Source organism: Heterodontus francisci, chromosome 1 (genome assembly GCF_036365525.1).
Source record: "Heterodontus francisci isolate sHetFra1 chromosome 1, sHetFra1.hap1, whole genome shotgun sequence".
Taxonomy (NCBI): Eukaryota; Metazoa; Chordata; class Chondrichthyes; order Heterodontiformes; family Heterodontidae; genus Heterodontus; species Heterodontus francisci.
In genome coordinates, this window is record NC_090371.1 from 79,285,062 (window position 1) to 79,429,240 (window position 144,179).

Sequence of the window (144,179 nt, forward strand, 5' to 3'; positions counted from 1 at the left end):
TCTGACTGCAGCCCCCACAGTTCAAACCCCTTCAAGATTTGACTGAAAATTTACAATCACCCACACGGCTGGTCATTACCGATGTTGATTGTAGGCCTGGATCTATAGATGACCAATCGCCATCCTTCTTCACATGACTGCAGCACAGTCACTCTGATGTACTTTTTATAATAAAATGACTCAGAACATCTCAAACATATTTCCTGTTGTTCATGCTGTTCAGTGTCCAGCGGGTAACACCTTTTAGTTTATTCCACGCATAGTCCAGACAAATATGATCAGCTCATACTGGGTGCAACAACACAGTACTTCCATGGAAGAAATAACCCAGACAAATCTAATCAGCTCTCATATCAGTCAAACCTGCTGTTTTGAGGCAATACAGTAAACGCAACTGGCTCTGAGGTTAATGAAGGTGTGAATTTCCCATCTCTCTCCTCGAGAAGAATCAATCATAGTTACAATGGCCAGATTTCAGTACCATTTTCTATGATGGTGGCCTTATTATCATATCGATGGCATGTCCCTTGTACCATTGTGCAGGGTAATCAGTCTCTTAATTGCATTAGCCGATGGCAGGTAATGCTTTTCTCTGGTATCATTGTTCCATGATAGCACTCAGTCAATGTCTGAATCCTTTTTGTTGACTGTTTTTATTAAATGTGCAAATTAACCCCTTGCTGCCCAGCCCTGTGCTGCTGGCTGCAGCTTGACTTTTGTATTTTATAGTTCAAACATGAGGTCCAAACGTGTCCGTGGACCTGCATTCTAATATTCCAAAAACTTCCCAGTTGGAGGGGATTCCGATCCTACAATATAGTACAAATAGATAGGTTATTTGGAATGGTTGAGAATTGACTTGGTTCTAAGGTCCATTGGTGAAGTGTCATATGCCAAGAAGTATTGCCCATCAGAGTCATGGCCCGATGGGTCAAGCTGCAGAGGTTTGTGGTGAGTATAGAATCCCTACAGTCCTTTAAAGGGGTACATAAAGGTTTCTGTGGGAAGATATTTTCACTTATAAGAGGCACGTTGATAATTAATAAAAGCAAAATACTGCGGATGTTGGAAATCTGAAGAAGGGTCACTGACCTGAAACGTTAACTCTGCTTCTCTCTCCACAGATGCTGCCAGACCTGCTGAGTATTTCCAGCATTTCTTGTTTTTATTGCACATTGATAATTAATTGTCATTATTTGTTTTCAAATCCCTCCATGGGTTCACTCCTTCCTATCTCTGTAATCCGCTCCAGCCTCATTCCTTCTGAAATATCTCCACTCATCAAATTCTGGCCTCCTGAATGTCCCCAATTTTAATCGTACGCATTGGTGGACGTGCTTTCAATCGCCTAGGCCCTAAGCTCTGGAATTCCCTCCCTATTCCACTCTGCCACTCCACCTCGCAAATATGCAATGCGCAAAAAATGGACAGTAAGCAAATGATTTACTGTACGCCTGACGTTACTGGCTATGACTACACTTTGGTCACTACATTTAGGCTCAACACAAACAGCAATATTTAGGCTCCAGTCTTTTTGTGTCGGATCTTTCCAGCATTAAAGGATTAAGCTGTCTGTAGAGAAGACTTTTTCTCATATGTTTCAACCAGGTGATTTTCATATGGAACAATGTCTACCTTAGCAGGCAGCTTGAAGGCTGAAATCTTTTTCCTGATCTCTTTCCTGCTCAGGTAGATGTGGGAAATGGCATTTACATTTCATGTCACTACCTTTCATGCCTGCTGCACCAGAGATTTCTTGTCGGGGTTGTTATCAGACTGATACAATTGCTTCAACTCTATTTAATCCCTTTGAGGAAGTCGTCTAGGGGTCTCGTCTGTAAACCTCACTTTCTTTCAAAATGCTCCATTGAACAGGACTTTTGAAAAGTTATCGGCTGCTCTAGCCTCCAGAGTGCTATTTCAGCTTTTTAAATGCATTCTAATTGCAACTCATAATTGATTATAAGGATTATGGCTTTGTATGCCTCATCAGATGCCCCACTGTGTAGGCAATAAAGCACGATTTAGTACATTAACTGAAGATTGTAAAATCATGTAATTAGCAACTCTTTTCTGTAAATTTAATCTATCCCCTAAATTGCTAACCAACTGTAATTTCTGCTCAATAGTTCTCTGACATCACTGCATCTCTGAAAATGCTCACTCTCTTACATTTGCTTTGTATCCAACAAACAAGTACTTATAACTCATTACCCGATCTCACAAATTCAAACTTCTTGCAGCAGACTGTAGCAGCAGTTTTTGCTAAAGAAAAAATGTACCAGAGTGACTGTAACAACCAGGTGAGAAAGAGGACTAGGGTTCCCTTTCAGCCTTCAGCTGTTCTTACTGTAACAGGGTTTTATTTTTAAACACATTGTGTTTTTAGCTACCCCTTGGTGAATCCTTGTTCACCACTTTCCAATAATAAGGTAAAGAACCCAGCATAAACAGGCTTTCTTAGGTTTAAAGAAGAAAAGTTGAAATTTATTAAACTTAAACTTAATCTCTAATTCAGTTAACGCCTACGGATACACGACACACCCACGCTAGCAGGCACACGCGATACACACATGCAGATAGAGACAGAAAGAAAACAGAAGTAATAAAGTGGAAAAGTTTGAGGCAATATCTGAGGAGGGTTTTTATGTTACCATTCTTTGAACTGTAGAGTCATTGATTGTTGGTAGATTTTGCCTTTCATTGCGGCCCAGTATTCTTCTTCAACCTTGTTCGCTGTTGGAGACTTTTCTCTCTTGGGGTTCAAATGTCTTCCGTGGATTCAGAAGTTTGTTAGAAAGAGATGGGAGCAGACAGACAGGAAAGTCTGTGGCGAGCCAGCCAGGAAAGATCTTCTCAGTCTAGGAGCATTCTGCTTTTTGTCCAAACTGTTTGTACAAATTCAAAACACTCAAGTTGCCCAGCAGGTTAGTCATGTGACTAGCTGGTTTGACCATGTTCCTTTGTGTATTCGGCCATCTTAGCAAGCGAGCTCTCCCACCTTCAATGTTTGGTGACCAAAAGTCCATTGTGGGCTGAATGTCAGGGAATGGCTGTTTTGTCCTTCAAAACACTGTCTGTTAATATGCAAATGTCTTTTCCAGCCACAGTTGATCTGTTTAACAAGTTCTTTCTTAACTCCAGTAACAGTTTAAAATCAATGTTCATGACAAAATTAATGTGCCTCATTCCTGGCAGGTGGGGGCCAAACATGATAGTGACTTTATCCGTCATTGAGCAGGGATTGTTCTGCATCTACAAACTTCACAAGTCCTATGTTTAAAATAAACTCTGAATTAGTTGTAAATCAGTATTTACAACTGAGAAATGGTGCCAATAAAAATAAGTATTTTACAATTTATTTAAAATGTAAACATTATTGATGAAAATTTGTCTTGTGATTCAATTTAATGTTTTAAAATTGTAGTTTTCAACCAATGTATTGACATGTTAACATGTAGAACATTTTCTTTGTTTACATTTTTCTTTATTTGTTCATGGGATGTGGGCATCGCTGGCTAGGCCAGCATTTATTGTCCATCACAAATTGCCCTTGAGAAGGTGGTTGTGAGCTGCCTTCTTGAACCGCTGCAGTCCATGTGGGATAGGTACACCCACAGTGCTGTTAGGAAGGGAGTTCCAGGATTTTGACCTAGTGACAGTGAAGGAATGGCGATATAGTTCCAAATCAGGATGGAGTATGGCTTGGTGGTGTTCCCATACATCTGCTTCCCTTGTCCTTCTAGGTGATAGAGGTCATGGGTTTGGAAGGTGCTGTCTAAGGAGCCTTGGTGCATTGCTGCAATGCATCTTGTAGATGGTACACACTGCTGCCACTGTGCGTTGGTAGTGGAGGGAGCAAATGTTGAAGGTGGTGGATCGAGTGCCAATCTAGCGGGCTGCTTTGTCCTGGATGGTGTCGAGCTTCTTGAATGTTGTTGGAGCTGCACCGATCCAGGCAAGTGGAGAGTATTCCAGAACACTCCTGACTCCTGACTTGTGCCTTGTAGATGGTGGACATGCTTTGGGATGTCAGGAGGTGAGTTACTTGCCACAGGATTACTAGCCTCTGACCTGCTCTTGTAGCTACAGTATTTATATGGCTACTCCAGTTCAGTTTCTGGTCAATGGTAACCCCCCAAGATGTTGATAGTGGGGGATTCAGTGATTGTAATGTCATTGAATGTCAAGGGGAGATGGTTAGATTCTCTGTCTTGTTGGAGATGGTCATTTTGTGGCACGAATATTACTTGCCACTTATCAGCCCAAGCCTGGATATTGTCCAGGCCTTGCTGCATTTCTACACGGACAGCTTCTGTATCTAAGGAGTCGCGAATGGTGCTGAACATTCTACAATTATTAGCGAACATCCCCACTTCTGACCTTATAATTGAAGGAAGGTGATTGATGAAGCAGCTGAAGATTGGTTGAGTCTCGGACACTATCCCAAGGAACACCTGCAGTGATGTCCTGGAGCTGAGATGATTGACCGACAGCAATCACAACAATCTTCCTTTGCACTAGATATGACTCCAACCAGTGGAGAGTTTCCCCCTGATTCCCATTGACTCCAGGTTTGCTAGGGCTCCTTGATTCCAAACTCGGTCAAATCCTGCATTGATATTAAGGGCTGTCACTCTGACCTCACCTCTTGAGTTCAGCTCTTTTGTCCATGTTTGAACCAAGGCTGTAATGAGGTCAGGAGCTGAGTGGCCCTGGCAGAACCTGAACTGAGCATCAGTGAGCAGGTTATTGTTAAGCAAGTGCCGCTTGATAGCACTGTCAATGACACCTTCCGTCACTTTACTGATGATTGAGAGCAGACTGATGGGTTGGTAATTGGCCGGGTTGGACTTGTCCTGCTGTTTGTGTACAGGACATACCTGGGCAATTTTCCATATTGCAGGGTAGATGCCAGTGTTGTAGCTGTACTGAAACAGCTTGGCTAGGGGTGTGGCAAGTTCTGGAGCAGTGCTATTACCAGAATATTGTCAGGGCCCATAGCTTTTGCAGTATCCAGTGCCTTCAGCTGTTTTTTGATATCACGCGGAGTGAATTGAATTGGCTGAAGACTGGCATCTGTGATACTGGGGACCTCAGGAGGAGGCCGAGATGAATCATCCACTCGGCACTGCTGGCTGAAGATTGTTGCAAATGCTTCAGCCTTGTCTTTTGCACTGATGTGCTGGGCTCCCCCATCATTGAGGAGGGTGATATTTGTGGAGACACCTCCTATTAGTTGTTTAATTGTCCACCACCATTCATGACTGGATGTGGCAAGACTGCAGAGCTTAGATCTGATCCGTTGGTTATGGGATCGCTTAGCTCTAGCACGCACATCGTCCTGTGTTGTAGCTTCACCAGGTTGGCACCTCATTTTGAGGTATGCCTGGTGCTGCTCCTGGCATGCCCTCCTGCACTCTTTTTTGAACCAGGGTTGGTCTCCTGGCTTGATGGTAATGGTAGAGTGGGGGATATGCCAGGCCATGAGGTTACAGACATGTAACTGTATCTAATACAATGTTATCAAAAATGTGCTCATTAATTTTTACAGTGAATTATTTGGTAATGAACAAATCACTGACATACTAATTGAACTACATTTTAAAATAATTAATTTATGGTGTTCTTTTAATTTGTTCATAGGTTGTGGGTGATCCTGACAAAACCACATTGTTGTTTATCACTGGTCATTCCTGAGAGGTTCCTGAGGTTAGGCTTCTACTATTCTGTCATGTAGCAATTGTTTTTCCAACTTACTGGCTTGCTAAAAATCAACCACATCTGTGGGTCTAGAGTCATGCATAGGCCAGACCGGTTAGCGGTTGCAAGTTCCCTTCCCTAAAAGATGTTGGTGCATCAATTGGATTTTTACAACAACATCAAGAAAAACATTGCATTTGTATAGCACCTTTAATGTAGAACAAGGTCTCAAGGTGCTTCTCAAAGGCATAGACAGACAAAAATGGATGCTAAGAAAAACGAGATATTGCAGGAAGTGGTCAAAGAGGTGAGTTTTAAAAATGGTCTTAAAGAAGGAGAGGGAAATGGAGATGCAAAAGCATTTAGCAGGAAATTACAGAGCATGGGGCCTGCATGGAGCAGGCATGGCTGCTAATGGTGGGACAAAGGGTGGGGATTGCACAAATGGCCAGTCAGAAGAATGGTGAGTAGGATTTCGTGTTGGATGAAGTCTGGGCAGCAGAGATTTGGATAAAAAAATTTTTATGGAGGGTGTAGGATGGGAGGCCAGCCAAACAGCATTGGAATAGTCAACTCTGGAGGTTGGAAATTGTTTTCTTCCATTGGGTAAGCTGCCAATGGAGGTACGGTTTCAGTGTTGGCACCTCACCCCAATTATTGAGATGAAGAGTGAGTGACTCTTGGTTTGGAAGCACACTGTCTCTGCAGTGCCGCATTGCTTATCGAATAAGTTCTATCCTTTGAATCTGAGTAAAGCCAATGCTAACCATGTCTAACCAACACAGAGCAGCAATTAACAAAGCAAAATATTTGGTAAACTATATCGCCAAAACAATAAAATATAAGACTGAGGAGGGAATGATCAAACTGTATAACACTGTGGCCAGGCTGCATGTTGAATATTGTGTCCAGTTCTGGTCACCAAGATACAAAGATTGGTGGTATTGTAAGTAGTGTAGACAGGACCATTACATTTCAGCTATACAAAGCCCTGGTTAGACCATATCAAGAGCACTGTGCACAGTTCTGGGCAGCAGACCTTAGATGGGATATTTTGGCCTTAGAAGGAGTGTGGTGCAGATTCACCAGAATAGTAGCAGAGCTCCAAGGATTAGATTATGAGGAGAAATTACATAAACTAGGATTGTATTCCCTAAAACATAGACAATTAAGGTGGAATTTGATTGAAGTTTTAAGGATTTTGAAAGGAATTGATAGATACTTTTTCTGCAGGTGAGGGGGTCTCAGATGGGGGAATAATCTTAAAATCAGGGCCAGGCCTTTCAAGAGAGAAGTTAGGAAGCATCTTTTCGCACAAAGGGCTGAATTTTGCCAGCCGCCCAATGTTGGGGGTCATGGCAGGGGGGCCCAGAAAATACTTCCGGGTGAGGCCCACTACAGGCCTTGAAGCCGGGAAGGCTCCACCCCATTTTACCGGCGATGGCGAGGCCTCGGGGCGGTCTCCCTCTGCTCGTCGGCAGGGCCTTAATTAAATATTTAAATAAATGTTAATACATGCATTAACACTTATAAACACTTATCCTGTCCCAACGTTTGTCCCACGTCCGAGGCATGACACAGGTGGGGAGGGGGGAGGAGTGATTTTTTGAGGACGGGGGGGTGGGGGGGATGTAGCAAAAACAAATGTGATTGGTTGAAGGAATAGTGCGAAGGGGTTGAAGGTTAAAGGAAAGAAAGTTGGGGGGGAAAGGCCGTAAGCAAAAATTTACCTTTTTGGGGTGATAGGACAAATAATAAATAATAACAATTCATTGGAGGAGTGGGAGAGAGGATTGGGAGTGTGCGTAAAATTTTATTTTAATCTTTAGCCAAAGCTATCCCTTTTTACATTTAAATGGCCCTGAAGAGCTTGAAGCCCTTTAAAAATGGCACCGGCGCCTGCTCAATGGCGCAGTGGTGCCAGACACCGTTGCCGTGGACAGTGCATCCACCTGCTCTACGTCATCGGGGGTGGGTGGTCCGCCGCCTCCATGCGAATGAGCTGCCACGTGAGACATACACCGTGCACCTTTTGAAGCTCGCGGCTGAAAACGGTGGCAAGCTATGAAAATCAGCCCATAGGGCTGGAATTTATTCCCAGCCCAACGTTGGGTACAATAGCAGTGTGGGGGCGAAGAATCGGAGTGGCAATGGCTGCCACGGAACAGGACGCTGCAATTGCTGGACCCGATCTTCCCAGGAAGGGATAATCTGACATCGGCCTTCACACCAAGAGGGCAATTGGGGCCCTTAAGTGGCCGTCAATAGGCCACTTAAGGGCCTCTTCCCACCGCTGCTGGGATCTTACCCGCGCCGAGGTTAGGGGGGTTGGGGGGTCCTCTGCCATGTGGGGACGATGCCTTGGAAAATGAAGCACTCTCCCTGTGGGTGTGGGTGGGGTGTTCCTCCTTCATGGGCAATTTGTGGCCCACGGTGGCTCCTCCCCACCACCGTCCTCACAACCACCACCAACCCCCTCACCATCAACACCCCCCCTCCCCCGGATTCACTATACCCCCTGGGACATATGAACATACAAATTAGGAGCAGGAGCAGGCCACAGCCCCTCGAGCCTGCTCCACTATTCAATAAGATCCTGGCTGATCTAATTGTAATCTCAACTCCAGATTCCTGCCTTTCACCCCCTTGCTTATCCAGAATCTATCTACCTCTGCCTTAAAAATATTCAAAGACTCTGCTTCCACTGCCTTTTAAAGAACAAAGTTCCAAAGCCTCACTATCCTCTGAAAGAAAATATTTCTCCTCACCTCTGTCTTAAATGGACAATCCCTAGTTTGAGATTCTCCCACAAGAGGAAACATCCTTTCCACATCCACCCTGTCAAGACCCTTCAGGATCTTATATGTTTCAATCAAGTTGCCTCTTACTCTTCTAAACTCCAGCAGGTACAAGCCTAACCTGTCCAATCTTTCCTGATAAGCCAACCTGCACATTCCTTGTATTAGTCTAGCAAACATTCTCAGAACTGTTTCCAACACATTTACATCCTTCCTTAAATATGGAGACCAATACTGTTCACAGTATTCCAGATGAGGTCTCACAACTGCCTTGTATAGCTGAAGCATAACCTCCCTACTTTTGTATTCAATTTCCCTCGCAATAAATGATAACATTCTATTAACTTTCCTAATTACTTGCTGTACGTGTATACTACCTTTTTGCGATTCATGCACGAGGACACCCAGATCCCTCTGCATCTGAGAGCTCTGCAATCTCTCACCATTTAGATAATATGCTTCTTTTTTATTCTTTCTGCCAAAATGGACAATTTCACATTTTTCCACATTATACTCCATTTGCCGGATCTTTGCCCACTCACTTAACCTATCTATATCCCTTTGTAGCCTCTTGATGTCCTCTTCATAACCTACTTTCCTACCTATTTTTGTGTTGTTACGACCGGGTCAGGAAGGGGTCTCATGCTCCCCTCTTGGCTCTTTCACAGTTTGGCTGCAAAAGGGTTTATCTTTTAAAAACAGTGTTTTTGGCTTAACACCTCAGCAAGTCCTTGCTCACTGCTCCCTAATTGTAATTGCAAAGGAACCAATCAGACAGGTTTTCTTAGGTTTAAACAAGAAAGATGTAAGTTTATTGGTCTTATCACTCTAAATTGATTAAAATTACTAAAATACACATGCATCCATGTTAGCATACATATGATATAAACACACACAAATAGATATAGAGGGGGAGAAAGAAGTAAAGGGGAGGTTTAATAGGGTTGGCAATAAATAGAATTCAGCTACTATCTTTTGCTTTGGATATAAAGTCCTAGGTTGGAGTTGAGGTCTTGCAGTTCTCGCTGGGGCCCAGTGCATACTTTCAAACTTGCATCTCTGGTACCGGAAGGCTGAGCAGTCCTCTGTCTTGAGGCTTATGTTGCTTCTGTGGGTCCCTGGGACTTTGCTTGACAGAGAGAGAGACAGGGAGAGACCTTCCTTCTCTTTTGTCTTCAAATTGCGGTCTGTCCCAAATGTTTCTGTAAGACACAATTCAACAGTTCCCAGTCTGGCCAGCAGGTATGTCATGTGATCAGCTCTTTGTTTGAAACAGCATCGTCTGCGGGGGTTGTTGATTCTCAAAGTTCTCCATTGACACTCAGTGGGCTGTGGAGCTCTGGCTCTTACACAGACAAAGGAGGTTGAGTATTATGATTGCCCAGACCAGTCTTGTTAATTGAATAGTGAGCACTCCCATTGTCTCTCTATTCAACTGTCTCTCAGAATTCAAATGTGCAGCCATATTTCAGCTGTCCAACTCTGTGGTCTTTTTTAAACAAGTTCTATGCAATGTCCAACAAAAGGGTTCAAGTAGTGTTCCATCTGATAGAATTAATATGTTTCCATTTGGCAACTGTGGTTTCCTTCACAGTGCCATCAGAAAATTTAGCAACCATGCCTTTGATCCCTTTATCCAAGTCATTTATATAAATTGTAAAAAGTTGAGGCCCCAGCACTGATCCCTGTGGCACACCACTTGTTACATTTTGCTGACCAGAAAATGTCCGATTTATGCCTACGCTCTGTTTTCTGTTAACTAGCCAATCGTCTATCCATATCAATATGCTACCCCTACATCATGAGCTTTTATTTTTAGAGCACAGAAGGAGGCCATTTGACCCATCCTGCTTCTGCCAGCTCTTTGAAAGAGCTTTCCAATTATTCCAATTCTTTCGCCAAAGGCCTGCAATTTTTTTCTTTTCAAGTACATATGCAATGCCATTTTGAAATTTACTACTGAATCTGCTTCCACCACCCTTTCAGAGAGTGGGCTGAATTTCATGTTGCCGCTGCCACTGTATAAAATGGTGGCCCGCCCGCACTGGCTTTACTCCGCGGAGCCGACATGATATTAAATGTGGCGGCTCATTTACATGGCCGGGCGGACCATGCCCACCACCCCCCCCCACCAATGACGTGGAAAGGGCGGTGTTCCTTCCCCAGCAACAGGGTCAGGTGCTATGGCACAGGCACCAACGCCATTTTTAAAAGGCTTCGAGCCCTACATAACAATTAGAATATTTAGAGACAAAAGACCTTAAAAAAATAAAATAGTTATCTCGACCCTCTCCTACCTCCTCAATGACAATCAAATTCATTATTTGCTCTTTCTCCCCCCAAAAAACCTATTTAGTGAACCAGACCTTCCCCCCACCCCTGTAAAGTTTATAAACTTTTACCTTCAACTCCTTCCCACCATCCCCTCCACCAATCATATTAGTTTGACCCCGTGCCCCTGCTGCCGCACTAAAATACTTACCTTATGCCCCCGCCCCACCAGTGTCCCACATCGGATTTCCGAACGGAAATCCGAAGGTGCTGGGGTGCCAGCCACCATCACCAATATCGAAGAGGGACAGACAGTGGGAGCGGGTAGGACATTTATTCAGTAATTAACATTTATTTAAATATTAAGATTTGCTTTCTGTTGCCGAGTGGTGGGGGGGCCGCCACGAGGCCAAGTTGCCCCCAGCAATATGGGGCCGGGCCTTCCCGGCATTGAGGCCCGTGGTGGGCCTCTCCCAGAGGCATTTTCCGGCCCTCCCACCCCTCAGCCACTACCCTCAACGTTGGGGGGGGGGTCTGTAAAATTCGCCCCAGTATATTCCAGATCATAACAACTCACTGTGTAAAATAAATTCTCATAATTTTCCTCCTGGTTCTTTTGCCAGTTATCTTAAATCTGTGTCCTTTGGTTACTGAACCTCCTGCCAGTGGAACCACTTTCTTCCAATCTACTCTTTTAAAGCCCCTCATAATTTTGAACTTTGAGAAGATATTGTTCAAATGGTTGGCTTTTGTTTTTATTCATTCATGGGATGTAGGCATCACTGGCCAGGCCAGCATTTATTGCCCATCCCTAATTGCCCTCGAGAAGGTGGTGGTGAGCTGCCTTCTTGAACCGCTGCAGTCCATTTGGGGTAGGGGTACACCCACCGTGCTGTTAGGAAGGGAGTTCCAGGATTTTGACCCTGCGACATTGAAGGATTGGCGATATAGTTCCAAGTCAGGATGGTGTGTGACTTGGAGGGGAACTTGCAGGTGGTGGGGTTCCCATGTATTTGCTGCCCTTGTCCTTCCAGTTGGTAGAGGTCGCAGGTTTGGAAAGTGCTGTCTATGGAGCCTTGGTGCATTGCTGCAGTGCATCTTGTAGATGGTACACACTGCTGCCACTGTGCGTCAATGGTGGAGGGAGTGAATGTTTGTAGATGGGGTGCCAATCAAGCGGGCTGCATTGTCCTGGATGGTGTGGAGCTTCTTGCTCTTTTGTGGATTTCAGTTTGGTTTATTAATTATCCCTGTAGCTTATAGTGATACCCATGTTATATGCTCAGTCAAAACATTTGTTCCCACTGATCTTTCGTTTATTGAGACACATGGATAAAGGGCCAAGGCCCATAGTGAGGGACATCACCGAATCTGGAAAGGGTAGAAAAGATCATAAGGTAAATAAAGAGTTAAAACTTAGATTACATTAAGCTTAACTTTTAAAAGCCTGTCGATTGTAGAAAGAAGGAAAACTAAACAGTCTTCCACATTAATGTGAAGTTAAGGCATTTTTCTATGTTAACGGTCCTATATAAATACAAGTTGTTGATGTGGGCTTCTTTACATTAAATACATGAAAAAGCTAAAAGAAAGTCATTGTTTCCTATGGAAATGTCAAGAATTATAGGAAGACTACCTGATTACCAACAAATCTAATGAATAAATGCTGGTTCATGCAAGTTTCGATTAAGTGAGAACCTGGGACTGCAATTTATAGGTATTCACTTGCTCAAAATTACTGGTGAGGGACATACATTGAATTTTGCAGGATGTGACTTACATCAAGGTTATTTTCAGCACAGAACTGAAGATTAAATGTGTGAGAACATTCACCTTGGTCTGGTGAATTACTTTTGATCACACTCAGGTAACCTCAGTGAGCTTAAAGCAGACAATCTGAACGGAAGTACGTTGAGAGGTAAAGTCTTTAGTTTGACGATGCTATTGCCTAACTTGAAGAAAATGAACATGTAACCAGCAACAGCCCACATATTTTGAATTTGTAAAAGAAATGTACACTTTCTTGGGTAAAAAATGAAGTGCACTTGCTGAATTTTTGCCCTTAAGAAACTTGCTCCTCGTAATATTTTTACAAACAAAACTGAAAAATGCTTTGGTAAACAGATAGACATCAGCTGCACACTGATCCTGCTTACAATTGTTGGGTAGGGGTAAATTGCTCTGGAGAAATTCATGATATTTCCTTTCTATTACTTTGTCCAATGCTGTACCTTTAATGATAACACCTACTAGTCTCTCTGGACTACTTCAGAAGAGATAGGAACACTATTGTTTTATGCATAGATTACAGAGAAGTACATAGAATGTACAGCACAGAAACAGGCCATTCAACCCAACAGGCCTGTGCTGGTGGTTATGCTCTACAGGAGTCTCATCCTACTTCACGCTATCTTAGCGTATCACCATATCATTCTATTCCTTTCTCTCTCATTTAGTTTTCCCTTAAATGTATCCATGCTATTCACCTCAGCAAATGTGACAGCAAATACTGCATTCTCGCCACTCTCTGAGTAAAGAAATTCCTCTTGAATTCCGTATTGGATTTAATCGTGAGTAGAGCCATGGCCTGTTCAATCTTTCCTGACATTTGTACCCTCTTAGTTCTAGCATACTTGATTAACAGGCCCAGTCATGATTTATAATAATTGATAGGATAACAGACATATTTAATTTAAACAGAAACAGAAAATGCTGGAAATACTCAGCAGGTCAGGCAGAGAAAAACAGAGTTAACGGATTGGATTTTGTGCTGGAGGCAGAGCTCCTGGTGCTAGGCCAATAAGGCGGAGAGAACCCTACCTCTGCCTTTTCGCGCCCCCCCCAGGAGCGATCCTCCAGTCTTTTTAAATCAAAGCTTCAGGCGGCAGGATCTCCATCTCTTTAAAGTCGGGGATCCTGCATCCATGAGCTATTGGCCAGGCAGCTCAGCAGTATCAGCAGTGCCACCGGGAGCAGTGGCCAAGGTTGGTGCTGCAGAGGCCTTGGACCCAGCCCCAGCTGTGGAAACCTGGACAAGAGGTAGGTGAGGCAGGATCGCCAGGGCCAGTCCAGAAGGCCCCAGCGATGGGGGCTGAAGGATGGTCTTGCAGTCCAGGGGGAGGTGGGTCCTGGGGGTTGAATTGGTTCCCAGTGGGGGTCCTCCGTGGGCCACAAATTGCTTACCCAGGAGGAACCACCCCCTCAAGCCAACAGGGAGGGTGCCTCATGTTACAAGACGACCTCCCTGCATGACAGAGGCCCCCCCAACAGCCACTGGTAAGATCCGAGTGGCGACAGGAAGAGGTCCTTAATTGGCCATTAATAGGCCACTTAAGGGCTCAATTGGCCTTTGGAAAGGAACACCGTCGCTGGCCTATCCCGTCCGCTGGAAGATCACTAGGCGCCGGGTCGGTGACGGGCCCTTTGCTCCGCCGCCCCCCTCGCCGCCCTTCGCGATACTCCATGCACCCCCGCCTCCGATCCCACCTCAAGGGGCCACATAAAATCCAGCCCAACGTTCAGGTCTGTCAGGTCACAAAGTGGAAACATTAGCTATTGTTTTTCTCTCCACAGATGCTGCCTGACCTGCTTAATATTTCCAGCATTTTCTGTTTCTGGTTCAGATTTCCGTCATCTGCAGTATTTCTATTTAAGTTTTCTATTTAAGTTAAACCTCTCAGGCTTTCTTTAAATGAAGAAGACAGCCAGGCCACAGATCAAAATTTCAGCTTGGACATCCAATCACGTTTGGATAGAGTGAACAGCAAGGCTCCGCCACTTTTGGTAAGATTTTCATAACTGATATGATTTTAAGTAAACTTGTCTACAGTGACAGCTGAAAATAATCAGATTTCACCCTTGGCTCATGTTCATTTGGTTCTGACTACTTTGTAACCATATCCCATTGCTTTCTTTTCAGAAATGTAATGTTAAAAATCCAATATTTTTCCTCCGTTACCTTCTTGAAGATTGTGTATTACACCAAAAATATTTCAGAAAATTTTATTTTCATAATAATTCTTTTCCATGCAATTATAATAGCAATTATATTCAATTTCAAAAAAATGGCCTTAATTCTGACATAACATGATTGTGGTTTTGGCATATTAGAGCAACTCCGAAATATAAACAAAATAGTCCAGCTATTATGAAGTTATTTTCCTGCCAACCTAAACAGCACATGAACAATGATGCGCTGTGTCTGAATTGATAATTATTAGTGTTAATTTACCTATTTGAAAATAAAATGACAATAACAGATTTGTATGTCTTTTTACCCATGTTTTATGATAATTTGAAGTATAATATTATTTTAAACATAGCTTTCTTGGATTTCCCTGGTGGCTCATTTGGTAAATCTGACACTCCATGTGGTACATAATGTGACAGGCGAGGAAGGTCTAGCTTTGATTCCCAGTCTGTACTCGGATCGCTCATCGTGACAGGATAGCAGTACAAATACTACAACCAACCTCAGTGCAACTGGCCAAGGGAGAAGGAGAGAAAACAGTGAAGGTTCTTAATCCTGGTCATTATCCAGTGACCCCTGACAGGAAACTCATCAGTGTGGATACCGTGTGAGGAAAGGATCAGTATTGGCTGCTTGAAAATGTAGTCCTGCCTGCGCTCTGCAGGGGCGAACATTTTAAAATCCTTTGTTCTGCAACTTGTCATTTAATAGAGCACTTATTCGCAACAAATTCAGTGTCAGTACTTTCCATAGGGCACATGGAGACATGTTGAATTCAAAACTCACTGCATTGATTTGTTCAAATGTAACTAAATGTGCAACAGGCAATTTAAAAAACAAGATTGAATAAAGCACCAATAGTCTATTTTTGAAAAAGGCTTTAATGCAGCTTTATGTATAAAAGTAAGAAGCAATGGCTTAGCTTATACTTCAAATTTCAGTTTCTGCAGTGGTTCAGGAAGGCAGCTCACCACCACATTTTCAAGGGCAATTAGGGATGGGCAATAAATGCTGGCCTAGCCAGCGATGCCCATATCCCATGAATGAATAAAAAAAAAGATTTTTTTAGCATTTTCTAGATAAAGCCCAGAAGCAGAAGCAATTTAACTTGCTGCAGTAGAAGCTCAGATTTCACACAATTATAGTGATCTAATAATGGAATTTAAGTTGTTTTCAATAGAAAATATCAGCTCCAATTAGAAGTGCATGATTATAATTTGCTTGTTCTACTTCATCATGTCCTTCTTGAATGTACACTCCAAGTTGTAATGACATCTTTTTCCTTGTTTTTTTTTGGACAAGGATCAGATTGGTCCTGCTTTCTGCTTTGAGTTTGCAACTGTGCTTTGCAACATAAATTTCATCAGCTTAGCATAATGACCGTTACTATTTACTCAGACAGCAGGTGCGGTAATGGTTCTGCTTTAATTATTTACACCTCCTGTGAACCCATCTTTTGTTTCTTTATTGCCCGATTACTACCCTCTTTTGCCTTGCACCATCATCCATTTTGCCATTTAACTACTCCTGCCCTCCACCCCATCACGGATCCTGCCTTTTGTTTTATCTTCTCTCCCTGCTTTTCCCCTGGCTCTGTACTTGCTTATAAAAAGCTAAACCTCTAATTTCTTTCAGTTCTGATGAAAGGGCATTGACCTGAAATTTAAATTCTGTTTCTCTCTCCAAAGATGTTGCCTGGCCTGCTGAGTATTTCCAGCATTTTCCATTTTTATTTCAGCAGCCTATCTATCCATAATCCCGATTTCTACCGCAACAAAATAGATGACGGTACCAGCTCAGGTCAAATCTCAGCCACCTCAGCTTTCAAGAATTAGCTGGAATGACAAAATTTGGAAAGTGGTTTTAAACAATGCCCGGATGAGGAGGAAATATCAATCAAACATCTTCTCTATCATGGATCGGAGAATGAATAACGTAATTGGTAATAGATTAGCAATCATTAAAGAACGGACAATTCCTAAGATGACTTTTCATTCACTGCAACTATTATGGATGATTAGATCCTAGCAACTATATTAATATTCCTTCTAACGCAGAATGCAGAATTAATTATTGCCTATCTCAAATAAAACAGAATGAAAATTTCAAAGATACCATAACTGGTCCAAAATTTATCTTTCTTGCATGACATTATTTATTTTATGGGTTAGTTTTTTTTTTCTTCATCAACACTGAATTTCCAGCTTGGATTACGTGCTTGAGTCTTTGAATTGGGACTTGAACCCAAACCCGTTTGACTTAGAGACAAGAGTCCTACCACCGAACCAAGGTGGGCAAAAAGCAAACCCAGAGACCGAAAAGAATTGATAAGGATGATATTCTTGAATGATAGATAAATAATATAGTGGTGAATTTATTTGCCACATTTGGCACATTATCATTGCATAAGCATAACCATATAGAGTCATTTATGGTACAGAAGGAGGCCATTAGGAGACCTAATAGTTTTTTTTTCAATATGATAAGCTATTGGTAGAGTAGACAGAGAAAGACTATTCCCTCTGGAGAGTGGGTCAATAATTGGAGGTCATACATTTAAAATCATTGGCAACAAGTTTAGAGGGAGATGAGGAGAATTTTTTTTCACTCCGAGTTGTCGATATCTGGAATGCTGTACCTGAAAAGATAATGGAAACTGATTCCAAAAATAATTTTCGAAGGGACTTGGACAGATACTTGACCATGAGGAACAAGTTTTGGAAAAAAAGTGGGCACGTCAGACTAAGCATGACTGCTCTTTCAAAGAGCCAGCACAGGTAAACAGGCCGTATGGTCTCCTTCTGAGTTCTAAGTTTCTAGGTTTCCATGATTCTAAATAATACAGGAAATTTTCTCTGGCAGGAAATTGGGTTAAAATCATTTCCTCCCAATTGTTGGCATGAAATGCTTCCTCTGAGTTCCTTTGTGCTTTTTAGCCTTTCTCTCAATTGCCTCCTGAGTCCCATTGGCGGCATTGACATCTATCATAACAAAGACTGACAGCTCTGACTTTCCTACTTTTACACTCTGGTGAACTTGAACTGAGAGATAAAACATAGCTGCCATCAGGATTAGCTGATAGAGGCAAAATTGAGGAGATTCTGTACGTGAAGAATTTGAATAGTGATTTCTGCAGTTGGGGAAAATTGCAGTGATTTTTATTGCCTTTCTGGCTACACACACCTGAATTTGCTTCTCACAGGGTCAGACCACTGGCAGATTTTCAGCTTCACCTCCTACCTGTAATGAGGATTTATCAGGAGCAGGTATGGCATTCTTTAAGGATATATATTTGTCTGTCTAGATCATGGAGAAGGAGCAGCACATGAAGAGTCATGCAGCATTCAAGGAGTGTGCAGCCCACCAGAGTCCTTAAAGACTGCTGCAGGGGGCATTATAACAGAATCATCACTTACATACGAACACATGAATTAGGAGCAGGAGTACGCCACTCAGCCCTTTGAGCCTGCTCCACCATCATAGAGTCATAGTCATAAAGAGATACAGCACCGAAACAGGACCTTTAGCCCACCGAGTCTGTGCTGACCAACAACCACCCATTTTTATACTAATCCTACATTAACCCCATCTGACCAACAACCATCCATTTATACTAATCCTACATTAACCCCAGGACATGCACGATGCCAATATCATCACCCTCTATAAGAACAAGGGTGACCGCGGTGACTGCAACAACTACCGTGGAATCTCCCTGCTCAACAGAGTGGGGAAAGTCTTCGCTCGTGTCGCTTCAAACAGGCTCCAGAAGCTGGCTGAGCGTGTCTACCCTGAGGCACAGTGTGGCTTTCGAGCAAAGGGATCCACCATTGACATGCTGTTCTCCCTTCGCCAGCTACAGGAGAAATGCTGCGAACAACAGATGCCCCTCGACGTTGCTTTCATTGATCTCACCAAAGCCAGTAGCCTCTTCAGACTACTAGAAAAAATTGGTCGCCCACCAAAGCTACTGAGTATCATCACCTCATTCCATGACAATATGAAAGGCACAATTCAGCATAGCAGCGCCTCATCAGACCCCTTTCCAATCCTAAGTGGCGTGAAACAGGGCTGGGTTCTCGCACCTACACTGTTCGGGATCTTCTTCTGCCTGCTGCTCTCACATGCTTTCAAATCTTCAGAAGAAGGAATTTTCCTCCACACAAGATCAGGTGGCAGGTTGTTCAACCTTGCCCGTCTAAAAGCGCAGACCAAAGTACGGAAAGTCCTCATCAGGGAACTCCTCTTTGCTGACGATGCTGCATTAACAGCTCACACTGAAGAGTGTGTGCAGAGCCTCAACGACAGGTTTGCGGCTGCCTGTAATGAATTTGGCCTAACCATCAGCCTCAAGAAAACAAACATCATGGGACAGGACGTCAGAAGTGCCCCATCCATCAAATTCGGCAACCACACTCTGGAAGTGGTTTAAGAGTTCACCTACCTCGGCTCAACTATCACCAGTAACCTGTCTCTCGATGCAGAATTAAACAAGCACATGGGAAAGGCTTCCTCTGCTATATCCAGACTGGCCAAGAGAGTGTGGGAAAATGGCGCACTGATACAGAACACAAAAGTCCAAGTGTATCAAGCCTGTGTCCTCAGTACCTTGCTCTACGACAGCGAGGCCTGGACAACGTACGTCAGGCAAGAGCGACGTCTCAATTCATTTCATCTTCGCTGCCTCCAGAGAATCCTTGGCATCAGGTGGCAGGACCGTATCTCCAACACAGACGTCCTCGAGGTGGCCAACATCCCCAGCATATACACCCTACTAAGCCAGCGGCGCCTGAGATGGCTTGGCCATGTGAGCCGCATGGAAGATGGCAGGATCCCCAAGGACACATTGTACAGCGAGCTCGTCACTGGTACCAGACCCACCGGCCGTCCATGTCTCCGCTTTAAAGACGTCTGCAAACGTGACATGAAGTCCTGTGACATTGATCACAAGTCGTGGGAGTCAGTTGCCAGTGATCGCCAGAGCTGGCGGGCAACCATAAAGGCGGGGCTAAAGCATGGCGAGTCGAAGAGACTTAGCAGTTGGCAGGAAAAAAGACAGAAACGCAAGGAGAGAGCCAACTGTGGAACAGCCCCAACAACCAATTTTATCTGCAGCACCTGTGGAAGAGTCTGTCACTCTAGAATTGGCCTTTATAGCCACTCCAGGCGCTGCTTCACAAACCACTGACCACCTCCAGGCGCTTACCCATTGTCTCCCGAGACAAGGAGGCCAAAGACATTAACCCCATATTCCCTACCTCATCCCCACCTTCCCTCAATTTTCCAACCACCTACCTACACTAGGGGCAATTTACAATGGCTAATTTACTTATCAACCTGCAAGTCTTTGGCAGTGGGAGAAAACCGGAGCACCAGCCGGAAACCCACACGGTCACAGGGATAACTTGCAAACTCCGCACAGGCAGTACCCAGAACTGAACACAGGTCACTGGAGCTGTGAGGCTGTAGTGCTAACCACTGCACCACTGTGCTGCCTCATTCAATAAGTTCATGGCTGAACTGATTACTCCACATTTCCACCAAACCCCGATAACCTGCCAGACACATGTTTATCAAGAATCTATCTACCTCTGCCTTAAAAATATTCAAAGACTTTGCTTCCACCACCTTTTGATGAAGAGAATTCCAAAGACTCATGACCCTTTGAGAGAAAAAAAATTCTCCTCATCTCTGTCTTAAGTGGGCGACCCCTTATTTTTAAACAGTGATCCCTAGTTCGCGATTCTCCCACAAAAGGAAACATCCTTTCCACATCCACCCTGTCAAGACCCCTCAGGATCTTATACATTTCAATCAAGTCGCCGTGGATACAAACCTAGCCTGTCCAATCTTTCCTCATAAGACAGCCCACCCGTTCCAGGTATTTGTCTTGTAAACCTTCTCAGTACTGCCTCCAAGGCATTTACATCCTTCCTGAAATAAGGTGACCAGTACTGTACACAAAACTCCAGATGTGGTCTCACCAATGCCCTGTATAGCTGAAGCATAATCATCCTACTTTTGTATTTAATACCCCTCGCGATTAACAATAACATTTTATTAGCTTTCCTAATTAAGTGCTATACCTGCTAACTAACCTTTTGCAATTCATGCACTAGGACACCTAGATCCCTCTGCATCTCAGAGCTCTGCAATCTCTCACCATTTAGATAATGTGCTTCTTTTTTATTCTACTTGCCAAAGTGGACAATTTCCCACTTTCCCACATTATACTCCATTTGCCAGGTCTTTTCCCACTCACTGAACCTATCTATTTCACTTTGTAGCCCCCTTATGTCCTCTCCACATGTAACTTTCCTACCTATCTTTGTGTTATCAGCAAATTTAGCAACCATACCTTCGGTCTCTTCATCTAAGTCATTTATATAAATTGTAAAAAGTTGAGGCCCCAGCACAGATCCCTGTGGCACACCACTCGTTACATCTTGCCAACCATAAAATGACCCATTTATGCCTACTCTCTGTTTCCTGTTAGCTAGCCAATCTTCTATCCATGCCAAAATGTTACCCCCTACACCATGAGCTTTTATTTTCTGCAATAACCTTTGATGTGGCACCTTATCAGAGGTGCATTTGTTTCAATGCGAGAAGTATAACAGGTAAGGCAGATGAACTTAGAGCTTGGATTAGTACTTGGAACTATGATGTTGTTGTTATTACAGAGACTTGGTTGAGGGAAGGACAGGATTGGCAGTTAAATGTTCCGGATTTAGAAGTTTCAGGTGGGATAGAGGGGGATGTAAAAGGGAGTTGCATTACTGGTTAAGGAGAATATCACAGCTGTACTGCGGGAGGACACCTCGGAGGGGTCATGCAGCGAGGTAATATGGGTAGAGCTCAGGAATAGGAAGGGTGCAGTCACGATATTGGGGGTTTACTACAGGCCTCCCAACAGCCAGTGGGAGGTAGAGGAGCAGATATGTAGGCAGATTTTGGAAAGATGTAAAGGTAACAGGGTTGTAGTGGTGGGTAATTTTAACTTCCCCTATATTGACTGGGACTCACTTAGTGCTAGGGGCTTGGATGGGGCAGAATTTGTAAGGAGCATCCAGGAGGGCTTCTTGAAACAATATGTAGATAGTCCAACAAGGGATGGGGCCGTACTGGACCTGGTATTGGAGAATGAGCCCGGCCAGGTGGTCGAAGTTTCAGTAGGGGAGCATTTCGGGAACAGTGACCATAATTCCATAAGTTTTGAGGTACTTGTGTATAAGGATAAGAGTAGTCCTCGGGTGAAGGTGCTAAATTGGGGGAAGGCTAATTATAACAATATTAGGCAGGAACTGAAGAATTTAGCTTGGGGGCGGCTGTTTGAGGGTAAATCAACATCTGACATGTGGGAGTCTTTCAAACGTCAGTTGATTAGAATCCAGGACCAGCATGTTCCTGTGAGGAAGAAGGATAAGTTTGGCAAGTTTCGGGAACCTTGGATAACGCAGGATATTGTGAGCCTCGTCAAAAAGAAAAAGGAAGCATTCGTAAGGGCTGGAAGGCTGGGAACAGACGAATCCCTTGAGGAATATAAAGACAGTAGGAAGGAACTTGAGCAAGGAGTTATGAGGTATAAAAGGGGTCATGAAAAGTCATTGGCAAACAGGATTAAGGAAAATCCCAAGGCTTTTTATACGTATATAAAGAGCAAGAGGGTAACCAGGGAAAGGGTTGGCCCACTCAAGGACAGAGAAGCAAATCTATGTGTGGAGCCAGAGGAAATGGGCAAGGTACTAAATGAGTACTTTGTATGAGTATTCACCAAAGAGAAGGACTTGGTGGATGATGAGCCGAGGGAAGGGAGTGTAGATAGTCTCAGTCATCTCATTATCAAAAATGAGGAGATGTTGAGTGTCTTGCAAAGCATTAAGATAGATAAGTCCCCAGGGCCTGATGGGATCTACCCCAGAATACTAAGGGAGGCAAGGGAACTACCTAGTTCTGAAGAAGGGTCACTGACCCGAAACGTTAACTCTGCTTCTCTTTCCACAGATGCTGCCAGAGCTGCTGAGTTGTTCCAGCATTTCTTGTTTTTATTTCAGATTTCCAGCATCTGCAGTATTTTGCTTTCAAGAAATTGCTGGGGCCTTGACAGAAATCTTTGCATCCTCATTGACTACAAGTGAGGTCCCAAAGGACTGGAGAATAGCCAATCTTGTTCCTTTGTTTAAGAAGGGTAGCAAGGATAATCCAGGAAATTATAAGCCCATGAGCCTTACGTCAGTGGTAGGGAAATTATTAGAGAGGATTCTTCGGGACAGGATTTATTCCCATTTGGAAACAAATGAACTTATTAGCGAGAGGCAGCATGGTTTTGTTAAGGGGAGGTCGTGTCTCACTAATTTGATTGAGTTTTTTGAGGAAGTGACGAAGATGATTGATGAAGGAAAGGCAGTGGATGTTATCTATATGGACTTCAGTAAAGCCTTTGACAAGGTCCCTCATGGCAGACTGGTACAAAAGGTGAAGTCACATGGGATCAGAGATGAACTGGCAAGATGGATACAGAACTGGCTCTGTCATAGAAGACAGAGGGTAGCAGTGGAAGGGTGCTTTTCTAAATGGAGGGATGTGACTAGTGGTGTTCCGCAGGGATCAGTGCTGGGACCTTTGCTGTTTGTAGTATATATAAATGATTTGGAGGAAAATGTAGCTGGTCTGATTAGTAAGTTTGCGGACGACACAAAGGTTGGTGGAGTTGCAGATAGTGATGAGGATTGTCAGAGGATACAGCATGATATAGATCGGTTGGAGACTTGGGGGGAGAAATGGCAGATGGAGTTTAATCCGGACAAATGTGAGGTAATGCATTTTGGAAGGTCTAATGCAGGTGGGAAGTATACAGTAAATGGCAGAACCCTTAGGAGTATTGGCAGGCAGAGAGATCTGGGCTTATAGGTCCACAGGTCACTGAAAGTGGCAACACAGGTGGATAAGGTGGTCAAGAAGGCATACGGCATGCTTGCCTTCATTGGTCTGGGCAAAGAGTATAGAAATTGGCAAGTCATGCTGCAGCTGTACAGAACTTTAGTTAGGCCATACTTAGAATATTGCGTGCAATTCTGGTCGCCACACTACCAGAAGGACGTGGAGGCTTTGGAGAGGGTACAGAAGAGGCTTACCAGGATGTTGCCTGGTCTGGAGGGCATTAGCTATGAGGAGCGGCTGGATAAACTCGGATTGTTTTCATTGGAACGACGGAGGTGGAGGGTCGATATGATAGAGGTTTACAAAGTTATGAGTGGCATGGACAGAATGGACAGTCAGAAGTGTAAAAACCATTTTTCCTCACGTCACCTCTGGCTCTATTGCCAATCACCTTCAATCTGTGCCCTCATATTGACTTGTCGTATGGTTATTGACTCTACAGCAATTGGCGATGATTTCTCTTTATTTATTCCACCTAAACGCCATGATTTTAAACATCCCTTTCAAATCTCCTTAACCTTCTCTGGTGTCAGGCAGCCTCTCTCTTCTTGCACCCCCTTTAAAATTGTACCATTTTGCATGTATTTTCTCTCCTCATTGTTCCTCCCAAAATGTATCACCTCACACTCTTAAGTGGTGAATTTCATTTTCCATATGCCCACATATTCCACCAGTCTGTCTTTGTCCTTTTGAATTCTATTACTATCTTCCTCATTGTTTACGATATTTCCAGGTTTTGTGTCATCTTCAAAGTTCAAAATTATGGCCTGTACCCCCAAGTCCAAGGCCAGACTTTTACATTGGGCTGGAGGCCCTGCCAACTGGCCAAAATGTTGGGGTGAGCCTGCCTCCACCAGGCCTGGGGAGCCACGTCAGAATTTTACGTTCACAGGCCCTGAATTGGACTTGGGCAGACTTCCACCTCCTTGAAGCAGGAAGTCCCGCCTCCAAGAGCTGCCAGCCAATCAGCAGGCCGGCAGCTCTTAGTCCCAGCAGTGCTACCAGGAGTGGCGGCAGCAAGAGAAACACCAGCTCCAGAAGAAAGGTAAGTTTTGGGGCCTTGCCAGGGACAATTGGCTGGGTCCCGGCGAGGCACATGCGGTGGGGGTGGGGGGGGGGGGGGTCAGATAGTGGGGAGGGGGGAGGTGGGACTTTATTTCATGGGGCACAGGGTGCTTGATCAGGAGGGCACACCCCAGCCCGCAAGGAGGCCGCCAGGTAAAATACCACTAACGGTGGGAGAAGGCCCTTAAATGGCGCCCCTGGTAACATTGCAGTGGGGGCGTGAAAATGGTGGGAACGACCACCCCCCGACCCCCTGGCCTCCCACTCAATTTTATGCCCCCCCCACCGCCATGCCACCAGCCTACTCCTGTCAGTGGTAGCATAAAATTCCGGCCCAAGTCATTCATTTATTGTTGTGTTTTTTCTAGCTGCAGCCTGAGGGCCAGGATTATGGGAGCTGTTTGGTGTCTCATACTCTCCAAAAGAGCCATGGGCCGAGGCAGTCCTCCTCCCATGGCGCTGTGCTCCTGGTAGGGAGCTGCTGCTGGCTTCAGCTTTGGAGATTTCTCCTGGACAACCTGGTGTTGCCTTCCATGTTCCAGTGGTGTGGTGCACTGATGTGGGAAGCTGAAAGCCTGGCATATGTTGGAGTCCAAGTCAGGACAGCATCTATTGCCATTTCACGGGAGTATGATCACTGATCAATGGCATGGCTATTCTAATGGTAGCTATCATAAACCTGAGAGTCAGCAGCACACATAATGGATGCTATGGTCTGGAAGCCGCAATGCAGATTGCATTCTATTGTCTCTCCTATTGCCACCAGAGCCCAGTCCATGTTTTGATGGAGGTGGCTGCCTCTTAGCTGGGATCTGCTGCTGTTCACTACATTGGCTCCCACAACAAAGTTTCTGGTATGTTGCCACAAAGAAAAGCTGTAGACTCAAATGCTACATGGCACTGTCCACAGGACCTGACCAGGTGCATCCTAGGATGTTATGTGAAGCAAGGGAGGAGATTGCTGGGGCCCTGGCAGAGATTTTTGTATCATCATTAGCCACGGATAAGGTACCGGAAGACTTGAGGATAGCTAATGTTGTGCCTTTATTTAAGAAGGGTAGCAGGGATAAACCAGGGAACTACAGGCCGGTGGGCCTTACATCAGTGGTGGGAAAGTTATTGGAAGGGATTCTGAGAGACAGGATTTATATGCATCTGGAAAGGCATGGTCTGATTAGGGATAGTCAGCATGGCTTTGTGCGTGGAAAATCATGTCTCATGAATTTGATTGAGTTTTTCGAGGAGGTGACCAAGAGGATTGACGAGGGCAGGGCGATGGACGTTGTCCACATGGACTTTAGCAAGGCCTTTGACAAGGTCCCGCATGGTCGGCTGGTCCAGAAGGTTCGAACACATGGGATCCAGGGTGAGCTTCAAATTGGATACAAAATTGGCTTGGTGATAGGAGGCAGAGGGTGGTAGTGGAGGGTTGTTTTTCAGATTGGAGGCTGGTGACCAGTGGTGTGCTGCAGGGATCGGTGCTGGGCCCTCTGTTGTTTGTCATATATATTAATGAGTTGGATATGAATGTAAGGGGCATGATTAGTAAGTTTGCAGATGACATCAAAATTGGTGGTATAGTAGAGAGTGAAGAAGGTTGTCTAAGGTTACAACAGGATATAGATCAACTGGGAAAGTGGGCAAGGGATTGGCAAATGGAATTTAACGCAGACAAGTGTGAAGTGATGCATTTTGGGAAGTTAAACCAGAGCAGGACATATACAGTGAATGGCAGGTCCCTGGGGAGTATTGTTGAGCAGAGAGACTTGGGGTGCAAGTACATAGTTCCCTGAAAGTGGCAACACAGGTAGACAGGGTGGTGAAGAAGGCGTATGGCATGCTTGCCTTCATCGGCCGAGGCATTGAGTACAAGAGTTGGGTTGTCATGTTACAGTGGTACATGGCGTTGCTTAGGCCGTATTTGGAATATTGTGTGCAGGTCTGGTCGCCGCGCTACAGGAAAGAAGTGATTAAGCTAGAGAGGATGCAGAAAAGATTCACAAGGATGTTGCCTGGTTTGGAGGGCTTGAGTTATAAAGAGAGATTAGATAGGCTGTGTTTGCTTTCCCTGGAGCGAAGGAGGCTGAGAGGGGGACATGATAGAGGTATATAAAATTATGAGAGGTATAGATAGGGTATATCCAGAGTCTGTTTCCCATGGTAGGGGTGACTAAAACTAGAGAGCATAGATTTAAGGTGAGAGGGAGGAGGTTTAAAGGGAATCAAAGGGGTAAATTTTTCACACAAAGAATGTGGGTATCTGGAATGAGCTGCCTGAGGAGGTGGTGGAGGCAGGAACAGTAGCGACATTTAAGAGGCATCTGGATAGGTACTTGAATGAGCAAGGCATAGAGGGATATGGAATTAATGCAGGCAGGTGGGATTAGTATAGATAAGCATTACGGTCAGCATGGACGCGGTGGGCTGAAGGGCTGGTTTCTATGCTGTACGACTCTGACACATCTGTCTTTTTGCACCTGTCCTTGGAGATTGACCTCAGGTATGTTGTTCCTCGAAGATTTTTCTTGTTCAGTGAGTACCCATGTTTTCTGAGTCCCACAACTCTGATGGCATCAGCAATTTCTCACCCAGATCCCAGTCCTCTGACTCCCTTGTGGTCTTTGAATAACCTAGCAGCACTTCCTCACAATATTAATTGCTCCCAGTTGAAGGCATCAGAACTGGTGCCTTGGGGTGAAGAGAGAAATGCTACATGTATGGATATTGAAAGGGTTGGGGCAAACGACTATAGATCAAGATCATGCGCCAGAGACTCATTTACAGCGTGGTCCCCATCAAAGTCTTTTGGCACAGCTCTGCAGTTCAGGGAGGGAGGAAGCTGCTCTCAGTGCCAGGACTATCTCCTTTCAGGTGGTATGTGTGATATTTCTAGCTTGGTTGCACACTTAGCATTCTGTGTCTCATGACTTCAATTTCCTCCAGGAGGTCTCAGATGTCTAAGTCAGTAAAGTTCTATGTTCCTCTCCTCCTGCTTGGTGCCATCACATGCAGCCTTGTTTGATGGCTTGGTACAAGTGCTCCTGGATGGATATAATTCTTGAAAAGTATGACGAGAAGATTAATGAGCTATGTAATGAAGAGTCAAAGATATAATAGTCAAAGAGTGAGCCAAGCACTGCTTCTTCTGTACCTTGTTGCCCCCAGTCTGCTACCAAAGTCTGTAGGTTGAACTGCCTTTTGAAAGGTTGCACTGTTAATTTTGATGCTCTCCAGCTAATTACCATTTTACATGGTATTTATGACAATAGCTATTCCTGTTAGTATGTGAATGAAATTCCCAGGCACCACTCGTGTACTTACCTCTCCAGGCCATCAGCAGGTGCACAGCACACTGCAAATGTTCAAAAGTTTTTTTATAAAAGGTTAGCTTAGCTATTCAAAAGATATTCTACTATAAGTAGCTAATTGCACTGTGTCACTGCTAGATTATACCCTTGTTTATTACATGTGCAGTACAAAAGTTTGACACTTTAAACTTTAAGCAAGGTCTTACGATTTCTACATCTTTTTAAGACTGAGTAGCATCTGTTCTTTCTGGGCATGAAAACAGAAAATTCACTGGCTGTCTCATCAAGTGGGCACAAAAGTCTTGATCTGACTGTCAATCTAATGTGTTGTCACTGACTCAGAATGAATAATGACTTCATTAGATAGCAAGCTCCATGACTCATGCTTTTCGGATTCCTGCTCCTCAAGTTCATGCCATCTCCCCTTGATGTTCAATGGCATTACCATTGCTGAATCCTCCACTATCAACATCCTAGGGGCTACCATTGACCAGAAACTGAACTGGAGTAGCCACATAAATACCGTGGCTACAAGAGCAGGTCAGAGGCTAGGATTCCTGTGGCGAGTAACTCACCTCCTGACTCCCCAAAGCCTGTCCACCATCTACAAGGCACAAGTCAGGAGTGTGATGGAATACTCTCCACTTGCCTGGATGGGTGCAGCTCCAACAACATTCAAGAAGCTCGACACCATCCAGGACAAAGCAGCCCACTTGATTGGCACCTCATCCACAAATATTCACTCCCTCCACCACCAATGCACAGTGGTAGCAGTGTGTACCATCTTCAAGATGCACTGCAGGAATGCACCAAAGCTCCTGAGATAGCATCTTCCAAACCCGTGACCTCTACCAACAAGAAGGACAAGGGCAGCAAATGCATGGGAACACCACCACCTGCAAGTTCCCCTCCAAGTCACACACCATCTTGACTTGGAACTATATCGCCAATCCTTCACTGTTGCTGGGTCAAAATCCTGGAACTCCCTTCCTAACAGCACTGTGGGTGTACCTACCCCACATGGACTGCAATGGTTCAAGAAGGCAGCTCACCACCTTCTCAAGGGCAATTAGGGATGGGCAATAAATGCTGGCCTGGCCAGCGACGCCCACATCCCATAAATGAATTTTAAAAAAGCACTTTCCAGTCGTTGTTTTGAAGAACCTTAAGCATGGTGATGGGTTCTGTATGTGTCAGATAAGTGGATAACAAAAAAAATGAGATGAGAATTCTGTTGCAAAAAGTCTGAGCATGGATGTTCATTAAAATTCAGAAGAAAGCAGAAAAGTATCTGAATCAGTGAGTTCTTGAAGGATTTCCACAAAGTGCTGATGAAAGCTATAGAAAATAAATATGATGCATGAATATATCTCTCCTAGAACATTGGGTAAATAGTTTCATCACCCTGAGGATGCAAGAGATAGCAGCACAATACAAATGTCAAAAAATGTACAAATTTTGAAAAAGCCATTTGGGTCAACAAGTATCCATTTTTATGAAAAACCTTCACATATCTACCTTCTTACCATATTCCTCAATCCCTTCTCTCTCCAAAAACACATGTGTGTTTCTTTAACCCATTTACACCCTCTGCTTCAACATCATTCCTGGTTTTAGTGTTGGCTTAGGTCCTCCTGCCTCCAGAAAAGCAGTGCAATCTGCTTCTGGCCTATGCTTGTCCCCTCCTATACTGAGGGAATGTTGCATTATTGGCTGTCCTGTCTTTTAAAAAGAACATAAGAACTTAAGAAATGGGAGCAGGAGTAGGCCATTCAGCCCCGCAAGCCTGTTCCAACATTCAATAGGATCATGGCTGATCTGTCCCGGCCTCAACTCCTCATTCGGGCCTGCTACGCATAACCCTCGACTCCCTGAGATTTCAAAAATCTATCTACCTCCTCCTTAAATACATTTAGTGACCTATCCTCCACAACTCTGCGGTAGAGAATTCCAGAGATTCACCACCCTCTGAGAGAAGAAATTCCTTTGCATCTCAGTTTTAAGTGTGTGGCCCCTTATTCTGTAACAATGTCCCCTAGTTCGAGATTCCCCCACCAGTGGAAACATATTCTCAACATCTACCCTGTCAAGCCCTCTCACAATCTTATATGTTTCAATAAGATCACCTCTCATTCTTCTAAGTTCCAATGAATAAAGGCCTAACCTGTTTCGCCGTTCTTGATAAGACAACCCCTTCATCCCAGGAATCAGCCTCGTGAACCTTTACTGAACTGCCTCCAATGCTAGTATATCCTTCTTTAAATACGGGGACCAAAACTGTGCGCAGTACTCCAGGTGTGGCCTCACCAACACCCTGTACAGTTGTAAGAAGACTTCCCTATTTTTGAACTCTAACCCCCTAGCAATAAAGGCCAAAATTCCATTTGCCTTCCTAATTACTTGCTGCACCTACATGCTAACCTTTTGTGTTCCATGTACAAGAACACCCAGATCCCTCTGTACCGCAGTATTTTGTAGTCTTTCTCCATCTAAATAATAATCTGCCTTTTTATTCTTCCTACCAAAATGGATGACCTCACACTTTCCCACATTGAACTCCATCTGCGAAGTCTTTGCCCAGTCACTTAACCTATCTATGTCCATTTGCAGATTCTTTGTGTCCTCATCACAACATGCCTTCCCACCTATTTTTGTATCAGCATATTTGGATACACTACACTCTGTCCTTCCTCCAAGTCATTAATATAGATCGTAAATAGTTGAGGCACTAGGACCGATCCTTGTGGCATCCCACTAATTATGGCTTTCCAACCTGAAAAAGACCCATTAATCCCAACTCTCTGCCTTCTGTTTGTTAGCCAATACTCAATCCATGCCAACACATTACCCCTAATACCCTGAACTCTTATTTTGTGCAATAACCTTTTATGTGGCACCTTGTCGAATGCCTTCTGAAAATCCAAATACATACAGTTCCCCTTTATCCACTCTGCTTGTTATATCCTCAAAGAACTCTAACAAATTTGTCAAACTTGATTTCCCTTTCATAAAACCATGTTGACTCTGTTTGATTGCATTATGTTTTTCTAAATGGCCTGCTATTTCTTCCTTAATAATGGACTCTAGCATTTTCCCAATGACAGATGTTAAGCTAACTGGTCTATAGTTTCCTGCTTTCTGTCTCCCTCCTTTCTTGAATAGGGGTGTCACATTCGCAGTTTTCCAATCCGCTGGTACCCGACTGGAATCCAATGAGTTTTGATATATTACAAACAATGCCTTCACTATCTCTACAGCCACTTTTTAAAACTCTTGGATGCAGGCCATCAGGTCCTGGCAACTTGTCTGCCTTTAGTCCCATCAGCTTGTCAAGCACCTTTTCCCTCATGTTAGAGATTGTTACAAGTTCCTCCCTCCCATTTACATGTTGCTCATCTATTATTGTTGGGATGTTTATAGTGTCCTCTGCCGTGAAGACTAATGCAAAATATTGGTTTAAATTGTCTGCCGTTTCCCTGTTGCCTGTTATCAATACCCCAGTCTCATCCTCTAAGGGTCCCACACTTACTTTAGCTACTCTTCCTTTTTAGATACCAGTAGAAGCTCTTACTATTTGTTTTTTTATTTCTTGCCAATTTATTGTCATATTCAATTTTCTCCCTCTATTAGTTTTTTAGTCATCCGCTGCTGGTTTCTTAAAAACTCCCAATCCTCTGGCTTACCATCAGCTTTTGCCACTTTGTAAGCCTTTGTTTTTGATTTGATAATCTCTAGCTTCCTTTGTTATCCACGTTCATCGTTCTCATCAAGTCCTCCCTTCTGACCGAAATAAATGTTTGCTGAGTGTTATGAAATATCTGCTTAAAAGTCTGCCACTGTTCATCCACAGACTTTCCCTTTAGTCTATTTTCCCAGCTCGCTTTAGACAACTTTTTCTTCATACCCCTGTAATTGCCCTTGTTTAAGTTGAAGACATTGGTTTGAGACCAGAGTTGCTCACCCTGAAACTGAATTTGAAATTCTACCATGTTATGATCGCTTCCCCCTAGAGGATCCTTAACTATGAGATCTCTCATTAATACTACCTCATTACACATTACCAAACCTAAAATAGCCTGTTCCCAGGTAGGTTCTGCAATGTATTGCTCGAAGAAACAATCCCTGATGCACTCTACAAATTTGTCTTCCATGTTACCCTTGCCAATTTGATTTGTCCAGTCTTTGTGCAGATTAAAATCACCCATGATAATTGTAGTGCCCTTCTTACATGCCTCCATTATTTTCTGATTAATACTTTGCCCTACAGAGAGGCAACTCCTCGAGGGCCTATAGACCACTCCCACCCATGATTTCTTTCCCTTGCTATTCCTTATTTCCACCCAAACTGATTCTACATCACTATCTAAAACACCTATATTATTACTCACAACTGCATTGATCCCTTCCTTTGTTAACACAGCTACCCCACCTCCATTTCCTTTCTCCCTATTATTCCAGAACGTCAACTATCCTCGAATACTGAGTTTCCAGTTCTGGTCATCCTGCAACCACATTTCTGACAGCTATCAAATCATATTCATTTATTTCTATTTGTGCCATAAGCTCATCTATCTTGTTATAAATACTATGTTCATTCAAATAAAGAGCCTTAAGCTTTGACATTTCACCATTTTTACCTACACTGGTTCTAATTTCTGCTGTACTCTTATGCTTGTATTCTCTGTCCCTTCCTGTCACTCTCTAATTAACGTATGCCCCTTCACTGCCCTGCACCTCAGCTCTCTGGTTACTTTTTGACTTTTAAACTTCCCATCAATTGAACCCTCACCCCCACCATTTTGTTTAGGCTAAAATGTTAAACTGAGGCTGTGTAGACATAAAAATATTTTGAAGAAAAACAGGGGTGCCCAAAGTAATATTTATCCCTTAAACAACAATACTGAAAAAAAAGATTATCTGGTCATTATCTCATCACTGTGCGTAATTTGGCTGCCACATTTCCTTTCGGCATCAATTCATCCAACAAGGAAAGTTTCATATGGATAAATTTATTACAGCTCCATTCCAATTAATCTTGTCACCGTGTATCCTTAATTCATGGATACCATTGAACACATTGAAGAATTTTATTACATCTATAGGGGCAGAATTTCTGTGGAAATTTACCACTTGTAAACTGTAACTTTGGTGGAAGAGTCATGGAAACCCCACAAAAATGGTGTAAATGCTGTTTCTCTGGGCTGGATTTTACCTTAGGCGGATGGGAATTTGCCACCGGCATAAAAGTCGGTGGCGAACCCACTTCTGCCTAGCCCGGGGATCCGTCCCGCGTTTTACAGGTCCCCAGGCATTAATTGTCCCGAGGGTGGACTTCCACCCGCTCGAGAGAGGAAGTCCCGCCTCATTGAGCTGCCGGCCTATCAGTGGGCCGGCAGCTCTTAATCACAGCAGCGCTACCGGGGGCGGTGGCCATTGCTGAGACTGCAGCCCAGCCGACAACATGGAGCCAGGACAGAAGGCAAGTTGGGCATGCCTCACCTGGGAGATTGGTCGTGCCCTGGTGAGGCTAGGCTGGTCGTTTGGGGGGCGGGGGTGGGGGGGGGGGTGGAGTGCTTGGGTCCAAAGGGTGGGTTGGGAGGTGGGGGCGGCCCTCAATTGGGCACCTCCTGTGCCCGACTGCCATGGCACCCCCCCGGCACGTGACAAGGCCGGCAGCTATCGATGGGCGGCCCTTCACGTCCCCAGCATGCCCGCTTGCCACAGGTAAAATACCCATGGAGGTGGGAGAGAGCCCTTAAGTGGCCGTTAAGTGGCCAGTGAAGGACCTTGATTGGCCTTGGGTGGGCAGGCCGTTTCCCCCTTTGCCTGACCACCATAAAGTTGACCAGAGGCGGGAGCGGGAGCGGGTAGGCCACCCAGATCCTCCTGTTCAATTTTATGCCTCCCCCATCGGCCCCCACACCACCATCCAACCCTCTGGGGCGGCATAAAATGCAGCCCTTTGGGTTTTCGGTGGCTCATCTGCCTAAGTTATAGTGGACAAGCAAGAAAGCTGCTGCAGAAATTAATATCGATGCAATTTATTACATTATTTATTCAGGGTATTTTTGAAGGCCTCTGCTGATTTTAAAGCTGTGCAAAACAGCCTGCTTAGTTTTTCAATCTTACCCTTTACATAAATGCTTCTAGCCAATTTTATGGATACATTCAATGATTTGTTTTAGAATGATTTAACTTATGTGATTTTATACATTCGTTCTTTCTTGCTGTTTGCACTGATCTGAGGAAAGAAGAAAAGTGATAGATAGGAATCGTGGAAAGAATTTGTTTGAGCAACTTAGTTGGTCAATTTTGTGGTTCTTGCTGGTTTGAGAATGGTAGCCATGAAAAAACTGAACATTTTAATTGTCCATTTTCTGCAGGTTACTGCTTCCTCCTTGGTGGGACTTACTTTTTTTCCCCACTCATTTAAAATTAATCAATTGAATATTTAATTGGTAACATATGTAGTTATTTGAGACCAGTCACAGATTTTTACCCTAACATGTGATATGATCTGATGAGTAACACTGTTGAGGTGGGATGCTTTTTGAAGTGATGGTCACATAGAAACATAGAAAATAGGAGTAGGCCATTCGGCACTTCTGGCCTGCTGCACCATTCAAAAAAGATCATGGCTGATCATCTAATTCAGTTGCTGTTCCTGCTTTCTCCCCATATCCCTTGATCCCCTTGTCATTAATAAATATATCTATCTCCTTCTTGAATATATTTAATGACTTGGCCTCCACTGCCTTCTGCAGTAGAGAATTCTACAGGCTCACCACTCTGAGTGAAGAGATTTCTCCTCATCTCGGTTCTAAATGGCATACCCCATATCCTGAGACTGTGACCTCTGGTTCTGGCCTCCCCAGCCATTGGGAAAATCCTTCCTGCATCTAGCCTGTCTAGGTTTCTATGGGATCCCCTCTCATTCTTCTAAACTTTAGTGAATATAGGCCTAGTCGACCCAATCTCTCCTCGTACATCAATCCTGCCATCCCAGGAATCAGCCTAGTAAATCTTCTTTGCACTCCCTCCATGGCAAGAACATCCTTCCTCAGATAAGGAGTCTAAAACTGCACACAATACACCAGATGTTGTCTCACCAAGACCCTGTATAACTGCAGTAAGATATCCTTGCTCCTGTACTCAAATCCTCTTGTTAGAAAAGCCAACATACCATTCACCTTCCTAATTGCTTGCTGCATCTGAATGCTTGCTTTTAGCGACTGGTGTACAAGGACACCCAGGTCTCGTTGCACCTCCCCCTTTCCCAATTTATCACCATTGTGAATAGCTGGGGCCCAAGCACTAATCCCTGTGGTACCCCACTAGTCACTGCCTGCCACCCAGAAAAAGACCCGTTTATTCCTACTCTGTTTCCTGTCTGTCAACTAATTCTCAATCCATGCCAGTATATTACCCCCAATCCCATGTGCTTTAATTTTTCACACTAACCTCTTAGGTGGGACCTTATCAAAAGCCTTCTGAAAATCCAAATACACCACATCCACTGGTTCTCTCTTATCTACTCTACTGATTACATCCTCAAAAAACTCCAGTAGATTTGTTAAGCATGATTTCCCTTTCGTAAACCCATGCTGACTTTGTCTAATCCCGTTTATGCTTTCCAGGTGTTCTGCTATCACATCCTTTATAATAGACAATAGCATTTTCCCCACTACTGATGTAGAGTTATAGAGTCATAGAGTTATACAGCACAGAAACAGGCCCTTCGGCCCATCGTGTCTGTGCCTGCCATCCAGCACCCAATGATTCTAATCCCATATTCCCACACTTGGCCAGTAGCCTTGAATGCTATGGCGTTTCAAGTGCTCATCTAAATACTTCTTAAATGTTGTGAGGGTTCCTGCCTCCACCACCTCTTCAGGCAATACGATCCAGATTCCAACCACCCACTGGGTGAAAAATGTTTCCTCAAATCCCCTCTAAACCTCCTACCCCTTACCCTAAATCTATGCCCCCTGGTTATTGACCCCTCCACCAAGGGAAAAAGTTGCTTCCTATCTAACCTATCAATGCCCCTCATTATCTTGTACACCAATTATGTCTCCCCTCAGCCTTCTCTGCTCCAAGGAAAACAACCCTAGCTTTTTCAGTCTCTTTTCATACCTGAAATGCTCCAGCCCAGGCAACATCCGAGTGAATCTCCTCTGCACCCTCTCCAGTGCAAACACATCCTTCCTATAGTGTGGTGACCAGAACTGTACACAGTACTCCAGCTGTGGCCTAACTAGCATTTTATACAGCTCCAACATAACCTCCCTGCTTTAATATTCTATGCCTCGGCTAATAAAGGCAAGTATCCCATATGCCTTCCTAACCACCTTATCTACCTGTGCTGCTGCCTTCAGTGATCTATGGACAAGTACACTAAGGTCCCTCCGACCTTCTGTACTTCGTAGGGTCCTACCATCCATATATTCCCTTGCCTTGTTAGCCTTGCAAAAATGCATTACCTCACACTTCTCAGGATTAAATTCCATTTGCCACTGCTCTACCCAACTTACCAGCCCATCTATATTTATTTATTATTTAGAGATACAGCACTGAAACAGGCCCTTCGGCCCACCAAGTCTGTGCCCACCAACAACCACCCATTTATACTAACCCTACAAGAATCCCATATTCCCCATCACCTACCTACACTAGGAGCAATTTACAACGGCCAATTTACCTATCACCTGCAAGTCTTTGGCTGTGGGAGAAAACCGGAGCACCCAGGGAAAACCCACATGGTTACAGGGAAAACTTGCAAACTCTGCACAGGCAGTACCCAGAATCGAACCCGGGTCCCTGGAGCTGTGAGGCTGCGGTGCTAACCACTGCGCCGCCTTTAATCTCCCTGTAATCTAAGGATTTCCAGCTCACTATTTACAACAGCACCAATTTTCATGTCATCTGCAAACTTACTGATCATACCTCCTATGTTCACATCTAAATCATTAATGTACACTACAAACAGCAAGGGTCCCAGCACCGATCCTTGTAGTACACCACTGGTCACAGGCTTCCAATTGCAAAAACAGCCCTTGACCATCACCCTCTGCCTCCTGCCACTAAGCCAATTTTGGATCCAATTTGTCAAATTGCCCTGGATCATACGGGCTCTTACCTTCTTAACCAATCTCCCATGCGAGACCTTATCAAAAGCCTCACTGAAGTTCATGTATACTACATCTACTGCATTACCCTCATCTACACATCTAGTCACCGACTCAAAAAATTCAATCAAGTTAGACACGATCTCCCCCTGACAAAGCCATGCTGACTATCCCTGATTTATCCCTGCCTCTCCAAGTGGAGATTAATCTTTACCCTCAGAATTATTTCCAATATTTTCCCAACCACTGATGTTAGACTCACTAGCCTGTAATTACCTGGTTTATCCCTGTTACCCTTCTTGAATAATGGCACTACATTCATTGTCCTCCAGTCCTCTGGTATCTCCTCCCTTGCCTCACATAACAGCCTGGGATACATCTCATCTGGGCCTGAGGATTTATCCACTTTTAAACCCGCTAAAACAACTAATACTTCCTCCCTTTCAATGCTAATATGTTCAAGTATATCACAATCCCGCTCCCTGATCTCTACACCTACATTGTCCTTCTCCATAGTGAACACAGATGAAAAATCATTTAAAACCTCACCCATGTCCTCCGACTCCACACACAGATTGCCACGTTGTTCCCTAATGGGCCCTACTCTTTCCCTGGTTATCCTCTTACCCTCAATATACTTATAAAATGCCTTAGGATTTTCCCTTATCCTGCCCGCCAGTGTCTTTTCATGTCCCCTCTTTGCTCTCCTAATTACTTTTTTAATTACCCCCCCTACACTACCCCCCTCTAGTGCCTCTGCTGTTTTCAGTGCTTGGGATCTGCTGTAAGCCTCCTTTTTTTTCCTGATCCAATCCTCTATATCCCTTCACATCCAGGGTTCCCTGGAACTGTTGGTCCTACCCTTCACCTTAACGGGTACATGTTGGCTCTGAACTCTCAGAATTTCCTCTTTGAATGACTCCCACTGATGTGATGTAGACTTTCCTACAAGTAGCTGCTCCCAGTCCATTTTTGCCAGATACTGTTTTATCATCTTAAAATCAGCCTTCCCCCAATTAAGTACCTTTATTTCTGGTCCATCTTTGTCCTTTTCCATAATTACCTTTAATCTTACAGGGTTATGGTCACTATCCCCGAAATGCTCCCCCACTGACACTTCTCCCATATTTCCGGCTTCATTCCTTAGGATTAGGTCCAGTACTGCCCCTTCTCTTGTAGGACTTTCTATGTACTGGCTCAAAAAGCTCTCCTGTATGCATTTTAAGAATTCTGCCCCCTTTAAGCCTTTTGCACTAAGACTATCCCAGTTAATATTGAGGAAGTTGAAATCCCCTACTATTATTACCCTATTATTTTTACACCTGAGATTTGCCTACATATCTGCTCCTCTATCTCTTCCTGACTTTTTGGAGGCCTGCAGTACACACCCAGCCAAGTGAGGCTAACTAGTCTGTAATTCCGTTTTTTCTCTCTCTCCCTTTTTAAATATTGATGTTACATTTGCCAGACTCCAATCTGTAGGAACTGCTCTCGCGTCAATAGAATTTTGAAAGATGACCACCAATGCATCCACTATTTCCAGGGCCACTTCCTTTAGTACTCTGGGATGTAGATTATCAGGCTCTGGGGATTTGTCAGCCTTTAACCCTATTAATTTCCCTAGCATGATTTTTTTACTAATACTGATTTCCTTCAGTTCCTCCCTCTCATTAGACCCTTGGTTCCCTAACATTTCTGCAAGGTTATTTGCATCCTCCTTTGTGAAGACAGAACCAAAGTATCTGTTTAATTGTTCTGCCATTTCTTTGCTCCCCATTATAATTTCCCCCGTTTCTGACATTTGTCTTCACTAATCTTTTTCTCTTCATATATTTATAGAAGCTTTTACAGTCAGTTTTTAGGTTTCCCGCAAGTTTACTTTCATACTCTATTTTCCCCCGCTTAATCAATCTCTTTGTCCTCCGTTGCTGAATTCTAAAGTGCTCCCAATCCTCAGACTTACTGCTTTTTCTAGCAATTTTATATGCCTCCTCTTTGGATCTAATAATATCCCTAATTTCTTTTGTAAGCCATGGTTGAGCCACCTTTCCAGTTTTATTTTTGCGCCAGACAGGAATGAATGATTGTTGTAATTCATGCACACGTTCTTTAAATATTATCCATTGCCTAGTCACCGTCAACCCTTTTGGTAATGTTCCCCAATCTAAGCCAACTGACGCCTCATACCTTCGTAGTTTCCTTTATTTAGATTCAGGACCCTAGTTTCAGATTCAACTACTTCACTCTCCATCTTAATGAAGAATTCTATCATCTTATGGTCGCTCCTCCCCAAGGGACCCCACACAAGATTATTAATTAATCCTTTCTCATTGCGCAATATCCAGTCTAGGATAGCCTGTTCTTTAGTTGGTTCCTCAACATACTGGCCTAAAAAACTGTCATGTACACACTCCAGGAAATCCTCCTCCACAGTATTATTGCTCATTTGGTTTGACCAATCTATATGTAGATTAAACTCACCCAGGATTACAGTTGTACCCTTAATGCATGCATCTCTAATTTCCTGTTTAATGCCATCCCTTACATCTCCACTACTATGTGGGGGCCTACAGACCATCCCCACCAACGTTTTCTGCCCCTTGGTGTTTCTTAGCTCCACCCATATAGATTCCACATCATGATTCTCCAGACCAATATCCTTCCTCACTATTGGATTGATTTCCTCCTTTACTAACAAAGCTACTCCACCGTCTTTACCTTTTTGCCTGTCCTTCCTAAATATTGAATACACCTGGATGTTCAGTTCCCATTCTTGGTCACCTTTTTAAAAATTCATTCTTGGGAATGTGGGCATCGCTGGCTCGGCCAGCATTTATTGCCCATCCCTAATTTCCCTTGAAAAGGTGATGGTGACCTGCCTTTTTGAACCACTGCAGTCCATGTGAGGTAGGTACACCCACAGTGCTGTTAGGAAGGGAGTTCCAGGATTTTGACCCAGCGACAGTGAAGGAACAGCGATATAGTTCCAAGTCAGGATGATGTGACTTGGAGGGGAACTTACAGGTGTTGGTGTTCCCATGCATTTGCTGCTCTTGTCCTTCTAGTTCATAGAAGTCACAAGTTTGGAAAGTGCTGTCTAAGGAGCCTTGGTACATTGCTGCAGTGCATCTTCTAGATGGTACACACTGCTGCCACTGTGCGTCAGTGGTGGAGGGAGTGAATGTTTGTGGATAGGGTGCCAATCAAGCGGGCTGCATTGTGCTGGATGGTATCGAGCTTCTTGAGTGTTATTGGAGCTGCACCCATCCAGGCAAGTGGAGAGTATTCCATCACACTCCTGACTTGTGCCTTGTCGATGGTGGACAGGCTTTGGGGAGTCAGGTGGCGAGTTAGTCGCCGCAGAATTTCTAGCCTCTGACCTGCTCTTGTAGCCACTGTATTTATATGGCTACTCCTGTTCAGTTTCTGGTCAATAGTAGCTCCTAAGATGTTGATCTGGGGGATTCAGCAATGGTAATGTCATTGAATGTCAAGGGGAGATGGTTAGATTCTCTCTTGTTGGAGATGGTTATTGCCTGGCACTTGTGTGGCGCGAATGTTACTTGCCACTTATCAGCCCGAGCCTGGATTTTGTCCAGGTCTTGCTGCATTTCTACATGTACTGTTTCAGTAGCTGAGGAGTCGCGAATGGTGCTGAACATGTTTGCTGATGATTGCACAATGTCCACTTCTGACCTTATGATTGAAGGAAGGTATTGATGAAGCAGCTGAAGATTATTTTGCAAATGCTTCAGCCTCATCTTTCACACTGATGTGCTGGACTCCCCCATCATTGAGGATGGGGATATTTGTGGAGCCACCTCCCCCAGTTCATTGTTTAATTGTCCACCATTCACGGCTGAATGTGGCAGGACTTCAGAACTTAAATCTGATCCGTTAGTTAGTTATGGGATCACTTAGCTCTGTCTATCGCATGCTGCCTACGCAGTTTGGCACGCAGGTAGTCCTGTGTTGTAGCTTCACCAGGTTGACACCTCATTTTGAGGTATGTCTGGTGCTGCTCCTGGCACGCCCTCCTGCACTCTTCATTGAACCAGGGTTTGTCTCCTGGCTTGATGGTAATGGTAGAGTGGGGGATATGCCAGGTCATGAGGTTACAGATTGTGGTCGAGTACAATTCTGCTGCTGCTGATGGCCCACAGCAGCTCCTGGCTGCCCAGTTTTGCATTTCTAGATCTGTTCGAAATCTATCCCATTTAGCACAGTGGTGGTGCCGCACAACACGATGGAGGATATGCTCAGTGTGAAGGTGGGACTTCATCTCCACAAGGACTGTGCGGTGGTCACTCCTACCAATGCTGTCATGGACAGATGCATCTGCGGCAGGCAGATTGGTGAGGACGAAGTCAAGTATATTTTTCCCTCTTGTTGGTTCCCTCACCACCTGCTGCATACCCAGTCCAGCAGCTATGTCCTTTAGGACTCGGCCAGCTTGGTCAGTAGTGGTGCTACCAAGCCATTCTTGGTGATGGGCATTGAAGTCCCCCACCCAGAGTTCATTCTGTGCCTTTGACACCCTTAGTGCTTCCTCCAAGTTGTGTTCAACATGGAGGAGCACTGACTCATCAGCTGAGGGAGGGCAGTAGGTGGTAATCAGCAGGAGGTTTCCTCGTCAATGTTTGACATGATGCCATGAGATGTCATGGGGTCTGGAGTCAATGTTGAGGACTCCCAGAGCACCTCCTTCCCGACTGTATACCACTGTGCCACCACCTCTGCTGGGTTTGTCCTGCCCGTGGGACAGTAAATACCCGGGGATGGTGATGGCAGTGTCTGGGACATTGCCCGTCAGGTATGATTCCATGAGTATGACTATGTCAGGCTGTTGCTTGACTCGTCTGTGGGACAACTCTCCCAACTTTGGCACAAGCCCCCAAATGTTAGTAAGGAGGACTTTGCAGTGTTGACAGGGCTGGTTTGCTGTTGTCGTTTCCAGTGCCTAGATCGATGCCAGGTGGTCGATCCAGTTTCATTCTTTTTACTCGACTTCATAGCAGTTACATACAACTGAGTGGCTTGCTAGGCCATTTCAGAGGGCATGTAAGAATCAACCACATTGCTGTGGGTCTGGAGTCACATGTAGGCCAAATCAGGTCAGGACAGCAGATTTCCTTCCCTAAAAGACATCAGTGAACCTGATGGGTTTTTGCAATAATTGACAATGGTTGCATGGCCATCATTGGACTAGCTTTTATTCCAGATTTATTAATTGAATTCAAATTCCACCTTCTGCCATGGTGGATTTGAACCCATGTCCCCAGAGCAATACCCTTAAGTTATTGGACCAGTGACAATACCACTACGCCACCACCTCCCCTGCAGCCATATCTCCGTAATCGCAACTATATCATAACCATTTATATCTATTTGCGCTGTTATTTCATCTACCTTATTGCGAATGCTCCACGCATTAATACACAATGCCTTTAGACTAGTCTTTTTAACATTGTTAGTCATCTTAGCTTTATTTTGCATTATGGCCCCATTTGTTTCTCGCCCTTGTTTTCTTTGCCTTCCGCTTTTGCTTCTTTCCTTCCTGTCTTTCATTTCTATCCTTGTTTCCCCCTCCTCTGTCTCCCTACTCAGATTCCCATCCACCTGCCATTCTAGTTTAAGTCCTCCCCGACAGCACTAGCAAACACTGCCCCCCCTCCCCCCCCACCCCACCCCAAGGAAATTGGTCCCGATCCTGCCCTGATGCAACCCATCCAGCTTGCACTGGTCCCACCTTCCCCAGAACCAGTTCCAATGTCAGAGGAATCTGAATCCCTCCCCACTATATCATTTCTCCAGCCACGTATTCATCTGATATAACCTGTTATTTCTGCTCTCACTAGCACATGGCACTGGTAGTAATCCTGAGTGTCGAAGATATTTTAATAACTCATACGGAGACTTCGAGATTCGTTACTAGGAGTTTGTTTGCGTGATATCACGGAGAGTCCGTACAGTCCGCACTGTAAGCAGCACTCTCTCGAACAGTGAAGAGTGCTTATATTTATACACCAAACTAAACAACTTTGCGCTATCAGTTCACATTCCCTGACATTTAACATCCCAGACCCCATCAATTGTCCTTGAATCTTCCTTTCATCCTTATCAAGCTTGCATTCCTGAGTGCTTCGTGCAATCTGCAGTTACATCAAAGCAGCTGTCGTATACTCTGATAAGAGGGGCCCCACATACCTTATCAACAGGAATTGACAGCATACATTTCACAAGAGCCCATTGTACCAAACCACAAAGTGTTACATGATTATACCACAAAGGAACAGATGTCCTTATAATTACAGGAATCACAGGCGTCAGCTAGTCTACTTTAACTATTTCATACCCACTTAGCAAGCATAATGCTTTTACTTATTTCCCATGATTATTATTTTCTTCCACACAGATTACTACCTTTGAGGTCCTACTTTTTAATTTACGTCCTAACTCCCTATATTCAGCTTGTAGGACCTTGTCCCTTTTTTTTTTTTTAAAAACTTATGTCGTCGGTACCAATATGTACCACGACAACTGGCTGCTCATCCTCCCCCTTCAGAATGCCCTGCAGCTGCTCAGAGACATCCTTGACCTTAGCACTAGGGAGGCAACATGCCATCCTGGTCTCTTTTGCACTGCAGAAACACCTGTCTGTTCCCCTTATGATTGAATCCCCTATCACTATAGCCCTGCCATTCTCCTTCCTTCCCTCCTGTGCAGAAGAGCCACCCATGGTGCCATGAACTTGGCTCTTGCTGCTTTCCCCTGAGCCATCTCTCCCAACAATATCCAAAGCGGTATATCTGTTAGAGAGGGGGATAGCCACAGGGGACTCCTGCACTACCTGCCTTCTACTCTGCCTAATGGTCACCCATTCCCTTTCTGCCTTTGCATCATTTGTCTACGGTGTGACCACCTTGCTAAATGTGCTATCCACCACGATCTCAGCATCGTGGATGCTCTGCAGTGAATCCACCCACAGCTCCAGCTCCCTAATGCGGGTAGCCAGTAGCTGCAGATGGATACACTTCCTGCACACATGGTCATCAGGGACACTGGAAACGCCCCTGATTTCCCACATAGCGCAGGAAGAGCATATCACGGGTGTGAGCTCTCCTGCCATGACTTACCTTTAGATTACTTAGTTACTCTCTTTAATTAAAAAATACTAATTACGCTATGGGCCTTGTTCTATGCCAAACGCTACCCAATACAATCTATAGTCCTTACCATTACTTTTGAAGCTAATGGACTGAAGTCGTATAAATAGCAGAAAAATTAGAAAAACTCACCCGAACCTACTTACCAATCAACTGCTTCCCTGCGCTCTGCTTCCCCTCGTCAGTAAAATCCCTCACATGCAACTCACAGCCTCACTGTGTCCAAACAGCACTATTCTAATTAGTAATTATTAATTCTTTCTTTTTTTTCTTTTTTTCTTTTGGGCCTCCTTATCTCGAGAGACAATGGATACGCGCCTGGAGGTGGTCAGTGGTTTGTGAAGCAGCGCCTGGAGTGGCTATACAGGCCAATTCTGGAGTGACAGGCTCTTCCACAGGTGCTGCAGAGAAATTTGTTTGTTGGGGCTGTTGCACAGTTGGCTCTCCCCTTGCGCCTCTGTCTTTTTTCCTGCCAACTACTAAGTCTCTTCGACTCGCCACAATTTAGCCCTGTCTTTATGGCTGCCCGCCAGCTCTGGCGAATGCTGGCAACTGACTCCCACGACTTGTGATCAATGTCACACGATTTCATGTCGCGTTTGCAGACGTCTTTATAACGGAGACATGGACGGCCGGTGGGTCTGATACCAGTGGCGAGCTCGCTGTACAATGTGTCTTTGGGGATCCTGCCATCTTCCATGCGGCTCACATGGCCAAGCCATCTCAAGCGCCGCTGACTCAGTAGTGTGTATAAGCTGGGGGTGTTGGCCGCTTCAAGGACTTCTGTGTTGGAGATATAGTCCTGCCACCTGATGCCAAGTATTCTCCGAAGGCAGCGAAGATGGAATGAATTGAGACGTCGCTCTTGGCTGGCATACGTTGTCCAGGCCTCGCTGCCGTAGAGCAAGGTACTGAGGACACAGGCCTGATACACTCGGACTTTTGTGTTCCGTGTCAGTGCGCCATTTTCCCACACTCTCTTGGCCAGTCTGGACATAGCAGTGGAAGCCTTACCCATGCGCTTGTTGATTTCTGCATCTAGAGACAGGTTACTGGTGATAGTTGAGCCTAGGTAGGTGAACTCTTGAACCACTTCCAGAGCGTAGTCGCCAATATTGATGGATGGAGCATTTCTGACATCCTGCCCCATGATGTTCGGTTTCTTGAGGCTGATGGTTAGGCCAAATTCATTGCAGGCAGACGCAAACCTGTCGATGAGACTCTGCAGGCATTCTTCAGTGTGAGATGTTAAAGCAGCATCGTCAGCAAAGAGGAGTTCTCTGATGAGGACTTTCCGTACTTTGGACTTCGCTCTTAGACGGGCAAGGTTGAACAACCTGCCCCCTGATCTTGTGTGGAGGAAAATTCCTTCTTCAGAGGATTTGAACGCATGTGAAAGCAGCAGGGAGAAGAAAATCCCAAAAAGTGTGGGAACACAGCCCTGTTTCACACCACTCAGGATAGGAAAGGGCTCTGATGAGGAGCCACCATGTTGAATTGTGCCTTTCATATTATCATGGAATGAGGTGATGATACTTAGTAGCTTTGGTGTACATCCGATCTTTTCTAGTAGTCTGAAGAGACCACGTCTGCTGACGAGGTCAAAGGCTTTGGTGAGATCAATGAAAGCAATGTAGAGGGGCATCTGTTGTTCACGGCATTTCTCCTGTATCTGACGAAGGGAGAACAGCATGTCAATAGTCGATCTCTCTGCACGAAAGCCACACTGTGCCTCAGGGTAGACGCGCTCGGCCAGCTTCTGGAGCCTGTTCAGAGCGACTCGAGCAAAGACTTTCCCCACTATGCTGAGCAGGGAGATTCCACGGTAGTTGTTGCAGTCACCGCGGTCACCTTTGTTTTTATAGAGGGTGATGATGTTGGCATCGCGCATGTCCTGGGGTACTGCTCCCTCGTCCCAGCACAGGCATAGCAGTTCATGTAGTGCTGAGAGTATAGCAGGCTTGGCACTCTTGATTATTTCAGGGGTAATGCTGTCCTTCCCAGGGGCTTTTCCGCTGGCTAGGGAATCAATGGCATCACTGAGTTCCGATTTGGTTGGCTGTATGTCCAGCTCATCCATGACTGGTAGAGGCTGGGCTGCATTGAGGGCAGTCTCAGTGACAGCATTCTCCCTGGAGTACAGTTCTAGGTAGTGCTCAACCCAGCGGTCCATCTGTTTGCGTTGGTCAGTGATTATGTCCCCCGATTTAGATTTGAGGGGGGTGATCTTCTTGATGGTTGGCCCAAGAGCTCTCTTCATGCCATCATACATTCCTCTGATGTTTCCGGTGTCTGAGGCCAGCTGAATATGACTGCATAGGTGTTGCCAGTAGTCGTTTGCGCAACGCCTAGCTGTTCTTTGTGCAGTACTTCTGGCTGCTTTAAGTGCTGCGGATGTTAAATCGCTGGGGGCTTTCTTGTAGTTCAAAAGTGCAATGCGCTTAGCGGCTATGACAGGTTCCAGCTCTTCATTATGAGATTGAAACCAGTCTGCATTTCTCTTCGCACTTTTGCCGTAGGTGGTCAAAGCTGACTCATAGATGGCGTCTCTGATGTGGGCCCACTTGGTCTCAGCATCCCCTGTGGGAGTGTTTTGAAGGGCTGTTACAAGTGAATTTAGAAATTTTTGTAACAGCTGTGGGTGAGAAATTCTGCTCGTGTTGATGCGCGGGTGGCCCTTCTGCTTGGAATGATGCAACTTCTTTGGTCTGAGTCTAACCTTGCTGCGCACCAGGGAGTGGTCGGTGTCGCAGTCCGCACTGTGGAAGCTGCGTGTGATTTGAACACTGTTTAAGGCGGCTCGCCTTGTGACAATGAGGTCTAGCTGGTGCCAACGACGTGATCTTGGGTGCCTCCATGAAACCTGGTGACAGGGTTTAGTGTGAAAGAACGAGTTGGTGATGCAGAGGTTATGATAGGTACACAACTCAAGCAGTCTCTGCCCGTTCTCATTCATCCTTCCAACGCCATAGCGCCCAAGGCAGGAGGGCCATGAGTCATGGTCGGCCCCAACCCTGGCATTAAAGTCCCCCAGCAGGAATAGGTGTTCGGTGTTGGGGATGCTGCTAATGATGTTATGGAGTTGTTCATAGAACTGGTCTTTAGCTTCAGGTGCAGAACAGAGTGTTGGAGCATAGATGCTGAGTAGGTGTACTGGACCAGAGGTGGTGAGCAGTCGGATGGACAGTATGCGTTCCGAGCCATTTGAGGGAGGCTCTATCATGCTGAGCAAGGAGTTTCTGATGGCGAAGCCCACTCCATGCTGTCTTGGTTCTTCAGGATCCCTGCCCTGCCAGAAGAAGGTGTAGTCTTGCTCTGCTAGAGAGCCACTCGCGGGGAGGCGAGTCTCCTGAAGTGCTGCAATGTCCACATTGAGTAATTATTAATAAATTACACTAATTAACACAAACCTTAGCAGTACTAACCTTATCACTTACAAGGTATCTATTTGAAGGTTTCAAAGAAGAGCTTTTTTCAGCTATTTACAGGTAATAAAAGCTGCTACTTACCAATCAGCTTACTGATCTCCCATGATGTCACTTGTAGTTTTTTTTTCTCTTTTGAAACTCAGCGCACACCAACACAGCATGAGAGCCACTGACTGCTGCTGCTCCGGTCCAAGATAGGTCAGGGCCTCAAGTCACGCTCTTTATTTCCTCAGGTCTGGATCCGCCTCCTCCCAGGTCCACCGCCGACTGCTGCTGCTCCTCCAGTTCAAGATCACATGTTAGATACAAGACTTTTAATTATATAGACTTATATATAATACCAACAATAAATTTTACTTAGAAATTTCATTATTAATATTTATTTAATTAAATCTTAATCTGCAGAATATCATAACATGCAATATATTATGTGAACCTTTAAACATCCTCATATAAAAACGTAAGAAAGTCTGAAAATGAGAAAAGCTGTGTTGTCTCATCAAGCCTATGCCTCAAGTCTCATCTAACAGGCTGTGCACAGTTTGTGCTCTTGTGGACATTTCTCACCACATTACCCTTGTTATGCTAAGATTTTTAAGCTGACTTTCTGGCCAAGTCAGAGTAAATTAAGTGCAAAAACCCTCCAGTTAAGTAGCCAAATTAAACTTTCATGTAGTTGCACTACCTCCACTGAGAGCCATAAAACAAATGACAATATTGTGCCCGCTCCAGTTATTATAACTGGAATTGACCTATGCCCCGGAATATAAGGCACATCTTGACATCACAGTGTACAATGCAGCATTCTATGAAATTATCCTGATGAATAAATATGTCATTCACTTCAGAGACATACGTAGTAACAAGTAAATATATTTTGTGCCTATGAAGTGTATCACATCATTTATTTATAAGTTTCTATATCCAAAGCAAGTATTGTATTTGCTCATGAAATAAGTATTTATTTAATAAATCTGGAAAAATTAGGGAGTTTCATTCTGGATCTGAGAGAAAAGCATCTCAATGCAATCTAATAATGTAAGAACCAGGGAAGCATAGAAGGGCTGGGATAGATTGATTTTTGATCTCACAGGGAATCAAGGGACATGGGGAGCAGGCAGGAAAGTGGAATTGAAGCCCAAGATCAGCCATGATCGTATTGAATGGTGGAGCAGGCTTGTTGGGCCATATGGTCGATTGCTGTTCCTATTTTATGTGTTTCATGTATTGAAGGAGGCTATGCAACCCATTGGGGGAGAAATTTGTTCATGTAGCACCGCTTCTATCTTCAATATCTTAATTACTTCAATGATATCAATGTAGAAATAAGTGGTGGCCCATGGTGTTACCTGCCCCTGGGGAATTGGCATAAGTCTGCACAGTGCAACTTGAAAAAAATGTGCCCCCTTCACGTTTGTGCTGACTCTTTGCTACAGCAGTCCAAAACTAATCCCAATGCCCTGTTCAGTCTCTGCAGAAAAAATAACAGAATCCCTATTAAAAAGGAGAGAATGGGAGAAAATCTAGAAACCAAAAATTAATAATGAATAGTCAACATGGATTTCAAAAGGGAAAATCTTGCTTGCCTCATTGAATTTTTTGAAGTAACAGAGAATAGACAAGGCTAAAGCAGTAGATGCAATTTATCTTGATTTTCAAAATGCTTTCAATAATTATTACATAATAGACTAATGAATAAGGTCAGAAAATACAGAATTAGGGGACAAGTAGCAGAATGGATAGCTAGCTGGCTTCAAGACAGAAAGCAGAGAATAAGGTAAAGGGTAGTTATTCAGAGTGGCGCCAATGGGTTAATAGGTGATGTTCCACAAGGATCAGTGCTGGAACCACTGTTGTTCACAATTTATATTAATGATTTAGACTTTGGAACAAAAACCACAATTTCTAAATTTGCAAATGACACAAAATCATTGGTGGGATTGTCAATAATGAAGAGGACTGCAACAAATTGCAAGACGATATTAATAAACTTGCAGAATGCGCATGTAACTGGCAAATGAAATTCAGCATGGATAAATGTGAGATACCACATTTTGGAAAGAAAAATAAAGATGTTGCATATTACCTAGAAAATAAAACTCTAAATGGGGAAGAGGAGCAAAGGGACAAATAAACAAATCACTAAAGTAGTGACACAAGTTAACAAGGCCATGTAAAAGCAAACCAAGCACTAGGGTTTATTTCTAGAGACATAGAATTGAAAAGTAAAGTTATGTATCGAACCTTGGCCACACCTGAAGTACAGTGTACAATTCTGGTTGCCATATTATAAAAAATATATAGAGTAGGACTGGAGAAAGTACAAAAAAAGGTTTACAAGAATGATATCAGAAATGTGGAGATATACCTATCAGAAGAGGATGAACAGGCTGTTTATGTTTATTTATTGTTTCCCTTTTATATGAGCCACTAATCTATTCACATGCTCCCTTCTTGAAAAAAGAAGGCAGAGGGGTGACCTAACAGAGGTCTTTAAAATTATGAAAGGTTTGATAGGGTCGGCATAGAGAGAATATTTCCACTTGTGGGGAAGAGCAAAACTAAAGGCCATAAATATAAAATATTCACCAAGAAATCAGAGGGAATTCAGAAGAAATTTCTTTACCCAGAGAGTGGTGAGAATGTAGAAGTTGCTACCACAGGCAGTGGCTGAAGTGAATAGTATAGATGTATTTAAGGGAAGGTTAGATGGGCATATGAAGGAGAAGCAAATATACAGTTATGCTGATAGAGTCAGATCAGGAAAAACAGGAGGAGGCTCAAGTGGAGCATAAATGCTGGCACGGACTGGTTGACCTGTATGGCCTGTTTCTGTGCTGTATATCCTATGTAATCCTATATAATGTTCTGGACTGCCAACCTTTTAAGTACCTCCTCTTTTTTTAAACCTATTCAACATTGCTATAATCTCCTCCTTTACTGCTACATTGACATAAGTGGAATCAAAAATCTGTAGGTAAAACAGTAATTCAATAATGAGAGGCTATCAAAGATATTGGATGTAGAGTAGACACTTTGTTATCGGGGCAAAGGAAGCATATCCAAAGATGGAGAAGACAGAGCTCCCTGCATGACTAAATGTGTAAGGAATAAATGAAACAAGAAAAGGAGCCTTATGAGAAATGCAAGTTTCATAACATAGGACAGAACCAAGCTGAATACAGGAAGCACAGAGGAGATCAAGAAAAGGAATGAGGAGCATAGAGAAAGCATTAGAATAGATTAGCGGCTCATAAAAGGGAAACAATAAATAAACATAAACAGTAAAAAGATAGTCAAAGGAAGAGTGAGTCCTATTAGGGACCAACTAGGAAACCTTCTTGCAGAGATCAAGGGCATGGCTGAGGTACTAAATGAGTATTTTTCATCTCCTTTCTAATCTTTCAACCTAGTGCCCATGCCAAATTTGTTTAAACCCTCTGCCACAGCATTATTTAACCTCCTTGCAAGGATATTGGATCCAGCTCTTTTGAGGTCCAATGTGTCTGTCTTGAAGAGCTCCCTCCTGCCCCAGAATTGGTCTCAATGCCCCAGGAAGTCCTGAAGCTCTCCCTCCTGCACCATTTCTCCAGCCACACTTTACCCTGCTCTATCCTGGTTAGTTGGAATCCTTCCATCCACGAAAGATAATGGACACGCAGCAAACAATCCATTTAGGTGGGATGTCTTCTGTTGGTGCACCTTTATTGAAGGCTGTGAAGGCCAATCCTTGAGAGGTAGGTTCTGCCACAATGTTGCACGTGAAGCTGCCAAGTGATGCTGTGAGTTTTTGTTTGACATTGGCGCCTATTGCCAAGCTGCTGTAGCAACTGGTCATCATGGTAGTGCACACCAGTCCCCAGGATGTGCTGCCATTTCCCTGTTTTGTCATTTAGTGACTCCCAAGTGCAATAGTCAACATTTAGGGCCTTCATGTCACCCGTGCAAGCATCCTTGAAGCAGAGCTTTGAGTGCCCCACTGGTTGTCTGGCCCCCGACTACCTCACTGAACAGAAGGTTCTTGGAAATATGAGCATCTTCCATCTAGCAGACCTGTTCGATCCACTGAAGCCACCTCTGTTTGATTAGTGCCAACACACTTGGGAATTCTGCCTTTGAAAGGACTGCCACATTTGTGATTTTGTCCGACCAGGATATATTCATAATGTGCTGCAGACAGTGAAGATGGAAATTATTGAGCTTCTTTATTTCTCATTTGTAGCTATAACTCACCCATGTTTCACAGCCATACAGCAAGGTGCTGAGAAGACAGGCCATATAAACCATCAGCTTGGTCCGAAGGGTCAGCTTGGCGTTAGCCCATGCGTGTTTTGCAAGTCGGCTAAAGGTCATAGCTGCTTTCCCTAGGAGTGTATCGAGCTCTGCATCAAGGGACAGACTGTCTGTCACGGTGGACCCAAGGTAGCAGAATTTGTTAAGCACTTCCAGTGAGTGTTATTTAGTGTGACCAGGGGCGGAGATGCAACACCTTGTCCCATGACCAAGGTTTTCTTGATGCTTATAGTCAGACAGAACAAGATACAGGGACAGTCCCCAAGTCTTCATAGCTGAGTTACTGTGTGAGCAAATAGTACAGCATCATCAGCATAGAGGAGTTCTCTGATCAGGACGTGATATGATTTGGTCTTCGCTTTCACCCTTGATAGATTGTAAAGCTTGCCGTCTGACCTCGTGGACTCCTTCCATATCCACAGGGAAGGCGAAGGTCAGGAGCATGGCGAAGAAGATACCAAACAGAGTGGGGCTAGGATACAACCCTGTTTCACTCCATTCTTCACTCTGAAACTGTCGGTAGTGGAGCCATCAAACTGCACAGTGCAGTGCATGCTGTCATGGAAGGAGTGGATGAGACTGAGGAGCTTCAATGGACAGCCAATTTTTCCCAAAATCTTGTAGAGCCCTACTCTGCTAACAGTGTGGATTGCCTTAGTGAGATCTACAAAAGTGAGGTAAAGGGGTATACTCTGTTCCCTGCACTTCTCTTGTAGCTGGCATATAGAGAAGATCATGTCCACAGTAGATCTGCCAGCACTGTGCTTCCGGGTACACTCGATCTGCAAGTAAATGGATTCATTAATGCAAAAAACAAAGCCTACATGATGCACAACATAAACACAACAGTGAAGACACTGCATTACCTGAAAGTAGGCAAGACAGCCATGTGATGGGGAGGGAGATACTGCGCAAACAAACACTGGATCAGCTATATTAAGAAATCCAAACTGTGCTACGACTGAGGCGGGAGGAGTGCACTGTTAATTCAGTCCCACTTCTCCACAGGTTACAACATATCAATACATTTTCCCACTTACCGAAACAGTCAATTAGATACTCTGTTCCCTGAATAAAGCTAAACAATCAGGTTTCTTTAATAAACAAAATTAACTGTTTATTGTAAATCAAGTCTTAACCAATAATGAAGTAAACATATATTGTTAATTGAAATATTAAAGCCCCATATTTTTATCCTAGCCATCATACACACTCATACACAACAGGTTAACTGTGAACACATTCCATACAAAGACCTTTTAAAGATGCAAGGTTTCTGCAAACATTCAGGATTTCTTCAAAATACAGAAGACAACAGTACAACTTCATACAGGCTTTCAGTTCTCAAGAGCAGGGATTCTTCAAAGAGAGTTAACAGGTATCTGGATTTTCTTCTGATCCCCTGGCAGGTCAATAAGCAAATTCCAACTGCCTCTTTTAGTCCAAAAACCTTTTAACAGTTCAAAATGAAACCAACTTTTTCCAGGCAAGTCCTGTGAAAATCATAAATCATGTCTTGTTAATAAGCAAAAATAGCTCTCAAGTCAAATCCCCTGCAATGTTCACATGAAATCATGTGCACTCCAGTAAAATTTGTTAACTGGTCAACCTTTGGTTGACCTTCCTTTTAAAAAAAACCCCCACAAAGTTCAGCAATCTCCAGATGATTCAATGTCCATGAAATCCTTTTCAAAGAACAAAGAACATATCCCTCTATTCATGTATTTGTCAAGATGCCTCTTAAACGTCGCTATCGTACCTGCTTCCACCACCTCCCCCAACAGCAAGTTCCAGGCACTCACCACCCTCTGTGTAAAGAAGTTGCTGCGCACATCCCCTCTAAACTTTGCCCCTCTCACGTTAAACCTATGTCCCCTAGTAACTGACTCTTCCACCCTGGGAAAAAGCTTCTGACTATCCACTCTGTCCATGCCGCTCATAACATTGTAAACCTCGATCATGTCGCCCCCTCCACCTCCGTCGTTCCAGTGAAAACAATCTGAGTTTATCCAACCTCTCCTCATAGCTAATGCACTCCAGACCAGGCAACATCCTGGTAAACCTCTTCTGTACCCTCTCCAAAGCCTCCATGTCCTTCTGGTAGTGTGGCAATCAGAATTGCACATAATATTCTAAGTGTGGCCTAACTAAAAAGTTCTGTACAGCTGCAGCATGACTTGCCAACTTTTATACTCTATGCCCCGTCCGATGAAGGCAAGCATGCCGTATGCCTTCTTGACTACCTTATCCACCTGCGTTGCCACTTTCAGTGACCTGTGGACCTGTACGCCCAGATCTCTCTGCCTGTCAATACTCCTAAGGGTTCTGCCATTTAATGTATACTTCCCACCTGCATTAGATCTTCCAAAATGCATTACCTCACATTTGTCCGTATTAAACTCCATCTGCCATTTCTCCGTCCAAGTCTCCAACCGATCTATATCCTGCTGTGTCCTCTGACAATCCTCATCACTATCCACAACTCCACCAACTTTTGTCGTCCGCAAACTTACTAATCAGACCAGCTACATTTTCCTCCAAATCATTTATATACTACAAAGAGCAAAGGTCCCAGCACTAATCCCTGCGGAACACCACTAGTCACATCCCTCCATTCAGAAAAGCACCCTTCCACTGCTACCCTCTGTCTATGACACAGCCAGTTCTGTATCCATCTTGCCAGCTCACCTCTGATCCCGTATGACTTCATCTTTTGTACCAGTCTGCCATGAGGGACCTTGTCAAAGGCTTTACTGAAGTCCATATAGATAACATCCACTGCCCTTCAGTCATCAATCATCTTTGTCACTTCCTCAAAAAACTCTATCAAATTAGTGAGACACGACCTCCCCTTCACAAAACCATGCTGCCTCTCACTAATAAGTTTGTTTGTTTCCAAATTGGAGTAAATCCTGTCCCGAAGAATCCTCTCTAATAATTTCCCTACCACTGACGCAAGGCTCACCGGTCTATAATTTCCTGGATTATCCTTGCTACCCTTCTTAAACAAAGGAACAACATTGGCTATTCTCCAGTCCTCTGGGACCTCACCTGTATCAAATGAGGATGCAAAGATTTGTGTCAAGGCCCCAGCAATTTCTTCCCTTGCCTCCCTTAGTATTCTGGGGTAGATCCCATCAGGCCCTGGGGACTTATCTACCTTAATGCTTTGCAAGACACCCAACACCTCCTCCTTTTTGATAATGAGATGACTGAGACTATCTACACTTCCTTCCCTAGGCTCATCATCCACCAAGTCCTTCTCTTTGGTGAATACTAATGGAAAGTACTCATTTAGTACCTCGCCCATTTCCTCTGGCTCCACACAGATTCCCATCTCTGTCCTTGAGTGGGCCAACCCTTTCCCTAGTTACCCTCCTGCTCTTTATATATGTATAAAAAGCCTTGGGATTATCCTTAATCCTGTTTGCCAATGACTTTATGACCCCTTTTAGCCCTCCTCCTTGCTCAAGTTCCTTTCTACTGTCTTTATATTCCTCAAGGGATTCGTCTGTTCCTTGCCATCCAGCCCTAACGAATGCTTCCTTTTTCTTTTTGACTAGGCTCACAATATCCCGCATTATCCAAGGTTCCTGAAACTTGCCAAACTTATCCTTCTTCCTCACAGGAACATGCTGGTCCTGGATTCCAATCAACTGACATTTGAAAGACTCCCACATGTCAGATGTTGATTTACCCTCAAACAGCCACCCCCAATCTAAATTCTTCAGTTCCTGCCTAATATTGTTATAATTAGCCTTCCCCCAATTTAGCACCTTCACCCGAGGACTACTCTTATCCTTATCCACAAGTACCTTAAAACTTATGGAATTATGGTCACTGTTCCCGAAATGCTCCCCGACTGAAACTTCGACCACCTGGCTGGGCTCATTCCCCAATACCAGGTCCAGTACGGCCCCATCCCTCGTTGGACTATCTACATATTGTTTCAAGAAGCCCTCCTGGATGCTTCTTAAAAATTCTGCCCCATGCAAGTCCCCAGCACTAAGTGAGTCCCAGTCAATATAGGGGAAGTTAAAATCACCCACCACTACAACCCTGTTACCTTTACATCTTTCCAAAATCTGTCTACATATCTGCTCCTCAACCTCCCGCTGGCTGTTGGGAGGCCTGTATAAACCCCCAACATTGTGACTGCACCCTTCCTATTCCTGAGCTCCACCCAAATTGCCTCGCTGCATGACCCCTCCGAAGTGTCCTCCCACAGTACAGCTGTGATATTCTCCTGAACCTGTAATGCAACTCCTCCACCCCTTTTACATCTCCCTCTATCACGCCTGAAGCTTCTAAATACTGGAACATTTAGCTGCCAATCCTGTCCTTCCCTCAACCAAGTCTCTGTAATAGCAACAACAACATAGTTCCAAGTACTAATCCAAGCTCTAAGTTCATCTGCCTTACCTGTTATACTTCTCGCATTGAAACAAATGCACTTGAGATCACCAGTCCCACTGTGCTCCGCAACATCTCCCTGCCTGCTCTTCCTCTTAGTCTGACTGGCCTTATTTACTAGTTCCCCCTCATTTATTTCACTTGCTGTCCTACTGCTCTGGTTCCCACCCCCCTGCCACACTAGTTTAAACCCTCCCGAGTGACACTAGCAAACCTCACAGCCAGGATATTTGTGCCCCTCCAGTTTAGATGCAACCCGTGCTTCTTGTACAGGTCCCATCTGTCCCTGAAGAGATCCCAATGGTCCAGATATCTGAAACCCTCCCTTCTACACCAGCTGTTCAGCCACGTGTTTAGCTGCACTATCTTCCTATTTCTAGCCTCACTGGCACGTGGCACAGGGAGTAATCCCAAGATTACAACCCTGGAGGTCCTGTCTTTTAACTTTCTACCCAACTCCCTAAACTCCCCCTGCAGGACCTCGTCACTCTTCCTGCCTATGTCATTGGTACTGATGTGCACCACAACGTCTGGCTGTTCACCCTCCCCTTTCAGAATGCCCCCTGTCCGTTCAGAGACATCCTTGACCCTGGCACCAGGGAGGCAACATACCATCCTGGAGTCTCTTTCACGTCCACAGAAGCGCCTATCTGTGCCCTTGACTATATAGAGTCCCCTATAACTATTGCTCTTCTGCGCCTTGTCCCTCCCTGCTGAACAACAGTGCCAGCCGTGGTGCCACTGCTCTGGCTGCTGCTGTATTCTCCTGATAGGCCATCCCCCCAACAGTATCCAAAACGGTATACTTGTTAGAGAGGGGGATAGCCACAGGGGATTCCTGCACTGACTGCCTGCCCCTTCCAGCAGTCACCCATCTATCTGCCTGCACCTTGAGTGTAACCACTTCTCTAAAACTCCTGTCTATAACTCTCTCTGCCACCTGCATGCTCCTAAGTGCATCCAGTTGCCACTCCAACCGATCCATATAGTCTGTGAGGAGCTGCAACTGGGTACACTTCCTGCAGTCGTCCGGAATGTTGGAAGCGTCACAGACCTCCCACATCTCACAGGTGAAGCACTTCACCCCTCTAACTGAGATTTCTAGCACTAAATTAATTAAAGATAAATAAATACTTATTAAATCCTTACTAAATTGTTCTAACTATATGGTCCCTAGTGCTAGATTTCTACTATAAATATTAAATGATCACTAAATACAGTAATCTCCTCCCTCTGGTTTAGTTACTCTACTCATTAATTAGTTAATTAGGGTTTTAATCAATTTTTATCAATGTTTTATTTTCAAATTCAGTAAAAAAAAAATCCCTACCAGCCAATCAGGTCACAGCTTTCCTGTGACATCACTTTCAGTTGTACTTACCAGTCCAGAACTCTGCCCTCCGAGTCTTCTCCCAGTCAGCTGTGCTCTTTGGAAGCTCTGGGCTCCCCTCACTCTGAGGACAGGTAGGAAATGAAAGGAGCTCCTCACTCTCTCCTTGCCAAACTTCCTCACTTACCAAACTTCCACTGTAGCACTCTATTGCAACCTAAGTCAGCACTCCAATGCAAACAAAGTCAACACTGTAAGATGGCTCCCTTTTATACTGACTTACTCTCGCCCCCTGAAACTGGTTTAAACCAATTCTCTAATTAACAAGGTGCAGCTGCAAGCAGAGCCTGAGTGAACCCTGTTCTAAAACTCACCTTCCCCAACCTTAACAGCAACTGTTAAGTTGATCTGCTAAATAAAATACAGATTAGATTTCAGATAAAATTAACCCTTAATTATCCTCACTTACCAAACTTCCACATTCGCACTCTATGGCAACCCAAGTCAGCACTCCAGTGCAAACAAAGTCAGCACTGTCAGATGGCTCATTTTTATACAGACCTTTCAGTTTAAAAAAATATTGATTCTCAAGTTTTAACAAAAAATGGAAACCTCGTAACAACTGCATGTGACAAAGGAAAACTACAGGCTATGTTCCAAGGGATCAAAAGGGCGCTTAGCCCTGCCATTACCAAAGTTGCTCCCCTGAAGTCAGCAGATGGTGATGTACTCACCGACAGAAGTGAACAGATCTCCTGCTGGGCTGCACACTGCTGTGAGCTGTACTCCTGTGAGTTGTTCATCTCACAATCTGCACTCATTGCTCTCCCACAACTTCCTGTAATGGATTATTTAGGTGAAGAACCCTCATCACTGGAGCTCGAGAAGGCCATAGACCACCTAGCAAATAGAAGGGCACCGGGCAAGGACGGAATCCCAGCCGAACTGCTCAAGCATGGAAAGCCCCATCTATTGCCACACCTTTATGACCTTCTCCTTCTCTGCTGGAAAGTAAGCTCTATTCCACAGGGGATGCATGTTGCCAAAATCATCACACTGTACAAAAACAAAGGTGACAGAGGAGACTGCAACAACTACAGGGGTATCTCACTCCTTAGCGTCAAGGGGAAGGCCTTTGCTAGGGTCATACTGGGTGTAACACTGGGAGTAATCCAGCACTCACTACCTTTGTGGTTCTGTTTTTTTCACTTCCTCCTTAGCTCTTGAAACTTTGACTGCAAGATCTCAACTTCTTTGCTTCCTAAGGGTGTTTGACATGTATTTCAGCAATGGAGTACCATTTACAGAACCTGTCTTTTCTTTATCTCAAATTATGACCAATAAACTAATTTAGAATTATAGCTACATGGCAGTTCTGGCCACTGTTTTGTTTGTGTGTATTGGTGTAACACAAGGTAACAGAGGTGAAATACTGAACTAGTAATTCAAGATATTTATTGATTCAAAATTGAATCAATTTTATCAAAATGTGAAAGCTAAATAGTGATTTGCCAAATACAGTAATATCATTGCAACATTGTGGGAATTCTTTTGCTGGATCTTATTTTGCACTTGAGGCTCCAATGACCAAGAGATCAGATTTTTTTTTTTAATGAATAAATACTTAAAAATTTTGAATTTTGTACCTTGATTTTGTGTACAAAAATGCTAAAAGTATTAGATTGGTTTCCTAACATGCTTTGCTGCAGAGTAATTGGAGGTGATTGGCAGCTCCCATACAGATCTTTCTGAATATGGGCATGAGAGTCGGGGAAGTGGCACGAGGTGAAAGACTCATTCAGAGCCAATGCAGGTGCGATTGGCTGAATGGCCTCCTTCTGCACTGTAATAATTCTTGTGATTCTGTGTCTTCTAAGAAAACCAGTAGGTGGAGATCCTTCGTGTAAAAGGAAAGATATTTGGTAAGTGATTCATTTTTGTGGTTCTTTTTGCTGTCACTTAGAATTCCCAAGGCATGGAAAAATGTTGCCTCAAGGATAGTGCAGGTTTAAAGGTCTATTTCTGTTCTGGAACTTTCTACAGTTTATGACTGCTCCCAAGGCAATACAACTAAACGAAACAATAACTTTGCTATTCTCCTGAGTTTAGTTTAGCGATACAGTGCTGAAACAGGCCCTTCGGCCCACCGAGTCTGTGCCGACCATCAACCACCCATTTATACTAATCCTACACTAATTCCATATTCCTATCATATCCCCACCCTGTCCCTATATTTCCCTACCACCAGCAATTGCTAATGGCCAATTTACCTATCAACCTGCAAGTCTTTGGCTTGTGGGAGGAAACCGGAGCACCCGGAGGAAACCCACGCAGACACAGGGAGAACTTGCAAACTCCACCCAGAATTGAACCCGGGTCTCTGGAGCTGTGAGGCTGCGGTGCTAACCACTGTGCCACAGTGTTACTGAAGATATACTTTTTATTCTGAAGAGAAGTGAGTTTTCGGGTAGATTTTACAAATTTTCACATTTTTAATTCATAATTCAATATTTAAATTACTTAACAGCATAACCATAATTCATAAAAATAATAGTCGGAAATCCAGTAGGGCTTGGTGACCTCTGCTTCCAAATTCCTGTTTCATATTCCTGGCATATAAATTGGTGCTGGGAATACCAACCTGAAAGATCTGTCCTTTTGAACCTACTACTTTATCGTTTAAATTAGTAGAGTCCTGACTCATCCTGGAGTATGACAGAAGAAATGGAGGACATGAATATTCAACTCACACACCTCAAATGAAACTAGATATTGGAATTCTTTTACCAGCAGGGTATTGGATACAGAGAACAAATTCCCAACAAAAGCAGTTAATGCTGTGTAATGAAACCCTTTATCCTGTCAGCTGATTTCAACTGGAACAACAGTTAAGGTGCTTCAAATAGCTTCAGTGCACTAGGGACATGAGCAGAAAGATCAACCAGTGACCACTGCTAGAATATGTGCATGGATGGGTGGCAGATCAGGCCCAACTGTGATATTTGCCCACGGCCAAATTGATCAATGTTACTACTCACAAGCTAGACTCACACATATTGAATGGCCACATAAGCAAAATTCTGGAAGCTTTCCAGCACAAGTGGAATTGTACTCCAATAGTGGTCTTGAAACTTTGCAGGATTCTCATAGTTTCCTACTATAACTCTAGTGGGAGACTGGCAGAACCATCGGGAAATAGCGTTGGCAACTAAAAAATAGTCCCTTGATGCCGTTTCCTGGGAATTTCATCTGATTCTGCCAGAGTTATAATGTGCAAGACTGATGAAATCTCTGGAATTCTAGGGCCGATGTCTTGAAGAGAGCTGGGGAGTAAACCAACATTTGGGATAGATTGCTGGATTTAGTTAGAAAATAAATTAAAAGTTATGAGGATATAAGTTTAGGTGAAATACTCTGTGGAGCATAATGGTTCCTGAATAGCTGAAAATATGAAAATGTCAAAACCATCAGAACTTAAGAAAAGCAAGGACGAGAAAAAGGCTATTTGGCCCAACGAGATTCATCCTTTGCACATCAAAGCTCATATCCCAACCATTGAAACTCAAGCCTTTGGTACTGAAGTTCATGCTATGCCATCGAATGCAACTAGTTAGGGATGAATAAGATGCAAATTTAGATAAATATTCTGGAATTTTGTTGATTACCGTTTTGGGTGAGAATATGTGGTAGATGATCAGGGAGAAACATTGCAAAACATTTCCTGAACATTTTCAGAGTACACCCTCACCTTATTACATTCCTCAACCCCTTCTATCTCCTGAAAAACATGTGCACTTGTCCCTTGAATCCATTTCTAACCTCTGCTTCAGCAGCATTCCTGGTATTGGCTTCATTCAATTGGTAGCAATCTTGCTTCTGTATCAGAAAGTTGTGGGTTCAAGGTCCCTCTCAGGATTTAAGTAAATAATCTAGGCTGACACTGCAGAGTGAAATTAAATGAACTGGGTAGATCTCAAGACAGAATAAAATGTACATTGTCTATAGAAAGCACAGATTTTATAGCTGTGCAAATGTTTTTCATTTAAAACATTTTATGTTCTTATATCCACTGCTGAACCATCATGGAATCAGACACAAAGTTCTATCTGTCTGCCAGGCTGCCACCCTGTCATTCACATTATGCTTTACATTTCTGTTAACTTTAATAGATGTGAGAAATTGTAGGCTGTATTTCAAACAAATTCTTAGGGTGGGATTTCAATTCCCAGGTTGGAACCCCAATGTTGTAGTGACTTCTAGGTGCCGACTCTATGGAAATGTGCACGCGCCACTATTGCTGAGATTGCTGTTTGTCTGGAAAATGTAATCACAACCTGAGCAGAGGGCAGTGGGCATGGAGGGCCCCATGCCAGGGCCGCCTCCTGTTTTTAAGATGAGTTGCTCGAGGTCCTGCTGGAGGCGGTAAGTGCACATAGGAACATTCTCTTCGCTGTCAGTGGCAAAAGAAGGCCTTCAAGACTCACCAAGAAGTCATGGCTGAAGGTGGCGCATGAGGTCAGCAGCAGAAGGCTAGCAAAGAGGAACTGGGTGCAGTGTAGGAAACGTTTCAATTCCCTTCTTAAGTCTGGCAAGGTGAATGGCAAGAGAGACCCAGATGGCATGCTTCCTAATCAGCAGTCACCAGAGTGCAAAAGAGTGTGGTATCCTCAGGGCACATGGAGGTGTGCTCTCATGCCATGCTGGCTCATAAGCATTGGTCAGAACCCTAGTGCTGCTGGTCAGGAGCTGAGAGTGCAGACTACAATATCGAATGCAAATGAGAGGCGGCAAGTGGAGAGAGAGGGAGGCATTGTCCTAATGGCATCAGTCTTCATCTTGCAGGCAAAAAAGGGGGTTGAATGTTCATGAGAATGAGAGGACATGTCTGGAATAAAAGCAAAATACTGTGGATGCTGGAAATCTGAAACAAAAACAAGAAATGCTGGAATCACTCAGCAGGTCTGGCAGCATCTGTGGAAAGAGAAGCAGAGTTAACGTTTCGGGTCAGTGACCCTTCTTCGGAACAGTTCCGAAGAAGGGTCACTGACCCGAAACGTTAACTCTGCTTCTCTTTCCACGGACATGTCTGGAAGGTGGGCTGCCAAAGCTCGTGGTGCTGACGTGATTCGAGGAGCAGGCCCTTGATGTGGCCAGAGTGGTCAGCCTCAAGGACGCTGGGGATGGAGAAATGGGAGTCCATCGGAGACAGGATGAATACATCTCAGCATCCAGGTTCAGTGGATGCATGGCAATCAGCTGTCAATGCCTAAGCTGTCATCTCAGTATTTTAAGCAGCAGAAGCATCCGTTGACTGTACCAAACCCTCATCACCATCTTCCCCTATAGCGCTCACAGGGCCAGTTGCAGAGGGGTAGGAGTCCACGCTCAGAGAATAAGTTGTCGAGGACTCACACCATCACATCTTACTAGCACATCCTCCACCAGTGCAGACACATGAACCTCAGTGTTAATACCACCACCACCACCACCTTCTCAAGGGCAATTTGGGATGGACAATAAAAGCTGGCCGAGCCAGTGACACCCAAATCCCATGAAAGAATTTTTAAAAATTAGAGATGGTGGCACAAGGTGAAGCGCACATCACTTCAGAGGATAGGGGTGAGGCAGAGTCGGCTGTCAGCCTGTCCCCCTCGGAGGAATGAGGACTGACACAGCCTTGCTCAACAGATTGGAGAGGCACTGCCTTGGGCATTATGAAACAGGGAAACAGGCAGCTCTATCTAGAGACCAGCATGAGATGTGTGCCCACATGTCAGAGTTACCTAAGGCAGTGCGAGGTCACGGAATGAGAATGGAGGAGTCTATTCCTCTCATGTGCTCCACAATGACTCAGCTCTTTGAATGCTTGAGCTCCGCCCTTGAGAGAGGCAGACCTATTGGACAGCCAAGAGTGAATGCAGGAACAGTGAACTAACATGCACAAGTTGCATGCCAGACTCAGCAGCATTGACCAGTCAATGACGTAGCTGAGTGGATGCCAGCTGCGGCCCAGATGGTGATCCCCACCAGCAATCAAAGGCACAATGAAAAAGGTGAGGAGATGACATATGGTGATGAGGGGACCACTCCTCATGGGGCTCTGGCTACATCATCCACCTCCATGGCATCTCCAACGGACGAAGCAATCTTGCCCTGTGTGGAGTTTGCAAGTTCTCCCTGTGACGGCGTGGGTTTTCGCCGGGAGCTCCGATTTCATCCCACAGCCAAAGACTTGCAGGTGATAGGTAAATTGGCCATTGTAAATTGCCCCTAGTGTAGGTAGGTGGTAGGGAATATAGGATTACTGTAGGGTTAGTATAAATGGGTGGTTGTTGGTCGACACAGACTCGGTGGGCCGAAAGGGCCTGTTTCAGTGCTGTATATCTAAATAAAATAAATAAAATATATAAAGATATATGTACAGCTAATGGCTCATTCTATGCTCTAGCTTGCTCTTTGCACAGAGTATCTAATTCAGCTGCTTCAGCCTAGAAATGTACTTTGTTACACTCTAGACTGTCAAGTATTAAAAAAGCTTTAGTTCCTGTGTCACTATTGAATAATAACACCAGTTCAATCATCAGGAATCATCCTCCATCTCAGTAGGAAATTAATAGTGAAACTAAAAAATGGTGACACACATCCACAGAGTGCCATCTGCACATTCACCTCACACTTTTAAGATGATGCCTATTGCATCAAATACACGTATTTACAAATTGACCCTAATCCTCATAACTACCAGCCAGTATGACCGCTTCACAGATACGTCAACATTTATTTATTTGTGCAATGCCTTCCCAACTTTGCAGATGCTTACTGACCCTGAACAAATTGCCCTTGGTTGCAATGAACATCACTCACGTTGAAGCCAGATGGATTTTGTCATGGTACACTGCAAAAAAGCATTGTGAAGCTGCACTGTTTGTGACCTTTGCAGGGCAATGTTTTGCTTGGCTATGATACAGATAATTGTGGAAATTGCTGTCTTAAAAATTGCGCTTTTTGTGGGAGTACTCCTGTTAGATTGAACATCAATGGGACACATATTGTGCCTGTTGGTAACCTTCTTGTAAACTTCCTTTTTCTATGATTTCTGCCACATTATTTGTGCAACCAGGGATATTTTGGGAAGCAATTTACCAATATTCCACCAAAATGCCCTCTTACATCATTTTTCATAATGTATTGCAGCTCCAGCATTTTGTACGTGTTTGCACCTTTATAACATATAATCCCAGCTGTCTTTACATCTGTCACCACTTAAGTATTTTCTTAGCTCAATACTTCATTCACACCTAGTATGATTCTAATCTTCATACACAAAATAATTTAATTTTAATGGCTAATCATTTTTTAAAAACTATTTAAAATCATGTGACACAGTGGCTAGCTGTTACAGTGGATTGCTGATTCACAGGTCTGGAATTTTACGCCACCCCAGTGAGCCGGATGGTGGTGGGGGGTGTGGCATAAAATGGAGCGAGAGGCTCCCACAGACCTTCCCATACCACTCCCGCCTCCGCCCCACTTTACGTAGTGCCAGGGAGGGGGAGGGGGGGTGGGGGGGGGATGAAAAACGGACCACCCGACCCAGGCCAATCAAGGCCCTTAAGTTGCCAATTAACAGCGACTTAAAGGCCTTCACCCATGTCATTGAATCTTTTATATCCACCTGAACAGGCACTTGGAATCTCAGTTTAATATGTCACCTGAAAGACAAAACCTCCAATAATGCATCATTCCCACAGAAGTGCATTGAGAGTTATGTGCTCAAGTCCTCGAGTGAGGCTTACAATACAGATCTTCAGTCTAAGAGGCAAGAGTGGTGCCATTGAGCTAACCTGATACTTAGAGAATGTTAGCTCATTTTGATTTATCCACATTCCTATATGAGGGTTGAAATGATACAATAAAAATGGTTACCAGTGCCATGATCTGTCTCTGTACAGCAGGGAGCAAACATTGCACACACTGGACTTTATGACTGGATGCTGATAGGTACCATCCCACTTTGCGGCAGTGTCTACCTAAGTTGATAGCTAACTTGTTTTTAAAGCAATGGACAATATAAGTGTTTCTCAACACTTTTCTTATATAAAAAGGATACAAAGTTTTCATAACTGGTACTTTATATTGACTGCATATAACACATTTTGTTACCTCATTCATCTAAAACAGAGAACTCAATTACTGCAGCAATAACCCACCAGATACCTGTACTGAGGGAATGGGTGACATATCATTCTACAAGTTATGAAGTTATCGAAGTTTACAATCCAAAGGAGGCCTTTCCCATTAAAAGATGCAATATTCTCATTCACAATAACTTTCTATGGCAGAGAATTCCGTGCACCAATGATTCTCTGCATATTCAGTTCTCCATATCTTCTTCTTCTTTTTTGGCCTCCTTGTCTCGAGAGACAATGGGGAAGCGCCTGAAGGTGGCCAGTGGTTTGTGGAGCAGCGCCTGGAGTGGCTATAAAGACCGATTCTAGAGTGACAGACTCTTTTTTAAAAATTCATTCATTCATGGGTTGTAGGCATCGCTGGCCAGGCCAGCATTTATTGCCCATCCCTAATTGCCCTTGAGAAGGTGGTGGTGAGCTGCCTTCTTGAACCGCAGCAGTCCATTTGGGGTAGGTATACCCATAGTGCTGTTAGGAAGGGAGTTCCAGGATTTTGACCCAGCGACAGTGAAGGAACAGCGATATAGTTCCAAGTCAGGATGGTGTGTGACTTGGAGGGGAAACTTGCAGGTGGTGGTGTTCCCATGCATTTGCTGCCCTTGTCCTTCCAGTTGGTAGAGGTCGCGGGTTTGGAAGGTGCTGTCTAAGGAGCCTTGGTGCATTGCTGCAGTGCATCTTGTAGATGGTAAACACTGCTGCCACTGTGCGTCGGTGGTGGAGGGAGTAAATGTTTGTAGATGGGGTGCCAATCAAGCGGGCTGCTTTGTCCTGGATGGTGTCGAGCTTCTTGAGTGTTGTTGGAGCTGCACCCATCCAGGCAAGTGGACAGTATTCCATCACACTCCTGACTTGTGCCTTGTAGATGGTGGATAGGCTTTGGGGAGTCAGGACGTGAGTTACACGCCGCAGGATTCCTAGCCTCTGACCTGCTCTTGTAGCCACAGTATTTATATGGCTACTCCAGTTCAGTTTCTGGTTAATGGTAGCCCCTAGGATGTTGATAGTGGGGGAATTCAGCGATGGTAATGCCGTTGAATGTCAAGGGGAGATGGTTAGATTCTCTCTTGTTGGAGATGGTCATTGCCTGGCACCTGTGTGTCGCGAATGTTACTTGCCACTTATCAGCCCAAGCCTGGATATTGTCCAAGTCTTGCTGCATTTCTACACGGACTGCTTCAGTATCTGAGGACTCTTCCACAGGTGTTGCAGAAAGAATTGGTTGTCGGGGCTGTTACACAGTTGGCTCTCCCCTTGCACTTCTGTCTTTTTTCCTGTCAACAGCTAAGTCTTTTCAACCCGCCACTCTTCGACTCGCCACTCTTCAGCCCTGCCTTTATGGCTGTCCGCCAGCTCTGGCGATCACTGGCATCTGACTCCCATGACTTGTGATCAATGTCACAGGACTTCATGTCGCATTTGCAGACGTCTTTAAAGCGGAGACATGGATGGCCGGTGGGTCTGATACCAGTGACGAGCTCGCTGTACAATGTGTCCTTGGGGATCCTGCCATCTTCCATGCAGCTCACATGGCCAATAGAATGCGTATAGAATTTGGTAATATGATAATTTCCAACTTAAATATTTCAAATATATCTCTCTAGTTTGACGCAGCTACATTTCAAAACATCCAAGGCAGAAATGTTACAACCGTGCACAAATAAAAACAGAAAATTTGATTTTGTTTAGATAGTTCATATGTTTGCGCGATTAGCTTTACACTATTTCTGCCATACAATCAAGACTGGACAACTGTTTTCCAAACATATTGCATAACAAATCATGAACTTCTACGAAAGTGTTTAATTATGAATGAGCAGTTTGAGAGTTAGCTTAAGTTTTTATTTAGAATAATACAATCCTATTTCTTTCTGCCTTAAGTACTTTCAAAATTCTACAAAATTCCTATTAATACCTCTGTGATATAAAACTCACTGTTTTACAGTGGCCCATGTTCCTTAACTGACAAGCAGTATCAGATAATATATCGCTAATATCGTTCCGCAACTTAAGCAGAATTTTGAGTGACTCTTAATCAGTTTTAATTATCTCTTTATGTTCGTGGTGGGGAGGAAAGTGTTTGGTTTTGTTCAGTCTGAGTTCCTTCTTTATTGCAAAGTAATAACGAGAAGAAATTATTCAATAACAGAAGACTGATAAGTTAACAATTAGCATTTAAAGGCCATAAATAATCTAAATGTAATGACTGAGTGTTGATCATACATATAAGTTTATTGGTATCCATTGGGAATTATTTCTTGTACTTAGGGGTTCGTCTGGATTTAGAGTGACATATTTATCAGGAACTTTAGGGTTGGAACTCAGCAACTCCCAGTATACACAATCCACCCATTTTGCAGTATCTAATCTGGCAGCAGATTATGAGCCTGCCAGACCTATTTGATAATGTTATTTTTGAAAGTTTAATGACTATGAACTTCACACAGAACCTTTACAAAAGGACTGTGTTGATTTTTAAAAATTAAATTATTGATCTGTTGCCTCTGACACCAAGTGGGCTGCTACCACTGCGATTGGAATAACTGTTCCAAACAGCTAACATAGTTATTCACCCCTCAATGTATCCCAAAGAATGGAAGTGCTCTGCTTAGGTTAAATGTTCAACAAATATACAAGCAGCAGCTTCTAGTTTGTAGAAAGTAAGGTATTGAGTTGCGACATTACATTCTTTGGAGATAAATATATATCAATCAGCAGGGGACAGATTTGTTCACTCTGTCCAATGTGAGATTAGTTATCAGCACACGGTGTGTAGTGCCCAATTGAGCTGTTTATTAATGCTGTCATTAGTGACATGTGTTGTGCCATGCAGCAGTATGAAATGGGATTGAATTCACAATTCCTCAGACTATCTGAAAGCTAAATGAAGTGAAATGGAGGTAAATGGCGACACAATGGTATACAGTAGGGAGGGAGTTGCCCTGGGAGTCCACAACATTGACTCGGACGCCATGAAGTCTCATGGCATCAGCTCAAACATGAGCAAGGAAACCTCCTGCTGATTACCACCTACCGCCCTCCCTCAGCTGATGAGTCAGTACTCCTCCATGTTGAACACCACTTGGAGGAAGCTATGAGGGTAGCAAGAGCACAGAATGTACTCTGGATGGGGGACTTCAAGGTCCATCACCAATAGTGGCTCGGTAGCACCAGGACTGACCGAGCTGGCCAAGTCCTAAAGGATATAGCTGCTAGACTGGGTATGCGGCAGGTGGTGAGGGAACCAACAAGAGGGAAAAACATACTAAACCTCATCCTCACCAATCTGCCTGCCGCAGATGCATCTGTCCATGACAGTATTGGCAAGAGTGACCTCCGCACAGTCCTTGTGGAGACAAAGTCCCGCCTTCACATTGAGGATATCCTCCATTGTGTTGTGTGGCATCATCACCGTGCTAAATGGGATAGATTTCAAACAGATCTAGCAATGCAAAACTGGGCATCCATGAGGTGCTGTGGGCCATCAGCAGCAGCAGAATTGTACTCAACCACAATCTGTAACCTCGTGGCCTGGCATATCCCCCACTCTACCATTACCATCAAGCCAGGAGACCAGCCCTGGTTCAATGAAGAGTGCAGGAGGGCATGCCAGGAGCAGCACCAGGCATACCTCAAAATGAGGTGTCAACCTGGTGAAGCTACAACAGAGGACTACTTGCATGCCAAACTGTGTAAGCAGCATGCAATAGACAGAGCTAAGCGATCCCATAACCAATGGATCAAATCTAAGCTCTGCAGTCCTGCCACATCCAGTTGTGAATGGTGGTGGACAATTAAACAACTAACTGGAGGAGGTGGCTCAATAAATATTCCCATGATTGGGGAGCCCAGCACATCAGTGCGAAAGATAAGGCTGAAGCATTTGCAACAATCTTCAGCCAGAAGTGCCGAGCTGATGATCCATCTCGGCCTCTTCCTGAAGTCCCCAGCATCACAGATGCCAGACGTCAGCCTATTCAATTCACTCTGCGTGATATCAAGAAACGACTGAGGGCACTGGATACTGCAAAGGCTATGGGCCCTGACAATATTCCGGCAATAGTACTGAAGAACTGTGCTCCAGAACTTGCCACGACCCTAGCCAAGCTGTTCCAGTACAGCTACAACATTGGCACCCACCAGGCAATGTGGAAAATTGCCCAGGTATGTCCTGTACACAAAAAGCAGGAAAGTCAAACCCGGCCAATTACCGCCCCATCAGTCTACTCTCAATCATCAATAAAGTGATGGAAGGTGTCATCAACAGTGCCGTCAAGTAGCACTTGCTCAGCAATAATCTGCTCAGTGACGCTCAGTTTGGGTTCCACCAGGGCCACTCAGCTCCTGACCTCATTACAGCCTTGGTTCAAACATGAACAAAAGAACTGAACTCAAGAGGTTAGGTGAGAGTGTCTTCCCTTGACATCAAAGCAGCATTGGACTGAGTATGGCATTAAGGAGCCAAAGCAAAACTGGAGTCAATGGGAATCAGGGGGAAACCTCTCCGCTTGTTTGAGTCATACCTAACGCAAAGGAAGATGATCGTGGTTGTTGGACGACAATCATCTCAGCTCCAGGGCATCAGTGCAGGAGTTCCTCAGGGGAGTGTCCTGGGCCCAACCATCTTCAGCTGCTTCATCAATGACCTTCTTTCAATCATAAGATCAGAAGTGTGGATGTTTGCTGATGTTTGCACAATGTTCATCACCATTCACGACTCCTCAGATGCTGAGGTTGTCCATGTAGAAATGCAGCAAGACCTGGACAATATCCTGTCTTGGGCTAATAAGTGGCAAGTAACATTCATGCCACATAAGTGCCAGGCAATGACTATCTCCAACAAGAGAGGATCTAACCATCTCCCCTTGACAATCAATGGCATTACCATCGCTGAATCCCCCACTATCAATATCCGAGGGGTTACCATTGACCAGAAACTGAACTGGTGTAGCCATATAAATACTATGGCTACAAGAGCAGGTCAGAGGCTAGGAATCCTGCGGCGAGTAACTCATCTCATGACTCCCCAAAACCTGTCCACCATCTACAAGGCACAAGTCAGGAGTGTGATGGAATACTCTCCACTTGCCTGGTTGGGTGCAGCTCCAGCAACACTCAACACTCAAGAAGCTCAACACCATCCAGGACAGATTTGCCCTCTTGATTGGTACCCCATCTACAAACATTCACTCCCTCCACCACCGATGCACAGTGGCAGCAGTGTGTACCATCTACAAGATGCACTGCAGCAACGCACCAAGGTTCCTTCGACAGCACCTTCCAAACCCGCGACCTCTACCAACTAGAAGGACAAGAGCAGCAAATGCATGGGGACACCACCACCTGTAAGTTCCCCTCCAAATCACACACTATCCTGACTTGGAACAATATCGCCATTCCTTCATTGTCGCTGGGTCAAATTCCTGGAACTCCCTTTCTAACAGCACTGTGGGTGTACCTAACTCACATGGACTGCAGCAGTTCAAGAAGGTAGCTCACCACTACCTTCTCAAGGGCAATTAAGGATGGGCAATAAATGCTGGCCTAGCCAGCGACACCCACATCCCATGAATGAATAAAAAAAAGGCCTCCATAAAAATAAGGAATGAAAGCTGAAAAATGTCAAAATACCCCATTTCTACATTTCCCCAGGCAACCATATTAGAAGAAGACGCATTGCAGCAGGTTCTTCGGCAGCAGGTAATAAAAAAAGTTAACTTCTGTCCTCAACTGTAGCAGACTCTCTAAGATATATAATAACCATCTCACTACAAAGCTTCCCATTTTAAAATATGAAATATTGGGAACAATGGTGATGTGGGCTAACCCCACGAGCAATAAGTGCAGGTCTAAAAGAAGCAACTCATTACACAGAAGTACAATCATCATACTACTTGGTGCCACTTTGACTTTGCTCTGTGAAATAGACTAAATGCGTATTAACTCATATCCTTACATATCAAGCAGAATAGCTTGATTTAAATCCTAAAAATATGCAGGAATATCACCTTGTCGGTTGAGCCATATTAAATCTAATGCAATCCACTAAATTTTTGAGTGTCGCTGGGGGTCACTCAAGAACATAATTACATAATTTGACTGACAGAAAATGATTATGTATTATTGTAAGTGGCTTGTACCTCTGGTTTACATATGTGACATATTATTGGACTGCATTGTAACAAAGTCCATAATCAAAGTGGTCTGAAATTTGTTAAAGCTCACATTTGTGATTGATTTTGCCTTAGGGAGTCTCTACAGGTCTGGTCACAGTCTTGGACAAGTTTAACACTTACAGCAACCATCACTAATAAGCTAAGTCTGGCATTAATTGGTCCCCACCAAAGTACCTCTGCACTGCATTATAATCCAATTCCAACATGGCTTAATTTAATATTTTTCCTGGCCAATTACTTGAATTGTAAATCACATCATTGAAATAAAAACTGCAGTAATAGGAGACATGTGTGTATTAAAATGGAGATTGGCTGAATTTTGCAAAGGTAACAAATGCACTTGATTTAAAAAAAGAACAGAAGTTGTCTGCTCTTCAGCTTCACTGATCAGCTAAGAGTGAACACAGAAGGGAATACATTGGGCTTCTAAACATAAAGGCAAACACATTATTTTTCATTCAGATATGCATTTTTTAAATCATTCTTGGGATGTGGGCACTGCTGGCAAGGCCAGCATTTATTGCTCATCCCTAATTGCCCTTGAGATGGTGGTGGTAAGCTGTTTTCTGGAACCACTGCAGTCCATGTGATGTCAGTACACCCACAGTGTTGTTAGGAAGGGAGTTCCAGGATTTTGACCCAGTGATAGTGAAGGAATGACAACATAGTTCCAAGTAAGGATGGTGTGTGGCTTGGAGAGGAACTTGCAGGTGGTGGTGCTCCCATGTGTCTGCTGCCCTTGTCCTTCCAGGTGATAGAGGTCACAGATGTGGAAGGTGCTGTCGAAAGAGGCTTGGCAGTTGCTGCAGTGCATCTTGTAGATTGTGCACAATGCTGTCACTGTGTGCTGGTAGTGAAGGGAGTGAATGTTTAAGGTGGTGGATGGGGTGCTGATCAAGCAGGCTGCTTTGTCCTGGATGGTGTTGAGCTTTTTCTGCATTGTTGGAGCTGTACTCATCCAGGAAAGTGAAGAGTATTCCATCACACTCCTGACATGTGCCTTGTAGATGGTGGACAAGCTTTGGGGAGTCAGGACATGAATTGCCAGCCTCTGACCTGTTCTTGTAGCCACAGTATTTATATGGCTGGCCCAGTTAAGTTTATGGCCAATGGTAACCTCCAGGATGTTGATAGTCGGGGATTCAGTGATGGTAATACTGTTGAATATCAAGGGGACATTATGTTTACACTGGGTTGCTAGACATTTATATATCTGATATATTTTCGAGCAATGCAGATATCACACTTATATTAAATCACCAACTGGTTCATTTACAGTACTTTAAAATATCTCAGCACTTACAAGATTTCAGTACAATGGCTTTCTCAGAACAGTCTCAGTTTCTCTCTTTTAGTTTCAGTTTAACGAGGCTTAAACAATCAAATACAGTGAATACAGGTAAGTGGACAGACTAATACAATCAAACCCAGATCAATCAAACCATTGAACACTACATTTTCCCCCTTTTAACTGAAGACATTATTTTTGAATTAAAGTATTCTAAACATCAAACATATATACATCAAGTTATTTCTTAGTTCATTTTGTCTGTTTTCTCTAAGTACAGAAATAATCTTTGAGATAGGAAGGTCTCTTAGGTCTAAATTTAGATTTATGAATTTGAGGTTGTGGATCTGTGTGATCAGTTTGATGAGGCGGATGATCAACATCACTCACAGGAAAAGGAAATGTATTCTCATAACCACTATCCTCAAAATATCCTGGTCTGCTCCCTATCAAATGTTTCGCATTCCACTTGGTGTTGTCAACCAACAGAAAAGCATTAATATCTAGTAAACATTTAATCTGCTTTGGACCAGATACAGATGAAGCAAGTTTGTGGTCACAATTTGGCCATTTGATTTGAACCCAATCTTCAATTTTAAATTGTGGTTCCCTGTTTGTCCAAGTATGCTTTTGCTTTACCTTGTTGCTTTGCATATAATTGACAAAGATGAGTGGCAGGTCAGATGATTGGTCAGAATATAAAGAACGGCAGAGAATGACTAAAAGGTTAATCAGGCGAAAGAAATTAAAGTATGAGTGGAAGCTAGCTAGAAATGTAAAAACAGATAGCAAGAGTTTTTACAGGTATTTAAAAAGGAAAAGACTAAGTAAAATGAGTGTTGGTCCTCTAGAGAGTGAGAATGGGGAGTTAATAGTAGATAATAAGGAAATGGCGGATGAAATGAACAAATATTTTGCTTCTGTCTTCACTATAGATGGATTCAAAAAACATCCCAGTAATACCTTTAAATCAGGAGGTGGAAGGAAGAGAGGAACTTGGTGAAATTATAATTACCAGGGAAGTGGTATTGAGCAAACTGATGCAGCTGCAGGCTGACAAGTGCCTGAGTCCTGATGAACTTCATCCTCGGGTCTTAAAAGAGGTGGCTAATGAGGTAGTTGATGCATTAGGGTTAATTTTTCAAATTTCACTAGATTCTGGAAAGGTTCCATCAGACTGGAAAGCAGCAAATATAATTCCTCTATTCAAGAAGAAGGGGAGGCAGAAAACAGGTAACTATAGGCCAGTTAGCTTGATGTCTTGACATGGGGAAGGTGTTCGGATCGATCATTAAGGAGGCTATAGCTGGGCACTTAGAAAAACTCAAGGTAATCGGGAATAGTCAGCATGGTTTTGTGAAAGGGAAATCATGTTTAACCAATTTATTGGAGTTCTTTGAAGGAATAACATGCGCTGTGGATTAAAGGGGAGCCCATTGACGACCTGTACTTGGATTTCCAGAAGGCATTTGACAAGGTGCCACATAAAAGGTTATTGCGCAAAGTAGGAGCTCATGGTGGAGGGGGTAACATATTAGCATGGATAGAAGAATGGCTGGCTGGCAGAAAACAGAGAGTATGCATAAATGGGTCCTTTTCTGATTGGTAGGATGTGACGAATGGAGTCCCGCAGGGGTCTGTGCTGGGCCCTCAACATTTTACAATTTATATCAATGACTTAGATGAGGGGAGCAATGGCATGGTAGCTAAATTTGCAGATGACACAAAGATAGGTAGGGAAGTATGTAATGAAGAGGACATAAGGAGGTTGCAGACCGATATAGATAGGTTGAGTGGGCAAAAATCTGGCAGATGGAGTATAATGTGGGAAAATGTGAAGTTGTTCACTTTGGCAGGAAGAATAAAAAAGCAGAGTATTACTTGAATGGAGAATGACTGCAGAATTCCGAGGTGCATAGGGATCTAGGCGTTCTAGTGCATGAGTCACAAAAAGTTAGTACGCAAGTACAGCAAGTAATAAAGAAGACTAATGGAATGCTATCCTTTATTACAGGAGGTATTGAAAATAAAAGTAAGGATGTTATACTTCAGTTATACAGGGCATTGGTGAGACCACATCTTGAATACTGTGTGTAGTTTTGGTCTCCTTATTTAAGGAAGGATGTAAATGCGTTGGAGGCGGTTCAGAGGAGGTTTACTAGATTGATGCCTGGAATGAGCGGGTTGTCATAGGAGGAAAGGTTGGACAGACTGGGCTTGTTTTCATTGGCGTTTAGAAGAGTGAGGGGAGACTTGTTTGAACTTTAAAAGATACCAAACAGTCTTGACAAAATGGATGTAGAAAGGATGTTTCTTCTTGTGGGTGAGTCCAGAACTAAGGAGCACTGTTTTCAAATTAGGGTTGCACTTTTTGCACAGAGATGAGGAGAATTTTTTTCTCTCAGTGGGTTGTGCGACTTTGGAACTCTCTGCCTCAGAAGGTGGTGGAGGCAGGGTCATTGAATATTTTTAAGGCAGAGATAGATAGATTCTTGATAGGCAAGGGAATCAAGAGTTATCAGGGTAGATGGGAGTGTGGAATTCGAAACAGAAACAGATCAGCCATGATCTTATTGAATGGCGGAGCAGGCTGGAGGAGCCAAATGGCTTACTTCTGCTCTTAATTCGGATGTTTGTTTGTTTGCGGGTTCATCTACTTTCAATCTGACATTTTCGTTAACTGGTAGTGATGGCTTAAGAATAGTGGCATGCGAAAGTTATGACCTATCATAGGTTTGGCTGGTGTCTTTCCGGTCAGAGAATGTGTTGGCTTTACTCCAGCTGCTGTTACTCTGTAGTCAATCTTTGGTGCCGAAAATGTGTATTTGTCCTTGTTAAGCGTCAAATTGTGTTTTGCAAGTCCACTGGGCACTGCTGATAATCATTGATCATGTTCAGCTTTGTCCCTTCCGTGGACAACGATGTCATCAAGAAGGTTAAGTGTTCCCTCACCACCGACAAGACTGAAGAAACGATCTGGAATGCCCTAGGTGCTGAACTTAGTCCATATAGCATTCTGCGGTACTGAAACACACCATCATGCGTAACAAAAGCTGTAAGATATTGGCTTTATTCTTCTAGAGGTATCTGAAGATAACTCTGTGGCATATTGAGCTTTGTGAAGATGTGGAGTCAAGAAATGATGATGACAGTTCTTGAATTGTAGGAAATGGATATTTGTTTGGTATGATAGCTTTGTTGACTGCTTTTAGGTCAATGCGTAGTCTAAGTTTGTCATTTTTTAGGTGTGCAATGACTAGATTTGACATCCACTGCGATGACTCAATTCATTCAATGATACCATCTGCTTCTAGTTGTTTCAGCTCCTGTGACACTTCAGCATGGCAACTGTCTCAAATTTTGTGAAACTGGTTGAATTAATGTGTCGACGCGAGGAGCATGACGGTACCCTAGATCTCCCCAAATCCAGTAAATAAGAAAGGATACTGTCATGTATAATTTGCATCATCAATCCCAGTAATGTGTATTCCGGTGGGGTCTTCCAGTTTGAATCCAAGCCTATCAAAAAGGTTTACCCCCAAAAGGCTTTGGCCCTGAGCTACATAAAAATTGAAGCTGCCTCAGGTGACAATTTTGTAACGTACGAGTACTGTGATCATCCCCAAAACTGGAATGATAGAATCATCATAAGATGAAGAGTGTCTGTTGCAGGAGTGGGAAAAATTGCGAAAAATACCGATGGTAAGAGTTTGTCACTCAAAATACATACTTTTACGCCAACATCGATAATAAGTGACATTGAGGTGCCTGGGATTTCGTTTGAGTGCTCCTTAAAATGACCCGGTGCTTTACTCTTTGTGATGTTATATACATGTTGTACCTCACTCTCAGGAAGAGTCTCCCCCACATGTCAAACCAATGAAATCTTTTTCTTTGATGACCTGCACATCTTTGTAACATGTGTTACATTTTTTTTCCTTGAGCTGGACATGGCATTTCCACAATTTGGGCACAATTTTGAAGGTAACTGACCATGATGGGACACAATTTGCTGAGGTCTTTTTGTCCGTAACTCTTGCACTGCAGCTGATTGCGCAAGCTGTGTCTGTAACCCTGAGTTTAAAGCTGCATGTGTGTGTAACCTCTAACGTGGCAGATTCAGTTTGGATTACCAAGGTTATGGCTTTTTCCTCGGTTAAATCATCATCCTCCATGCGGAGGCATTACCTAATTCATGGAATTGAAGTCTTTTCAATTAATTGGTCTCAAATTAGTTCATTGGTTTGTGTGCCAAATTTACATGTCGATGCCAATTACTGCAAAGCTGCCACGAACTGTCTAATGGGCTCACCATGTCCCTGGAATCTCTGGCAGAATGCGTGTCGCTCTATCATCACACTTTTCTTTGGCCTGAAGTATTTTTCGAGAGCACATAATGCTATATCAAATGTAGATGTATCTTCTGTGAGCTGCTGGATTAAATGCTGGCCTTCTGCTCCAAGACAATGTACAAGTGTCAATTTCTTGTGGTTTGCTGCTACAGCTGGGCTGTCCATCCGAAATGCAAGCAAGTAGGTCTTGAACCCCGAAATCCATCGCTCCCAGGACAAGGGAGGATTTCCCAGCGATGAAAGAAATGGTTCTGGAGCTGATAGATGATACACACAGCTGCCACTGTGCATCAGTGGTGGAGAGAGTGAATGTTAGTGAATGGGGTGTCAATAAAGCGGGCTGCTTTGTCTTGGGTGGTGTCGAGCTTCTTGAGTGTTGAATGTTGCTGCACCCATCCAGGCAAGTGGACAGTATTCCATCACACTCCTGACCTGTGCCTTGTAGATGGTGGACGGGCTTTGGGGAGTCAGGAGGTGAGTTACTCGCCGCAGGATTCCGAGCCTCTGACCTGCTCTTGTAGCCACGGTATTTATATGGCTACTCCAGTTCAGTTTCTGGTCAATGGTAACCCCCAGGATGTTGATAGTGGGGGATTCAGCAATGTAATGCCATTGAATGTCAAGGGGAGATGGTTAGATCCTCTCTTTTTGGAGTTGGTCATTGCCTGGCACTTGTATGGCGCGAATGTTACTTACCACTTATCAGCCTAAGTCTGGATATTGTCCAGATGCATTTCTACATGGACTGCTTCAGTGTCTGAGGAGTTGTGAATGGTGCTGAACATTGTGCAATCATCTGCAAACATCCCCACTTCTGACCTTATGATTGAAGGAAGGTCATTGATGAAGCAGCTGAAGATGGTTGGGCCTAGGATACAATTCTGAGGAACTCCTGCACTGATGCCCTGGAGCTGAGATGATTGGCCTCCAACAACCACAACCATCGTCCTTGGCGTTAGGCATGACTCCAACCAGCGGAGAGTTTTCCCCCTGATTCCCATTGACTCCAGTTTTGCTCCGGCTCCTTGATGCCGTACTCGGTCAAATGCTGCCTTGATGCCAAGGGCAGTCACTCTCACTTCCCCTCTGGAGTTCAGCTCTTTTGTCCATGTTTGAACTAAGGCTGTAGTGAGGTCAGGAGCTGAGTGGCCCTGGTGGAACCCAAATTGAGCGTCACTGAGCAGGTTATCGCTAATCAAGTGCCGCTTGATAGCACTGTCGATGATACCTTCCATCACTTTACTGATGATCGAGAGTAGACTGGTAATTGGCTGAGTTGGACTTGTCCTGCTTTTTGTGTACAGAACATAGTTGTGCAATTTTCCACATTGCAGGGTAGATGCCAGTGTTGTAGCTATACTGGAACAGCTTGGCTAGGGGTGCGGCACGTTCTGGAGCACAGGTCATCAGTACTATTGCCGGAATGTCGTCAGGGCCCATAGCCTTTGCAGTATCCAGTGCCTTCAGTCGTTTCTTGACATCACGAGGAGTGAATCAAATTGGCTGGTCTGGCATCTGTGATGCTGGGGACTTCAGGTAAAGGCTGAGATGGATCATCCACTCAGCACTTCTGGCTGAAGATTGTTGCAAATGCTTCAGCCTTATCTTTCACACCGATGTGCTAGGCTCCCCTATCATTGAGGATGGGGATATTTGTGGAGCCACCTCCTCCAGTTAGTTGTTTAATTGTCCACCACCATTCACGACTGGATGTAGCAGGACTGCAGAGCTTGGATCTGATCCATTGGTTATGGGATAGCTTAGCTCTGTCTATCGCATGCTGCTTATGCTGTTTGGCATGCAAGTAATCCTGGATTGTAGCTTCACCAGGTTGACACCTCATTTTTTTGAGATATGCCCAGTGCTGCTCCTGGCATGCCCTCCTCCACTCTTCATTGAACTAGGGTTGGTCCCCCGGCTTGATGGTAATGGTAGAGTGGGGGATATGCCGGGCCACGAGGTTACAGATTGTGGTTGAGTACAATTCTGCTCCTGCTGATGGCCCACAGCATCTCATGGGTGCTCAGTTTTGCATCGCTAGCTCTGTTCAAAATCTCTCCCATTTAGCACGGAGGTAGTGCCACACAACACGATGGAGGGTATCCTCAATGTGAAGATGGGACTTTGTCTCCACAAGGACTGTGTGGTGGTCACTCCTGGTATGACATGATTGCTCAAAACAAAGCCCCCAATCAATATTTATATAATTCTGAATGCGGTGGGAGCAATGCACTGTCAGTTCAGTCCCGCCACCCAACTGGTCGCATCATACATATGTTAAAGCTTTCCAAATCAAGGAAAGCCACAGCCAAATTGAAACAAACTAGTAATTCCCGAATGAGGCAAACCAAACCAGGTATCTTTTAACTTTAACAAATTGTCTGTTCATTGAAAAAAATCAAAAATCTTAAAGACTATTAAGATAAACCAATATCTATAAACGCCCCTGTGAGGACATCGGTTCTGGTCCCACCTGGGTATACCCCATCCTGCTTGTACAGGTCCCACCTTCCCCAGAACCGGTCCCGATGTCCTAGGAATCTAAATTCCTCCCTCCTGCACCATTTCTCCAGCCACACATTCATCTGGTCTATTCTCCTGTTCCTATACTCACTAACATGTGGCACAGGAAGTAATCCTGAGATTACTGCTTTTTAATTTAGCTCCTAACTCCTTAAATTCATCTTGCAGGACCTCATCCCTTTTACTACCTATGTCGTTGGTACCGATATGTACCACGACCACTGGCTATTCACCCTCTCCTTTCGGAATGTCCTGCAGCCGCACTGAGACATCCTTGACCCTAGCACCAGGGATGCAACATACCATTCTGGAGTCTTGTTTGCAGCCATCGAAATGCCTGCCTGTTCCCCTTACAATTGAATCTCCTATCACTATGGCTCTCCCAGTCTTTTTCCTTCCCTCTTGTGCAGCAGAGCCATCCATGGTGCCACAAACTTGGCTGTTGCTGCTTTCCCCGGAAGGCCATTCCCCCCCCAACAGTATTCAAAGTGATATATCTGTTTGTGAGGGGGATGGCCACAGGGGACTCCTGCACTACCTGCCTGCACCTACTACTCGTACACACTACAGGAATTAATTCTCCACAGCATGAGTGCTGATTAGCTTTACCCAGTCTACATGTAAATTGAATTCGCCCATTATTACTGTATTAACCATATTAAACACACCTCTAATTTCCTGATTTATACCATGCCCAACATTGCCACTAACGTTTGGTGGCCTATAAACAACTCACATCAATGTTTGCTGCCCCTTGCTGTTTCTTAACTCCACTCAAACTGATTTGACACCTTGATTCTCTGATCTAAGATCTTCTCTCACTAATGTACTGGCACGTGCAGACCTAAGTGGGGGTCTCTCTCTCTCTTTCTCTCTCTAGCTCTCTCCATTCCAGATTGAAAGCTTTCAAATCCTACCTGTTGACTTTTGCATACTCCGGCTACAATCAGAAACCCTGTTGGAGGAAATCATCCTCATCACTATCTCCAAGAGACTCACCAAGCCAGTCATCTACCTCTTCAAACTAAAAGCCACTGAATTCAGCTAGAAACCAGCTGAATCACCAAACTCCACAGACTATATATCTTTTTTATGGACTCTATCTCAACCAATCTACCTTTCCCTACTCTGTAACCTATTTGTGTGTGTGTAAACCTCTAGTGTGTGTGAGAGAGTGAAAGTTGGTGCGTCGTTTATTATTTTATTAGTTTGGTTTAGGTACAATAAAATTAACCTCTTTCTTTATGAACTCAAGAAAACCTTTCCAATTGGTTCTGTTATGATCAGAGCAAGTAAATAATCAAACACCTACTCAATTGGCCAGTACCTCCACTTTAAGAAAAAATTAAACCTGCTGTGGTCCAACAAGGAGCGGGAAAAGGGGGAAGTCCTTCAACCCCTCCTCACTTGACCATAACAATTAGTACTAATAAAGTTTACCCAGTCTATATGCTGATTGAAATCGGCAGTATTTTACTTATATATTACTATATTACCCTTGTTACATGCACCTCTAATTTCCTGATTTATATTGTGATTTACATTACCACTGGTGTTTGGTGGCCTCTAAACAACTCCGAGCAATGTTTTTTGCCCCTTTCTGTTTCTTTTTTTCTGCCCAAACTGATTCTATGTCTTGATCTTTAGAACTAAGCTCACCACCACCTTCCCAAGGGCAATTTTTAAAAGTGAGATAGGAAGAGTCCAGGGCCGGCATGCTCCTGTTAGATTGAAGGGCAAGGCTGGCAAGTTTAGGGAACCTTGGTTGACGAGGGATATTGAGGGTTTTGTCAGGACAAAGAAGGAGGTATATGTCAGGTATAGGCAGCTGGGATCAAACGAGTACCTCGAGGAGTATCGGGGATGTAGGAATACAATTAAGAAGGAAATTAGGAGGGCAAAAAGGGGCCATGAGATTTCCCTGGCAGATAAGATAAAGGAGAATCCTAAAAGATTCGATAAGTATATTAAGAGTAAAAGGGTAGCTAGGGAGAGAGTAGGTCCCCTTAAGGATCAGTGTGGTAATCTATGTGTGGAGCCACGGGAAATGGACGGGGTCTTAAATGAATACTTCTCGTCTGTATGTACTGTGGAGAAGGTCATGGAAGGTAGTGAGTTCAAGGGAGGGAACAGCGATATCCTGGAGCATATCAACATTACAAAGGAGGAGGTGTTGGAGGTTTTGAAGCGCATTAAGGTGGATAAATCCACAGGGTCTGACCAGGTGTATTTCAGGATGCTATGGGAAGCAAGGGAGGAGATTGCTGGGGGCCTGGCAGAGATTTTTGTATCATCGTTAGCCACGGGTGAGGTACCGGAAGACTGGAGGATAGTTAATGTTGTGCCTTTATTTAAGAAGGGCAGCAGGGATAAGCCAAGGAATTACAGGCCAGTGAGCCTTACATCAGTGGTGGGAAAGTTATTGGAAGGGATTCTGAGAGACAGGATTTATATGCATTTGGAAAGGCATGGTCTGATTAGGGATAGTCAGCATGGTTTTGTGCGTGGGAAATCATGTCTCACGAATTTGATTGAGTATTTTGAGGAGGTGACCAAGAGGATTGACGAGGGCAGGGCAGTGGACGTTGTCTACATGGACTTTAGCAAGGCCTTTGACAAGGTCTCGCATGGTAGGCTGGTCCGGAAGGTTCGAACACATGGGATCCAGGGTGAACTAGCCAATTGGATACAAAATTAGCTTGGTGATAGGAGGCAGAGGGTGGTAGTGGAGGGTTGTTTTTCAGATTGGAGGCCGGTGACCAGTGGTGTGCCGTAGGGATCAGTGCTAGGCCCTCTGTTGTTTGTCATATATATTAATGACTTGGATGTGAATGTAGGGGGCATGATTAATAAGTTTGCAGATGATACCAAAATTGGTGGTATAGTGGACAGTGAAGAAGGTTGTCTAAGGTTACAACAGGATATAGATCAACTGGGAAAGTGGGCAAGGGATTGGCAAATGGAATTTAATGCAGACAAGTGCGAAGTGATGCATTTTGGGAAACCAGGGCAGGACATATACAGTGATACAGTGAATGGCAGGGCCCTGGGGAGTGTTGTTAAGCAGAGAGACCTTGGGGTGCACGTACATAGTTCCATGAATGTGGCAACACAGGTAGACAGGGTAGTGAAGAAGGCGTATGGCATGCTTGCCTTCATCGGCCGAGGCATTGAGTACAAGAAGTTGGGACGTCATGTTACAGTTGTACATAACGTTAGTTAGGCCGCATTTGGGGTACTGTGTGCAGTTCTGGTCGCCTCACTACAGGATTAAGTTAGAGAGGGTGCAGAAAAGATTCACAAGGATGTTGCCTGGTTTGGAGAGCTTGAGTTATAAAGAGAGATTGGATAGGCTGGGTCTGTTTTCCCTGGAGCGAAGGAGGCTGAGAGGGGACATGATAGAGGTATATAAAATGATGAGAGGCATAGATAGGGTAGATAGCCAGAGTCTGTTTCCCATGGTAGGGGTGACTAAAACTAGAGGGCATAGATTTAAAGTGAGAGGGAGGAGGTTTAAAGGGGATCAAAGGGGTAAATTTTTCACACAAAGAATAGTGAGTATCTGGAATGAGCTGCCAGAGGAGTTGGTGGAGGCAGGAACAGTGGCAACATTTAAGAGGCATCTGGACAGGTACTTGAAAGAGCAAGGCATAGAGGGATATGGAATTAATACAGGCAGGTGGGATTAGTATAGATAGCCATTATGGTCGGCATGAATGTGGTGGGCCGAAGGGCCTGTTTCTATGCTGTATGACTCTATGACTCTAATTAGGGATGGGCAATAAATGCTGTCCTCGCCAGTGATGCTCACATCCCATGAATGAATAAAAAAAAATTATTACTACAGTACTAATGCCCTCTTTAATTAACAGAGCTATCCCACCATCTTTTTCCAGCTCCCTGTCCTTCCTGAGTGTCACGTGCCCTTGGATTTTCAGGTCCCAGCTTTGCTTTCCTTGTAACCATGTTTCTGTAATGGCTATCAGATCATATATATGAATTTCTATTTGAGCTGACAATACATCTGTTTTATTCCGAATGCTGCGGGCATTCAGATACAGAACCCTTAATTCAGTTTTTGACTGTTTTTGTAAACTCCAGCCCTATCTTCTGGCACACTCTTAAGTTTTCAATCACTGTCCCTTCCTGCCATACTCTTATCATCATTACCTTTATTGCTACCTTGATCTATTGCCTTGTCATTTCCCTTTAATTTATTCCATCTTCCCCTACATGATCCCTTCCCCCTCTATTTAATTTAAAGCCCTCTCTACTTCCCTAGTTGTGTGACTGAGCACTGGTCCCAGCATGGTTCAGGTGAAGTTCGTCCCACAGCCTCCACTTTCCCTAGCACTGGTGCCAATGCCCGAGAAACTGGAACCCACTTCTCCCACACCAGTGTTTGAGCCATGCATTCATCTCTCTAATCTTACCCTATGCCAATTTGCACTTGGCTCAGGTGATAATCCAGAGATTATTATCTTTGAAGTTCTGCTTTTAATTTAGTGCCTAGCTGCTCAAAGTCCCTCTGCAGAACCTCTATCTTAATCCTATCTATTTTGTTGGTACCCATGTGGACCACGACCACTGGATCCTCCCCCTCCCACTGCAAGCTCCTCTCCAGCCCTGAGCAGATGTCCCAAACCCTGGCACTGAGCAGGCAATGCAGTCTTCTTGACTCTCTCTTTCGGCTGCAGAGAACAGTGACTATCCCCCTGCCTATACTGTCCCCTACTACCACTACATTCCTCTTCACTTCCCCACGTAAATGGCTTCTTGTACCATGGTGCCATGGTCAGTCTGCTCATCCAGCCTACAGCCCAAGCACTTGTCCATACAAGCTGAAAGAACCTTGATTTATCACTCAATTGCAAGAGCTGAGGCTGCTCCACTCCCACATTCGTGATCCCCTTACCTGCCTGACCTGCAGTCACTCCCTCCTGCCCCTGACCGCTGACCAAATCGGATGACCCTATCCTAAGGGGTGTGACTGCCTTCTGGAACAAATTGTCGGGGTAACTTTCCCTCTCCCTGATGCATTGCAATGTCTGCATCTCAGCCTCTAGCTCATCTACTCTGAGGTGAAGCTCCTCAAGCCGCAGACACTTACGACAGACATGGTTGCCATGGATTGCTGTGGCATCCAGGAGCTCCCACATACTGCACCTGTTCTGCCATCTTTATTGAGTTAATTAATTTAAATTTATTTTTCTTAATTAATTTATAGTTCCCCTCTTTACTGAACTCCATCACTCACCAAACCCTCTTCACACTCTGTGCACTCAAGCAGCACTCAGAGACACCTGAATTTATACTCTCTGCAAAACAATGATGAGTCAGCTTTGCTAGAGCTCTGCTGGAGCTCAGAAACAAGTTTAAGTTAGCTATCTAATTAACTAGCTGCAGTTACTCTCAGAGAGATTGTACATCCCTGTTTAAAACTGGAAAAAACCGAACTTGCCTCTCAACCTAAAAAGTAATTTTAGTTCATTGCTAAATGAAAACAAAAACTTGACTTTAGAGAGAGGCTAACTCTTAAAATCCCATAATTCACCAAACTCCCTTCTTCACACTCTGTGCACTCAAGCAGCTCTCTGTGCAGATGTGCTATCCACATAGTTCTCTGCCTCGCGGATGCACCACAGTGACTCCAGCTGCCACTCGAGTTCTGAAACCCAGGGCTCAAACTTCTGCAGCTGTTGACACTTCCTTCCGATGTGTCTGTCTTGGACACATGGTATGCCCATGATTTCCCATATGCTACAGAACGCACATTCCACTCAGTTGAACTGCATTGCTATACCTTAACTTTACAAACAATTTATTATAAGTTGAATACTTACCAGTCACTTACCAATCAGCTTCTTTCCATGTACTAAAGTGAGATCCAAATACCAGAGGGTCAAAAAGGTAAAACAAAAAGAAAGCAGTACCTCCTTCCCCCCTTTACCAAACTCCCTCACTCACCAAACTCCCAGCTTCTCAGTCAGTCCAAGCCGCACTCTGTCAATTCCGAGAGAGGACAGCAGATTTGGTGCACCATGGAGCTACTGGCACACCCCCTTGGTGACACCTCAGCAATCCTAGTAATCTGTTGGAGGACAAATTGCTGGACTGCCACGAAAGTCTGCATGCCCCTTTCTGCACTGAGATTCGCAACTATGATGACAGCAGTCTGAGCCTGCACAAGAATCTTATTACCTTGGTCTGACCTTCCACTGTGGCACTGATATATGGGTGGCGTCTGCCTGTACCGCAGTGGCAGCTGAAACATCGGCCACCAGTTGCTGTATCACTGGAGGGTATGCAAGTGATGTGATAGAGTTCGGCACCACTCACACACTGGGAAAGATAGGCTCCAAGCTCTGTGTGAAGCCCTGCTGGAGCCGGAGACCACCATGCTCCTGGACAGTGACAACAGGTTGTCTGGCAGGCCTGCCAATGCACCAAGCATCTCTATGAGTGTATGACTGTTAGTGTTCTCCTGTATACCACTCAGTCAAGGTCCTTATCTGAATCCTCTGCAGCAGAACTCGTCTGCAACCTCGCACTCCATGGAGCTGGCAAGTGAACTATCCTTTCCTCCAGCCTGGCTACAGCCCACTCACATCTAGTGACTCACCACATGCAGACTCCAACTCCATACTACCCTTTAAAGTACACGCAGCGCCAGTATCTGAGCTGGTGAATGTGAGTGTCAGATCAAGTGATGATGCTCCTTCATCAGAGGTCAGGTGCAGCTGTTGCCCTTCCTCATGAGACTGCAGTGGCTGGCAAGATGGCTGTTCTTGGGTATCTGAAAGCAAAAATGCAAAAGGGGAGGGTTCGAGTGAGGGAAAGGGAGTGAGGTGGGAGGCAAGAAGTCCATCCTGAATGTTCCTGGTAAAGCCGGATGCAATGGCCCCAGTCCCAGCTGGGCCCATGATGTGGAGCACCATCTCCTCCAGAGGATTCAGGTGATACAGGTGTGCCTGATCCCTGCCGGTTCTGTACTGCTATTTCCTGTTATGTGCCATCTTGTCCTGCAAGAGAGAGGAAAGAATGATAGTGAGTATGTTGCAAACTGCTTGGCTGATATGCCTGCCATAGCTGAATAGCTGGAGGATTGTGGAAGCAGCAAGAGGTGGGTATGAGGCTGGCATCATTGGTGAGTGTTTGAGGGTGGTGATATATCTGAATGTTAGGCCTGAGTCCTGATTGTTGAAGATTGCTGATGGTTGAATGATGGGGTTGTGGAGCATTGAGCTTCATGCTGTGGATAGGAGAAGTCACACCACCTTCTGAGCTCATTGAACATCTTGCGGCACTGTAGCCAGGTCCTCAGGATCAGACTCCAGGAATTGACCTCCGTGGACATCTGCTCCCAGTCTCTTCCTGAAGTGTGCCTTGAGGGCCTCCTGGGCCCCTGAGCAAACATAGTGGGGCAGAAATTTGTTCACATGGTGCTGCTTCTGGCGGTGCTACAGAGACTATATCAATTACCTGGGCAGACAATACTGCAGGCTGCTACCTGTGCCACCTGCATGGTGCTTAGCAGTGATATCAGTGAGGAAAGCCATGACGGCCGTACAGGTAGCTGCCCACAGCGTTATCTGCCCCCAAGGAATCAACATAAGTCTGCATAGCACTGCAAGAAATGGTGCTACATGAAAGAATTTCTCCCCTTGCATCTCTCCTCCTTTCCACCTCCTGGACCAATGCCTCCAGCGCTACATGAGAAAAACTGGGAGCCCTCTCCCTTTCCCATTGCTCCATTTTCTGTGCTTTTGCTTCTATCCAAGTCTTCCACAGACAGACTGAAGCAACTTCTGTATAATGAGTGCAGCTCCCGTTTAAGAGGAGCAGGCTGCGTTTAACTGGTAAAGAGGTATTTTATTTTATTGCCCTTGAAAGGTTCAAGCTAGCTGAAACACCGCATGCTGCAGGTCCCCCTGTTCAGCATGCAACCAGTCAGCAGTGTGTTCCATGCTGGGCTGCATGCTGAAAGCAGTTAGATCAGGAGGCAGCGTGAAGTTTGTGAGCTGACTGCTTCAATGGGACCTGGCGCAAGCTGATCGTGCATTACAACCTTGTGCCTGAAAACAGGCCTTGACAAACTTTTCCCCCATGCTCTGAATTTTTAATTCAGGCCTCGATTATTCGACCAGTAACAAAACCTTCTGCACCTGTCAATCGTGAGGTAACCCTGACACTTTAAAATCCATGGTGCAGCCTCACTTAGTATCATGTGGACAGATATGGTCACTGCAGTAAATAAAGGATCTTGAGAGGGGATAGACAACCAGCATGATTGAAATGATGGAAGAATTGGATTATGATGAGCGATTAACTTAAATTGAGCATGTTCTCATTGGAAAAGCAGTTGTTGTTTTTATAATTCCAAAAGGTCTAGGTAAGGTGAACTGGCTTATGGTTATTATTGCTTACTTTGACACGAAGGATAGAACCCAAGGATGTTTACATAGCCTTGATAGACCTCCGTGTATGTTACACCTTTCATGCCTTCAGGATGACCCAAAGCACTTTACAGTCAATGAAATACTTTTTGAAGTGAAGTCACTATTGCAATTTGGGAAATGCAGCGGAAAATTTATGCACAGCAAGGTCCCATAATCAGCAAGGTGATAATGACCAGATAATCTGTTTCAATGATGCTGTTTGAGCTATAAATATTGGCCAAAACTCCCCTGCTTTCATTGTTATTTTACTTTTCAACTCTAACTTTAGACTACTGGGTTTCCAGAGCTCCGAGAAACATGGCAGTTGCAGTCAGGTGAGGATTTTCAGATCCAGGGGTGATTTCCTTCATATCTATCTGCTGAATCTAACGGGACTACCTGGGCAATGCACATGATTGGACACACCCCCACCTTGCCACAAGGCCTCCAATCTTCTTGCCCCCACTCCAGACCTCCAATTCCCCCCAACAGGCCTCTGATCCCCTGCCCAGGTCATCGATTACCTCCCCACCGTATTCTTCATAGCAACATAGAAAATAGGAGCAGCAGTAGGACATTTGGCCCTTCGAGCCCGTTCCGCCATTCATTATGATCATGGTTGATCATCCAATTTAGTAACCTGTTCCCGCTTTCGCCCTATGCTCTTTGATCCCTTTAGACCCAAGAGCTATATCGAACTCCTTCTTTAAACATACAATGTTTTGGTCTCAACTGCTTTCTGTGGTAGCGAATTCCACAGGCTCACCACTCTCTGGGTGAAGAAATTTCTCCTCATCTCAGTTCTGAAAGGTTTACCCCGTATCCTTAGACTATGACCCCTGGTTCTGGACTCCCCCACTATCGGGAACATCCTTCCTGCATCTACCCTGTCAAGTCCTGTTAGAATTTTACAGGTTTCTATGAGATCCTCCCTCACTCTTTTGAACTCGAGCGAATAAAATCATAACCGACTCAATCTCTCCGGATACCTCAGTCCTGCCATCCCAGGAATCAGTCTAGTAAAACTGTGCTGCACTCCCTCCATAGCAAGAACATCCTTCCTCAGATAAGGAGACCAAAACTGCACATATTATTCCAGGTGTGGCCTCACCAAGGCCCTGTATAATTGCAGCAAGACATCCCTGCTCCTGTACTCGAATCCTCTTGCTATGAAGGCCAACATACCATTTACCTTTTTTACTGCCTGTTGCAGCTGCATGCTTACCTTCAGCAACAGGTGTACGAGAACATCGAGGTCTCACTGCATATTCCCCTCTCTCAGTTTATAGCCATTCAGATAATAATCTGCCTTCCTGTTTTTGGTACCAAAGTGAATTTTCTTTCTTCTTTGGCCTCCTTATCTCGAGAGACAATGGGTAAACGCCTGGAGGTTGTCAGTGATGTGTGGAGCAGCGCCTGGAGTGGCTATAAAGGCCAATTCTAGAGTGACAGGCTCTTCCACAGGTGCTGCAGAAAAATTTGTTTGTCAGGGCTGTTACACAGTTGGCTCTCCCCTTGCGCTTTTGTCTTTTTTCCTGCCAACTGCGAAGTCTCTTCGACTCGCCACACTTTAGCCCCGCCTTTATGGCTGCCCGCCAGCTCTGGTGAACGCTGGCAACAGACTCCCACGACTTGTGATCAATGTTACAGGATTTCATGTCGCGTTTGCAGATGTCTTTAAAGCGGAAACATGGACGGCCGGTGGGTCTGATACCAGTGATGAGCTCGCTGTACAATGTGTCTTTGGGGATCCTGGATTCTTCCATGCGGCTCACATGGCCAAGCCATCACAAGTGTCGCTGACTCAGTAGTGTGTATAAGCTGGGGATGTTGGCCACCTCGAGGACTTCTGTGTTGGAGATACGGTCCTGCCACCTGATGCCAAGTATTCTCCGGAGGCAGCAAAGATGGAATGAATTGAGACGTCGCTCTTGGCTGACATACGTTGTCCAGGCCTCGTTGCCTTAGAGCAAGGTACTGAGGGCACAGGCGTGATACACTCGGACTTTTGTGTTCCGTGTCAGTGCGCCATTTTCCCACACTCTCTTGGCCAGTCTGGACATAGCAGTGGAAGCCTTTCCCATGCGCTTGTTGATTTCTGCATCTAGAGACACAGGTTACTGGTGATAGTTGAGCCGAGGTAGGTGAACTCTTGAACCACTTCCAGAGCGTGGTCACCAATATTGATGGATGGAACATTTCTGACGTCCTGCCCCATGATGTTCATTTTCTTGAGGCTGATGGTTAGGCCAAATTCATTGCAGGCAGCCGCAAACCTGTCGATGAGACTCTGCAGGCACTCTTCAGTGTGAGATGTTAAAGCAGCATCGTCAGCAAAGAGGAGTTCCCTGATGAGGACTTTCCGTACTTTGGACTTCGCTCTTAGATGGGCAAGGTTGAACAACCTGCCCCCTGATGTTGTGTGGAGGAAAATTCCTTCTTCAGAAGACTCGAACGCATGTGAAAGCAGCAGGGAGAAGAAAATCCCAAAAAGTGTGGGTGCTAGAACACAGCCCTGTTTCACGCCACTCAGGATAGGAAAGGGCCCTGATGAGGTTCCGCCATGTTGAATTGTGCCTTTCATATTGTCATGGAATGAGGTGATGATACTTGGTAGCTTTGGTGGACATCCAATCTTTTCTAGTAGTCTGAAGAGACCACGTCTGCTGACGAGGTCAAAGGCTTTGGTGAGATCAATGAAAGCAATGTGGAGGGGCATCTGTTGTTCGCGACATTTCTCCTGTATCTGTCGAAGGGAGTCATTTATCCACATTATACTGCATCTGCCATGCAGTAGCCCACTCACTCAACCTGTCCAAATCACCCTGAAGCCTCTCTGCATCCTCACAACTCACCCTCCCACCCAGTTTTGTGTCATCTGCAAATTTAGAGATATTACATTTAGTTCCCTCATCTAAATCATTAATATATATTGTCAATAACTGGGGTCCTAGCACCGATCCCTGCGGTACCCCACTAGTCACTGCCTGACATTCGGAAAAAGACCCATTTATTCCTACTCTTTGTTTCCTGTCTGCCAACCAATTTTCTATCCATCGCAATATACTCCCCCCAATCCCATGCGCTTTAATTTTACATGCTATCTCTTATGTGGGATATTGTCGAAAGCCTTCTGAAAGTCCAAATAAACCACATCCACAGGCTCCCCCTCATCAACTCTACTAGTTACATCCTCGAAGAATTCTTGTAGATTTGTCGGGCATGATTTCCCTTTCATAAATCCATGCTGACTCTGCCCGATTTTACCATTGTTCTCTAAAAGCTCTGCTATAAAATCTTTGATAATGGACTCCAGAATTTTCCCCACTACCGACGTCAGGCTGACTGGTCTATAATTTCCTGCTTTCTCTCTACCTCCCTTTTTAGATAGTGGAGTTACATGATCTACCCTCCAATCTATAGGAACTGTTCCAGAGTCTATAGAATCTTGGAAGATGACCATCAATGCATCCATTATTTCTAGGGCAACTTCCTTAAGTACTCTGGGATGCAGACCATCAGGCCCTGGGGATTTATCGGGCTTCAATCCCATCAATTTCCCCAACACCATTTCTCTACTAATACTGATTTCCTTCAGTTCCTCTCGCTCACTAATCCCTGTGTTCCCCAACATTTCTGGTATGATATTTGTGTCCTCCTTTGTGAAGACAGAACCAAAGTATGCATTTAGTTAGTCAGCCATTTCTTTGTTCCCCATAATAAATTCCCCTGTTTCTGACTGTAAAGGATCTACATTTGTCTTCACCAATCTTTTTCTCTTCACATACCTATAGAAACTTTTACAGTCAGTATTTATGTTCCCCGCTAGCTTGCTCTCGTACTTTATTTTCCCCTTATTAATCAGTCCCTTGGTCCTCCTTTGCTGAATTCTAAACTGCTCCCAATCCTCAGGTCTGTTGTTTCTTCTGGCAAATTTAATTTGCCTCTTCCTTGGATCTAATGCTATCTCTAATTTCCCTTGTAAGCCATGGTTCGGCTACCTTTCCCGTTTTACTTTTGCATCAGACAGGGATAAACAATTGTTGCAGTTCATCCATGCACTCTTTAAATGTTTGCCATTGCCTGTCCACCGTCATCCCTTTAAGTAACGTTTCCCAACCTGTCATAGCCAACTCGTGCTTCATACCTTTGTAGTTTCCTTTGCGAAGATTCAAGACCCTAGACTCAGAATCAACTACCTCATCTCCATCTTGATGAAGAATTCTATCATATTATGGTTGCTCATCCCCAACGGGTCTCACACCACTAGATTGTCAATTATTCCGCTCTCATTACACAATACCCAGTCTAGGATGGCCTGTTCTCCAGTTGGTTCCTCAACGTATTGGTCCAGAAAACCATCCCGTATATACTCCAAGAATTCATCATCTACAGTATTGTGACTAATTTGATTTGCCCAATCTCTATGCAGATTAAAGTCACCCATAATTACAGATGTTCCTTTATCGCATGTGTCTCTAATTTCCTGTTTAATGCCATTCCCAACATCACCACTATAGGTTGGGGTCTATATACAACTCCACTAATGTTTTTTGCCCCTTAGTGTTTCGCAGCTCCACCTTTACAGATTCCACATCGTCAGAACTAATATCTTTCCTCACAATTGTGTTAATTTTCTCTTTAACCAGCAATGCAACTCCACCACCTTTTGCTTTTTGTCTGTCCTTCCTAAATACTGAATACCCCTGGATGTTCATTTCCCAGCCCTGGTCACCTTGCAGCCATGTCTCTGTAATCCCGACTATATCATCCCCGTTTACATCTATTTGTGCGATTAATTCATCCACTTTATTGCAAATGTTCTGCGCGTTAAGGCACAAAGCCTTAAGGCTTGACTTTTTAACATTATTTGTCCCCTTTCCACTATTTTTCACTGTGGCTCTGTTTGATTCTGGCCCTTGATTTCTCTGCCTATCACTTTTCTTATTCCCCTTACTGTCTTTTGCTCTTGTCGTTGATTTCCCCTCCTCTGACTCCTTGCAAAGGTTCCCAACCCCCTGCCATTTTAGTTTAAACCCTCCCCAACCACTCTAGCAAATACTCCCCCTGGGACATCAGTCCCGGTCCTGCCCAGGTGTAACCCATCCAGTTTGTACTGGTCCCACCTCCCCCAGAACCGGTCCCAATGTCCCAGGAATCTAAAATCCTCACCCTCACACCATCTCTTCAGCCACATATTCATCCGATATGTCCTGCTATTTCTACTCTGACTAGCATGTGGCACTGGTAGTAATCCTGAGATCACTACCTTTGAGGTCCTACTTTTCAACTTACTTCCTAACTCCCTATATTCTGCTTTTAGGACCTCATCCTTTTTTTTACTTATGTCGTTTGTACCCATGTGTACCACGACCATTGGCTGTTCACCCTCCCCCTTCGGAATGTTCAGTAACCACTCTGAGACATCCTTGACCCGAGCACCAGGGAGGCAACATCCCATCAGGTCACTGACCTGAAACGTTAACTCTGCTGCTCTCTCCACAGATGCTGCCAGACCTGCTGTGTATTTCCAGCATTTCTTGTTTTTATACCATCCTGGAGTCTCTTTTGCAGCCACAGAAATGCCTATCTATTCTCCTTACAATTGAATCTCCTATAACTATTGCATTCCCACACTTTTTACTCCTCCCCTGTGCAGCAGAGCCAACCGTGATGCAACAAATTGGGCTGTTGCTGCTTTCCCCTGAGAGGCCATTCCCCCCAACATTATCCAAAGCAGTATATCTGTTTTGCAGGGGAATCGCCACAGGAGATTCCTGAACTGCCTGCCTGGTCCTCTTGCTCTGCCTGGTGGTCACCCATTCCCTTCCTGACTGTGGAGTCTGAGCCTGCGGTGTGTCCACCTCTCTATACATGCTATCCACGAAAAGTTCCGCCTCGTGGATGCTCCACAGTGTCCCCAGTCGCCGCTCCAGTTCCGAAACCCAGGCTTCCAGGAGCTGCAGCTGGAGACACTTCCTGCACACATGCCGGTCCCGGGCAATGGAAATGTTCCCGGCTTCCAACATGAAGCACAAGGAGCACACAACAGCTTTGAGCTCTCCTGCCATGACTTAGCCCTTTAAATTAACCTTTTGGAAGGTATTAATGTCAAATAATATCAGTTACTCTAGGGCCCTTCTTCCCTGGTCCTCGTTACTACAGAACTCCCTAAAAAAAAAACGCTACTTACTATATAGGAAATAAACTGTGAACCGTTCTTACCTGAGATACTTACCCAGCTATTTAGAGCTATTCCTTAACAGCAGTGACTCACCAACCAATCAACTTGCAGCTGTCCTTACCACTCCCAGGCCTCTGACCACCCCCCGCTCCTCCCAAACCAGGCCTCTAACCTCCTCCTCCAAGGAATCCAACTTCCCTGCGCTCGGCCACCAATCTCCCCCACCAGGACTCTGATCACCCACCGACCAGCCCTCACTGACCTCTGACCTCCCCTAGCCCAGGATCCCAGGATCGGCAGCCCCTCTGGGATTGATTCCCCCTTCACCCCCCCCCAACCCATTGAACCCTCCCGCCCTTCCCTCCACCTGCCAAAATTGCAAACCTCTAGGGGTGGACCTACCTTGTACTGCGGCTTCACCAAGTTGTTCCCTGTCTGGCTAGAATCCGAGCATATCAGTCATGCTGGCGGCCGGGCGGGGAACCGATCGCGACACCATACGGGGGAATCCCGACTTCTAGGTTCACCGCTCCCCACAACTCCCGCTCCCAGCAGGTCAGGTAAGTTAAAATCCAGGCCTTTATTTCAATTTCTGCACAGGATTTGACTCTTTCACCCTCCTCAGTCATTCCTCTGTTTCTTCTTCAATCCTTAAATCTCATTGGGTAAGGGGATGCAATGTTGGCCTGCCATTCTTTAAGGTCCCAGATACCCCGTTGCCCTCACTACACCGTTATCAGCTCACACCTCCAGCAAGTTACGGTGCAAAAAAGTATTCAAGCTGAAGGGTGTAGCAAAACATCTAACTTATGCCTCACACTGTCAGATGCCCCACTCCAGCAAGATCTGACCTATTGTGTTAGACCAAAATCTATTTATCAAATTTGCACATAGCTATACGTTATGACATATGTTATGGAACAATACAAAAAAAACTCAGATACAGTGGGAGTTTGCATACATAAGTATTGCACATTTCTAGGCTTCACTGTGCAGTAATTGAAGTAGCACTCAGTTATTTCTTCATAATAAATAACTGAAAATGTACATACCTATCAGGATTAATATTGCTTTTTTAGTATATATGTTCAAAGCAAATATTGTAATGTACTTTTACTTCCAAGTACATTACTTTAATATTGCTAAAATCCTTATTCTATTTTCTTAATAGCATTAACCATTATGTTGGTTGAATGTCAAAAGTGCAAAAGACCATAATGTAGAGTACATCTGAAAATATTGATTTGCAAAGATCAAAATGAATAGCTTGGCCAAGATAGTTCATCCAGCTGCATAGTTTTCAATTGAAAATGGGGAATTTGTACTCCTGGGTGGTTGGACTGTGGAACACGTGGACTGCTGGTCATAACAATATACGAAATAGGAGCAGGAGTAGGCCATTCGGCCCCTCGAGCCTGCTCCACCATTCAATAAGATCATGGCTGATCTGATTGTGGCCTTAGCTCCACTTTCCTGCCAGCCCTCCATATTCCTTGATTCCCTGCAAGATCAAAAATCTATCTTAGGCTTCAACTCCGCTTGCCCACCCACTCGCCATATCCCTTGATTCCCTGAGAGACCAAAAATCTGTCTATCCCAGCCTTAATTATGTCCAATGATGGAGCATCCACAACCCTCTGGGGTAGAGAATTCCAAAGATTCACAACCCTTTGAGAGTGGTAATTTCTCCTCATCTCAGTCCTGAATGATTGGCCCCTTATCCTGAGACTGTGTCTCCGCATTCTAGATTCCCCAACCAGCAGAAACAATCTCTCAGCTTCTACCCTATCAAACCCTTTAAGAATCTTGTATGTCTCAATTAGATCGCCTCTCATTCTTCTAAACTCGAGAGAATATAGGCACAATTTACTCAGCCTCTCATCATAGGATAGCCCCCTCATCCCAGGGACCAATTTGGTAAATCTTTGCTACACCGCCTCCAGTGCAAGTATATCCTTTCTTAAATGTGGAGACCAAAACGGCACACAGTATTCCAGGTACAGTCTCACCAAAGCCCTGTACAGTTTTAGTAAGACTTCTTTATTCCTGTACTCCAATCCCCTTGCAATAAAGGCCAACATGCCATTTGCCTTCCTAATAGCCTGCTGCACCTGCATGTTAATTTTGTGCATTCCTTGTATGAGTATCCCAAGTCTCTCTGATCATCAACACTTACCAGCATCACCCCAATAAAAAATATTCTGTTTTTCTATTTTTATGACCAAAGTGAACAACTTCACACTTCCCTACATTATACTCTATTTGCCATCTTGTTGCCCATTCACTTAGCCTGTCTATCTCTCTTTGCAGCCTCTCTATGTCCTCCCCACAGCTTACCTTTCCACCGAGCTTTGTATCATCAGCAAACTTAGATACATTCCTCTCTGTCTCTTCATCCAAGTCATTAATATAGAGTGTAAATAACTGAGGCCCCAGCACTGATCCTTGCAGCACTCCACTATTCACTGCCTGCTAACTTGAAAATGCCCCATTTATGCCCATTCTCTGCTTCCTGCCTGTTAACCAATCCTCTATCCATGCTAATATATTGACCCCAACACCATGAGCCCTTATCTTGCCTATTAATCTTTTATGTGGCACCTTATCATTGGAGGCAGTACAAAGAAGGTTTACTAGACTAATACCTGGAATGGGCAGGCTGTCTTATGAGGAAAGATTGGAAAAGCTAGGCTTGTATCCGCTGGAATTTAGAAGAGTAAGAGGCGACTTGACTGAAACATATAAGATCCTGAGGGGTCTTGACAGGGTGGATGTGGAAAGGATGTTTCCCCTTGTGAGAGGATTTAGAACTAGGGATCACTGTTTAAAAATAAGGGATTGTCCATTTAAGACAGAGATGAGGAGAAATATTTTCTCTCAGAGGATAGTGAGGCTTTGGAATTCTCTTCCTCAAAAGGCAGTGGAAGCAGAGTCTTTGAATATTTTTAAGGCAGAGGTAGATAGATTCTTGATAAGCAAGGGGTGTAAGGTTATCGGGGTAGGTGGAAATGTGGAGTAATCAGTTCAGCCATGCACTTATTGAATGGCGGAGCAGGCTCAAGGGGCCGAGTGGCCTACTCCTGCTCCTAATTCGTATGTGTGTATGTTTATCGAATGCCTTTTGGAAATCCAGGTATACTACATCTACTGGTTCCCCTTTATCTACCCTACTAGTTACTTCCTCAAAAAACTCTAATAAATTTGTCAAACAGGATCTCCCTTCAGTAAAACCATGCTGCATTTTTTCAAATCATACCATGCTTTTCCAAGTGCAATGTTAAGACTTCTTTAATAATAGTTGCCAGCATCTTCCCAACGACTGATGTTAGGCTAACTGACCTGACTACATACTAACTTTTTGTGATTCATGTACAAGGACACCCAAATCCTTCTGTACTCTGTACCGCAACATTCTGCAGTCTCTTTAAATAATATTTTATTTTTCTATTCTTCCCGCCAAAGTAGATAACCTCACATTGTAGATGCAGCAAGAGACCCGGTTCAATTTAATGGTCAGACCTCATTTAAATGGAGCCAGCGAACACTCAGAGACAGGTTGCCAAGTTCAGGTCACCACAATATGGAGGCCGAAAGGTCACAAGAGGGTTCAGGAGGCTTTTGCGAATGTAGAAGGCAAGGTGAGCCCAGGCCAACAGTGGGGCTAACTATTTTTATAGTATCTGGGAAAGCACCCCTGCTTTGTTTTTGTTTATGTTTAACTTGAACGGCCTTTGCTTCTGGTCCAACTACTTCTACTGAGTGCAGTGTTCACAGCAGCCACTCCACATACTAGTCCATAGAGATGGGTTTGGCCTTCTATCCTAATTAGCACAAGTTCATGAGGTTCTATCCTTACTCAGGTGGGCCTCTCAGCTGCCTGGCTTTAAGATAGCCTATTTCTGGCAGGTGGGGGTGGTTAAAATTGCCCCTAACTTGTTTAATTAAACTGAGTACTTTGAGTACAAAGAGAAGATATTTGTTAATTTCAGTTGAGTTAGCACAGAACTTACTGGGAATCTGGTTAGGGAATCTTTTATGTTTTACAGAATGAATATGTAAAATGGCATCAGAATTACAGGTTGACCACAGAACAAAATATATTTTGTTGAGTAATCCAATATTCCTCATAACAGCTGAAAAATAGAGCTGGGAAAACATTCATAAATTACTGGCAAAAAAACAGTCTGGATAGTTGGCTGGCACCACATTATTGAAACTTATTAACCTTTGTCTTGCAAAACACATGCCACAACACCCTGCAATGATGGTCTTTAAATATATTGTTGCAGGCAGAAGTGTTTGTTATAAGGAATGTTTAGAATACTAATAAACAGCTGCAATCCAGATGTAATGACCACTTTTAGGCTGTGTAGTGTCTCCTTCAGCAGACATTATGCTAGCCCATAAATAAGACTCTTAAACTTGTCTTCAGTAATAATATAAAACAAGACATAAAACAAGTGACGCGATAGTCTGCAGCACAGCAGGTACCTGTATCCTCATGAATGTGATCTGATACACCAGTGTGCATTATTTTAGTAATGCTCAAACATCACCATCTTTTTCAGCAATTCAGTATTTTTTCAATATGCAGCTTTTTTTGGAAATCTAATGTGACAACATACATTGCTGTGATTTTACAACTATCTTTAGCAAATTCAGTAAGATTTTAATATTCTCAATCCTCCCTTATGCATAATCTCCAGCAATTCGGGATTCAACCAAAATTAGAAATATGGACCCAAGTTAGATATATTGGCCTAGAGATACCTGCTGCGGTAAGGATGGCATGATGCCCACCAGAAATTGGGCCTTGGGCCTCATTTACATGAGGCTAGCTAACTGCACAACCCGAGAGGTCCTGCTTTTTAACCTTCTGCCTAAAGTGAATATAGGGAGTTAGGCAGAAGGTTAAAAAGCAGGACCTCTCGGGTTGTAATCTCAGGATTACTCCCTGTGCCACGTGCTAATGAGTGTAGGAATAGGGCTTCAGCTACTTGGATCATTGGGATCACTTCTGGTGCAGAGGTGACCTGTACAAGAAGGACGGGTTACATCTGAACTGGAAGGGGACCAATATCCTTGTGGGGAGGTTTGCTAGCACTACTCAGGAGGGTTTAAGCTAGTCTTGCACGGGGGTGGGACCCAAAGTAGTAGTCTCTCCGATGGGATAGTTGAGGCAAACGCAGAGGTTAAAGCAAGCAAGTCCAGTAGGCAGGGGCTGTTTACAGGTAAAGGGACGTCTGGCAAGTGGGAGGCTTTTAAAAGTGAGAAAGGAAGGGTTCAGGGCCAGCATGTTCCTATTAGATGGAAGGGCAAGGCTGGCAAGTTTAGGGAACCTTGGTTGACGAGGGGCAGGACAGGGAGCATGGAAGGTCTGGTAGGTTAAACTGCATTTACTTTAATGCAAGAAGCCGTACAGGTAAGGCCGATGAACTCAGAGCATGGATCGGTACATGGGATTGTGATATTATAGCTATTACGGAAACGTGGTTGAGGGATGGGCAGGACTGGCAGCTCAATGTTCCGGGGTACCGATGCTTCTGGCATGACAGAGGTGGAGGTAAGAGAGGAGGGGGAGTTACACTATTGATAAGGGAGGACATCACGGCAGTACTTAGAGAGGATATCCTGGGGGGAGCGTCCAGCGAGGCCATATGGGTAGAACTTAGAAATAAGAAAGGGGTGATCACTTTGATGGGATTATACTATAGGCCCCCCAATAGTCAGAGGGAATTGGAGGAGCATATATGTAGGGAAATCACAGATAGGTGTAGGAATTATAGGGTTGTAATAGTAGGTGATTTTAACTTTTCTAATATTGACGGGGACTGCCTTAATGCTAAGGGATCAGTTGGGGAAGAATTTGTTAAGTGTGTCCAGGATAGTTTTCTGAAGGAGTATGTGATGGACCTACTAGAGAAGGGGCTACACTCGACCTCCTCTTAGGAAATGAGAATGGGCAGGTGGTTGATGTGTCAGTGGGAGAGCACTTTGGGACCAGTGACGATAACTCAATTAGCTTCACGATAGTTATGGAAAAGGATAGGACTGGTCCTCAGGTTGAAGTCCTAAATTGGGGGAAGGCTAATTTCGATGGCATCAGACAGGAACTCTCAAAAGTTGAATGGTAGAGGCTGTTTACAGGTAAAGGGACGTCTGGCAAGTGGGAGGCTTTTAAAAGTGAGAAAGGAAGGGTTCAGGGCCAGCATGTTCCTATTAGATGGAAGGGCAAGGCTGGCAAGTTTAGGGAACCTTGGTTGACGAGGGATATTGAGGGTCTGGTCAGGACAAAGAAGGAGGCTTATGTCAGGTATAGGCAGCTGGGATCAAGCGAGTCCCTCGAGGAGTATAGGGGATGTAGGAGTACACTTAAGAAGGAAATTAGGAGGGTCAAAAGGGGCCATGAGATTTCCCTGGCAGATAAGATAAAGGAGAATCCTAAAAGATTCTATCAGTATATTAGGAGTACAAGGGTAGCTAGGGAGAGAGTAGGTCCCCTTAAGAATCAGTGTGGTAATCTATGTGTGGAGCCATGGGAAATGGGCGAGGTCTTAAATGAATACTTCTCATCTGTATTTACCATGGAGAAGGTCATGGAAGCTAGTGAGTTCAAGGGAGGGAACAGCGATATCCTGGAGCATATCAACATTACAAAGGAAAAGGTGTTGGAGGTTTTGAAGCACATTAAGGTGGATAAATCCCCAAGGACTGACCATGTGTATCCTAGGATGCTATGGGAAGCAAGGGAGGAGATTGCTGGGGTCCTGGCAGAGATTTTTTTTATCATCGTTAGCCACGGGTGATGTACTGGAAGACAGCTAATACAGAGGACCTCTCGGGTTGTAATCTCAGGATTACTCCCTGTGCCACGTGCTAATGAGTGTAGGAATAGGGCTTCAGCTACTTGGATCATTGGGATCACTTCTGGTGCAGAGGTGACCTGTACAAGAAGGACGGGTTACATCTGAACTGGAAGGGGACCAATATCCTTGTGGGGATCCTTTGGCCCACCGAGTCTGTGCCGACCAATTACCACCCATTTATATAAAAGCAAAATACTGCGGCTGCTGGAAATCTGAAATAAAAACAAGAAATGCTGGAACCACTCAGAAGGTCTGGCAGCATCTGTGAAAAGAGAAGCAGAGTTAACGTTTCGGGTCAGTGACCCTTCTTCACCCATTTATACTAATCCTACATTAATCCCATATTCCCTACCACATCCCCACCATTCTACTACCACCTACCTACACTAGGGGCAATTTACAATGGCCAATTTACCTATCAACCTGCAAGTCTTTGGCTGTGGGAGGAAACCAGAGCACCCAATGGAAATCCACACGTCACAGGGAGAACTTGCAAACTCTGCACAGGCACTACCCAGAACTGAACACAGGTCGCTGGAGCTGTGAGGCTGCGGTGCTAACCACTGCACCTTTATTTAAGAAGGGCAGCAGGAATAAGTCAGGGAAGTACAGGCCGGTGAGCCTTATATCAGTGGTGGGAAAGTTATTGGAAGGGATTCTGAGAGACAGGATTTATATGAATTTGAAAAGGCATGGTCTGATTAGGGATAGTCAGCTGAGCATTGTACGTGGGAAATCATATCTCACAAATTTGATTGAGTTTTTCGAGGAGGTGACCAAGAGGATTGACGAAGGCAGGGCGATGGATGTTGTCTACATGGACTTTAGCAAGGCCATTGACAAGGTCCCGCATGGTAGGCTGGTCCGGAAGGTGAACACATGGGATCCAGGGTGAGCTAGCCAATTGGATACAAAATTGGCTTGGTGACAGGAGGCAGAGGGTGGTAGTGGAGGGTTGTTTTTCAGATTGGAGGCCGGTGAACAGTGGTGTGGCTTGGATGTGAATGTAGGGGGCATGATTAATAAGTTTGCAGATGACACAAAATTGGTGGTATAGTGGAGAGTGAAGAAGGTTGTCTAAGGTTACAACAGGATATAGATAAACTGGGAAAGTGGGCAAGGGATTGGCAAATGGAATTTAACGCAGACAAGTGCGAAGTGTTGCATTTTGGGAAGTTAAACCAGAACAGGACATATACAGTGAATGACAGGGCCCTGAGGAGTATTGTTGAGAAGAGAGACCTTGGGGTGCAAGTACATAGTTCCCTGAAAGTGGCAACGCAGGTTGACAGGTTGATGAAGAAGGCGTATGGCATGCTTACCTTCATCGGCCGAGGCATTGAGTACAAGAGTTGGGATGTCATGTTACAGTTGTACATAACGTTGGTTAGGCCGCATTTGGAGTGCTGTGCGTAGCTCTGGTCGCTGCACTACAGGAAAGAAGTGATTAAGCTAGAGAGGTTGCAGAAAAGATTCACAAGGATGTTGCCTGGTTTGGAGAGCTTGAGTTATAAAGAGAGATTGGATAGGCTGGGTCTGTTTTCCCTGGAGCGAAGGAGGCTGAGAGGGGACATGATAGAGGTATATAAAATTATGAGAGGCATATATAGGGTAGATAGCCAGAGTCTGTTTCCCATGGTAGGGGTGACTAAGACTAGAGGGCATAGATTTAATTTGAGAGGGAGGAGGTTTAAAGGGGATCAAAGGGGTAAATTTTTCACACAAAGAATGTGGGTATCTGGAATGAGCTGCCAGAGGAGGTGGTGGAGGCAGGAACAGTAGTGACATTTAAGAGGCATCTGGACAGGTACTTGAATGAGCAAGGCATAGAGGGATATGGAATTAATGCAGGCAGGTGGGGTTAGTACAGATAGGCATTATGGACGCGGTGGGCCGAAGGGCCTGCTTCTATGCTGTACGACTCTATGACTCTATGATTCTATGATTCTATCCTCTCACATTCCATAATTGATTTTTTAAATTTCCAAATTAAGTGTGTCACCTAACACCAGGATACCCAAAACCACTATCAGGACATGGGAGATGGGAGATAATTCTAAACCAGGGGTGTAGCTGCACATTTGACCCCCAGTTCCATTCGTTGTCCCACCAAGTAAAATCGTTTATCTCGTCAATCTCATCTTGTAGCTTCTTCGACTGTTTTTCCAGATTGTAGTACACTACACCAATGGCTTTTAGCTGCCGTCTCTTTATCCAAGTGCATGGGCAATGGCTGAATAGTAAATTCGTATTCCCAGAGGTAATTTATCAAGTCCTCCTTAATACGTTCTGTCACAGTAATCGTTTCTGTCTTCCATTTATGTAAATCTACCAACTCCATCTTCCCTACTTTAGTTGGTATTTGTGCGTTGAAACAAACAGTGAGTACTGTTGCTCACTGGGCAAGTTCAGTTATGTCCATAACTGGTATTCCTTCGCCGTGGTGGTTAAGCAATATCTCCCCTTTCCCATATAGGCCACATGGGTTAGCCCTGACAATGCTTTCCTAGTCTCCATTGTGCAATTTGCAGTGGTATTAAATCCACATTTTGACTCTGCTGTTTTATACATAGGATGAGGACATATGACCACCTGGTATTCCAGACTTCACTTAGACAATGTTGTCCCAATTATCTCTCTTCCAATTTCCACAGCATAGGGTAATATATCATAGTATTTTATGTAATTTCTTCCTCTTGTATTTTCTACTTCGTATAATTGCATCCCTAACTTATCCCTTGGAATTACAGGCATTCCCAATACTACTCCAATATCCATAGATTCTGTATTTACACATTCCTGACCTTTCCATACCTTAACAAGTTTTCTGAGTTGGCACCTGGTAATTTTATCCTTTGTGTGATTAGCTAAGTACTCCAACTGGGTGTCATTTATCCAAACTGGCACCTGTCCCACATCAATTTGCCTCAGATTTTCCCAAGTTTGTTCTAACATCCATGAACCGTATGTATACAACCCTCGTGTCTTCTCAGGGCACCAGTCAGGTAGCTGGATATCTGAGTGATTCCATATTACCGGTACCAACTCATGCTGTATGTTATTATATACAATTTTATTAGTTTTTATGGTTGCAAGTCTGTTTCCTGATCCGGCAGTTAAGGTAGGGCAAGGGAGATCAGCCACTTGTGGCTGCAGAGTTGGTGATTTGGATGTGGGGGTAACCATGGTAGTTGATGCTTCTTGCCTCCATATACCCACGGTACAGAGCCAAGGGGCGTCGACATCATCTTTTGCAACACAATAGAGCCAACAGTCCCCAATGTTGAGTGGTTTCACACATGTTGATCGGTTTCTACAGTCTTTATCATTGCACTGCCATACGGGGAACATGGGGCCCCCATCTTTGCCAACTCATGGGACCTCCTATTTCCTACGAGGGTCTCGGTTAAACTGTTTCACATGTACATACTATCAGAATATATATATAACCGGTCGGGGAAACATGTCTGGTTGTGTCACCACAAAAACAACCGCAGCTAGTTCTGAGCCCTGCGCTCTTAGACTTGCCGGTAGTTGTAAGGCAAAGTCTTTAATAAATTTTCCACTATGATCCTGTACATGTAATCCACACCCTATCTCTCTAATCCTGTTCTCCATCGTAGAGGAAGCGTCATCAAAATTTTTTTAGTGCTGGTTTGATTGCTGGCTCCTTCCCTTGTACACTCCCCAATGATTTTGACTCAAAAGGTCACTTGAGGGCCTTTGCTGTCAAAACCTGACACTCATGGGGTTCGCCCTTTTATATTAAATTGTCCGCCAAGCAGGTAGTAGTTCTTTTTCAGGAAACCATATAAAGAGGCTGCCTGTAAGGCAAATCCATCAATATGGTTCCTGCAATACCCAACAAAGCCTTAAAATTATCTCAGAGCCTTAATATCTTGCGGTAGGGGGAGTTCGAGGATTATCTGTACTCACATTTGCTCTATGTCATGTTTTTCCTGTGTTATTACTATTTGCAAATAGGAAACCTTTTCTTTCAGTGTCTGTGCCTTTTTAGGGTTAACTTTCACTCCCTACCGTTATGATTTTTGTCCATAACGTCTGTGATCTGGACACGGTGTGAATGTAAAGCAATCATTTAACTGTGCCCACCCAGGGACGCCAAAATGTTGACCCTTTTTCTCTGTCGGGTATCAACTGACGTGACAGACAAAGATACACTAAAACCAAAGTTTTATATAACTTCACTTTATTAGTACTAGAATCACTTAAAGCATACAAATGCTTACAACAGTTTTATTTAGATACCAAATAAGTACAAATCTCACTTCTTGTATAAGATACTACCCATCAACACAGAGGTGATCAGTCTCTTGTCACGGTTGATCACTGAGCCTCCAGACTGAGGGTCCTGCCTTCGAGAGTTGTTCCGGGGTTTTCGCTGAGAATACCCTCAAGTGTTAACCCTTATATATTCTTTGACAGCTCCTTGCTCAACCCATGACTCACATGATCTTGTTTTGCACGAATCTTCAGGCATTATCTCATCTTTGGCAAGCATTAGCCATTTAACCACCTGGACAGAAGTCCAGATTTGTTTATAATAACCACCATTCATTCCCCGATATCTGTTCCTCTTTTATCTATTCTTGTTCAACACTCTAGTCTAATGGTCACATGACCCGAACCACAAGCTTCGACATGTCTGTTAGCTTACTTCAGCAAGTTCTGCACTTATCTTTAGCTGCCTGAGAGCATGCTGGGTATAAAGTGTTACTTGACCAACTTTTCAGGGCCTACAGGAGCTTCACTGCAATATCCAATAGTTAAGTGATTAACTGTTGATTCCAAAGCATACCGTCCTATTCAAGGCAGACATAAAGTCAAATTTCAATTCAAAGGAGATTTCAGGGCTGATTTTCATGTACTGTTGGAAGTCAGTTCAAAACTGTGATGAACTAGAGCAGATCTCACCAGAATATTAATGTGCTGATGATGCTCAATTTTTTGGGGCCAGTACACCTACAGAGAGCAAACAATTAAAGGAAATGGGAAGACAGAAATTCTAACATGTTGAAAAGAAATTTCAATCAACTGGCTGATTGGAGAGGCCAAAAAATGACAGACAAATGATTCAAGGAAGTCCACAGTGCAGGCTTAAGTCCAATAGTTCAGCATCATAGCATACCTAGGAGGATAGAGGCAGGCTGGAGGCCATAGATGACCATATTGTCTATGCCAACCCTATGATGTATGGAAGCTGCAAGTGTCCTACCAGGGGATGACAAAGTTCTGCATCTGCTTCCCTGATGACCCACACATGAGAAGACAGCTTCTAACTGTTTCTGCAAGTCAGGTGGACTTATCACAGAAACATTGAATTGTTACAGCACAGAAGGAGGCCATATGGCCCATCATGTCTGCACCTGCTCTCTGACTAAGCAATTCACTTCGTGCCATTCCCATGCCTTCTCCCCATAACCCTGTACATTCTTCCTTTTCAGGCCACAATCTAATTTACTTTTGAATGCCTTGATTGAACCTGTCTTCACCACACTCTCTGGCAGTGCATTCCAGATCCTAACCACTCGCTGCGTGAAAAAGCTTTTCCTCATGTCGCCATTGCTTCTTTTGTCAGATACGTTCTCGATCCTTTTCGAAGTGAGAACACTTTCTCTCCATCTGCTCTGTCCAAACCCCTCATGTTTTTGAATACCTCTATCAAATCTCATCTCAGTCTTCTCCAAGTAAAACAGTCCCAACCTCTTCAATCTACCTTCGTATCTGAAGTTCCTCAGCCCTGGAACGATCCTCATGAATCTTTTCTGCACTCTCTCCAATGCTGTCACATCTTTCCTTAAATGTGACGCCCAGAACTGGATGCAATACTCCACCTGATGCCGAACTAGTGTCTTATACAAGTTCAACATAACCTCCTTGCTCTTGTACTCTCTGCCCCTATTAATAAAGGCCAGGATACTCTCTACTTTATTGACCATGCTCTCAACCTATCCTGCCACCTTCAATGACATATTCACATATACACCAAGGGCACTCTGGCCATAATTTTTAAAGCTCACCGCCGAGATTGGCGATGAGCTTCAAAAGCGGCGGGGTGTACATGCGGGTTTTGCCCCGTGGAGCTGCCACGATATTTAGCACGGCGGCTTATTTACATGTCTGGGGCAGACCACACATCTCCGATGATGTAGAGGGGGTGGGCGCTCCGTCCCCGGCAATAGCATCCGGCACCACCGCGGAACAAAGAACAGTACAGCACAGGAACAGGCCATTTGGCCCTCCAAGCCTACGCCGATTTTGATGCCTGCCTAAACTAAAACTTTCTGCACTTCCGGGGTCCGTATCCCTCTATTCCCATCCTATTCATGAATTTGTCAAGATCCCGCTTAAACGTCTCTATGGTACCTGCTTCCACCACCTCCCCCGGCAACAAGTTCCAGGCACTCACCACCCTCTGTGTAAAGAACTTGCCTCGCACATCCCCTCTAACCTTTGCCCCTCTCACCTTAAACCTATGTCCCCTAGTAACTGACTCTTTCACCCTGAGAAAAAGCTTCTGACTATCCACTCTGTCCATGCCTCTTATAACTTTGTAAACCTCGATCATGTCGCCCCTCCACCTTCGTCGTTCCAGTGAAAACAATCTGAGTTTATCCAACCTCTCCTCATAGCTAATGCTCTCCAGACCAGGCAACATCCTGGTAAACCTCTTCTGTACCCTCTCCAAAGCCTCCACATCCTTCTGGTAGTATGGCGACCAGAATTGCACGCAATATTCTAAGTGTGGCCTAACTAAAGTTCTGTACAGCTGCAGCATGACTTGCCTATTTTTATACTCTATGCCCCGAACGATGAAGGCAAGCATGCCGTATGCCTTCTTGACTACCTTATCCACCTGCGTTGCCACTTTCAGTGACCTGTGGACCTGTACGCCCAGATCTCTTTGCCTGTCAATACTCCTAAGGGTTCTGCCATTTACTGTATACTTCCCACCTGCATTAGACCTTCCAAAATGCATTGCCTCACATTTGTCCGGATTAAACTCCATCGCCATTTCTCCGCCCAAGTCTCCAACCGATCTATATCCTGCTGTATCCTCTGACAATCCTCATCACTGTCCGCAACTCCACCAACCTTTGTGTTGTCCGCAAACTTACTAATCAGACCAGCTACATTTTCCTCCAAATCATTTATATATACTACAAACAGCAAAGGTCCCAGCACTGATCCCTACGGAACTCCACTAGTCACATCCCTCCATTCAGAAAAGCACCCTTCCACTGCTACTCTCTATCTTCTATGACTGAGCCAGTTCTGTATCCATCTTGCCAGCTCACCTCTGATCCCATGTGACTTCACCTTTTGTATCAGTCTGCCATGCCTTGTCAAAGGCTTTACTGAAGTCCATGTAGATAACATCCACTGCCCTTCCTTCATCAATCATCTTTGTCACTTCCTCAAACAACTCAATCAAGTTAGTGAGACACGACCTCCCCTTCACAGAACCATGCTGCCTCTCGCTAATAAGTCCATTTGTTTCCAAATGGGAGTAAATCCTGTCCCGAAGAATCCTCTCTAATAATTTCCCTACCACTGACGTAAGGCTCACCGGCCTATAATTTCCTGGATTATCCTTGCTACCCTTCTTAAACAAAGGAACAACATTGGCTATTCTCCAGTCCTCTGGGACCTCACCTGTAGCCAATGAGGATGCAAAGATTTCTGTCAAGGCCCCAGCAATTTCTTCCCTTGCCTCCCTCAGTATTCTGGGGTAGATCCCATCAGGCCCTGGGGACTTATCTACCTTAATGCTTTGCAAGACACCCAACACCTCCTCCTTTTTGATAATGAGATGACTGAGACTATCTACACTTCCTTCCCTAGGCTCATCATCCACCAAGTCCTTCTCTTTGGTGAATACTCATGCAAAGTACTCATTTAGTACCTCGCCCATTTCCTCTGGCTCCACACATAGATTCCCGTCTCTGTCCTTGAGTGGGCCAACCCTTACCCTGGTTACCCTCTTGCTCTTTATGTACGTATAAAAAGCCTTGAGATTTTCCTTAATCCTGTTTGCCAATGACTTCTCATAACCCCTTTTAGCCCTCCTGACTCCTTGTTTAAGTTCCTTCCTACTGTCTTTATATTCCTCAAGGGATTCATCTGTTCCTAGCCTTCCAGCCCTTATGAATGCTTCCTTTTTCTTTTTGACGAGGCTCACAATATCCCGCGTTATCCAAGGTTCCCGAAACTTGCCAAACTTATCCTTCTTCCTCACAGGAACATGCTGGTCCTGGATTCTAATCAACTGACGTTTGAAAGACTCCCACATGTCAGATGTTGATTTACCCTCAAACAGCCGCCCCGAATCTAAATTCTTCAGTTCCTGCCTAATATTGTTATAATTAGCCTTCCCCCAATTTAGCACCTTCACCCGAGGACTCTTCTTATCCTTATCCAGAAGTACCTTAAAACTTATGGAATTATAGTCACTGTTCCCGAAATGCTCCATCTTTAAGGGGTTTCAGGCTCTTCCGAAGCATTTAAACTTTTAAAGGTACGGTTTTAAAAAAATTAAAGTTAAAATTTTTTCAAAGTTCCAATACTCTCTCCCACCCCGCAATGACTAAACAATTTATTAAATGCCCTCTCCCCCCAAAAAAACTAATCACGCACTCCCGACCTTCCCCCCCCACAAAGTTGAGAACCTTTAACCTTCAATCCCCTCCCACCATCCCCTCCACCAATTGCGTTAGTTTTTACTGTTGCCCCCCCCCTCCTCCTCCCCTGAAAACTTCACTTGTCCCCCCTCCCCACTAATGTTCCGGCTCAGATCTCCAAATATATATCCAAAGGCACGGGAGTTCTGGCAACCGTCCAGAATATCGGAGTGGGAGGGCTGTTGTGATGAGGTAAGTAATTATTCATTAATTAACATTTATTTAAATATTTTAATTTGGTTTCTGTCACCGGGGGGTGGGGGGGGGTGTGCCGCCACGAGTCCTCGCTGCTGCTGGTAATATGGGGCGGGGCCTACCCAGCATCGAGGCCTGTGACGGGCCTATCCTGGAGGTATTTTCCGGGCCCTCAGACATCACGACCCTTGATGTCGGGGGGCTGGTAAATCCAGCCCTCTGTTCCTGCATCCCCTTTAAAGTTGTGTGCTTTATTGTGTATTTTCTCTCCATGTTCTTCCTATCAAAATTAATCTCTTCACATTTCTCAGTATTGAACTTCGTCTGCCACTATCCGCCCATTCCACCAACTTGTCTATGTCCTTTTGAATTTCTCTACTAACCTCCTCACACTTCACAATGCCGCCAAGTTTCATATCATCTGCAAACTTTGAAATTGTGCCCTGCACACCAAGGTCTAAATCATTAATATATGTATCAAGAAGAGCAATGGTCCCAACACTGACCCCTGGGGAACTCCACTACAAACCTTCCTCCAGCCCATAAAACATCCATTAACCACTACTCTCTGTTTCCTGTCACTCAGCCAATATTCATATGCACGTTGCTGTTGTCCCTTTTATTCCATAGCTCACAATTCTGTTGTGTGACACTGTATCAAATGCTTTTTGGAAGTACATGTACACCACATCAACAGCATTGCCCTCATCAGCCCTCTCGGTTACCCCTCCAAAAATTCCAGCAAGTTAGTCAAACACGATTTTCCCTTAAGAAATCCATGCTGGTTTTTTAAATTAACTCACATTTGTCCATGTGACAGTTAATTTTGTCCCGAATTATTGTTTCCAGAAGTTCCCAGCCACCGAAGTTAAACTGACTGGCCTGAAGTTGCTGGACTTATCTTTACATCCTTTTTTGAACAAGGGTATAACATTTGAAATTGTTCAGTCCTCTGGCACCACACGTGAGTTAAAAGAAGACTGGAGAATTATGGCCAGAGCTTCTGCAATTTCCACTCTCACTTCCCTCTATCCTTGGACGCATCTCATCCGGTCCTGGTGTTTGATCAACTTTTTAATATAGACAGCCTATCTAATACCTCCTGCTTATCAATTTTAAATCCTTCTTGTGTATTAATTACGTCCTCTTTCACCGTGGCCTGGGTGGCATCTTCTTCCTTCGTAAAGACAGATGCAAATTATTCATTTAGTAGCTCTGCTATTCCCCCTGCCTCCATGTGTCTATCCCCCTTTTGGTCCCTAATCACCCCTGTTCCACCTTTTACCAACCTTTTACTATTTATATGTCTTTAGAAGACTTTGGGATTCCCTTTTATGTTAGCTGCCAGTCTCTTTTCATACTCTCTCTTTGATTCTCTTATTTACTTTGTCACTTCCCCTCTGAACTTTCTATATATAGCCTGGTTCTCCACTGTATTAACCCCTGACATCTGTCATCAGCATACTTTTTCTTCTTCATCTTTATTTCTACCTGACATCTGTCATGAGCACAATTTTGCTTCTTTATCTTCATCTTTTGTCATCCAGGGAGCTCTGGATTTGTTTGCCCTACCATTTTCCTTCAAGGCAATATACCTTGACTGTGCCTGAACTATCTCTTCTTTGAAGGAAGCCCATTGTTCAACTATCGTTTTTCTTGCCAACCTTTGATTCCAGTTTATTCAGCCCAGTTCCATTCTTACCCCATTAAAGTTGGCTTTTACCCAGTTAATTATTCTTACTCTAGATTGTTCTTTGTCCTTTCCCATAGCCAACTTAAACCTTATGATACAATGATCACTGTCTCCTAAATGTTCTTCTACTGACACTTGATCCACTTGGCCCACCTCATTCCCAAGAACCAGGTCCAGCAGTGTCTCCTTTCTCATTGGACTGGAAACATACTGCTGTAGAAAATTTTCCTGCACACACTCTAGGAACTCTTGTCCCTCTCTGCCCTTTACACTACTACTATCCCAGTCTATATTCGGATAATTAAAGTTCCTCATTATTACTACTCCATAATTCTTGCACCTCGCTGTAATTTCCTTGCAAATTTGTTCCGCTACATCCTTTCCACTAGTTGGTGGCCTATAGACAACATTGAGCAATGTAATTGCAGCTTTTTTGTTCTTTAACTCTAGCCAAATAGCTTCTATCTTTGACCCCTCTGGGATATTCTGTCTCTGAAGCACTGTAATACTCTCCTTAATCAATACTGCCACTCCTCCTCCTTTTCTTCCTTTCCTATCTTTCCTGAACACCTTGTAACCAGGAATATTTCACACCAAATCCTGTCCTTGTTTGAGCCAGGTCTCTGTTATAGCCACAACATTATATTCCCATCCCTTCCCCTGTCAGCATTCCAAAGGCATCGTTCCCTCCGCGACACCCTCGTCTCCTTCCCACGACACCTTCCCCTGTAATCGCAGGATCTGCCCATTTACCTCCTCTCTCTTCACTATCCAAGGCCCCAAACACTCCTTTCAGGTGAAGCAGCGATTTACTTGTACTTCTTTCAATTCAGTATACTGTATTTGCTGCTCACAAAGTGGTCTCCTCTGCACTGGGGAGACCAAACGCAAATTAGGTGACCGCTTTGCGGAACACCTCTGCTCAATCCGTAAGTATGACCCCAAGCTTCTGGTTGCTCACCATTTCAACACCCGCCCCCACCCCGCCCCTGCTCTCATGTGCACATCTCTGTCCTGGGATTGCTGCCGTGTTTCAGCGAACATCATCGCAAGCTCGAGGAACAGCACCTCATTTATCGATTAGGTACGCGCCTGCCAGACTGAACATTGAGTTCAATAATTTCAGAGCATGACAGGCCCCCCTTTTTATTTTTCGTTATTTTTTTCTTTTTTCTTTGTTTATTTTATTTTAGTTTGTTTCTACTGTGCCCACCCACTGTTTTTTTTATTGGTTTTGCTTGGAGCCAAGGTTGTTCATTTTACAGTCAATTGACTTGCTTCAAACCTTTTACATTTCTAATATTTGTCAGTTCTGATGAAGGGTCACTGACTTTAAAAGCCAAATACTGGGAATGCTGGAAATCTGAAATAAAAGCAGAAAGTGTAGGAACGACTCAGCAGGTCTGGTAGCATCTCTGGAGAGATAGGCAGAGTTAATGTTTCAAGTTAAAAAAGGTTAACTCTGCTTCTTTCTCTACAGATGCTGCCTGACTTGATGAGTATTTCCAACACTTTCTGTTTTTATTTTGCTTTTATTATATTGGTGGCATCTTGTTTGATACAGTCAAGCAAGCAATGCTGTTCGTTACCCTGGTGTGGCTTATTTCATGCAATACCATTGAAAGCACGACAAACTGTGATTGTGGTACTTCTGGAAGACCATACAGTTAGTCAGACCATCATGTATGTAAGCTATCCAACATGCTGTCCCCATCTTCCTTGGAAATAAGAACACCTACCAGCGATGATTAACTGTTAAAGTGAGCTCTATACATGTTTGGCTGCATATTCAGATTCAGTGGGCACAAATCACCTCTGGTGCAGTCTGACCTTCTTGGGCTCTTTTCTTTGGTCCTCCTCTTTTCCTTTATAAAGTCAGAAAGACAGAGTCTCAGTTCCTTCACTGTCGCTGGGTCAAAATCCTGGAACTCCCTTCCTAACAACACTGTGGGTATACCTACCCAAATGGACTGCAGCGGTTCAAGAAGGCAGCTCACCGCCACCTTCGCAAGGGCAATTAGGGATGGGCAATAAATGCTGGCCTGGCCAGTGACGCCCACATCCCATGAATGAATTTAAAAAAAGGAACCTATTAGTGGTACTAATGGTGGTGGTAGGGGAAAAATAGTGTCAGAACAATTGCCACAAAAAATCTAAAAGGAACAGACAAAATAATAAAAATAATAAAGAGAAACTGAATAGAAATGGGCATTAAAATTGTTGAAGGAATCTTCTTAATAGGCTCTACTGTATAAAGCTGAACATCGATCAACAGTTGGCGCCCATTACATTTTGGTATCAGTACCTGAAACTGCAATAATGGCTGCAAATTGGCTGTGGGTTTAATTTGTGCAATGAACTGGTGGAGCAAACAGCCTGATTTTTATATCCATTGATATGCTGACAATGCTGTGGTCAGATCATCATTGGACAAAGAAAATGCATACAAGAGAAGGTAAAAAATAATGGCATTCATCTGCTTTCTGTTTTTAAATCTGTTTTTAAAACCTTGAATTTTGAATGTTATTAACTTCCAACCATTGAGGAAAAAGTAAAATACTCTATCGAAAAATGTTGTAGAACTTCTTCATGTCTGACAATAGGACATTGTTGTCTTTTAATCATCATAGATTATGCATGTTGTAAATATGCCCTATATGAATATGTATTTTTATATTTATTTTTTTCACTTTCCTTTCTATAAACATCATTAATAGTACACTTCGGAGAGGCTGTAGTCAAGAGTAACAAATTGATCTCCTACAAAAATTTACATTCCCCTAACAGACATTTTCATTGCAGGAGACCATAAACTCTGTTCCAAAGTGTGAAAATGGGCTATTGGTTAGCTTGGGCAGTCAGTGCCTGCATGACTATTTCGAAGGTGCTCACCCTGAGGTGGCACACAGCCGCTCTAACTGGAGTGGCCCAGGCCCTTCCAGTCCAAAAATAAAATTCAACTTCTGGAGGCCTCACTTCCATTATGATCCATTTTGCCTGAAAAAAATGCTGTCATTGATCACCTCCAGGATCAGTGATCTTAGATCAGATATAGTTTGAGGCATCAGAGGAATTTATCAGCTGATCCGAGTTCCACTGAGGCCTTTTAAAATGTAAAGGGTGGAATTGCCCCGGCTACCTAAGGAAAACTTTCCCAATACATTCCCAAAACATGGGGGAGTTCTCAGAAGGTTTGTCCAACATGAAAATATCTGCATGGCAAGAACAGGGCAGAATTCTAGTCGAACCGGGTTCTGCCAGTACTGACCTCTGAGATTCATCACTTTTAATCTTCTCTAGTCTGAGCTTAATGAAAGGAGCTAATTGGAGATCTGCACACTGGTTCCCAAATTTCAGACAGATTGTTATCACTGATTATTGACACAAGGGCAAGTTAGCCCTGCAAGAGGAAAACCTCTTGGTAAAATTATGATCCTTGGTAAATTTTGTTCTGACAAAAGATGAATGACCTGAAACGTTAACTCTGTTTCTCTCTCCACAGATGCTCCCTGACCTGTTAAGTATTTCCAGCCATGTCTGTTTGTATTTCAGATTTCCAGCATCCACAGTGTTTTGCTTTTGTGTTGATAACATTGTCCTTTAATTAAGGTTTCTGCAGAATGGGCAGATCAGCCGACTCTGAATGGTACAGAATCAAAGTCAGATTGATAATTAAAAGTTTTACCCGGCAGACAGCGATTATGACAAGAGAGACATTTTTGATAAAACAGGGAGTTATACTGATCTCATTAGCCTAATGGAAAATAACTTTTTAATAAGGAAATTAGTTTAACAACTGAAGTTATTGATAAATTATGGGCCCAATTATTTTCCACTTATATGGAGTTGTTCTTACCTTTTGATGTAATTATGTAAAGTAGAAATGTGTGAATTGTCATGTAGTGGTGCTAAGAGAAAAGTATAAAAGTGGCAAGTGTCTTGAGTATTTGGATTCTAAAGGTTTGATCAACCTGAGCCTCAGCTCTGTAATGCATTTGATTCCACAACCATCAGGTGCCATCAAATATTTTAAGTACGTATCTAAGTATTATTGCGTGAATTGTTTTTTAAAATCTTTCATGGGGTGTGAACATCGCTGGAAAGGCCAGCACTTGTTGCCCATCCCTAATTGCCCTTGAGAAGGTGGTGGTGATCTGTCTTCTTGAACTGCTGCAGTCCATGTGGTGTAGGTACACCCACAGTGCTGTTAGGGAGGGAGTTCTAGGTTTTTGACCCAGCGACAGTGAAAGAATGGTGATATAGATCAAGTCAGGATGATGTGTGACTTGAAGGGGAACTTGGAGGTGGTGGTGTTCACATGCATCTGCTGCCCTTGTCCGTCTAGACGGTAGAGGTCGCAGGTTTGGAAGGTGTTGTCGAAGGAGGCTTAGCAAGTTGCTGCAGTGTATCGTATAGATGGTACACACTGCTGCCACTGTGCATCAGTGGTGAAGGGAGTGAATGTTGAAGGTGGTGGATGGGGTGCCAATCAAGCAGGCTGCTTGATGGCTCCGTGATGGTCTTGAGCTTCTTAAATATTGTTGGAGCTGCACTCATCCAGGCAAGTGGAGCATATTCCATCACACTCCTGACTTGTGGACAGGCTCTGGGGAGTCAGGAGGTGAGTTACTTGTTGCAGAACCCCCTGCCTCTGGCCTGCTTTTGTAGCCACAGAACTTATATGGCTGGTCCAGTTCAGTTTCTGGTCAATGGTAACCCCCAGGATGTTGATAGTTGGGGATTCAGTGATGGTAACACCATTGAATGTCAAGGGGAGATGGTTTGATTCTCTCTTGTTGGAGATGGTCATTGCTTAGCACTTGTGTAGGTCTTGTTGCATATGGACATGGACTGCTTCCGTATCTGAGGAGACCCTAATGGTTCTGAACATTGTTCAATCATTAGTGAACATCCTCACTTCTGATCTTATGATGGAGGGAAGGTCAGTGATGAAGCAGCAGAAGATGGTTGGGCCTAGGACACTACCCTGAGGAACTCCTGCAGCAATGTCCTGGGGCTTGGATGTTTGGCCTGCAACAACCACAACCATCTTCCTTTGTATCAGGTATGACTCCAACCAGTGGAGAGTTTTCCCCCTGATTCCCATTGACTTCAATTTTTCTAAGGGTCCTTGATGCCATACTTGGTCAAATGTTGCCTTGATGTGAAGGGTGATCAATTTCACCTCAACTCTTGAATTCAGCACTTTTGTCAATGTTTGGACCAAGACTGTGTTGAGGTTTGCAGCCATGGCGGGACCCAAACTGAGCATCCGTGAGCAGATTATTGCTGTGAAGTGCCGCTTGATAGCACTAGCAATGACACCTTCCAACACTTTGCTGAACATCGAGAGTAGACTGGTGGGGCAATAATTGGCCAGATTGGATTTATGCTTTTTTTTGTGGACAGGCTGGGCAATTTTCCACATTGTTGGGTAGATGCCAGTGTTATCGCTGTACTGGAACAGCTTGGCTAGTGTTCCGGATAGTCCTGCAGCACAAGTCTTCAGCAGTACTGCCAGGATGTTGTTAGGGACCATAGTGTTTGGTTTATCCAGTGCCTTTAACTGTTTCTTGATGTCACATGGAGTGAATCGAATTGGTTGAAGACTGGCATCTATGATGCTGGGGACTTCAGGAGGAGGCCGAGATGAGTCATCCACTCAGCGCTTCTGGCTGAAGGTGGTTGCATTGCTTCAGCCTTGTCTTTTGCACTGATGTACTGGGCTCCCCCATCATTGAGGATGGGGATATTTATGGAGCCTCCTTCTCCAGTTAGTTGTTTAATTTTCCACCATCATTCACAATTGGATATGGCAGGACTGCAGAGCTTTGATCTGATATTTTGATCTGATCCATTGGTTGTGGGAGCGTTTGGCTCTGTCTAGCGCATGCTGTTTCCACAGTTCAGCATGCAAGTAGTCCTGTGTTGTAGCTTCATCAGGTTGGCACCTCATTTTGAGGTAGGCCTAGTGCTGCTCCTGCCATGCTCTCCTGCACTTCTCAATAAACCTGGCTTCCCTTGCTTGATGGTAGTGGTAGAGTGGGAGATATGCCGGGCCAAGAGTTTACAGATTGTGGCTGAATATAATTCTGTTGCTGCTGATGGTCCACAGTGCCTCATGGATGCCCTGTTTTGAGCTGCCAGAGGCTCGTGAGTCTTTGGAACTCTCTTCCTCAAAAGGCGGTGGAAGAAAAGTCTTTGAATAATTTTAAGGCGGAGGTAGATAAATTCTTGATAAGCAAGGGGGTGAAAGGTTATTGGGGGTAGGTAGGAATGGTTGAGGTTATAATCAGATCAGCCATGATCTTATTGAATGACGGAGCAGGCTCAACGGGCCGAGTGGCCTACTCCTACTCCTAATTCATATATATGTTCGTATGTTTTAGATATGTTCTGAATCTGTCCCATTTAGCACGGTGGTAGTGCCACACAACAGGATGGATGGTCTCCTCTGTGTGAAGTCAGCTCTTCATCTTCATAAGGACTATGCGTCACTCCTACCAATACTGTCATGGACAGATGCATCTGTGACAGATGGATTGGCAAAAGTGAGGTCAAGCAAAGTTTTCCCTCTTGTTCGTTCCCTTACCACCTGCCACAGACCCAGTCTAGCAGCTGTGTTCTTCAGGACTCGGCCAGCTCTGTTAGTAGTGGTGCTACCGAGCCACTTTTGGTGATGGACATTGAAGTCCCCCATCCCGAGTACATTCTGTGACCTTGCCACCCTAAGTGCATCTTCCAAGTGGTGTTCAACATGGAGAAGTACTGATTCATCAGCTGAGGAAAGGAGGGAGGTGGTAATCAGTAGAAGGTTTCCGGAGGGAACGGTGGCATAGTGGTAGAGGTAATGTTGCTGGATTAGTAATCTAGAGGCTCTGACTAATGCCCTGGGGACATGAGTTCAAATCCCACCACAACAACTGGTTGAATTTAAATTCAATTAATTAATAAATCTGGAATTAAAAGCTAATCTTAGTAATGGTGACCATGAAACTACCAGATTGTTGTTAAAACTCATCTGGTTCTCTAATGTCATTCAGGGAAGGAAAACTGCCATCCTTACCTGGTCTGGCTTCGATGTGACTCCAGACCCACAGCAATGTGGTTGACTCTTAACTGCCCTCTGAAATGGCCTAGCAAACCACTCAGTTGTATCAAACTGCCACAGAATAAAGATAAAACCGGACGGACCACCCGACATCGACCTATGCACTGGAAACGACAACAACAAACCCAGCCCTGTTGACGCTGCAACATCCTCCTTACTAACATTTGGGGGCTTGTGCAAAAATGTCCCACAGACTTGTCAAACAACAGCCTGACATTGTCATCCTCACAGAATCATTCTTTACAGACAATATGCCAGACTCCTCTATCACGATCCTAGGATATGCCCTGTCCACCAGCAGGACAGACCCATCAGAGCTGGCAGCACAGTGGTCTCCAGTCGAGAGGGAGCTGCCCCGAGAGTCCTCAAGACTCCGGACCTCATGAAGTCTCATGGCATCAGGTCGAACATGTATACTAATAAAATTATGAATTTTTGACTTCAATGTGTCATGAACCTCATTGGTTTTGAGGAGTAGATAGTACATCTAATCATAATTAAAAACTATCCTCTAACGCTGCTTCAAAGTTTTACAGGTATCTATTCATTCAGAAGTGACTACGGTATTTTATTGAATGGTAACCATGTCAGGATTTGATCAGATAATTAATTTTACACTCGTTTGTCTAGCTAATATTTAACGAAATGAAATATGTCACATTCTGCAGCAGACGGTTTTCCATAATTTATAATTTACTATATTAATACTGGTAGCCCTGATTTAATAAATGGCAACTGCAATAATACTCCTCCCCTTAAAATACTGAAGCTGACAATATCGAGCATAAAACATGAAAATATGTAGCACCCCTATAATGCACATTGGATCGTTACTAGTGGTTACAAATATTGACTTTAAATTAAGCAATTCCAAGAAGGAGGTCAATCAATTAAATCAGTACTTTCAAGCAGCTAAGAAATAACATTCACATATATTGTTCTATTCATGACAAGATTACGAAATAACTCCTGAACACTAAATTGCTTAAACAAAAACAGAAAATGCTGGAAATACTCAGCAGGTCTGGCAGCATTTGTGCAGGGAGAAACAGAGTGAATGGGCTGAATTTTTACAGCTTGCCGCTGAGTTCGGCAGCGAGCTTCAAAAACAGCACGGCGCACGCGTGAGAAGTGCTTCACGGAGCCTCTGCGATATTTAGTGCGGTGGCTCATATAAATGGCCAGGGCGGAGTCCCTTCCCGATAACATAGAGGGGGCGGGCACTCTGCCACCAGCAATGGCGTCCGGTGCCACTGCGCAGGCGTCGACGCCATTTTTGAAGGACTTAGACCCCTTCCACTTCATTTAAATTGTTAAAGGAATAGGCTGTATAAATTTAAAGTGAGATTTTAATAAAGGTTTCAAGACCTTCTCCTAACCCCCCAATGAGTAAACAATTTATTAGTTGCCCTCTCCCCCCCCACAAAAAAAACAGACGTTACGATCCCAACCTTCCCACCATGTTTATTAACTCTGACCTTTACCCCTTCCCACCACCCCCGAGACCAATCGGGAAGGTTTTACCCCACTCCCCCCCCACCTTGAAAAGTTAACTCCTCCCCCCTCCCCACCTGTGTTCAGCCTTGGATCTCCAAATGGAGATCCGAAGGCGCGGGAGTTCCAGCAACTGGTCGGAGTACCGCAGCAGGACGGCCAGCGCGATGAAGTAAGTATTTATTCATTCATCTAAATGAATTAACATATGTTAATGATGTCCCAGGCATCAAGCAGTGGGTGGGCCGACACAAGGCCTCACCACCAGCGGTAATATGGGGCAGGGCCTTCCCAACTTCGAGGTGCGTGACGGGCAGCTCCTGGAGGTAACTTCCGGGCATGGGCCCCCGACATCGGGGGGACAATAAAATCCAGCCCAATGTTTCAGAAGGGTCATCGATCTGAATCGTTAACTCTATTTCTCCCTCCAGGATGTTGCTTGACGTGCTATTTCCAGCATTTTCTGTTTTTATTTCAGATTTCTGCAGTATTGCTTAATATTGTTTTCCACACACAAGATGCAATATGCATATCCTGCAATGTGATTAATTACTCATCTTGTATGACAATTAGCACAGGGCTGAAGAAATCAATCATGTAATGCAAATTTAATAAAATGCAATCTTTACAGAAATTGTGAACTGCAATGTACGACTGAATTTTATTAACCCCCTGATGACAGGGGTCATGGCGGGGGGCCCAGAAAATGCCTCTGGGAGAGGCCTGCCATGGGCCTTGACGACGGGACTGTCATTTAAATATGTTAAATAATGTAAATTAAGGAATTAATTAATTACTTGGTCACGCCGGCCATCCTGCTCCGATATTGCAGTCGGTGGCCAGCACTCCCATGCCGTTGGCTGTACAACCAGCATTGTAAAACAGAACACTGGTGGGGAGGGGGGAGTAGGTAAGTATATCAGTGCGGGAGCGGAATCAAACTTAACTGAATGGTCTTGGGAATAAGGGGTAAAGTGGAAAGTTTCTGAACTTTGCGGTGGGGGGCAGGGTGGTGGTGGTTTGGGGGCATATCAGGTAGGCAAGGTAAGTATTTTGTGGGGGGAGAGGGCAAGAAATGAAATGTTAGGTTATTGGGGAATGGGAGAGGGGCTGGTAACATTTATTTGCTTATATTAAATAAATTTTAAGGCATCGGACACCATTACCGGGCACCCACCCCTCTGTGTCAATGGGGTGGTGGTGGTTGCCAAGACCATGTAAATGAGTCACCACATTTACTATCGCGGCGGCTCCGCAGAGTAATGCCCACGTTTGCGGGCCGCCATATTTTACAGCCGCCGCCAATTATGTCGGCGGCAACATAAAATTCAGGCCATAATGTGTTAACAACAACAACTTACATTTATATAGCACTTTTAACACAATAAAACACCTCAAGGCGCTTCCTAAGAGCATTATAAAACAAAGTATGACAACAAGCCAGAAAAGGAGATATTAGGTCAGGTGACCAAAAGCTTGGTCAAAGAGGTAGGTTTTAAACATAGAAACAGAGAAAATAGGAGCAGGAGTAGGCCATTCAGCCCTTCGAGCCTGCTCCGCCATTCATTATGATCATGGCTGATCATCCAACTCAGTAACTTGTTCCCGCTTTCCCCCCATATCTTTTGATCCCTTTTGCCCCAAGAGCTATATCTAACTCCTTCTTGAAAACATACAATGTTTTGGCCTCAACTGCTTTCTGTGGTAGTGAATTCCACAGGCTCACCACTCTCTGGGTGAAGAAATTTCTCCTCATCTCAATCCTGAAAGGTTTACCCCGTATCCTTAGACTATGACCCCTGGTTCTGTACTCCCCCACCATCGGGAACATCCTTCCTGCATCTACCCTGTCAAGTCCTGTTAGAATTTTATAGGTTTCTATGAGATCCCCCCTCACTCTTCTGAACTCCAGCGAATATAATCCTAACCGACTCAATCTCTCCTCATACGTCAGTCCTGCCATCCCAGGAATCAGTCTGGTAAACCTTCGCTGCACTCCCTCTATAGCAAGAACATCCTTCCTCAGATAAAACTGCACACAATATTCCAAGGGGGCCTCACCAAGGCCCTGTATAACTGCAGCAAGAAATCCCTGCTCCTGTACTCGAATCCTCTCGCTATGAAGGCCAAAAGGAGGTAGCGAGGTGGAGAGGCAGAGAGGTGCAGAGAGGGAATTCCAGAGCTTAGGGCCCAGGCAACTGAAGGTGTGGCCACCAAAGGTGGAGCAATTAAAATCAGGGAGGAATCAAGAGTCCAGAATTAGAGGGGCACAGATAACTCGGAGAGTTGTGGGACTGGAGGAGATTACAGAGGCAGGGAGGGGTGAGGTCATGGACGTATTTGAAAACAAGGATGAAAATTTTAAAATCAAGTCGTTACTTGACTGGTAGTTAACGTAGGCCAGTGAGCACAGGAGTGATAGGTGAATGGGACTTGATGTGAGTTAAGACATGGGCAGTAGAATTTTGGATGACCTCAAGTTTATGCAGAGCAGAATGTGGGAGAGCAGCCAGTTGGAATAGTCAAGAGCTAACAAAAGCATGAATGAGGGTTTTAGCAGCAGATGAGCTGAGACTGGGGCAATGTTATGGAGCTGGAAATAGGCAGTCTTAGTTATGGCACGAATAAGAAGTCAGAAGCTCATCTCGGGTGACACCAAGGTTGTGAACAGACTGGCTTAATCTCAGATTGTTGCCAGGGAGAGGGATGGAGTTGGTAGTTAGGGACCAGAGTTTGGAGTGGGGACCAAAAATAATGGCTTCAGTTGTCCCAACATTTAATTGTCCCATCCAGTACTAGACAGTAAATGACACTATTTGTCAGCCAAGCTTTTACTTTCTTTACTTTATTTATTTATTTAGAGATACAGCACTGAAACAGGCCCTTCAACCCACTGAGTCTGTGCCAACCATCAACCACCCATTTTATGCTAATCCTACATTAATCCCATATTCCCTACCACATTCCCACAATTCTCCTACCTACACTAGGGGCAATTTACAATGGCCAATTTACCTATCAACCTGTAAGTCTTTGACTGTGGGAGGAAACCAGAGCACCTGGTGGAAACCCACACGGTCACAGGGAGAACTTGCAAACTCTACACAGGCAGTACCTAGAACTGAACCCGCTGGAGCTGTGAGGCTGTGGTGCTAGCCACTGTGCCACCCACAAACAGAAATAAACTTCTAATAAACTATATTGTTCTCATTTTATGCATCTTGTCACAAACCAAGTTCGCTGCTTAACATCTTTGTCTTCATGTCAGTTTTTTATAACATTCAAAATATTAGAAATTCTGCCTTTGAATATTATTACATTTAAATAACTTATTGTGAAAGAATATAGTAATGATGGACAGGCAATTAATTTTTGTATAACTTATGAAGGCTAAGCCCGAAAAAATGTCGGTTTAACGTGTTTTTACGAGTTAGCGATGAAAAGAATTTCATTGTCTTGAAAGTGCTCTCAAATGTGCTAACCAGCTGACAGCTGAAGGCATGCCAACATAAATGCCAAGATCTCCTCCTGCCTGAAAGTGACACCAAAAGTACTGTAGCCTCAGACAGTTCTCACCACATAAAATTAGACCTGAAGCACAAACCAGCAGTCCTCTTCAAATAAAGACAACAGTCAGTCTCCAGGCTTGTCCATTTGGTGTTATTACAGCTACATAAATAAGCTTTTTGGCGAGATGAATGGCACACATTAAAAACCAAAAGTGAGGAATTTAAAATAAAATTAGCGCTAAATTCACTGGAAGTGAATACTTTGAAAACCATAACCACAATGTCTATAATTAGAGAATATATCAGCATGTCTTTTGAATTACATTAAATATTTTGTTTAGCATTCTAAATAATTCCCAGAACTGCAAACATTTTTGGAGGACATCATTTTTAATGGCGATCGTTTGGAAGCAACATGATTTTTATAATTGGTTTAAAAATTCTTTAGGTTACTGTGCATTTGATGGCTTGGTGAGCAAATGCACTACCTGGTATTCTGAAATGGGACATAGATCAGAAGCTCATATCATTAATCTTTGATCATTATTGAGGTGGTTGATCTCAACCAGGGTTGTAGCTGAGCACTCATACACTAGGAGGGAAAAAGTAGCCAGCATTTCTGCTTCTGACTGCTATCAATACTGGAAAATATGCATATGTGTCTACTAGGTTGAGTAAAGATAGAAATGGTGGAAATACTCAGCAGGTCTGGCAGCATCTGTGGAGAGAGAAGCAGAGTTAACGGCCGGAATTTTACGCCGCCCCAGCGGGTCAGATGTTGGTGTAGGGGTGGCTTAAAATTGAGTGGCAGGCTCTAGGAGGCCTACCCGCCCCACTTCCGCCTCGACAAGTTTATGGGATCAGCCGGGGGGGAGGGGGGCGGTGGCGGGGGGGTGGGAAACGGCCCGTCCGCCCGAGGCCAATCAAGGCCCTTAAGTGGCCACTTAACGGCTCTCGCTCGCCTCCACGGATATTTTACTCATGGCAACCAGGTGTGTTGGGGTTGTGAAAGGCTGCCCAGCGACAACTGCTGGCCTTTCCGCACCCCAGTGGGGGAGCATGGCAGTCAGGCACAGGGTGCTCAATTGAGGGCTGTCCCCGCCTCCCAACCCAACCCCGGGACCCACAACACCTCCCTCCCCCCAAACGACTACTCCAGCCTCACCAAGGAAGGACCGATCCCCCCTTCCCTCCTCGATCCATGGCATCGGTCGGGCTGCAGTCCTAGCAGTATTGAACTGGCAGTTAAGAACTTAAATCTTTGTCTTTAACAACATTCATATTTAGTCTCAGTGGTTGTTGTTACATAGCCGAACTAGCCAAAAAGGTTTCTTTACTGGACTATTACACTGTAATCTGGATTTTTCTTGAGGGGCAACCAATACCAGAAGTGTAATGATAGATTCCCACCCAACTGCACTAGTGTTGGTTTATCAGCTCTGGTAACAATAGCGGAACCGTCAGCTTTCACAGAGCAGTGAGTGCTCTGTGCCTTGAGGCAGACCCAGCTGAGATTATTCAGCAAATAAACCTGCTGCTTTGCAGCAAAAAGCCTTGTGTTCATTGTTTTGTTGATGCTTGAAGCTGCAGCATGTGTTTAAAGGTTGCAGCAGTATGTTATTTCCCACCGTAGAGGGGAAGCTCACAGGGAGATGCACTTCCAATGCCTGGAGGTCACCATAATATTCAAGTTAAACTGACCTTGGAAACTATGGTACAATCAATACTAATTAGAACAAAAATGAAACAATGCTTTGAACAAAGTCTCTGCATCCACCAGAATTACCATCGGGCACACAACTGAAATGTTAAAGGCATGATTCAGGTGCTTGCAGGTGTACCCTCCTGCAGCCCTACAACCTCAGAGATAGTCCTCCAATTCTGGTCTCTTGCTCATTTACAATTCTAATCGGTCCACCACATGTGGCCGTGTACTCAGCTGCCCAGACTCTATGCTCTGGAATTCCCTCCCTAAACATCTCCGCTTTACTACCTCTCTTTCCTTCTTTAAGGTGGTCCAGAAAACATATCTCTTTGACCAAGGTTTTGGCCATCTGCCCTCATATCTCCTTATGTGGCTCACTGTCAAATTTTGTTTGATAATGCTCCTGTGAAGCACTATGCAATATTTTACTACATTATAGGCACTAAATAAATACAAGTTGTTGTTGCATTGGCTTTGGGGTGCTCTCCAAAATAGTTTGGAGTTTTTAAAAATTATTTCATGGGATGTGGCCAGCTCTGGCAAGGCCAGCATTTGTTGTCCATCCCTAATTGCTCCTGAGAAGGTTCTGGTGAGCTGCCTTCTTCAACCGCTGGAGTCCTTAGAGTGTAGGTACTCCCACAGTGCTGTTATGAAGGCAGTTCCAGGATTTTCACCCAGCAATAGTGAAGGAATGGCAATATAGTTCCAAGTCAGGGTGGTGTGTGGTTTGGAGGGGAAGTTACAGGTGGTGGTGTTACCATGCATCTGCTGCTCTTGTTCTTCTAGGTGGTAGAGGTCATGGGCTTGGAAAGTGCTGTTGAAGGGTCCTTGGTGAGCTACTGCAGTGCATCATGTATATGGTACACACTGCTGCCAATGCTGGAGGGCGTGAACGTTTAAGTTGGGGGATAGTGTGCCAATCAAACAGACTGCTTTGTCTTGGATAGCATTGTTTCTTGGTGTAGTTGGAGCCGCACTCATCTAGGCAGGTGGAAAGTATTCCATCACACTCCTGATCTGTGCCTTGTAGGTGGTGGACAGGCTTTGGAGTAGCTAACTCAGTAGGTGAGTTACTCACTGCAGAATTCCCAGTCTCTGACCTGCTATTGTAGACGCAGTATTTATATGCCTGCTCCAGTTCAGTTTCTGGTCAATGGTAACCCCCAGGATGTTGATAGAGTGGGATTCAGCAATGGTAATGCCATTGACTGTCGAGGAGTTATGCGGGTTGAATTTTACGCCGCCCAAGCGGGTTGGATGGTGGCGTGGGGGCAGCGTAAAATTGAGTGGGAGGCTCCGGGAGGCCTACCCGCCCGCTTCCGCCTCCGGCCAAGTTTATGGCATCGGGCGGGGGTTGGAAATGGCCCATCCACCTGAGGCCAATCAAGGCCCTTAAGTGGTCACTTAAAGGCCACTTAAGGGCCCTCGCCCACCTGCACGGGTATATTACCCGTGGCAAGTGGGTGTCCTGGGGACGTGAAAGGCAGTCAGGCACAGGGTGCCCAATTGAGGGCCACCCCCGCCTCCCAACCCACTCCCGGGACCCAAGACGTCCCCCCTCCCCCTAAACGACCACTCCAGCCTCACCAAAGAAGGACCAATACCCCTGGTGAGGCTACCTCAACTTACCTTCCCTCCAGGGTCCCTGGCTTCGGCTGGGCTGCAGTCCCAGCAGTGGCCGGCGCTTCCGGGCTAAGCAGAAGCGGATTTGCCACCGACTTTCACTTAGGCGAATTCCCGTCTGCCTAAGGTAAAATCCAGCCCATGGTTAGATTCTTTCTTGTTTGAGATGGTCATTGCCTGGCACCTTTGTGGTGAGAATGTAATGTCTTACTTATCAGCTCAAGCCTGAATGTTGTCCAGGTCTCTCTGCATATTGACACGGACTGTTTCAGTATCTGAGGAGTTACAAAAGTTACTGAACATTGTGCAATCATCAGCGAACATCCCCACCTTTGACCTTATGTTGGAGCGAAGGTCATTGATGAAGCAGCTGAAGATGGTCGGGCCTAGGACACTACCCTGAGGAACTTCTGCAGCAACATCCTGGGACTCAGATGATTGGCCTCCAACAACCACAACTATCTTCCTTTGTGCTAAGTATGACTCCAACCAGTGGAGGGTTTTCCCCTGATTCCCATTGACTTCAATTTTGCTCATGCTCCCTGATGCCATACTTGGTCAAATGCCACCTTGATGTCAAGGGCAATCACCCTCACCTACCTTCTTGAGTTCAGTTCTTTTGTCAAAGTTTGGTCCAAGGCAGTAATGAGGTCAGGAGTCAAGTGGCTCTGACAGAACCCAAACTGAGCATCCATGAGCAGGTTATTGCTGAGCAAGTGCTGCTGGACAGTACTGTTGATGACATTTTCCATCACTTTGCTGATGATCGAGAGGAGGCTGATAGAGTTGTAATTTGCCAGATTGAATTTGTCCTGCTTTTGTGGATAGGACATACCTGAGCAATTTTCCAATTTGTCAGGTAGATGCCAGTGTTGTAGCTGTACTGGAACAGCTAGCCTAGGGGTGCATGCAGCTAGTTCTGGAGCACAAGTCTTAGGTACTTAGGTTGTTGTCAGGGCCCATAGCCTTTGCAGTATCCAGTGCCTTCAGCCATTTCTTGATCATCACGTGTAGTGAATCAAATTGGCTGAAGATTGGCATCTGTGATGCTGGGGACCTCAGGAGGAGTCCAAGATGGATCATCAACTCGGCACTTCTGGCTGAAGATGGCTGATCTGTGCTGCCTGCTGCACAGCTTTGCATTTTAAAGAAGATCTAATCATTAGATACCCCGGAAGAAGTAAACCCCAAAGGCAGCACAGGAATCCCTTGGAGAATCTGACCACTCTGTAATACTACAGTACCCTGTCTTGAAACATAGAAACATAAAAAAATTACAGCACAAAAGGAGACCATTTGGCAAATTATATCGTGCCAGCTGAAAAAGAGCTATCTACCTTAATCCCACTTTCCAGTTCTTGGTTGGCAGCCCTGAAGGTTACAGCACCTCAAGTGCCTATCCAGGTATTTATTAAATGCAATGAGGTTTTCTGTCTCTACCACCCTTTCATGCAGTGAGTTCCAGACCCCCACCACCCTCTGGGTTACAAAATATTACTCAAATTCCCTCTAATCCTTGTGCCAATTATGTTAAATCTATGCCCCTGTTATTGACCTCTCTAAGGGCAATAAGTCCACTCTTTCTAGACCCTCATATTTTTATGCACCTCAATTAAATCTCCATTCAGCCTCCTATGTTCCAAAGAAAATAACCCCAGCCTATCCAATCTTTCTTTATAACAAAAATTTTTCATTCCTGACAATATCGTTGTAAATCTCCTCTGTATCTCCTCTACTATGATCATAGATAGGTTAATGTCCTGGGGACACAAGTTCAAATCCCACCACAGCTGTTGGTGGAATTTAAATTCAATTAATTAATAAATTCAATTAACTGATAAAAATTTGGAATTGAAAGCTAGTCTCTGTGATGGTGCCATGAAACTATCATCAATTGTCATAAAAACCCAACTGGTTCACTCATGTCCTTTAGGGAAGGAAATCTGCTGTCCTATCTGGTCTGGCCGACATGTGGCTCCAGACGCACAGCAATGTGTTTGGCTCTTAACTGCCCTCTGAAATGGCCTAGCAAGCCACTCTGTTGTTAAGGGAAATTAGGGATGGGCAACAAATGCTGGCCTTGCAGCGATGCCCACATCCCATGAAAGAAAAAAAAAATCCTTCTTGTAATGCGTTGACCAGAATTGTACACAGTATTCTAGCTGTGGCCTAACTAGTGTTTTATATAGTTCTAGCATTTCTTCCTTTTTCTTATATTCTATTCCTGGCTAATAAAGTGACCCATATGTCTTCTTAGCCACCTTATCTACTTGTCCTGCTACCTTCAGGGAAGAACTCAGAGACATGCACTCCAAGGTCCCTTTGTTCATTTCTATTTCCATTTCTTGGTATCCCATCTTTATTGTGCATTCCCTTACCTTGTTTGCTCTTCCCAAATGTATTAGTTCACAATCCTCTGGATTGCACTCCATTTGCCAGTTTTCTGTCCACCTGACCAGTCCATTGATATCTTCCTGCACTCTACAGCTTTCTTCTTTACTATCAACTACATGGCCAATCTTTGCATCATCTGCAAACCTCTTAATCATGCCCCCTACATTTAAGTCCAAATCATTGCTATATACACGAAAAGCAAGAGACCTGGTACTGAGCCCCGTGAAACCCCACTGTAAACAGCCTTCAGTCACAAAAACATCCATTGGCCATTACCCTTTGTTTCCTGCCCCTGAGCCAATTTTGGATCCAACTTGCCATTTGCCCTTGAATCCCATGGATTCTTACATTTCTGACCAATCTGCCAAAAGCTTTGCTAAAATCCCTGTAGACTACATCAAACACATTACCCTCATCAACCCTCTTTGTTACCTCCTGTAAAAACGTTAGTCAGATATGACCTTCCATTAATAGATCCATGCTAACTGTCCTTGATTAATCCATGCCATTCCAAATGTCGATTTATACTGTCCCTCAGAATTTTTTCACCAATTTGCCCTCCACCAAATTTAGACTGACTGGCTTGTAATTACTCGGTCTAGCCCTTCCTCTCCTTTGAAACAACAGTCCAACATTAGCAGTCCTCCAGCTTCCAGCACCATGCCTGCAGCCAAAAAGGATTGGAAAATGTGGTTAAAGCCTCTGCTATTTCCTTCCTTGGTTCTCTTAGCAGCCTGGAATACATTTCATCTGGGCCTAGTGACTTATCTACTTTCAAAGATGCTAAGCCCCTTAATATTTCTTCTCTCATGTTTATACCATCAAATTTTTCACATTCATACTCATTGACTACAATGTCAACTTCGTGTCTCTCTTTTGTGAAAACAGACACAAAGTATGTGTCACAAAAACCATGCCCACGTTTTCCATGTCCACGCACGTGTAACCTTTTTGGTTTCTAATCACCTCTGCTCTTTCCTTAGTTATGCTCTAGCTCTGTATGTATTCATAAAACATCTTTGGGTTTTCCTTGATTTTAGTTGCCAACATTTTTTTCATGCCCTCTCTTTGCTTCTGTAATTCTTTTTAATTACACTCTGCACTTTCTGCACTCCTCTAGGCTTTTTGCATGATTGAGTTCTTGGTATCTAACATAAGCTTTTTTTTTGCCTTATCCCATTCTGTATGCTCTTTGACATCCAGGGGGTCTAGATTTGCGAATCCCATCCATTTCTTTGCAAGAACATATTTGTTCTGAATCCTCTTTAGCTCTTCCTTGATTGCCTCTCACTGCTCTGACATTACTTTACCTTCAAGTAACTGTTTCCAGTCCACTTTTGTCAAATCACATCTCAGCTTAGTAAAATTGGTCTTTCCCCAACTTAAAACTTTTACTCTTGATTTACCTTTGTCCTTTTCCATAACTGCACTGAATCTAACTGAATTATGATCACTAGCACCAAAATGATTTCCCACTGATACCCCTTCCACTTGCCCAACTGCATTTCCTGAAACTGTGCATTAATGATTTAGACGTGAATATAGAAGGCATGATCAGCAAGTTCGCAGATGACACAAAAATTGGTGGTGTTGTAAATAGTGAAGAGGAAAGCCTTAGATTACAGGACGATGTAGATGGGCTGGTAAGATGGGCGGAGCAGTGGCAAATGGAATTTAATCCTGAGAAGTGTGAAGTGATGCATTTGGGAGGACTAACAAGGCAAGGGAATATACAATGGATGGTAGGACCCTAGGAAGTACAGAAGGTCAGAGGGACCTTGGTATACTTGTCTATAGATCACTGAAGGCAGCAGCACAGGTAGATAAGGTGGTTAGGAAGGCATGTGGGATACTTGCCTTTATTAGCCGAGGCATCGAAAATAAGAGCAGGGAGGTTATGATGGAGCTGTATAAAATGCTAGTTAGACCGCAGCTGGAGTACTGGGCACCACAGTATAGGAAGGATGTGATTGCACTGGAGAGGGTGCAGAGGAGATTCACCAGGATGTTGCCTGGGCTGGAGCATTTCAGCTATGAAGAGAGACTGAAACGGCTAAGGAGCAGAGAAGGCTGAGGGGGGACATGATTGAGGTGTACAAAATTATGAGAGGCATTGATGGGTTAGATAGGACCTTTTTCCCTTAGCAGAGGGGTCAATAACCAGGAGGCATTGATTTAAGGTAAGGAGCAGGAGGTTTAGAGGGGATTTGAGGAAATATTTTTTCACCCAGAGGGTGGTTGGAATCTGGAATGCACTGCCTGAAGAGGTGGTAGAGGCAGGAACCCTCACAACATTTAAGAAGTATTTAGATGAGCACTTGAAACACTATAGCATACAAGGCTATGGGCCAAGTGCTGGAAAATGAGATTAGAATAGATAGGTGCTTGATGGCTGGCACAGACACGATGGGCTGAAGGGCCTATTTCTGTGCTGTATAACTCTATGACTCTAAGTCCAGAACAGCCCTTTTTCTTCTTGTACTTGCTAAAAAAAAGTTCTCCTGAATGTATTTTCAGAATTCTGCACCTTCTATACCTTTTACACTGATTTTATCCCATTTAATATTAGAAATCCCCTCCTATAATTTCCTTATTGTCCCTGTACTTCTCAGCAATTTGCATACATTTATTTACAGATACAGCACTGAAACAGGCCCTTTGGCCCACCGAGTCTGTGCCGACCAACAACCACCCATTTATACTAATCCTACATTAATCCCATGTTCCCTCCCACCTCCCCACCATTCTCCTACCTACATTAGGGGCAATTTACAATGGCCAACTTACCTATCAACGTGCAAGTCTTTGGCTGTGGGAGGAAACCGGAGCACCCGGCGGAAACCCACGCTGTCACAGGGAGAACTTGCAAACTTCACACAGGCAGTACCCAGAACTGAACCGGGGTCGCTGGAGCTGTGAGGCTGTGGTGCTAACCACTGTGCCACCCTTTACTTTTTATATCTCCCTCTGACTATTTGGGGGTCCATAGAATACACCCAGCTGCGTGTTCCTTTTTTCTTCCTCAGTTCAACCCATATGGCTCATACTACCACTAATTGTCCATGGGGAAGTGGATAAAATACCTTGCTCTAGAAAACAATGTTATGCAGCTGGCTGGGCCGTTTGGCTGTACCGACACCAAGTGCAGCATTCTGCAACCAAACCCTCAAGGTTACAGTGCTCAAGGCCCACCCCCACCTCCTATTACCTGCAGTGGCCATCTGAAACAGCTTCAATGGAAGCTCAGTGGCCTTCTATCGCCCAAGTTGTAGCTACTGGGTAAACACTTCACAGGACTACTACAGAAATAAATATTCACATAAGACAGGCTTTTGCTTAAGGATTGTCCAATGCAATATGCTGGGCAACACATTCAGGGGCTGACTTTTCAAAACAGAGTTGGGAACCCGACGCCCAGACCATTTCCGGGTCCCGACAGCGTGCCCTCACTGCGTTGCTAATGTGACATGATCTTCAAATGATAATGCCTTAAATGGGCAGAAGGTGAGTTCAGCACCAATTCGTGGCAACGAGCGTCTGCAGGCAGCAGGAGCTAACCCCCACCGTCATATTGAAAATTGCGGACTGTCCTGGAAGCGTCAGGTTCCGGAGACGACCTCCGGGACTGCGACTTTCAAATCCTGCGTCTGTACCAGGTCTGATCCTGCGGCCCTTTAAAAATCCAGCCCATGTGTCACATTGAACCACGAGGCACTGTTTTATGCTTGAAAAAGAGGAGATCCAATTTCTGTTCCAAAGAGGCAAGGCCAGAACAATTTATTAACCTTAACCCCGATACTCCATTTATTAAAACACTGATGATTTTCCTTCACAGTCACTGCAGTATTCATGATCATAATCCCCAGGTTTAACCTAACCTGAACAACAGGAATGGGGTGAGTTTGGGTCTGATACCCCATTTACATGTTCCATTGATTGCACCTCAAACCCACTTCATACTCATTGGGAGAGTTAGGTTAAAATCAGGTCTGTCGGAACATTGGAACTGGAGTAGGCCATTATGTCGCTCGAGCATATTCCACCATTCAATCGGTTGATATGTACTTCATCTCCATTTACCCATCGCCAAATCCTACGAAGCTGTAGTAGCACAGCTGAAACCTTCAGTGTCCACATAAGCAGGAAACAAAGTACAAGTTAAAATTTTAAGTAGGGTTGCTAATAACAGATTTATTTATTTCAGTAACTGGAATATGTAAGGGGTACAGATTTATTTGCTTATGAACTGTGGCTGAAGTACAACTTTCTGTCTTCTAATACACAAAATATACTGTACTGTAAAATGTTCCAAAAATTGTTAATATAAATTTTTGTCCATGAGTAATGCCACTGGAGATCCACTAATTTCAATAAGGCATTTTTCACATTTGGAGACCCAGTGGTTCGCTTTGCTGCCAATCTCTTAGTACAAAAGAGCAAATGTCATATTTTGATCACAAGGATACAAGATCTTATACCAGCCTCCCCCTTTCCATCACAAAAACATAAATCAACAGTAAAAAATGTCATATTACTGCACGAAAGGTTAAACCTCAGATTGTTTACAACACAGTTATGGTATGACAAATCTGCCTGTGATTTCATACAAATTAACTAATTGAACCAATTTATAATTTTGTAAGTTACCCAATAGAAAGAAATTGCAGAGGAATTGAATTGAAAATTTGACAGAATGTTTGTATTGTAATACTATGCTGTTCAAGCATGAATTAGTCATCTTGGGATGTAAGAATGTGGAGTTGGAAGTGATGCAAAATATTGTGCACTATTGTACAATAGATGCAAAATTTCCTAAATCAGCTTGTAACTGTTTTGAAAATGGGGAACAAAAACTACCAGAAACAAAAGTGAGGATACAATAGGCTCCAGATTTATTAAATCAATGTTTGTGAGTTTAACTCTCACCGTGACAAGTTTTGAACTGTTAATCAACCTGGTAATTTGTGGGAAAATGGCAATGAAAAGCTGCCATTTAGATCTATAAACCCAACAAGTTCACTAATGTCCTACAAATTCTACTCAGTCAGGCCTACACTTGATCCAATCCCATAGTATATGACTTTTAGGACAAGAAACTCATCCATGTAATGCTGTGAACGGGTCGCACAAGAAGCTGCTTCTTGTGCGACCCGTTCACAGCATTCCATCAGGAGAAGGACGCATGCGGTGGGGTGACCCTGGTGTGCGCTGGAATGCTGTGAATTAATGGTATCTTGATGTTACACAGCCGAATCAGCTGATGCAACGCCAGGATAGTAAATTTGGATCACGCAGGTCCAACCAAGTATTCACACATCACTCTGCAAACAACAGGCACAGAGATGCAAGATGGGCCCTGCATTAACATTTTTAAAGGACTAAGCACCCAAATTGCAGGCCAGGTAATTTTTAGGAACTTCTGTTATTGCAAAGTGTCTGGAAGTTATCTGGTCTGTTTTTGGAGGTGCTGTGGTGAGTTCCTGGATTTGCCAGAGAGTGTTGCTACATCCTGACAGGGAGGACAGTGTTGTAAACAGTCCACACAAAGGCTGCAAGAGGTATCAGGGCAGCAGTGCCAGTGCCTCTGGGTCTGCTGCACGACAAGGGAGATAGAACAGAGGCTGCGGAGACAACGGTCGGAATTTTCCAGGCTCTTTGCGGACGGGCTGGGAGGCAAGAAGGGTGGCAAAAGGGTGCGGGAAGGCATTGGGGTTACCCGGCACCATGCCATTTTGCCAACAGTAGGAAAGTTGGCAGATCGGTGACCCGCCTGGAGGCCAATTGAGCCACTTAAGTGGTCAATTAAGGCCACTTCTCACCTCCGCGTGCATGCCCACATCGGGGAGGGAGGGCCATCGCCGTGAGGGGAGATTGCCCAGTGAAACCTGGCAGGCTCTGGGGTGGGGGGTCCCCTCCTAATGGGCAATTCATGGACCATAGAGGGGCTCATCCTCATGGCAATGATGCCACCTGCCCTCAGCGACCACTGCCACACCCCCAATCGCTGGGGCCTGCCTGTAAAGCAGATAGTGAATTGCAACCCGCGCAGCCAAAAAACGGAGTACACAAATTTCTAGGGCTTAGTTTGCACTACTTAAAGACAGCCTGCACATCATAAAAGGGAGGAGCATTCTGGCTGCAACAAGTGCTGGAATTAGTAGCAGACAAAAGCATGAGCAGAAAACATTGAATGATGATACAAAATTCTGAGAGGGGACAGCTGAACAGCCAGAGGTTATGGTCCATATTGGTACCAATGCCATAGGTAGAAAGAGGGATGAGGTCCTGCAGGCAGATTTCAGAGTATAGGAAAGGAATTAAAAAGTAGGACTTCAAAGTTGGTAATCTCTGAATCATTCCCTGTGCAACATGTTAGTGAGTACAGAAATAGGAAGATAGTGCAGCTGAATGCATGGCTGGTGGAGGAGGGAAAGCTTTAGATTCCTGAGGCACTGGGACCAGTTTTCGAGGAGCTGGGACCTATGGAAGCCAATGGGATTGCACCTCAATGGTGCCAGGATCAAAATCTTGGCAGGGAGGTTTGCTAGTGCTGTTGGGGAGGGTTTAAACCAGCTGGGTAGGGGGATGGGAAACTGATGTAGATTCAGAAGGAAAAAAAGCAAAACTGCAAATAGGAGGCAGAGAATTAGTAAGCAAGTATGGAAGGTCAAGGAAACAAAAGCTAGAAATTAGACAAAAAGAGAGTTGTTCAGCGATTAGTGGTATATACTTCAATGGAAGGACTGTAATGAATAAGGTAATGGCTGAGGGCTGAGGCACAGATAGACACTTGGAAGTATGATATCATAGTTATCATTGAAAAATGACTTAAAGAAGGGCAGGAATGGCAGCTCAACACTGCTGATTACAGGATTTTCAGATGGGATAAAGGGGGAGATGAAAAAGGAGGGGGTTGCAATATTGCTTAAAGAAACAATCACAGCTGTGAGAATCAGAGAATCATAGAAAGTTTAAGGCACAGCAAGAGGCCACTTGGCCCATCGTGTCTGTGCCGGCCGAAAAACGATCCACCCATTCTAATCCCACCTTCCAGCATTTGGTCCGTAGCCCTGCAGATTACGGCACTTGATGTGCACAGCCAGACTCCTTTTGACGGAGTTGAGGGTTTCTGCCTCAACTACCCTTTCAGGCGGTGAGTTCCAGACCCCCACCACACTCTGGGTAGAAAGGTTTTTCCTTATATCCCCTCTAAGTTTTCTACCAATTACTTTAAATCTATGCCGCCTCGTCACTGACCTCTCTGCTAAGGTGAATAGACCCTTCTCCTCCACTCTATCCAGGCCCCTCAAAATTTTGTACATTTCTTTCAGATCTCCCCTCAGCCTTCTCTGTTCCAAGGAGAACAACCCCAGCCGATTCAATCTTTCCTCATCGGTGCATTTTTCCAGTCCTGGCACCATCCTCATAAACCTCCTCTGTACCCTGACAAGTGCAATTACATCTTTTCTGTAATGAGGTGACCAGAACTGCACACAGTACTCAAGTTGTGGCCTAACCAATGAGTTATACAGTTCCAGCATAACCTCCCTGCTCTTATATTCTATACCTCAGCTAATAAAGGAAAGGATTCCATATGCCTTCTTAACCACCTTATCGACCTGTCCTGCTACCTTCGGGGATCTGTGGACATTCACTCCAAGCATCTTCACTTCCTCTACACTTCTCAGTATTTTCCTATTAATCGTGTATTCCTTTGCCTTGTTTGACCTCCCCAAATGCATCACCTATGATAGGTATCGGCATCACCGAGGAGGGATGATATTCCAGAAGGAGCATCAAATGAGGCCATATGAGTTGAACTGAGGAGCAAAAATGCAGCAATCAAACTGCTGGGAGAGTATTATAGACCCTGAAACAGTCAGAGGGAGGTAGAAGAGCAAATATGTAATCAAATTGCTGAGAGGAGCAGAAACACAGTGGCACAGTGGTTAGCACTGCAGCCTCACAGCTCCAGCGACCTGGGTTCAATTCTGGGTACTGCATGTGTGGAGTTTGCAAGTTCTCCCTGTGTCTGCGTGGGTTTCCTCCGGGTGCTCCGGTTTCCTCTCACAAGCCAAAAGACTTGCAGGTTGGTAGGTAAATTGGCCATTATAAATTGTCCCTAGTATAGGTAGGTGGTAGGGAAATATAGGGACAGGTGGGGATGTGGTAGGAATATGGGATTAGTGTAGGATTAGTATAAATGGGTGGTTGATGGTTGGCACAGACTCGGTGGGCCGAAGGGCCTGTTTCAGTGCTGTATCTCTAAACAAAAAGGCAGTAATTGCGGGGGATTTCAACTACCCCAGTATTAACTGGGATAAAATCAGTACAAAAGGTACAGATGGTGCAGAATTCCTAAAATGCATTCAGGAAAACTTTTTTAGCCAGTATGTAGCAAGCCCAACAAGAGAAGGAGCAGTTCTAGACTTCGTTTTAGGGAATAAATCAAGGCAGGTGGAAGGGGTAGCAGTGGGAAAGCATTTCAGTGGTAGTGATCATAATTCAGTTAGATTTAGCAGAGTTAGGGAAAAGGACAAAGACAGACCAGAAATAAAATTTTAAAATTGATGTGATTTGGCAAAAGTGAACTGGAAACAGCGACTTGATGATAAATCAGTGTCAGAGCAGTGGGAAGCATTCAAAGAGGAGCTAAAGAGGGTTCAGAACAAATATATTCCCACAAAGAAAAAGGGTGGGGCTCACAAATATAGACTCGTTGGATGCCAAAGAACATACACAGTAGGAATAGGGGAAAACAAGAGAAAAAATATTTTTACCCAGCGAGTGTTTAGGATCTGGAATACACTGCCTGAGTATGGTGAAGGCAGATTCAATTGTAGTTTTCAAAAGGGAATTGACTAATTATCTGAAGAGAAAAAATGTGCAAGACTACAGGGAAAAGGCAGGGGAATAAGACTAATTGAGGTGCTTTCACAGAGAGCCGGCATGGACATGACAGGCCAAATGACATCATTCTGTGCTGTAACCGTTCTATGATTCTATGATTTCTACGTCAGAACCAAGACCCCCAAACTGTAGTGGTGATGTTGGGAATGGCATTAAACAAGAAATTAGAGATGCATGCGATAAAGGAACATATGTAATTATGGGTGAATTTAATCTGCATATAGATTGGGCAAATCAAATTAGTCACAATACCATAAAGGAGGAATACTTGGAGTGTATACGGAATGGTTTTCTGGACCAATACGTTGAGGAACCAACTAGAGAACAGGCGATCCTAGACTGGGTATTGTGTAATGAGAGAGGAATAATTGACAATCTAGTGGTGCGAGACCCCTTGGAGATGAGCGACCATAATATGATAGAATTCTTCATCAAGATGGAGAGTGATGTAGTGGATTCTGAGACTAGGGACCTGAACCTTAGTAAAGGAAACTACGAAGGAATGAGGTGCGAGTTGGCCATGATGGATTGGAAAACATTACTTAAAGGGATGATGGTGGATAGGCAATGGCAAGCATTTAAAAAGTGCATGGATGAACTGCAACAATTGTTTATCCCTGTCTGGCGCAAAAGTAAAATGTGAAAGGTAGCCAAACCATGGCTTACAAGGGAAATTAGAGATAGCATTAGATCCAAGGAAGAGGCATATAAATCTGCCAGATAAAACAACAGACCTGAGGATTGGGAGCAGTTTAGAATTCAGCAAAGGAGGACCAAGGGATTGATTAAGAAGGGGAAAATAGAATACAAGAGCAAGCTTGTGGGGAACATAAATACTGACTGTAAAAGTATGTGAAGAGAAAAAGATTGGTGAAGACAAATATAGGTCCCTTACAGTCAGAAACAGGGGAATTTATTATGGGGAACAAAGAAATGGCTGGCCAACTAAATGCATACTTTGGTTCTGTCTTCAAAAAGGAGGGCACAAATATCATACCAGAAATTTTGGGGAACACAGGGCTTGGTAAGAGAGAGGAACTGAAGGAAATCAGTATTAGTAGAGAAATGGTGTTGGGGAAATTGATGGGATTGAAGGCCAATAAATCTCCACGGCCTGATGGTATTCATCCCAGAGTACTTAAGGAAGTGGCCCTAGAAATAGTGGATGCATTGGTGGTCATCTTCCAAGTTTCTATAGACACTGGAACAGTTCCTACAGATTGGAAGGTAGCTAATGTAACTCCACGATTTAAAAAGGGAGGTAGAGAGAAAACAGGGAATTATAGACCAGTCAGCCTGATGTCGGTAGGGGGGAAAATTCAAGAGTTCATTATCAAAGATTTTACGGCAGAGCACTTGGAGAACAGTGGCAGAATTGGGCAGAGTCAGCATGGATTTACGAAAGGGAAATCATGCTTGACAAATCTACTAGAATTCTTCGAGGATGTAACTAGTAGAGCTGATGAGGGGGGGGGGCCAGTGGATGTGGTTTATTTGGACTTTCAGAAGGCTTTCGACGAAGTCCCACATAAGAGATTAGCGTGTAAAATTAAAGCGCATGGGATTGGGGGTAGTGTATTGTGATGGATAGAAAATTGGTTGGTAGACAGGAAACAAAGAGTAGGGATAAATGGGTCTTTTTCTGAATGGCAGGCAGTGACTAGGGTACAGCAGGAATCGGTGCTAGGACCCCAGCTATTCACAATATATATTAATGATTTAGATGAGGGAACTAAATGTAATATCTCCAAATTTGCAGATGACACAAAACTGGGTGGGTGGGAGAGCTGTGAGCAGGATGCAGAGAGGCTTCAGGGTGATTTGGACAAGTTGAGCGAGTGGGCTAATGCATGGCAGATGCAGTATAATGTGGATAAATGTGAGGTTATCCACTTTGGTAGCAAAAACAGGAAAGTGGATTATTATCTGAACGGCTATAAACTGAGAGAGGGGAATATGCAGCGAGACCTGGGTGTTTTCATACACCAGTCGCTGAAGGTAAGCATGCAGCTGCAACAGGCAGTAAAAACGGCAAATGGTATGTTGGCCTTCATAGCGAGAGGATTCAAGTACAGGAGCAAGGATGTCTTGCTGCAATTATACAGGGCCTTGGAGAGGCCACACCTGGAATATTATATGCACTTTTGGTCTCCTTATCTCAGGAAGGATGTTCTTGCTATAGAGGAAGTGCAGCAAAGGTTTACCAGAATGATTTCTGGGATGGCGGGACTGACGTATGAGGAGAGATTGAGTCAGTTAGGATTATATTCGCTGGAGTTCAGAAGAGTGAGGGGGGATCTCATAGAAACCCATAAAATTCTAACAGGACGTGACAGGGTAGATGCAGGAAGGATGTTCCTGATCGTGGGGGAGTCCAGAATCAGGGGTCATGGTCTAAGGATATGGGATAAACCTTTCAGGACTGAGCTGAGGAGAAATTTCTTCACCCTGAGAGTGGTGAGCCTGTGGAATTCGCTACCACATAAAGCAGTTGAGGCCAAAACATTGTATGTTTTCAAGAAGGAGTTAGATATAGCTCTTGGGTCTAAAGGGATCAAAGGGTATGGGGCAAAAGCGGGAACAGGTTACTAAGTTGGATGATCAGCCATGTTCATAATGAACGGCTGAGCAGGCTCGAAGGGCCGATTGGCCTACTCCTGCTCCTATTTTCTCTGTTTATGTTTAAGAGCTGAATGCTGCACAGAGCCGAGAAGAGTATGAAAAGTGTACGGTGAAATTGAAAAGGAAATTAGGAAAGCAAAGATAAGGCATAAAAAAGTATTGGTAAGTACAATCAACGAAAACACATGGGGCTGGATTTTTAGGCCTCTCTGTCGTCGGGAATGGTGGCGGGGGTCAATGATGATCGGTGCGGCAGAGGCCTGCCGCCGACCCTGAGTGCGGCAGGCCCTGTACCGATCTCGGCGGTGGCGATGAGGCCTCAGTGCGGCCACCCCGCCGCTCGGCGACGGGACTGGCATTAAAATGTGTAAATGCCTACTTACCATTCATCCCGCAGTGATTCTGCCATCACGTTGCCATCTTCATTCTTGCTGCTGACAATGCCATGCCTTCAAATCCCCTTTCGGGAAAACATGGTGCGACACCTGTGGGGAGGGGGGAGGTGGTTTTGTGATGATGGTGATGGGAAGGGGTACAGGACAATGGTGCCGAAATTTGGGTGCAGGGATAGGTCAAAGTTTCAATATTGGAATACTGGGGTGGCGGGGGTGGGTGAAGGTCAGGAATGTTGTGATATGCCATTTGGGGAAGGGAGGGGGAGGGTGGAGAATGCATGGAAAGGCAATCTCAATTAATTTTACAATATTTTCTGTTACCTGGCCATTTAAATTTTAAATGTCCACCAAGGGCTGTAATCCCTTAAAAAATGGCGCCGGTACCTGCACATTGGCACCGGACGCCGGTGATGGTGATGGCTCGCCCGCCCCCTCCATGTCATCGTGGGGGACAGGAGCGCAACCAAGCAAATGAGCCACCATCATTGAAATCGCGGCAGCTCTGTGACGTGGTGCACGTGCGCACAGTCTGCATTTTTTAAAAATCCACCGCCTACTTTGGGGCTTAAAATGCAGCCCAGGATGTCTTATAAATACATAAAGAAAAAAATGATAACTAAGGGAAAAAGTAGGGCAATTAGGCATGAAAAGGTAACTTGTGTGTGGAGGCAGAAGACGTGGGTACAGTTCTTGATGAATACTTTGCGCCTGCTTTCAAAAAGTGGGGATGAAGCGGATATTGTAGTTAAGGAGGAGGAGTGGTATTGGATGGTATAAACATAGTGAGAATGTAAATATTAAGGCGTTTAGCATTCTTAAAAGTGGATAAGTCACCAGATCTGGATGAAATGTATCCCAAGCAACTAAGGGAAGCAAGGGAAGAAATAATGGAGGCTCTGACCATCATTTTCCAATCCACTCTGGCTACAGGTATGGTGCAAGATGACTGGAGGACTGTTAACATTATACCGTTATTTAGAAAGGGAGGAAGGGATAGATGGAGTGATTACAGGCCAATCGGACTAATCTCGGGGGTGGGCAAATTATTGGAAAAAGTTCTGAAATTCAGGGCTGGATTTTATGAGCCCATCGTCGATATCGGCGGCGAGCTCAAAAAATGTCGGCCACCTACGCGTGCTGCAGTCCAAAGAGCCGCCGTGATCTTAAGCGCAGTGGCTCATGTAAATAGTTGAGGCGGCCCCCGCCCCCCCCGATCACGTGGCTATCCGTTGCCAGCAATTGCATCAGCTGCCTGTGCGCAGGCGCTGGCACCATTTTTAAAGGGCAGCCAGCCCTGCCGGGATATTTACATTTTTTAAGAAAGATCCCCCAAAAGTAAATAAATAAATTTCTTATACCCCTTTCCCAGTCCCCCAATAACAATTACAATAAGTATTTGCCCTTCACCCCCAAAACACTTACCTTTTTCATCTGACCTGCCCCCCCCCCCCTCACCAAACTGCACAAAGTTTAGGTTCAACCCTTCTCACCATCCCCTACACCAATTACGTATATTTGACCCTGTCACCCCCGCCCCCACCCCGCCGCGTGCACTGATAATCTTACCTCTTACCGCCTCCCCACCAGTGTGGCACCTCGATTCCCCAGATGGTGATCTGAAGGCGCGTGAGTGCCAACTGCTGCACCGAGGATCGCAGCAGGACCTCAGAATCTCAGCTAAGTGTATTTAAAGGAGAGTATTGGATTTGGTGTCGTCTACATGGATTTTAGCAAGGCTTCTGACAAGGTCCCTCATGGTGAATTGGTCAGAAAATTAAAAGCTCATGGGAAGCAAGGGAAAGTGGCAAGTTGGATCCAAAATTGGCTTAGTGGCAGGAAGCAAAGGTTTATGATCGACTGATGTTTTGTTACTGGAAGGCTGTTTCCAGTGGGGTTCTGCAGAGCTCAGTACTGATTCCCTTGGTGTTTGTGGTGTATATCAATGATTTAGACTTGCAAGTCAGGGGCATGATTAAGAAGTTTGTAAATGATATGGATAT